Source organism: Anas acuta, chromosome 3 (genome assembly GCF_963932015.1).
Source record: "Anas acuta chromosome 3, bAnaAcu1.1, whole genome shotgun sequence".
NCBI lineage: Eukaryota > Metazoa > Chordata > Aves > Anseriformes > Anatidae > Anas > Anas acuta.
Genome location: NC_088981.1, coordinates 42722616 through 42864712, shown reverse-complemented (window position 1 = coordinate 42864712; position 142097 = coordinate 42722616). Strand labels below are relative to the sequence as shown.

At 42.3% G+C, this 142097-nt stretch overlaps 2 protein-coding genes across 4 annotated transcripts in view; one reads left to right on the top strand and one right to left on the bottom strand.

Moving 5' to 3' along the window:
- The first annotated feature begins 43755 nt into the window (after positions 1 to 43755).
- Positions 43756 to 113300, top strand: PGBD5 (piggyBac transposable element derived 5). The gene is made up of 7 exons (XM_068676813.1): positions 43756 to 44502; positions 71858 to 72285; positions 79754 to 79888; positions 90731 to 90911; positions 97879 to 98076; positions 103572 to 103677; positions 105348 to 113300. Exons 1-7 carry the CDS (start codon positions 43782 to 43784, stop codon positions 105541 to 105543), a joined length of 1965 nt encoding a protein of 654 aa, XP_068532914.1. The 5' UTR covers positions 43756 to 43781; the 3' UTR covers positions 105544 to 113300.
- A 10639-nt stretch (positions 113301 to 123939) lies between these two features.
- The window catches only part of GALNT2 (polypeptide N-acetylgalactosaminyltransferase 2), a 92059-nt gene continuing 73901 nt past the window's right edge, over positions 123940 to 142097 (bottom strand). For all 3 annotated transcript variants that reach the window (XM_068676810.1, XM_068676811.1, XM_068676812.1), the window contains exons 11-16: positions 138947 to 139073; positions 135191 to 135283; positions 134909 to 134992; positions 133005 to 133131; positions 129003 to 129122; positions 123940 to 126849 (exon numbers count right to left, since the gene is read on the bottom strand). In XM_068676810.1, coding sequence (XP_068532911.1) covers positions 126694 to 126849; positions 129003 to 129122; positions 133005 to 133131; positions 134909 to 134992; positions 135191 to 135283; positions 138947 to 139073 — 707 coding nt within the window. In that variant the 3' untranslated portion in view covers positions 123940 to 126693. The remainder of the gene's footprint in view (positions 126850 to 129002; positions 129123 to 133004; positions 133132 to 134908; positions 134993 to 135190; positions 135284 to 138946; positions 139074 to 142097) is intronic.

Sequence of the window (142097 nt, the reverse complement as noted above, 5' to 3'; positions counted from 1 at the left end):
CATTTTTAAAAATGACTGTGCACAGCTAGAAACTTAGAGTGATATTATTTAAAAAGGAAAAAAAAAATCCTAAACTCCATTTAAGCTAAGCTTACCCAAAGGTTTGGAAAAACCTCTCTTATGAGAAAAGCTATATTTGATTGGAATTAGTTTTGCCCCTTCCTACCAGGGTGCTGTCAGGCTGCATCGTTTTCTTTTAAGAAGAATTCTTAATCCTCATGCAGATGGGAAGTAACAATAAACACCATCTGCTGTAAATTAGGTTACTCTCTTAGCAACCTGTGCGATCAGGCTCCGTCTCAGCCTCCCATTTTTCTGTGCTGAAGTACGACTGGCACTTCAGCCTGTATCAAAGCAAGTGATCAGAAAGAAAGTGGAAATGAGAAGTGAAAAATCTTTCGTCCTCTCCTCCTGGTGAGATCCTTCCCACCCTGCCAACCCTGCCTTGTTATAATGGAGGAGCTCTGCTCCTCACCCACCTTCCCCAGCATCCCAGCTCCTCCTGGAGCAGTGGGACCAGAGTCACCAAATGCTGGCAACCTCTTGCAGCTGCTAAGTGCTAGGAGCTAGCCCGAAAACGAAATGGGACCAGCAGGGGAGGGCTGCTTACCAGCTGAGAGACAACTGAAAGCTGCCTGATGCTGGCAGAGCTACTGGGGAAGAGGGCCAGCGAGGCACTTGATTGCTACCTGGCCTCTTCCAGCAGGTCCCATCCCATGGGTGCTGTTTGCCTTCCTGAGCAGCCATCAACCTCCTCATCCCCTGCTCCATCCAAGGACTGCTTGATGCTTACAGGATGTCAAGTTGTTTAGGACAGCAGGTGTTCAAGCAGACATTTGTTATTCACATTGGCACAGCACCACTCCATGCAAAGCTCTCTCTGACACCTTGCCACAAAGTGATTTTAAAAGGAAATGAACTTTTTTACTTTTTTTTTTTTTTTTTTTTTTTTTTTTTTTTCCCATCATTTTTTACAGTGCCTGATCAACATTCTCTGTCAATAATGTCCATGAGGTCTTGACGGGATTTGGGCAGCCATTAATTCAAGTGCCGTGTCTATCACAGATACATATGCACTCCCAGGAGACAGAAATTTGCAATCTTCAGAAGTGATTTAAAGCATCTTTCTGATGCAGCTATATAAGGAAACGTTATCCTTGCCCTGAAATCACCAAAAATACACTTGTAGATAAAGGACTTGAATTTGACTCACTGCCAGGAAGATCTTTATACTCTCTATTCAAATATTTGTGAAAAAAAAGTTGCACATCTTGACAGTTTCAAGAGCTCCTCATAGGAATACTGCGTGTGTCATTCCTTTTTTGTATTTGTCACGCCATGGTTTCCAGTTAACACACTTTAGGTAGGTGAGCTTTGGTATGATTAGTCACTGGGAAACAACCTTTTTAATCTGCACGGAAAATTTTACTAGCTCTGTGCTGGATTTGTTAAGTTAATGCATGGGACATGTGCTAAGTTGTGAGACTCAGCTAATTGTGATGAGCCATGCAGATTATTCAGTGCTTCAGGATATGTTGCACGCAACACATCAATCGCATGTGCTGACTTGCTGATACTCCCGAGAAGAGTGGGATATATTGGCACAAGCACGTGTTCCTGTGTTGGTCCTGCAGCTCAAGCACTGTACAGCTGACCTGTCAGTACTCTGAGGAAACACCCCAGCTTTCCAGACATACCATGGACTTGTTGGAGCTAGTGAGAAATAATGCCAGAAATCATAGGCAAATGTGAAAAATCCTCTCATTCTGCCCAGGCAAAATTTATAATTGGAAAAAGACCACGTCTGAGACACATGCTAGCCCAAACTACACATTAGATGCAGGCTGTGATTCACTGTCATTTAATGCTCTACATTTAAAGCTGGGAAAGAAAAAAAAAAAAAAAAAGACAAAAAATCAAAAACCCAAGGTTCTGTTTTGCAGCCCTCATTCTGCCCTTAATCCTAAGCTTAAGCTTTGTCAGGTTCTCACTTAGGCTACCAACTAATTTGCATGTGGCAATAAATTATCAGGCATGAATTTATATTTTCTGTTGATTCCACCATTTTCAGCCTGTCCTCTGCAGTCTAAACGTAATGAATGGCTCTTGACAGGACGCTTGTGCAGCCGAGTGCCTTTGTTTAAAAAAGTTCCTCCTGACCTCAGCTACAGTATAGAAAGAGGTTGTAATTGCAGATGAAATTTTCAGTAACTTGTTTTATCATGCTTCTGGTTTAGATAGGTTATAGCACTTTGAAGAGACCGAATGTTTGTAAGCCATGGTTAGGGCTTCTTAAGAATCAGATGGCTGAGAGATGGATCACATTCAGCATCTGAAAAGCAAGGCAGGCAAAATCATGAGTCATAAAAAAGTAGAAAGTATCTTTGCTTTACTGGTGATGTAATTATGTACACCAGGATAAGAAAGCTCTTCTTATTAAAAAGAATTTTTAGCATACAGCCTCCTGAGATGTAAGCAAAGAAATTAGTGATAGAAATTACCTATTTGGTCATTAAGTCCATCCCTTCACAGCAGGATAATTGCTATGCACAGCTCAAGTAAGCTCTAATTTCTCATAGAGAAGACTGATGGCAAGATATAACTTCTTCTTAGAGATTATAGGGACCTGCTTTGATGAAGCAGTCACTGTTTATGATAAAAAATCATCATGCCAAAAAGACAATGCCCATCCTGATACGGTTTCTGAAGAGCAAAATCAGTGGTTTTGTCCTCTGCTGTCTGTCAGTGTATGGCTCCTGGGAGATATGGCACAGGTATGCTATGAAGGCTGGTAAGAAACAGGCATGCTAACCATTTATTTGCTGTGAAGAACTTATCCCACTGCCTCCTCACTGATCAGCTACCAACTATTCCCCACTTCTGGAGTAAATTAATATGTTGGCCTATTCTGTAAATCACGCATGAGTGGCACTGGGTGTACGGTGTGCTCTGCTGGGGCTCCCCCATCCACTCACTGTAAGCATCCAGGTAGAGGGCAGGTGCCAGGCTGCACAGACATCACCCATGACCCCAATCTGCTGAACGAGCAGGGGTGGCCACCCCTGTGCCACCCCACAGTGGGGGAACCTGTGCCAGCATGAGGGAGGAATTTATGCCAGCAGCTCTCAGTGCTCCCACTCATGCTGCTTGCTGGTAATCTATATAACAAACCTCACAATGCACCACTTCTTTCTTTGGTGCTTTAGTTCCTCTTTCACTTTCCTTTCCCATAGCCAAATGGCAAAATGGACATCAGCTGCTTTTCAGTAGTGAGTGAATCCTTGGGTTCATGTACGGGGGACCAGGGAAAGACATTTAATGAGTAATTAGAAAAGTTAGGAGAACTTCTCAGCCTAAAATCAGAGCTTCACACCTCCCAGATATGGAGTGCAGCCCAGAACTGGGCTGAGAGGTGTTTTTGAGAGCATGGTCTGGGATACTCTTTAAAAGGCTGTAGCACTGGGGAAGCCATGGAGCACGTAAAACATGACTGAGCATCCTAGTACATCTTGCATCTCAGTTCAGGAGAGCAAGAGGGCAAAAGCAGAGGAAGAAAGATAATGAAGTAGGTAGAGTGCTCTGAACTTACCCAATAAACCTATATATCACAGAATCACAGAATTGTAGGGCTTGGAAAGGACCTCCAGAGATCATTGGGTCCAACCCCCAAATTCAAGGTCGTTGATGAAGATGAATGATATATGGATGCTGCTGAGATGCCCAAGAGTGCTGTGTGAAGCATTTGAAGTAAAGAAACCAGAGAAAACAAACCTGAAAGAGTTACAGGACATCTGGGAATACTGAAGAAAGTAGATTGAACTCAAGGAAATGGATAGCCCTTGTCTGAATGATGGGAGAGGTTCACGGTGAAAACAACGAGGCTGTAATACTCTACGCCTTTCTGAAGCCCACCTCTAAGTCGTTGACTGCAAAATTCATGGCAGTGCTATGCTGCCTGGTGCTCTGCGATGACCTTTTTCTTTGCTAGTCACAGCTTGATTCCACTTGGCCAGGAACAGCATCTCTAGATCTATCTCCATTGCCTGCTTGCTTTTGTATCCATCTGAAGCTTTGTAAGCTGTATTTCTTATGACTACAGTAAGTGATGCCCAACTGGGTATGCTGCTCTCTGCATATAAACAACAACAGCATTGTTCGTAGAAGAAAGAAAAGAGCCTGGGAGAATTCTCAAGGCTGAGGTGCATTTTGGGTGGCTATAAATAGACTAAATCCATCATCACACCCTCTTCCCCTCTCTAGCAGGCCCTCCTATCGCAGGCTCTAAGTGTCACACCCAACAAGGACAGGGGAATGCAGAAGAAGGAAGGGAGTACTGCTTGCAGTGTAGAAAATGCAGGTTAAAAATTTATTTCTGTCTCGCAGGCCCCAAACCATGACTATTCTGTGCAGCCTGTGAGTTCAGCCGTGAAAGCACTTTGGGTCACCTTGCTACGAATATAACTCACGGCTATTTTCTCTCTTTGTCTCACAAAGTATGGCATGTGAGGTTTCGGTTCCACTTTATTGTTCCAGCTTTCTCCGATGCTGCAACATCCCTCTCCTAAAATGTTTTCTCTATTCCTATCTGTAAATTAAAAATGTTTCCAGCTCAGCTTTTGGGCTCTCTTTTTCTCTCTCTCTTTTAATATATATGTGATAGCAGTTGCCACAGAAAGTCTGACTGACAGCTCAGCTGGCCCCACATTCTGCCTTTGATTAGTGTTTAAAAACAACGAGGATATTTATTTAATCCCTGGAAGACATTGTACTTAAATTTCTCCCTAGCTAATTCTCAAAAGCACTCAGATGCCTCAAAGCAAATTAACAACCTGAGATGTCAGAAAAACCCTGTTCTTAACCCAAACAGTGATTGCAATGTCCTCATTAATGAAACAAAAGATCAAGTCTTACACGTACACGGTTAGAACCAGCTTCAGGCAGAAATACTCCAACAACTCCTGTAATCATGTACTTGTGAGGACCTTGCCATGTACCACCCTGCCCAGCCCCGCATCCCCTCAAGCCACCTTCTGCAGCAACTGCTGATGTGCAAGCTTTAATTCAGGATAATTCAACACCTCTTTCTCCTTGGAGGATTAACAGTTTTGTGCGCCCTATGGCATAAGGTGGTGATGATGCTGGAGCAATGGATGTGTTCTGGTGGGAGGCAGTGGGTTTGCAGCTCCCAAGCCTCTTCTACAGCAGCCCACGCAAAGGCTGGGCTGGGGTTTGGACACGTGCTGCCCTGCAAAAGCTCTGGTGAGGCTGAGGAAGGAGGGAGCAGCGAGGGGCGAGGCACTGGAGGTGAGCAGAGAGAAAGTGAGAAAGGTGAAGATGAAGACAGCCATAGGATGAGCTCTCACCACATGGGGGAAGGTAAATGGGCTTATTTTAGAGCAACTTAGAGCCCTGAATCCAAGCTTGGCTGCTGGCCCAGTTTTATTTCAAGCCAGTCTTTACAGTGCACATTTGCTCCTCACCAGAGAAGGAAGAGAATTTTCTTCACAACATCTGAGCTGACAGGACCAGCTGGAAGCAGAAAGAGTACAAAAAGGAAGGGAGACTTTCAGACAGTCTTCACTGTCCTGTCTGATGGCAATAATTCAGTTTGTTCCTTCAGCTCAGAAAGCTCTGCAGAGAGCAGTGTCTCATCAGCATCCTAGCTTGTCTTTATGACCCTAGGGCAGAAATCTGTGCTGGTATTTTTTGCATTGACCTTTCAGATCTATTTATTTATTTATTTTTATTATTTATTTTAAGATAGGACACAGGAAATTCTGTGTGCTCTAACACCATTTGCTGTTTATTATCCTCCATCTCAGATTATGACTTGCGGCTTCTGCACACTGGGGAAGTCTGCATAATAGTTTCAGTTCACTTGTTAAGAGTAATTATTTTTTCCAGCCTCTTGTTTGATGTAAGCTGAATAGCTTGGCCTCTAAGAGATGTAATTAGTGATTCCTGCAGTTTGGTATGGAATGGGGCAATTGCATCATTAAATTGAAGATAAGTCTTAACTTGGTGTTTCAGGCACTCACATAATGCGTTATGCAACAGGGAATTAAAACTACAAGATCTCTTCCCCCCCCTCCCCCCCCCCAAATTTGCCCCAGTTATTTCTGTCTCTCTACAGCTCTAATGCAGAGAGGAAACACAGATTTAACACTGCAGATGAAGGGATATCAGCTGTCCAGATAGCACCAGCTGGCATGTCACTGGCTTGTGTGACCTGGGATGAAGCAGTGCAGCTCCCCCTGTTCCCCTCAACGTTTTGGCTGTTCACCTGAAAGAGTCTGGATATAAAAAGTGCAGTAGAAAAGAAGAGAAGCAATACTAACTCAGCAGAAACCAAGAAAGCAATCCCAACTTATTTGAAATGGGTTGCATCTGGGAAAATAAAGTCAATCATTCAAGAGTATGATCATCTTCTCTCCAGTTGTTCATTGTCTTCTGTGGAAACCCAGACAGTGAACAACATTTTATTTTATTTTAGGATTATTCTATTAGTGAATCTGAAAACAATGTAATTTAAGCTTCATTTCACTCCTGCCAAGTCATCATGAAGTTATTAGTAGGAATACCTTACCTGACAGGGAAACTAAGGCACAGAAATTGTAATGATACCTATCTATGGTTGTGCATAAGTGGAAGAACGAAGAATTGATACCTCATATCATGCAGCTTTATCAGTTCACTACTATCCTGTTTCATCCCAGTCGTGAAAGAACTCAGAAAAAATACCTAATAACAGGCAAAAAACAAAAAAACAAAACCAAAAACTTTTACTTAGTTTTACTTAGTAACATTGAAATTCACTATTTAAAATATTGTTTACTATTTTCATGTTATTCAACCCACTTCTTTGCAAATAACTAGGGTGGATTTTAAGATAAAGATTCTGGAAAATTATGTGTAATGTCCTTAAAAATATCCCTGCTTTGGGACTCCTCTTTCCTCAAAGTCATATACCTGTGACGAGGCACTGTTGTACCTGCGCACCGAAGTCCTCACACTGCCTCAGTGATTAATAGGACACTACTGTACAGGAGACAGCAGCACATTTTTGACAAATTGCACTCATGTCTTAGGATCAAAAATGCATGATGCTCAAAAGAAGTGGCAACTGCATCAAAACCTACTCCTTTTATTTCTGTCTGCCCTGCCCTGAAAGCTAATACAGAGCATTATGTGAATCTCCAGTACTTCTCAAATCATCATTTGTTCAAACCATGCAAAATACTTATAGTCATATTTGACTATTCCCCAAATGCACCAACATACTTCCATTCCACAACCATAACACAGTTATAACACCAGCACTAGTGCCTTGTCCTTCTGCCATTTTCAGAAAGCAGAGAGAACTGAATAGAAATATTCTTTTCATGTGATGCATTACCTTTCCCACTTCCTTTTCTCTAGTATATCTTTTACGTGCATACACTTTCTGAAACTTCTCTTTGTTCTCCTCTCTATCATCCATCAGTTTTTGCTCCCTTTTTCTCTTCAGTTTTCCATTCCAATTCTTCTCCTTAACCTTCTTGCGAGAGTTGCCCAGATCTCCCAATGGATCCTGTGAATATTGAGTCAGATTTAAAACCCATTTTAATCAGGGAAATCTCTCCGTTTTCAGCTATAGACAAAAAATGGCATAACAGGAACTGGAGTTCAGCATATCTGGTGTCTTCTGAGGCACAGATGACACATTGGAATTTGGCAGATCTATCCCATATATTGCTTTTTCTCTTTGCAGAGATACAGTACATTGGTAGGCTTTGTGCATACTTCTTCATTTCTGAATAAGCCACAGCTCTTTTAACTTTAATGCCCAGACTCTCTCATAAATGTTGCTTATTGCAGCAATATCAGTATTTTCTTGAAGACAATATCCATTGCATTTTTGATTTGCTTTGACAAGCTATGCCTTGCCTAAAACATGGAATCATTTTTGAGGATGTCCTTTTACACTCAAACAATTTGTCTATTGTATCTCATGTATCAAGCATTTAATTCCTCATTCTTGCTGTGTCCAATAGGTAAGAGAAACAACATTCCTCTAGAACATGCTACCACGGGGACTGAGCCAGCTTCCTAGGTTGATATATGGGATGTGCATGGTTATACTCTGGTGTCTGATCCTCCATTTCTCTTCTCTACCACTGCCTGTCCCATTGATGGATGTATCTTCTTGGGATCCGTGATGTGACAATGACTGTGTAGTATATCTCTTCCCAGCTTTGGTACACATCATCCTCTGTACCATCAAGGTATGCCAAACAATGAGGAAAGAAAAAAAAGGAAAACAACAGGTGGAAATCTCTGATTAAGCTGGGAACAGAGGCTGTCCTAGTGACATATGCGAAGAGCAGCTCCTGTAGCATTCCCAGGAAGCTCAGCTACTGATAAATGTTAATTAGCTGATTAACATCCCCATTAGTGTCTGCCAGCATGTGATTAAGCTGCATAGAGCACAATGGGGAAGCCGATCAACAAGCTAGGAGGAACTCCAGGCACTGAAGAACTTGGCCAGCCACAGAGCATCACAGGGTTCTTCTTGGTGGCACCACCTCAAGTCACAGAGACTCTGCAGGAGTGAGAGGGAACGGAGCTCCCACCTTATTCCCACCCCTCTGGCCTTTCCCTCTTTCTTCTTCTTAAGCTAAAACTTAAAGGACCTGCCAATCTGAGCGGCTAAGTGAGGCATGATGCATATACAGGTTCAGCAGAGCTCACCTACAACAGGGTTGGCATGAAGAATATCACAAACACAATGGAAATATGACCATCTTGTTGTTCTGGTAGTTTCTTGGTCCTGTCCATGTTGCAAGCTGTGTTACTACCCTATTTTTTTTTAAGATAGTAACACATCCTCTATCTTTATTGTCATCTGGAACAGGTTTCTGTGTTCTTATAAAGGCTTCAGTAAAATAGCTGGATAGGGAGTCTTTGAAAGCACAGCTGTGGGGATTATTCATCCATTCATTGCTAATACAGCACTTTCTTACACCTGTATCTTTTATTATATTAGCATAATTTTGTTACTACAAGAAGTCACTACCCAGTACTATTTCTTCTAGTTATGGTTTTCTTTTAGGTGCTCAGCTGTTTTGCTGATGGAAAAAAAAAGTCTCCTTATGTAAGATACATAAGGGACTCCATGCATTAACTGTCAGTCCTTACAGGGATATCCTTGACCACCAGGCTAGAACAGCCTAGACTTACTCTTTCACAGAGAGGGAAAGGTGTATGATTGTTTGCCTTATGGTTCCTCTGTTTCCTAGTATCTGCAAGGCTCCTCTCCTCAAAGGAATGATTACTGAGGTGTGGGCAGGTGTGTTGCTTTTGAGTGCTCAGGTGCTTCTACCATGGTGATACTCCATCGCCAGGACTTGGAAGGGAAGATATGCAGAAGTTGCAGATGACACAGGGTTGGGAAGAGCCCGGTTGCACAGACACCTGCATCAGACATGCTCTGCCCCTGCCAAGTTGATAAATCTCTCTTATCCACCGTCAAAAGGAGCTTATGAAGTGCCTGAACCCTGTTTCGGTTGTCACCATTTCCCACTCCTTCTCAAAGCCAGAGGGCATCACCTTCCGGATCAATGCACACATAGGCCCCAATCAATTGGGTGGCCTGCCAAAACCCAGAGCCGCTGCTGTCTGGTGTCACTGTAGGACGATAGAGCTGCTAAAAGCACCTCCATCACAATAGCTGCTGATTGTTTTTTGGAAGTTATTTTACAGTCATCTGGGGAAATAACTTCTCCATTCATTGAATATTGCAATGACTTTGCTCTTTGTGAGAACCCTCGGCGTTACTGATTTGAATGATTCCTTACAGTACCCTCACTTCTAAATTATTAGTAGAATGGCTGAAGAAAGTTCTGGTAGCAAAGTTATGGCCATTTTTTCCCCCAGTGTGGCTTAGGCACTGTTTTTCCTGCAGTTCCTTAATATGATGAGGAGCATAAAATGTCAGTTGCATAGAACTATACTGGGGACACATCTGTCAAAAATAGGAGAAAGAAGCCAATTATGACAGAAATTATTTTGGCTAGCCAAAGAGAGCTTCCTTCATATGCCAAGCTTTGCTGTCTTTACAAGTCATTAATATTATGTTGGTTAAAAAAAAAAAAAAAAATATCTTCCTTTAAAAAAATATATCCTTTTAATCTATATTTTTTAATTTAGCATCCCCATTGATTTTACAGAAGGCTAATACTGGACCAATACAACCAGTGTAAAAATGGGGCACAAAGTTACTCAGAGGAAGCAATAACAAGGAGAAGAAACATGAAAAATCATATAGTGGAAGGGACTGAGTTCTTATTGCTGCTTGTAAGGCTGCCTGACACTTCGCAGATAAGGCTGCTTTCTGTTGACTGTAATTATATAACTCTTTAGCTGTTTAGGATGAAACTTGCTTTGCTGGGTGTCTGCCACAAATAGATTTATTTTATTTTTTAATGCCATCTAAATGCTCAGTGACAGAAAAGAAACCCTGGAGAAGCTTTCCACGATATTTACCATCTGGAACAGTAAATTCCAGAATGGCATCCTATGAACCAGGAAAATCCAGAATAGATTCCTTAAAAAATAATGATATATGTGGCTATTGGCATGAGCAAATAGAAAAACTGCCTGCTCTTTAACCTAAGCAGCAATGCCCTAGTCTTGGAAACATCGGTCTCCTTCAGTGACCTATCCATTTTAAGACACCACTGATTCTATGTTGGCACACGACGACTTCTCAGTTTGCAAGGCATTGCAGTACATTGGCTCTATTTTTTCTGAAACTAAGGAGAGCAAAAATAAGCAGCTTTGCCAGTAATGAAGAGGAGAGACTAAGCCTTTACATGTATTTTCACCCTTGCAAGGGACTGCTTCAGTCAATGCTGGGAGCTGCAGATGCAGTAGCAAGTTTTTGTTGAGGGGGCAAGCAGTCCTTGTGTGTTAGCTTTACAAGTGACTGTTCCTTTGTGCTTTGAGACCAGCGCTCCAAAAGTGCTTTCTGACTGCAACTCCATGAAGACTGTCACTCTACCCCAAGCCTCTTCATATATTTTCTCAGCTGCCACCCCTACATATGTTCGTGTTCATCAGGGCTCTAGTTCATCCAGTACACCCATGTCCAGCTGTGGTTCAGTGTGAAGGATGAATCCTTCCTGTTGCTGTAAATGCTGCTCATGTCTCTTAGCTTCGGCTCCCTCTGCAGAAAGTGAACAAGAAAAATACTTGTCCCAAGGATCAGTGCCCTATCTTGACAGGGTCACTTAAGCTGTGCAACAAATGGGAGGCGTGGACCCCATTTCCAGTTAACTGACAGCACCAGTGGACTGTCCAGAGGCACATGAGACACGGCAGCCTTAGAGACTGGTCCTCAGCCCTCTGAAGTGTTTATGGGTTATACAGGTATTTAAAGGAAACACTGCCTTTGGACAAGAAGCTCACATCTCAGTTTTGTTAAAAACTGGGGAAATAAGTCATTGCACAAACAAACTCACTAAAGCACTACTTTTTCTGGGTATGACTTCAGAATGTAAAAAGGTGTTGAACTTTTCCCTCTTTATTCTTGCACTCTCAAGAAATTCCTCTGCAACAGCTACAAGTCAAAAACCATTTGTTCTTTTCTTGTATAATGTAGGGAACACTTCATTTTTGAGTTCTGATCTCCTGGTCAAAGCCACATATTGAATATGGCATACAGCAGTGAAACTTTGCTTGTATATATGACATTGCCAGTTCTACCATGTTGGTTATATAAAGCTGAAAAATTAGTCAATCATAGCTGGATTCAGAATGCTGTACTATAAATACACCCCGAACTAAAATTTCTGCTGATAGGAGTGCAAAGAGTTAGCAGATTTTTAATGACTGTAGCTCTTGCCTTCGAATCTTGATTTGAGACCAAACTTTGGGAAATTATTTTTTTGAATAGATGGCTTAAAAACATACATCTGTTACCTTAATTATCTGAATGTCACCTACTTTTGCATTTTGTCAGATTTTTTTTGTTTGTTTGTTTGTTTGTTTTTGTTATTGGGAACTCAGAAACCTCCTCAATTTCCAAGCTTCTGGTACCTTCCAGCAAAAGTTGTGGCTTCTTATCTCTTTGGATGGATGGAAGCAAATTGAATATTGTTTTTGTAGGTGAGTGGTTGATGAAATTTCCATTCTTTGCAGTACTTTAGAGAGGCTGTTCATTGTGATTCAGTAGCAAAGGGGAAGACTAACTTATCCATCTGACAAGACGTGCTCCCCCATTCAGTGTCTCATTTTGTGATCTTTCCCTGCATCCTTTGAAAACACATTGTACCAGATAGCTTTGGGAAGTGGAGCCAATGCTTTCACACAGACGGTTCCTCTCTCTGGATGAAAGATGTGCATGCCTGATGCTGTGACTAACACTTCCCACCTTATGTCCTGAAATACAGCATCCTGTTTGGATCATTTCTTCCTTCCTTTTTCTCTCTCTCTTTTCCCCCCCTCCCCCCAATAGTTATGTAAACAGCTTTTGGCCTGTCTCTTAGGATGGTTTTTGCTTGTTGCATTCAGAGTATGTCCATGCCAAGAAGTACATGTAGCTCATATTTCTTTCTGTTGCTGTCTGCTTTCTACACCTGACACAAAGCCTGGCCTATTAGCAACAACTATATTGTGTGTGCTCTTATTTTCCCCCATGAGAAGTTGTTATTGTTCCTCATAATAGCTAATCTCCACATCCATCATGTGACTTGTTTGTTTAATGTTCTTCAGTTTATTTATAGTTCACTTGAAATCATCATCAGCTCGTTCTTCATGCAGCAGAATATTTGATTGTGGAAGCTGGTTCACAAAATTCTCCTGAGCAGGATGGGTTGCACAGGCACATATGTTATCACAGCATCCAAAGATCTGGGCAACACAAAATCTGAACAGGACTCTTCCTTGGCTAGAATTTTCTTGGGATGATCCTGCCTTGGAAACACGCTTCCTGCATGTCCAAATATAATTGCCATCTGTATAATCTCTTTTGGAGGCTGTACTGATTGTGAACTGGAGGTATCTGAGCAGGACATTGTGATTATTTTTCTTCATTCAACACATGAAAGTGTTTTTGGTAGATGGCTTCTGTACAGCCCTTCCTTCTTAATTGCAGGAGGATGCCCATACTAAGTCAGGATGACAACTCCTCTAGCTCAGCAGCCTGTCTCTGACACTGGCCAGTTGGATACTTACAAAAAGAAAGAGAAAGGGCAAATACAAAACAACCTTTCTTCCATTTCTTGATACCTCAGCTGTGGGCAACTGGTGATCTGAGATTTTCTTCACTTTAGAACTGATTTTACTAAATCATTTTTCATCATTCACAAAATCTTTGTCATTCACCTCCTTCTCCAGTCACATATAGGTGCTTCACAAGTTCAAGCTTAAAATCTTTGGGATCTTTGCTGGTAATTCCCCTTCATTATTAAAAGCAGCCATTTGTTCTTATCCTCTTTCCCCTATGTCATAAGCAGTTTCTAATGACAAGAGCTCCTTCTTTCATATGTCATGATAACTATATTCCTTTAAGAGCTTTCTGTGAAAGAGCTTACTGAAAGCTTAGAAAGGAGCTTTGGAGCAGGGGTGACCTCTGAGAGCTGGGGATTCAGATTACAGCAGCAAAGCATCTGGGTCAGCCAGAGGGAGGCTAGAGCTACTGAAGGTCACAACAAAACAGCTGGAGGAAATATGAAGGAGATCTAAAATGAAGCCTGGCTGGGATAAAACAGGTTGGAAAGGCAAAATGATCAGCCCATGTCAGATCTTGCTCAAAAAGCTAATTCAGATTAAGCTATGTTATGTGAATGCAAATAATTATATTAAAATCACATCACAGGAAAAAGAATTAGATGACTTGAGGGAGAGGCTCTGTATCTCTGGCTGTCAGTTTAAATCCAGGTCAGGGCTGTACTGCTCAAGAGTCATTAGCATCTTGTGGCCCATCTGTGTGTGGTATCATTCTCCATTTTCAAACTCTAGTAATTCAAATGGGGACAAAATACGGATTTACTATCTATGTCTGCTCCACCCTGGGCCATTTCTCATGACCAAGCCTGATAGTTTGTATGGATGGCACTTTGTCCTAAAATCCCATATTAGAAACTGTTCTCCTTTGGGTGGGAATTAATTTAGAGTGGGTATAGCTCTTCAGACAGATAGTGAAGGTGGGTTTCTTGGTCTGTCCCACAATACATATTGATGACTTGGAGCCCAGAGCTGGTTTTCTTATCAGTCTGTCAGTGATGAAGGGTGCTGATAGAGAAGCCAAAGACTGAAGAGGTAGGTAGCGGGAAATACCACATTCCCACCCACCCAGCAGGTCCATTTCTGATGGAATTGTACTGATGACTGAAGACATGCAATTGTAGGTGGGTGATGTGTTTTATTCAGCCTATCCTGTTTTCTCTTCGTGTCATTACCTACCTCTGACCCAGCTGATTTATAAATGTTGCATCATTTTGAGAGAGGCTGAAAACTGGTTTTGGAAAACATTTGGAGCTGTCTTTTAGTTTCCTGACCTTGGCTTTTTGCATATGCTGCATGCTCCATCCATCCTTGTAAGAGTACATGGACACTGCTGCTACCAGATTGTCATACTCGGTAATAAAACGGTGGTATTTAATTGAATGTATTGTTATTCCCAAGACTTCCATTCGCTCAAATTGCTCTTTCTCAAGTGTTAATATTTTAAAAAAGCAAGGAAACAAAAATCCCACATGATCTATTTGAAGCCAAGTAATGGTTGAGAGGGAATCTTATTTCATATAAAATTATATGTTTGAGGTGACTAAGACAGGGCTCTAACTGCATATGAAAATATTCCTTCCCTGTGTGTTTTGACATGACCAGGAGAATTACAGGGAAAAGAGTGAGTATTTCTTTGTGGAGCCTTCTCATTTTTCACCACAGACTTGCACCTGGTTTACCACTGAAGGAATGTTTTTGCTGCATGAAAAGACACTGCTCATTACGATATATTGTTGTGCTGTGCTAAGTGGTGACTTTTGTTGTGTTGATGCACATGGCCAAAAACTCTTTTAGGCTGCATGACTTTAATTAATATTTCAGATAACAAAGAAAAAAGAAAATTTCCACGTTAGCGATAGTACAGTGGGTCTGTCTCTCTTCTTTTCAGACTATTGTGAATTCTCCCAGAGGGTTATTAGTTTTTAAAGTTAGACACACACATAGAACTATGACTCTCAGCACTTTTTGGCCTGTATCTCAATAACTTTTCACTTTGCACAAGTTGTGAGGTTTTAAAAAGGGAATTCCTTGCTTGTCTCCACTTATCACCTCTTGGTTTAGTTCACCAAGTAGCGTATGTGCATAGGAGCTAGATTTGAAAAAATGCTCGAACTAAGAGGAAAAAGAAAAGCAATGTTCAAACAAAAGGAAACAATAAAACTGTAAAGGAAAAATAGTAAAAGGGATGAAAGCCTACAAGAAAAGTATTAAAAAACCCTCAGTACTTTCATGATGAGAAAGCAATTTGGTTTTATGCCCATGAGTTAGTGAATGAAACTGGTTGTGCTGCCAATTAGTTTCTGAGGGCTTACAGCTTGTCTTCATTTTTCACTGCACTTTTCTCATCTCAGCTGCAGTTTCACTTCACGAGTGCAGCAACAAGCTTCTTCTCTCCTACCATGGCTCCAAAAACCGTGACCTACCATGCCACTGGCATCTCATTGATGTTGCGTGGAAAGGTTTGGGGTCCATCACCAGGTACAAAGGCAGGATGGACAGCAGTTATTTTTAGGAGCTTCATCAGCCACGTACGTTCCTCAGCACAAAACCCAAACTGGTCAGAGTCCAGCTTCATCTTCGTAACTGCTGACAGGTTCTTAAATGGCATTACTGCAATTTGAGGCTTCAGAAATTACTCATTTGGAGGATTTTTCATTTGTGCTGTATAGCCCTTCAGGGTAGAAATGTACTATTTTTCAGAGGAGTTGATGTGCTTTCTGTAGCATTTTAAATTTCTGGGGAAGACACCATTTTTCAGTGAATGTTATAGGCATTTTAAAGATGAATTACAATTGAACTCCATTTAGACAGTTGACCTCTGCTGTTCCTAGAGGTCATGCTGAGGAATGGTCTTTGTTAAAGCTGTAAGGCCTTTTTAATTCCCTCACACATTGTAAAAGATGAAAATATGTGGTGGGACAACACGACAAAAAGTTTTGTCTTAAAAAAATTACTTTAATAAAAGTGTAGGAATTTCCTTGTGCATGAATGCTCTTGAAAGAGATTTTCTGGAGAGCATTTTTCACTAACAACAACAACAATAATAGAAATAATAGTTATAGCAATAACAATAGTAATGGCAAAAATAATAAAATGCATTTTATGTTTATACAATGGAATCATTTCTCTAGGAATTTACACCCAAAAGTGATATTATTGCAGTCTGGGAGAACGTACTTACCATGTTACAAATATATATATAATTAAATCTAAGCAACAATGCTCCAATTTAAGGTGTCCTATATTTTTTAATAAATACAAGAAGAAAACCCATCTTGCAATACTATGAAGATCTTTCTGGGGTAGTCTTTATTCATGCTGATGAACATTTCGTCACTTGAGAAGTTCTACTTAAATGAATGAGAGAATATCGTGGAATTTTTGTACCCCCAGAGTCAATGGTCTGTAACTTTGGAAAGAAATATGATCAATGTTGTTTTTGTCACTTCTCTAAAACAGGGGGACAGATGACCAAGACATTTATAAGCTTCATATCCAGATTTGTAAACGACATCTGAAATGAAGATTTTAAGGTCACCTTCCTTTGTTTTTGACCCACTTTTGGGCTGTGCATGGTAAATATGCCTGTTAGTTTAGCCCTTGTGTTGAACCCAGCTACTTAAACATAGAATGCATTCTGCTTATCAATAATGAAATGCTTTCTTTTGCATTAATGGAAAACTGCCATGCCAGATTTGCTTGGTATAATTTTATGTAGGCATTTTCCCTCTGAATTTGAGCTCCTCAGAGTTCCTTTAATGACTCAGTAGTCGATATATGTTATAGGTTCTATGTTCCTTCATTTACATTTAAAAAAAAATTAATAATACACTGTGCTTCCTTCTTCAAGGTGCTTCCCCCATTGACAAGAGGAACAGGTGTGGCAGGCTTAATAGAAAATTTCTAAAGCCGATGTTTACATGATTATTTACATCTCTGTTTGCTCCTTGGTACCTTGCTTTGTTTTAGATACAGAGAAGGCAAATGATTAATCATTATAGTGATTACTAAAAGCAACACTAACAACAAAATCATCTGATAGTTTTTCTTGAGTAGTAAATTCTTATATTTTAATAGTTTTCCAGTCTAAATCAATTTCTGCCCAGAACTGGCTGCCAACGCCTTTTAGATAGTAACTGTGCAGGTACTACACTCTATTTTAGAATCCAGAGATGTTTAGCAAGGTGCCTTTTACTGCCTTCGTTTGCCTCTGGCACTTCTGGTACTTATCTCAGCAGAATTATTGACTTGAGCTAAGTCAATCACAACAAACACACGCACAGCCACACACCCACATGGCAATCTCTGCCTGGCATCCTGCATGAAAGACAAATGCTCTGTTGCCTGTTTATGACAATCACCTAAATGCTCACAAATATGAAGGCTATCATCATTTTTCCTTTCATCAGGTAACTCTAACAGCCCCTCCACTGCTGCAGCAACAAATTTGAACAAGCAGCCTCTCCCATCAGCGTTCAGGCTCGCTTTGAGTGGGTGCTTGTGCTCAGCTGGAGGTGTGCATGTGTTTAATGTTCAAACACGATTTTTCTGGTAGCAGTTCTCCTACATGGGTCAGATTCTACATAGGCCTTGAGAACCTATAAATTGAAAGCCACTCCTGCAAATTAATTCTGTGCAGTTTCTGTACTTTTCCAGCCTACAGTTGTAGGCAGACAGCAGCAGTGTTTGCAGAGGATGTCATGACTCCAAATGTTGCAAAGTAGTTATGATGGGCATTTGGAAGACATTAACCTTTCTGTAAGGAAAGGATTAAAATTTTGTGGCATCCAGCCTCACCAGCACCTACAAAGAACTTCCAAATATGCATTAGATATTCATTTTACCAACTAGCTCAAAATTTACCCTAAATGTTTGTTCTTTAACCACTCTTACATACTTTCTTTGGGGTCATAAAGATACACAGCAAATAGAAGGAAGTCCACCAATGAAAACAATGATTTTGGATTTTCCTTGCATTCAAGCCTGGGAATTATTTACCACCTGAATTTTGTTGCTTGAAACCATCCTGATTTTGCGTTCTAAAAACATTTGCAGATGAAGAAACTGCTTTCCTGCAGAGAACACTCTTCTCTCTGTGCTGCTTTCTTATTTTCTTCCCAATGATTTTTCTTTTTTTATTTTATTTTATTTTTTTTTTTTCAGGGACAAACAGCGTTTAGTGCTGAGCATTACCATAATGTTTTCTAAAAGCACTTTCTGTGATTGAAGAGACCGCTGCTGGATTTCACACAGGACTGCTTTGTAGCCTTGCAAAAAGGAAAAAAAAAAAAAAAAAAAAAGAAAGAAAGAAAGAAAAAAAAAGTAGGGTAATGAGAAATATCTGCAAACTGACATAATTCCCCATGTTAATAAATATTTCAAGTCATCCCACTAATGCTGCGATTTTCTAAGAATACCCAGAACCTCTCATTAATGACCTTTGCTAATGTCTTTTCCTGTCTAGAGTCGTTCCTCTCCGTCACACTAATAGCAATGTGACAGACAGGCCAGTAATGGCATCCCAGCGGCTGGATTTGGATTCAGTACTTGCAGGCTGCACCCAGATGGGGAATTTCACAAGGGGATGGCAATGCTGGTTCCCATATACTGGCCGGGGGTTGCCATTGCCTGGGGATGCCTCTGCCAGGGCAAAGCAGTGCCTGCAAGAGAGTGAGGATGACCCAAAGACAGGGAAAGGTAGGGCAGCCCTTGAGCTGCTCTAAATTATGCGTGGCACTGTGCTCAAAATCACAGGATCAGAAAAGGGCTGAAGTGAGCAGGGACCTCTGGAGCCCACCTGGCCGAACCCCTGCTCCAGCAGGGCCACCCAGAGCAGGCTGCACAAGGTCATGTCCAAGTGGCTTTAGGAGATCTTCCAGGAGGAGACCCCACAGCCTCTCTGGGCAGCCTGTGCCAGGGCTCTGTTACCCCACAGCATGAAAATGAGACCTGGTGTTTGGAGGGAGCCTCCCACGTTCCAGCTTGCCCATGATCACATCAGCAACAGGGAAATGGTGAAAGAAAGGTCATAAATGCCACCCTGCTTCTACTTCAATTGCAGCACTCAGTAACAACCATCAAACATTTTCACCACAGTGTTTCGTTTGGATGTTAATATTCCTTCAGTAACATCTGCTAAGAGTACAATAAAAGAGCAAAACAGGTGAGAAAGCATCCAGATTTCAGTAATTAGCACTTATTCATGATTTCAGTCTTTTATACATAGTGAATCCTGAATCCTTAGTGGCACAATTCTCATGTGTGTTTCCCTTATCTGTTGAAAATTTATGTCCCTACCTGCATGGAGGCCACCAAGGGATGGGAACCGTTTTTGTCTGACTCCAGGGAGAAAAACGCTGCTGCTTGCTTGTACTCTGTGGGATGCAGTAATGGGGAACAGAGGGAGAGGAAAAGGCTGAGGCAGAAAAGCACCCTAAATAGGTCCGTGCCTGTCACTGAGGCTGGCAAAGGGCCCTTTGGGAGTGCTGTTTGGTGACAGCCCGAACAGCTCACTCTTCAGAAGCTCTGCCACTGGTGCAGAACTTGCCTTTTTCTACAGTCAGACCCAGCCTTCACTTTGCAACCATGAACACAGCTCAGCTTTTGGTTTGGTTTGATTTTGGTTTGTTGTTGTTTGTTTGTTTTCTGAAGTGCCTTGCCCCAGTTTTCAACAGCAAATTTTCCTGGGGAGACTTTGGGATCCCCACTGACATCGGGACCAAGAGCTCCACTTACCAGCACAGATATTTTCAGCCAGTCCCCAAAATACCATTCCCCCCTTATGAGTTGTGGGTTAGGTTGTGTGCTGTGTTGTCTGTGCACCACAGTTAGAGGAGGGTGCTCAGTCAGGCTTTTTCTTTACTGTGCTTGAGCTTATCTGAAGTGTAAGTCATATTGGCAGACTGATGAGGAGGAACAGCTCCAAATTCTTGCTTGCAGCAGAAAAGTCCATGCTGCCTCTGTGTGCAGGTGACAAATGTGACGCTGCTTCTAACATTTTCCAATATTATCTCCATCGTGCAGGAAATTATTGACAAACTGCTTTAAGTTATGCAGTACAAATGCACCTGCTGTGCACCCAGTGCTGCAATGCCTTTCATCCATTCATAATATCAGTATCTTTTCAGACAGATGCCAAACAGTTGTTACAGAGTTTTTTTTGTTTGCCTGTTTGTTTGTGAAGAAGCTTCTGGTACAAACATCTTTTCTTGTTTCTCCAGGTTAAAAACAAACGAAACCCATAAATCTGTAGATCAGCATGACTGGTGATCAGTTTCCTTTCCCAGTTTGCAGTCCTCAGAGTACTTTAGAAGCAAAGAACTCAGAAATCCTGGTGAGCTGATGTTTCACTCCATGCGCTCCTTGAACAGGTGGAATTAAGGGAGAGGTTGAAGGACCAAAGTTTAATCCAAAGTAATGCAATATGACAGGTGCTTTTGACAGGGACGTCAGACATGCCTAACATCAAACTGAGGTGAAACCAGCTTTGCCTCTCTGTGTTGCATCTTGAAGGCAGGTACACATTTTTTTAAACTAGCTGAAGGAATTATATTTTCTTTACTCTATCCTGAACAATTTTGGTACTTTAACAGATATTTTGCATGTAGACTACAGCAAATTATAAGGAACATTAAAGGAAAGAAATCAGAAATCCAAAACTCACTGTTTTTAGACATTTGATTCAAAACAGGAGCCACACCTTCAACTGATAAAAATAATTTAATCATAACCCAGAGGTGTCACTGTTCAGTACACTTATGGGACGTGGCTAACACTTTTCCTCACACATGAAGATTATCTTCCCTTGCAGCAACCCTAATCTGGAGCTTTTAAATAAAACATTAACTATAGCAGTCTCTCCACTGGGTGAACTCTAAATGTTTAATAAATGTTCATAAACTAACCTCAGCACTTACCTGGGAAAAATAAAAAATAAAATTAAAAAAAAAAACAGCTTTTCAAGTTTTACAGGCAAGGATGGGATCCTGGATTCACCACAGTCAAAGGAAGAACAAGCTCTGGTTCTTCCTGCCCTTCAGAGTCTGGGATCCTGAAGATTAGTCTTCCTTCATGCTGCGGCATTTTGCATCAAAAAAGGGAGCAATCTTCATGCCTGGCATTTCACAGAGAAGTGTTCATGATCAGTCCAAATTTGCATTGACTTAATAACATAAACAAACAGCCCTTCATGAACAGGAATGTTTGCTCTGAAAACTATTGGTATTTTCAAAAAGCAAATCAAATTCCCTTCCAAAATATTTAGTGCTTCAGCTTTTAAAGAGATATTTGGACTCAACCATGTACAAAAGCAAGTTCTTTTCTATTCATTGCTGAGTAATTCATGTGTCTAAGTTCTAAACTTATTTCTTTTAAATTACATATAGTGAAGAACTCAGACAGCCAAATACATTTTGTTTCAGGTTAAAAATAAAAAGTCAAATCTCAACTGAGAGATCATATTTCAGCACCCCACCTCAACCCCAATTAGGTGATAAAAACTGTAAGGTCTGAATTAAATAAGAAAAATATATTTAACATTTTTAACAAGTAGCTCCTTAGGGAGTTCTTCAAACAGTCAGAACTCATGCATTTAGGAAAGGGATGGCATGAAAGTAAACTCTCTCTGAGAATGAATCTGTGGTACACTGAGGTAATTTTGAGCACAGAGTTTTCCTGTGAAATAATGCTGATTCATTCAAGTCAAATCCATTTACAGGAAAGTGTCAGTTCTGGCAATCTTTTTGCCATCAAAATTTTTCAAAAGCAATTACAAAAAATTTCATCTCTCTTTAATTTCACTGTATTTAATTGTGCCAGTTTATTTTTTTTCATGTTGAAAGACAATCTATTGTTTGAGTAAGATAATTCTCGTAACTCAATAGAAATACTTCAAAGTTTCTCAAAAAAACAATTGACCCAAACTAAATTTCCTTCTGTATTTACTTAAAAACAAAACAAAACAACAACAAGAAAAACGGGACTTCATGTCTTTGCCTATAGAGATGTGGAATTGTTTGCTTTATTTTTCCTAAAAAAAGTTTGGGAAAATTGATCTACATCTAGTGCGTAAGTTAGACAGAAACAAGTTTCAAAACACTGAGTAATATATTCATTTGTTTCTCTCTCTTTCTCTCTTTCTTTTTCAAAAAAGCATAAAAAGCATGTTTAAATTGTGAAAGAAACTGATGTCTTAAAGTTCAGCACCGTAAGGAAATTACAGATGGTGAATCAAGCCCATGAGAGAATCCCTAACAGAAGGGAATGGGCCTGTAGCATATAAACATACAACAAAGGTCTAAAAATTCCAGTGTGAAATCTATAGGCTGTTCTAACCCTGCAGCAAAAATTAACAGCAGATATTTCTGCGGCTGAAAGCTTGAAAACCAGCCTCAAATTCTGCTATTAAATAGTAGTATCTGTAGTCATGCTGCTTATTGCCTCCAAAAGACCTCTCACTGACTAAATGTAGCCCCTTAATAACAAGGTATTTTCTGTGATGTTGAGTGTCCTCATCTGTGCAATTAGAGGGTTGGTTTGTGTCATTCAACCACCTTCTGTTCCAAGGTGGCATCAGGTCACTTCCTCATGCTGTGGTAACTGGCACATTAAACACCCCCAGGACTAGTCCACATGGTTTGCATGTATCTACATACATGCATCTGTCTTCTAGAAGCAAGAGGTTGATGAGAGCGTGTTCTTCCTTGGTTATTGGTTTAGCACCTGAGAACGTTTGCCTTAAAACACAGACACACACATGACAGGCTTACGTTGCTGCTGTAGACCACAAAGTAGTCTTCATTTACTGTTTGGCATAAAAGCTAATTTTAGTTACAACCGAGCAACTCCATTAGCATCGCAGACATAGGAAAGCCGTAACCAAGATTGAATTAATCTCCATTTATAATTGCCCTTCTCACCCTGGCACCTTATGCTGCTCTATTTTGTGTTAAGAACATCGGTATATTTGCGTTATCAGCACCTGTAATAAATAATGCCTACATTGATCTGCTTGCCTCGTTGGCAAGACTGCAAACAGACACAGCACGAGACCATCCCTGCACATGAAAAGGACCTGCCTTCTCCCAAAGGACCTCAATCCAGCCCCCATATTCTGCTAAGTATACTGAACTGCAGGCTGCTACCTGTGCTTTAATACCATCAGATGCAATCATGGTGGCCTTGTGCCAAGGTTTGATTTCGTTTTCTGAGAATGCAGGTATTTCCCCACCTCCCTGGACTGTCCTCATCAAGACAGATGATCAATGCTTGCACGCATACCGTGCAGTGACAAAATGTCCTCTCTCTTCCCTCACTTTCTTTTCTATAATTTGTTACTGTCCTTGTCTACTTAGCAATGCATTTCATAGTCAAAGCTGATTCATTCGAGCTTAATAATGCAGCCAAGCTGCTTTCTGGCATTATCCCAGTACAATCACTATAATTCCTTCAGTTTCCAATATAGGTCAAATTATTCCTAATTCAATAAAATATTGTTTTAAAGTAAGCATCATTCATCATTAGTTTGTTTCATTTTGGTAATTGTTCTCTATCATTTTTGTTTGCTTTTTCCGGATTTTCCTTGCTCTTTAATTCTGTAATCACACAATGGATTATTAAAAAGCTGAACCTCTATTAAATAAAGTGACCATATACAGCCATCTATTCGCAGTTCAATTTCCATTCTTTTAAGCTTCAGCCTTCATGCTCTCTTGCAGTTGAGTGAAGAAGCAAGGAGTTCTGATTTTCAATTATAGGCATAGAAAAGGAGAGAAAAGAAAGGGTCTAGGTGTAGTGAAATTGGAAATGGGATTCAATAGAAGTAAAAGTCATTAAAAAAATAAAAATGGACTAGCTGAGAAGGTGAGGTGGCTCCAGGGACTAAAAACCTGTTTTTTTCTTGTGTGGCATATGGGAACCTTTGGAATGTGGAAAACATCACCATTGTTGATGAGGGATAGAAACAGCTGTAGGTATATGATATTTTACCTCTCTTTATTATTAGATGTGTCTGAGCCCAGACTCTAAAATTACAAATATGCAAGTCAAAGAGGTCAGAAATACGCGATTTTTAAAAAAAATAAATAGTAACAACTTTGGTTATTGTAAATGGCTTCAGCCTAAAAGGGACCTCTGTGCCACCAGCCAAGGCCCCCAAGCAGCTGAGGGTCCCAAATGTAAAGACAGCATTGAAAGGAAGCAGTTTTTCAAAAATCTCCCTACATCCACAGAAAGGATGTCTGATAAAAAACGGTCAGAAATTGAATATTTTTGGCAGGCAATTCAAAGTATTAAAAAGAGATTGCATTTTGTACTGAAATGAAATATAACTAAAATAATAGTAATAAAAAAAATCAGAATTTAGGTGACTTAAAATATGTTTAAGTACTTTATTCTGATTCTACAAAATCCTTCTCCTTAGCCATAGCAATATTTAGGGCATGAAAAAGAGACGTCAAGCACAATCAGTCTCCTGAGCCGCCACTATCTTTTTTTGTGTGTGTGTCTCTGTATCTGAAAAATTACTCAGCCTGCACAGCGAGCAAGCCTGAGGAGTGGTGCTTTTCCTTCCCTCCCACTCTGCTCAGGCAGCTCCTGCCTGCCTGCTCTGCACTGTTATCATCAGCTAGGATGGAAGGGTGCTGGATGGTGTGCAGGGGGATAATAAGGAGTGGGGAGAGAGCAAAGCAGTTGTGCAAAGAAACGGGGAGTGGGTGTTTTGAGAATTAATGATCTGACCCAGCCCCTGCAGGGGTCTCCTCAATGTCATTCTGTCCTTATTGATGTGCATTTCTCGCAGCTAGGAGGTGAAACAAAAGGTAGCTGGTGATATGTCACATAGAGACAAACTCTTTAAATTCTTTACAAAGACCAAGGATAATATTTTTGTGTTTGTTGTCGTTGTTTGTTTGTCTTTTTTTTTTTTTTTTTTTTTTTTTTTTTTCCTTCAGGCAGGATGTATAAAATCTCTGGAAGCAGTTCTGTTTCTGACGGACTACAGTGCAGTAAATGCAGACTGTCTCAGCTGAGCTGCCTGATCGTCTCTTGCTTCTTGGGCAGGACAAGGAAACTAAAGTAGGATGAGTCCCACATTATGCAGCTGTCTCTGTGCTTAATCCTGTCCCTCTGACACCTGTGATTAATAGTCCGGAGCTTTTCCTTCAAGTTGCAAACCTTGCCATTTTAGCTTTACCATTCCTCAGTTATCATTTGTAAACCCAGAGGCAATCCCAGGGCAGACTGTTTCTCTAACTGTCCTACATTGCACAGATTATAATTCTTACCATGCTCTGATTGTCCTTTAATCCCTCCTCTCAGCCTAATAAGCCTAATAAGACTCCTGGTTCGGCAGCCAGAAAAGTTTGTGTTCGTTTCTACGCCATCATCTGGAATCACTGCATAGAGTTACTCCAGACCTTATCACGTTCTCCCAAATTGAAAAAGCCTGTCCACAATACATTGACCATTGCAACCAAATAGATGAGAAAAATATTTCAAATTAATGAATTATGTTAGGCTCTCACAGATGATTCACCCTCCTTTAATTCCATTTACTTTAGTGGACTAACAGCAGTGATCATTTGGCCCATACCTTTTGGATCTGTGAAGTAAATACTTATTCAATTCCATACATGAAGTCAGAGCTGTCAGTGCGCCAAATAAAATTAATACAGATTTTGTATGATTTGATATTTTTTTCCCTGGGTTGGTGTAGAAGAGACTTTAGTCACACCAAAAAGCAATTCCAGATTATGTGATTTCATATATTAAGTCTTTGACATGACTTCCTGGGAAATCTACTGTGATTTCCCAGCACATCCATGTGGAATAAAAAGGCAAATTCCTCTCTTTCAGGGATATCAGTTAGGGTTGTGGGTTCCTAAACCAGCAGCCACCAGCTTTTATTTACCTCAGGGGATGACTGAAATCAGAATATGAGAAGAGGTTGCTGTGCAAGAGGTGATTTTAAAAGTAGCCAAGGCATGAATTCAAATAGCAAGCGAAGTGGAAACAGAGCTGTCATGAGGAAAGGAAGGCCCTGAACTTCAGTCTTCCCCTAGCATTTTATTTTATGCATTGCAATCTGTGGAGGCTCAGGAGACTTTGTAATTTCTCCAGGGTCTCTGTTCATGTAGTGGAGCTTTTGCAAGCGGAAACAACTGCTTGTTCTAGACACAGACAGTCTGACCCCAGGCACCAGAGGAGACGGAGGTGATGGAGAAGATTTTTTCTTCTGTTTCACAGCCAGTTAATGTGCATGTGACTAGTACTCCCAGGTATCAGAAGCGTTGTCTATGGCATTAGTTAAATGTGGAGGCTAGCCCAGACACATCCAGCACAGCAATATATATGTGGGCCTGAAGATGTCACCTCTAGCATGGTAGCAGGGCACTGTGAAAGAGAAGGTGAAACACCCAGGCTTGTTGGATGCTTTAGCCTGTACCCAATATCTTTTTTGGTTGCCTCAGCACCAGCAGAGCTGAACACACACCAGCCCAGTCCAGTGTCCTGAGAGCAGCTCTGCTGCAGCCTGAGAAGCTCCCAGCCATGGTCAGCCACATGGACTGCTGTGGTGGAGCAGTGCTGGTGTTCCTCAGTGCTTGGGTGAGCAAGGTGCACTGGGTTGTCCTTGTTGTTCTCACCAGGGAGACAGAAAATTGCCAGAAAGGCACAATAGGTTCCTCTCCTAGGATTTTCTGTCTCTGGTGTCCAGGGAACACACCATCAGAGATACCAAATATCTCTGATACCTCTGATATCTCTGATACCTCTAGTGAGGTGATGGGACAAATCAGATACTCTCCACTGCCTTGGGAAGCTTGAATTCTGCATCATTTGTGGATATCACTGTAGTGTTTACTTTTGTTTGGAAGAAGATGCCTGTTACCATTATTAAACAGATTTTAAACTGTGCATATGGAGAAATTGTCTGGTCTCCATCTTATTCCTAGTCAAGTGAGTTAACATTTTATATTACTTTGGAGATAATCAGGTTAATTTAACTATCTAGATATTCATGGAGTCAATAGAGAGGTGTAAAAATCATTTTTACTGATGGTCATCTCCTTGCAAGAGACTGAAACAATTAAACTCTTTTGCTAGGATAAAGCCAACATATGTGCACTACAATACCTTAGGTGCAATAGAGAGTAATAATGCTCGGAGCACATGAATTTTCACATGAAATATTGTAGGACAGAACTGCTGGAAACCTCTTAAGGCAATAAAGGCTGTAAATTCATATGTAACTCATTAACAGAGCCAATACATTACAAGTAAACTACTTTCTGTCACTAGATGTGTGGAAAATTTTATATACATATATGCATGTATATATATATTCTCATTCATCTCACCTTCTTACAATTTGAAAAATAACAGAAATGGAACTTGGGACTAGTCTTCTAGTTTTGTATTTCTCTTCAGTGGTATTTTGCAGTTAGTACGGGCAGCAGTACGATGGCTGGAATGAGGCTGTTTATCCTGCTGACCAACACTCACCTCTTGCTTCCCTTGTCTTCCTACACTGCACCTGGGCCCCTCTGATGAGTGGTTCCTGGTGCATTTGTGTGCCAAACAGCTAGATCATTTCTTCTCTAAACTTTCCTTCTCCTCCCATTTCCACTGAGTTTCCATCATCATCACAAGTTTACCATTTGTCTTCACCAGGAATTGCACTATATGTTGTTATTCCTCATCGATAATGCCTGCTTCATCTGAATGTGACGAGCAGGGTTGTATGGTCCACATCTTGATCAGCTCTTATCTCTGACACTGTAATTTGCTTCTCTGTAGCTTTCTTTCATTCAGCTACCTGTTTTTCTCTGAAGATGAGCTAAGGAAAAAGAGTTTGTATCATTCATCTTCTTACAAATATATGCATCCTTGTTTTCTTTTCCATGTTTTTATTTCTGTTTTTACATTAGATAAAAACACCTCAGTTCTGAAGTTCTGCATCTCGTTAAGTTCCATAAAGCAATTATTACTCATGAAAGAGAACTTGGATTTTTCTAGGTAATTCTTGAAAACATCCATTCAATTTTCAGCATTGGTGAAGAAGGAAAATCAAAAGTTAAAAACTAATGAGAAAGGAATCTGGAGAGAAAAAAACGAAAAAAATGAAAAAAAAAAAAAAAAAGAGTAGGCCATTGCAAAAATCTGCAACAAGCTCACACATCGAAAACTTCACATGGTTTTGATTAATCAAACATTAAAACATAAAACTAGAAAAGGTACAAAAAGTATAAAATCATGAACACCACAGAGAAAATGAATGGGGAATAATTACTGACTGCTTCACACAATGTGAGAATGGAGGGACATGCAATGAAATGATCAAGTGACAGGTTATAAACAAAGGGTTTTTACGTACTGCTCTTAAGCTGGAATTCATTGCCACAGCATGTTGTAAAGGGTGTTGAGAAAGCCAAAAGTATGAGTCTGCTCAAAAAAACTTTAGAAAAATCATTGGAAATAAAGCCTACCAAGCCATTAGACAGAGATGATACAGTTACAACATCCATCTCTGAAAGCTGCTAAGCAGGTGAGAGCTCAAGGCTAAGGGCTAACTGGTAGCATCAGGGCACTGTCCCACTAGGCTTTTCTTCTAAGTGTCTGCGTATAGACCTTGACAGGGAGAGGATGTGGGCAAGAGAGACTTTTGATCTACCTTAACATTATCAGTCTTATTTCATTTCCTTCACTCTGGGTGGGACCCTTTGTCTTTTCGTCTCTTCCTCCAACACGTCTCCTCCAACAGGTCACCTTTCCTGCTGTAAATGTCCCATGCCCTCCACCTCTTTCACAGGGATCCCTGGGCATTGAGTCATCCTGGAAAGGCATCTCGATTAGCCTTATACATTGACTGTGTGTGTCATAACCTGAACTGAAACATAAACTGATTTTAGAATGTGGCATCCTTTTTTAACTTTTGCAGGTTGCTGAGAATGCCTTCAGGGACAAAGAAATGTCACTTCTTCCAGCTTCATTATATTGTGCCCACATCTCACAGATTTTCTTGTGGTGGCAGAGATCAATAGGAAAACTAAAATAAGAGACAGAAAAAAAAGATGGATGGGTGAACTGTGCATTCAGCATTAATCAATTGAATGAGTTTTGCTTCTGAGTCAATGCAGAAAAAGTTAAGACAGTGCTGGAGACATCTGAAACCCTCCCCAGCGGGGCCTTCACAAAAGGGAGACTCCACACTCATGCCAAAGAAGAATGCTTCCCATGGAGGGCCCCCAGACGTGGCCCATCTCCTGTCTTGTTACAAGACGTTCATGTGGCATCTGGGCACAGCGTCTGGCACTCTGTGGAGCAATCTGACACATACTCGTCACCCAGTAACAGCAGCGATCTCTTAATTAACATGATGGGCATACATCCAGTCACTTGGAGCTGGCTGGCACTGCTGGAAAAAACTCTCCAGCCAGCAGCCAGCCCTCTGCCGCATCTGAAGATCCTTCCTGAGTTAATACGGCAGAGCCCTTTTGAAGGAGAAAGCAGCACTGATAAGATGGGTCTTGTTGGTGGCTGTCTGAGCGCAGGCTGTGGCTGGGCAGAGTGCAGGCCTGCCCTGGTGAGCTTGCATCTCTGGGCTTCTTCTAAGTCTGTGCATGAGATGGATGAGCTGGAAAACTGCAGACACAAGCACAAACAAGTAAGGAGCTTCCTAAACATGATCAGCATACATCTTAAGGCCAGAAAAGGCTAATAGGGATGAATATTATTGAAACAGACAGTTAGAGCCCCAGATTATCAGGCCTAACCTGTTGGTTTATATCACCTAATGCCTGCCACAAACACTTTTCCTTGTGAACAAGCAACTGTCTATCCATGGATATTGCAAATTGTATTGAATGTTTATGTGATGACAGAGTAGCCAGATGTACCTTAAAACATGAGTATATTTTCTACAATTGTATAAATTCAGGTATATGTCCTCATTTCTGAAGAAGTGCAAATACAGGCTCAGATATTTTATCGGTAGCCTTTACTTATTCTCTCTCAGTGGAATCAATGTCGCTTTACTTAAACACCAGTCAAAAGATGCCCATTACTGAACAGATCTGTTAACAAGCTTTGCAAGATAAATCTTGCAGAATGCATATTTGGAAAGACATTTCTGAGGCAGCTAAATGCTCAGGTTTTTCTTTTAAGTTTCCAATCTGCTTTTGTGTATTTCAAGATCAAGGAGATTTATGGGATTTGAGCTCACTGAACTAGCAGAAAGGGGACAGCATTACAGCCAACAGCTGATGATTTGACCTCTGTTCATCTTTGTAGAGCATCTGCTTAGAATAAGAAGCTGAAATGAAACAAAACTGACTTAGAAGTATAAATCCAGCTACATTCATCACAGAGCACATTTAAGACTGTGAAATGACTGAACATTCTAAAATAACCCTAGTAAGTGTCCTTAGAAAATAATTGTATCAAATTATTAATCTACACTAAATAAATTGGTTTGACTTGTGCTGCAGCTGCCTGCAGCAAATGTCTATTCTACTAACAAGTTCAAGGCTCTAGAGAAATGTAATTTACATATCAATCTTTAAGTACTGCTAAGAGTAATGGTCTTTGGGAGCAGGGCATACTTCTGGCAGTATTTGCCTGAGGTACCACCTTGTTAGTAATATTGATGTTGTTGAAGATGGCCAGGATGCATAAGAGGTTGAGAAGTTTTCCTGAAGAAGGCAGAGGTCAGAGAAGACATCTAGTAGCAGTAACTGAGAGGGGAATAAATGAAGTACTTGATATTGATTTCTATCTGGAAGGCAATGGCGTAGGTTAAGCGTCAGGAAATCAGAGACCCACAAGGGCAGGTGAAAATTTACCTTATGGTGGATAAAGGAGAGAAGCAACAGGGACTATAGCTTCATCACTAGGATAACGGCATGCCCATGACATTTCTTGGTGGCCTGGTGGTTCAGTCCTTACCTGTGAGAAGGATAAGCTTGTGAAGTCTTTGCCTACAGAGCAACATGATTTCCTCTCTTCAGTGTGTAAGAAATTGTGGTCAGAAGAGAATGTTTCCTTCATAAGTGCAGCAATCCAGAAATGAGAATGACTGGAATGAAAATAAAGCCATGCAATGATTTTCTTCTAAGAGTAATAGCTACCCCACATATATTTTTTTTTATTGACATAAATATATATCTGTAAAGTCAGTTAAAGATAATGTGCTTATTCCTTATCACTTCCCAAATAGATGACAGTCAGTGTATCTAAATTAATCTAAATTAATTTTTAGTTTAGATTCTATATTTTGAACATGTAGGGGAAAATAATTTGGCAAAAATGATAAGCCACTGTGGGAAAAGACACATAAAATCCAGAAATCAGTCAGGGGGACCTTACAAGGAAGATGTAGTCCGCAAATCTATGCTTAGTTAAATCAGTGACAAAAAATCTTGCTCATCCTGATGAGATGGATAGGCCAAATGAGATCAAGGAGGCTGATTCAGGGCTGTGTATCAGTAAAATCCAGAGAACCAGTGTGTCTTCAGCCTAGGGACTATGAAAGAGGCTCTCATCAATGATGGCAGTCTTCCCAGAGGAACAAGCAACAGTTGTTTACAATGAGGAAAATGAAGAAAGATGCAAATGTTGTGTAAATCAGGAGATCATTGCTGTATTTCCATAGCTTATTTGTGTAATCTCCTCCAGGGATTAATTTTACGCATTAAGAGCTTTGAAAAGGCAGGTGACCCACGTGAGGAAGAGTAAGTGGGTAATGCACTGAACAAATGAGTGGCTTTACAGCATGCAGCTAGAATATTTTGCATAGTATTTATTTTAAGCTTCAGTAACTAAATTGGCATTCAGAAAGCTTTGCCTTCTTTCTCTTTACTTTTTACTTCACTCTCTCTCTTACAGAGCAATTTTGAAGGCCTAATAGTAAAGTGTTTAGCAAATATCAATGTCACTCCAGAATTTAATGGAGATCTGGTGCCTTTCTTTTTCCACTGCTTTTTCCCATCTGAAAGTGAGCAGACCAGGATGTGATGTGAAGCACTGTCAGATTTACAGCAGTGTCTATGAACTGTTCCCTGAACATTCTGCTGTTTTGTTGCGGTTTAACCTGGCCGGCAGCTAAACACCACACAACCTTTCGCTCGCCCTCCCTCCCCCCTCTCTGGAATGGGGGAGAGAAACGGAAATGTGAAGCTTGTGAGTTGACATAAAGACAGTTTAGTAAGAGAGGAGAATATTATTATTATTATTAATAACAATAACAATAATGTGTCCAATGCATTCTAATTAATCACTGTTTTCGTCTATGGTATATAGCAGTCATGGCAGTGATGACATACAGTATTATATAATAATTAATATAATACAGTTCAACTCATGGCTATTCTCACCCAGTATTAAATCCCCTTGAGGTACACACCGGACCTCCCTATTCTTTTGCATTACCCACCAAGTGCATATAGGTCCCTGAGCAAAAGCAATCCCATGAATGGGTTTGCCTTTTCCTGAGGCAGAAGTAGCCCAGACTGTTTTACCCAGCATGTTTCTTACATGCACTGCAGGAACTTTATCCCCTTCTACAGTATGTAACAGGTTTGACAGGGCAGGTCCAGTTTGGTTGGCAGATCCCCTAGTATTGACTAACCAGGCAGCCTTTGCCAAATGCGTATTTTTTGAATGTCCCAGCACCCAGTGCTTTCAGTGTAGTCTTTAACAGTCCTTTGTATCATTCTATGTTCCTGGAGGCTGGTGCATGACAGGGCATGTGATACACACACTCAATACCATGTCCTTTGGCCCAAGTGTCTATAAGGTTGTTTCAGAAATGAGTCCCATTGTCTGACTCTATTCTTTCTGGGGTGCCATGTCGCCATAGGACTTGCTTTTCAAGGCCCAGGATAGTGTTCTGGGCGGTGGCATGAGGCACAGGATATGTTTCCAGCCATCCGGTGGTTGCTTCCACCATTGTAAGTACGTGGCGTTTGCCATTGTGTGTTAGAGGGAATGTGGTGTAATCAATCTGCCAGGCCTCTCCATATTTATATTTCAGTCATTGTCCTCCATACCAAAGAGGCTTTGACCGTTTGGCTTGCTTGACTGCAGCACGTTTCACAGTCATGAATAACCTGTGCTATAGTGTCCATGGTCAGGTCCACCCCTCGATCATGAGCCCATCTGTATGTTGCATCTCTACCTTGATGGCCCGTGGTGTTATGTCACCTCACACAATAATGTCATCAATGTACTGCAGGTGTTCAGGAGCTTCCCCCTGCTCCAGCACAGACTGGATCTCTCCATGGCAAGTGGTAGGGCTGTGTTTCCACCCCTGGAGCAACCGATTCTAGGTGTACTGGACTCCCCTCCAAGTGAAAGCAAACTGTGGCCTGCACTCTGCTGCTAGAGGGATGGAGAAAAATGCATTAGTGATATCAGTTGCGGCGTACCACTTGGCTGCCTTCGATTCCAGTTTGTACTGGAGTTCCAGCATGTCCGGCACGGCAGCATTCAGTGGTGGCGTGACTTCGTTCACACCATAATAGTCCACCATTAGCTTCCACTCATCATTGGATTTTCGCACTGGCCATATGGGGCTATTAAAAGGTGGATAAGTCTTGCTGATCACTCCTTGCCTCTCCAGTTGATGAATTAGCTTATGGATGGGAATCAGGGAGTCTCGGTTGTTGCGATATTGCCGCCAGTGCACAGTTGTGGTAGCGACTGGCACCTGCTGTTCTTTGACCCTCAGCAACCCCACAACAGAAGAGTCCTCCAAGAGACTGGGCAAGGTAGACAATTGTTTAATGCCCTCTGTCTCTAAGGCAGCTATGCCAAAAGCCCACCAGAGCCCTTTTGGGTCCTTGAAATATCCTCTTCTAAGAGATTCTATGCCAAGGATGCACGGAGCATCTGGGCCAGTCAAATATACGGTGCTTTTGCCACTCGTTCGCAGTTAGACTCACTTCAGCCTCCAATGCAGTTAACTGCTGGGATCCCCCCATCACGCCATAAATACAGATGGGTTCTGGCCCTTTATAGCTTGATGGCATTACAGTACACTGTGCACCGGTGTCTACTAAAGCCTTATATTTCTCTGCATCTGACGTGCCAGGCCATCGAATATACACAGTCCAATAAACTCGATTGTCCATTTCCTCCCTCTGGTTGGAGGCAGGGCCCCTCTAGTCCTGGTCAGAATCTTCATTTCTGTCTAATGACTGCCTGCTAGAAGTTGGAGCAGCAAGGTTTTCAGAGAACCCCTTTTTCCCAATTGTTTTCTTTTGCAACTCACATACCCATGCCTCTAAGGTCGAGGTAGATTTTCCATCCCATTTTCATAGAATCACAAAATCACAGAATCACAGAATCACCTAGGTTAGAAGAGACCTCCATGATCATCTAGTCCAACCTCTGACCTAACAATAACAAGTCCTCCACTAAACCATATCACTAAGCTTTAAATCTAAATGGCTTTTAAAGACCTCCAGGGATGGTGACTCCACCACTTCCATGGGCAGCCTGTTCCAATGTCTAACAACCCTTTCAGTAAAGAAGTTCTTCCTAATATCCAACCTAAACCTCCCTTGGTGCAACTTCAGCCCATTCCTCATCTTCCTGTTGCCAGGCACATGGGAGAATAGACCAACCCCCACCTCGCCACAGCTTCCTTTAAGATACCTGTAAAGTGTGATAAGGTCGCCCCTGAGCCTCCTCTTCTCCAGGCTGAACAATCCCAGCTTCCTCAGCTGCTCCTCATAGGACTTGTTCTCCAGATCCCTCCCCAGCTTTGTTGTCCTTCTCTGGACTCACTGGAGCCCCTCAATATCTTTCTTGTAGTGAGGGGCCCAAAACTGAACACAATACTCAAGGTGTGGTCTCACCAGAGCCAAGTACAGCGGGACAATCACTTCCCTAGCCCTGATGGCCACGCTGTTTCTTCTACAAGCCAGGATGCTGTTGGCTTTCTTGGCCACCTGAGCACACTGCTGGCTTGTCTTCAGCTGACTATCCACCAATACTCCCAGGTCCTTCTCAACCAGGTAGCTTTCTAACCACTCAGGTGGCTTTTCCAGCCATCTTCAAACTTGGTGTTGGGGAAAGCATCCTTCTGTGCAAGGAATATGACAGAGCGGGTACACAGCCCGTGCTACCCTGTGGTTTTACCAATGTCTCCGTGGAGAGGACATGAGAAGAAGGGATGGAAAATCTACTGGGACACTACAGGCACAGTAACAAGGGTTGCAAGGGAAAAAGAAAAAAAAAAATGGGAAAAGAGGTTTTGTGAGAAACTTGGTGCTCCAACTTCCAGTGGGCGGTGCTCTGTCCCCAGACCTGTTCCTTCTGTGTAAGGAAGATGACAGAATGGATACACAGCCCGTGGCCCCCTGTGGTTTTACATACGTGATGATGGAGAGGAAATGAGAAAAAGGGATAGAAAATCTACCAGGACACTACAGGCATGGGGATGTGAGTTGCAAGGAAAAAAAAAAAAAAAAAAGGAAGGAAAAAAGGGTTTCTCTGAGAAACTTGGTGCTCCAACTTCAAGTGGGCGGTGCTTATTCCCTGGATCAGGTCAGGTCCCCCAGTCAACGTCTGGGTGAAGACAGTGTGATTTAACACACAACATGGTGAATATTTCTGTAACTTTAAGCAATTTTCAGCAACACATAGAGGGGCCTTCTAATAAATGCATTTCAGTTGATCATTTTCTCCTTTCTGCAGTATCAAGAAATCTGATTTTTATCTTGACAATATGCCTTGGAAATGTTCCTCTTTCAAATCCTCAATGTGTACTTGGAGAACTACTGGCAAGTGAATAAACAATTTCTGATGGAGGCTGATGAACATTTTTTCCAGATATCTTTTAAATATCCTATTTCTAACAACATTGCAAGCTATTTGAGACTACAGCTTCTGGAATTGGTAGTTTCTGTTGGTGTATCTCGGAATAGAAATTCATAATGTGTCGAGCTAACAGTCATTGATGTGCTCTGAAAGGATCATTTGATGGGCCAAATCTTGAGATCCGGGAAAGTATTTGTGCATTTCATCCACTGCTGCAGATGTTCCGTTATCATCAAGAGCAAAGCCTATGTGTATTGTGATAGTTGAACTTTCAGCCTTTGCATGGAAAAATGAATTTTCTCCTACAGGGCGAAATGTCAAGCAGAAAGTATTTTTTAGATTAACAAGTATTTTTGTTAATGAAAATAGTCTCTCTCTCTTTCACCCCCTCCCTTCCTTCATTTTCAGATTGCTCCCTTCTATGATCAGATTTTGACTTCTGAAAGACTTCTTTTCCAGGAGGCAACTGGGAGCTGGTCTCACTCATGGCTATATTGATTAAGCGAAGTGGGTAAACACTCCAAATCTAATGGTGACAAACAGCCATCTGCCATGCTCTATAACTAACATTATTCCTTTTTTTGTGGGAAGATGTGATTCTATTTCAGATCCTTAAGCAATCCAAATCACCCTGTATAGAGCATATTTTGCTTTTTCAGCTTCTTTTTCTTTTCTCTGCAGAGAAGTCGAATCCCCTAAAAAATGTAACCAAGATGGATGCTTTTGACCAAAATATAAATTAATCAGTTTGGTATCTGATGAAATACAACAGTTTTGGTCTAAGTATAATTCATTAGCCTACAGTGCTTTGCAAGGAGAACCAATTTCAATAGAATTATAATTGTCTGATAAGTTACTGCACAAAAGAGGAAAAAAAAAAAGAGATAATCTCATATGAGAAGGTTTAGCATAGACTGTTGACAGATTGAAGCCTGTTTAGATAATAGTAATCAAAGCATCCTGGCAGTTAACAGATGGGACACTTTATTTCCTGGTGGTTTCAGAAGGTGTCTTAGGAAAAAGGGCTAAAAAACAGAAATTGTTTCAGCAGAGAAAAGGAAAATATTGGTAGGTGGACAGACAATTTGAAGAACTGTTTTGGGGTATTCTTGCTCTTCTACCCAGTTACAGGCTATACATTGTACCTCCAAGAAGTATTCATTACGTTAGGGCAACCTTGATCTTTACTTATTTTATGATGTTATTCTAGAAGTTATTCATTTATTTATAATATTGATAAGGTTATTAACTAACCACTAAATATAAAAAAAATCAGTGCTTAACGTTTTTACTATTTAGTAATATTATCACTCTAGTTTTATATTGGAAAGGTAAATTTACAAGCTGAAGATGAAGCAAATGAGTGAATTCTGCAGCTGGATAAGCCTCCAACTTGAGTTGCCACAGAAAGAGTAGATCATGATGTAGCCTATAGAGCAAATAGCATATGGCAGTATCCATTCACTCAGCCAGGCAGGCACCTGTGTTTGCAGCTGGAGCATCCTTCCAGGAAGGGTTCAAGAAGGTGAACTTGGAAATCAAGGATAGTCATGGTTAAGTGAAAACTGTGCAAGATACCAAACTAGGAGCCAGCCTGGGTGGGATCCTGTTCTCTAGTCATCTCCTTCATGCATTGCTACAGCATGGGTTTCTCTGAAAAAAAGCTTTTATCTTTACTGAGCTAATTGATCAAATAGGATAAGAGACAAAAATATTTGTGGCAAAAAGGGTTGTAGGTGGTAGAAATGCGGGCAAGTTTTGATGTGTTATTTACATAGTAACGAGTGATCATGTTATCACAACTTATTGATTCTGTAGTGTGTTATAATAGAAATAACTAACTAAATAGATTCCACGTGTTATCACAATCCCAGTCCCAGGTCCTCTCTACGTTCCATTCCCATCTTGATCAAAAGCTGGATGTGACTTACACTGTGGGACACACAGACTGTCATAGGGCATTGGCTTAATGACTCCAGCCTTTAACAGAGCTCACGTGGGGCTCTGCCTTACTGGATCTGCTCTTACTATGAAGTGTGTGCATGGGGTCAGTCCTTCAAAAAGTGCTTTCCAAACAGGTGTGGTTTTCAATTGAAAAAAAAAAAAAAAAAAAAAAGTGCATTAGAGCACTCAGCATTTGATTTTTTTTTAAAAAGACAGCACAGTTCTGTGCTTCTGGCCTGCTAGATATAATTTCTGATCCACGTACACACCAGAAAGCAAGGAGAGTAAGACAGGGCTTCTGCAGACAGTTGCAGCATACTCTGTGGACCCTCCATAAATTATTGATGAAACCACTAATCTTCCATGCATGCCTGAGCAACACACCTTATCTTTCCCTTTGGAGCTTAGGTGAGGGTTGTTTATAAAATAGCTTTTGCTAAAAATGTACCATGTATGCACAAAACATGATTTTCAAAGGCTATTAAGCCCAGTAAATCAAAAGGATTTATCACCGAAATACTCAAATTTCTCTGCTAAGTTTTAAATTTCAACCCTCACCTTGTTTCATTGTTAGAACTATCAAAAATCACCTCTCCCTTTTATATTGTAGTAAAATATATTTGTTCCCTTTCTCTTTCTTGAAAAGAGCAACCTGCTTTATTTCCTTGAGCTTTGAGTTATCATCATGTTTAGGCAATGTAAAATTTCTTTCAATCCAAGAAGCAGAGTGTTTAGACACTACCAAGAATTTGAAAACCTAAGAATGAAAAGGAAATATCTAGACAACCATTGCTATTGCTGCCAACATCTCATATGCTACAACTACCTAAGGAGTTCAAAAGAAACTTTTGTAAGGAGGAAAGAAACTGTGCTATACCTCCCAATATGGAGGATCTGTAGTTTTGCAGGGCAGTACAGTGGAAATCAACCCCTACAGAGCTGCTCTTCCCCATGCCATGCAGCCAGTCACATAATATGAAGCCTTTATAACAGAGCATGGAGAGTGATGTGACATTACCGGTTGTGGTTGCATAGGTTTCTTTCCCGTGAGGTGAGAGTAAACTAGATATCATGTGGGGATGTGCTGAGAAACAGCCTGATGCATGATTTCTTGCAAGGACAAGACAGCCCCTTACTGCCTTTTCTCTGGGGCCTGGGAGGAAACTGTGTGCCAGCTCCATATTTACAGCTGTAATGTGTTTGTTGTCAGAGAACTGGCTGGGTAAAACCACTACTTTTGAACTCAAAGTTTTTATCTTCTGTTTTTCCAAGTCATCACAGTTTCCAGTTCTGATGAAGCCTTTTTCTTGAGTTTTCCTGTTCACCTGATGCGAAACAATATTAGAAGAGGGAAATGGAGTCTATTTCACCTGATACTTGATGAAGAAATCAACCCTTGTGTAAAGTATCAACTGTACAGATTACTTTAAGGAGGGCTTTGAGATGGAAGACAGCTTGAAATTCATATTCTGGGCTGTGCTTGCAGTAAAGAGGTTAGAAAATAATAAATTGGTGAACTGATTAAATATTATTCCAACTAGGTGAATTTTTGCTGTGAAAGGATCCAGGTACACACTGGAGCTTAGGTCTACAAACTCTATGAAATCAATAGGAAGTAAGAAAGCTTAGATAGGAGATAGAAATGTCAATGGTTTCTTGGATCTGAGCCAAGCTTTAACAGCATGAAGTAGTGCAAACACAGTACAAGACCCTTCCTCCAAGAGCTTGATGTCTAACTACAAAGAGTAAGTTACTGAAAAATCAGAAATATGGGATTTTCTACTACTGGCTCAAGGCGCCACTTTCCTTATTCTATTTTAAAACTCACCACCTTAGGCTTAACAGGCCTGTTCAGACTAGCTCACAATCCTTTTCATGTAGTATGTATATTTTCAGTGAAAGATAGCCACCTCTTGATACACATGGAATAATAGTACAAGAAAAACCTTGATATATTTCTAGCTGTCTTTAACACTGTAAACGAAAGTAGTTTGTGGAAGGGAGTTAGAAACCTGTGATTTGCCATCTTTCAGTGGTTCAATTTCTCAGCAAGAGCTCTTCAGACAGCCCATAGTCAACTGATGAGACCTACAGTATCACTACAGCAGTCAAATGTTAGATTGAAGTGGTCGTCCTTTGCAACCTAACTAAGGAAATAAGGGCTCAATCCTGCTCCCAGTGTGGAACATACTGGTCAGGGCAATGGGGTTATTCTACCGTCAGCTGTTGTAGAAGCAGTACAAAACTTGAAACTGTGCAAACTGAGGACAGGGAATCATCTGACCACTTGTGCTGACACTGCTCTGCTATTCATGATGTGACCCACCATGCCACTTCTTCAACATATTTTATAATTTGTTTGAAAGATGACTTAAGGAATCAGCCACTGACAGCTGGCCGCTGGATCTGCAAATGAAGTGTCAGGCACTTTGATGACCTACTGCACAAGATGAGAGAGGCTCAGGCCTATCATGGTCCTACCCTTGAAAGCTGGCATGATCAGAAGGAGCACATAGAAGGCACCATTGCTATTGCAATAAAAATAGAAAACTTCAAGGAAAAAAAATCCCAGCATTTTCTCTGCAGACAAATTAAAAGTGGATCCACAGGTTGCCATGGATACAAAAGTCAGTTTACTGTAGTAATGTTTTCTAGCAGCTAAACACAAGTACAAGTGATTAAGGAGAAAACACGTCTATGTGTATAATGTCCCATTAGGTTCATATAATTTGTTCTGTCAACCAACAAGCTGGTGACTGTTTTCTTGACTGTTCACAAAACCCTGCAACCTGGTGAGAATGTTATTAGAATCACCTTTCCTCTCTTTGCCTCTCTATAACTATTTGTCATTAAAAGACTATTAGCATTTGATATGCAGCAACTTTCACAATCTAGAACCCTTATTTTGGATTATGGCAATCAACCAGCAGCTTATACAGCTGCTCTGAGAAGACTACTCAAACAGCTATGTGTTACAGCAAATAATGCAAGCTAAAATCCTATGCGTAGAGCCCTTGTGTGACCCTCTATGGTCCTCTCTCAGAAAAGTGATCTTACCCTTCTGTGCATTCATGAAAAACTCAAAGCAGTCTCTCTGCTTGTGAGACAGGCAGAACAGCTACAGATGAGGCTGAAAGAGGGAAAACTTTCACCAATAAAAGGTGCACATGTATGGCAGAAGACTCCATCTTTAAAAAGTTGTGTTGGATTGGTAACTGCAAGGGTCAGTCCTGCTGCTCCCTATTGGTGTAGCCGTCTGGTCCCAGAGCTATTGTTTCCAGCATTCTCTTCAAAAAATGAAAGCTGAAATTGTGGCATCTGGCATGCCAGTAGGAGTGAAAGTCATGGCAGTGTGCCTCAACCAGCTGTAATGAGAACTTGGAGTGAAGTGTGCTGGAAGTGGGGGAAATTGTCTTTGCTGCAACCAGCAGTTGTGAAAATCTGTGTGGGTTTCTTTGGTCTCTGGACTGTTCTCATTAATACTTCTACTGGGAGCCCATCCTGGCAAGCCTTCTTTTTCTGTCCTGGTCTTCAGAGCAGTCCTTCTTGCTGCTGTGTTTTACTGAAAAAATAGAATCACTATAGACATTTCAATGTCCAAGGACACACTCATAAAACCTGCATGCAGAGATGAATTCACCTGGATGGAGAGGTCCATCCATGTCTCTAGTACCAAAAAAACAAACAAACAAACAAACAAACAAACAAAAAAAAACACCTGTCAAGACCTTTAATTATATTTTTTTTCCTTAAAAATCATTGTGTGAAAAGGTCATCAGAGTGCACCACTTTTTTTGTTGTTGTATTTTGTTTGTTTCATGGGGACTGCATATGAAACAGACAACATTTGGGAAAAGTAATCTGTTGTTTTCTACTTGCCAGTCCAAACAGACTCATGAGGCTCAAACTGGTCACTTGTCGATACCAGCAAGAACAATTCTGCCAGTCCAGTCATGCCTCCAGTGGCAGATTTGCAACCTCATTGTCTTCAAACGATAATTTGTTATAGGTATTCTGAAGACAACAGGGTAGCATAGATGTGATTAAAAGGGCAGGTTGGCCTACAGAGCTATGTTTTCTGTTGACCAGTGAGATGAGAAGAACCCACATTACCGGCTAAGTTGGCAGATCCTGCAGTAAAAAAAAAAAAAAAAAAAAAAAAAAAAAAAAAAAAGGAAAATTCCATAAAATCCATTTGTATATAAACTTAGTAATTTTTTAATATAATCAATAAGACATTTTTCAGATTTTTCAGAACTAGAAATATGGCTTAAATCTCACACCTCAGATTGCACTGGGCTTTTCTGTTTGCTTAAAGGTGCTCAAAAGATGGATTCTTTTTTCTGGACTTGGCTGTACGTGCTATACAGAACCCTAAAGTTTTAATGATGTCATGGCAATTTAAAAACATCTGAATAGAACATAAGATTGAATTTTTAAATACTTATACATCCCAACTTTTATCATCTCCTGGGTTGTGCTAGAGTCCTTGAGAATCATTGGAAGGGCATAATCTTCATTTTTAAAAGACAGAAAGATTCAGTGTTATAAAATTTGTGAAATCTCTGACGCTGACAGATTTTCTGAATAACCTACACCAAAGAATTGCATCAAAAAATGCAAATTATATGTGTGTGTCCTCCACCCCAGTTGAACGCAACCATTCCACAGAATCCAATGGATGTTTATTTTGAGAGCAGCGAAAGGGTGGGCTGTCAGCAAGTGGGAAGGCAGGGACTGTCTTCTTAATGAGCGTTTGTACAGTAACCAGCACAGCGGGAAGCCAATAGTAATGATAATAAACCTTGATTGGGGATTTCAAACATTACCCTAACATCAGACACACCGTTCTGACTTGTGCATAACCAGACACTTCGGCTGCTTTAACAAACCCTTAGGTCGCCCTCGGGAGCCGTGTTTAACCGGCACAGCCCTTCCCTCGTCGATGCCTCGCCGCCACCGTGCTTTTAGGGTCAGCCACGGGTGCTGGGGCCGCCTTCAGCACCGCGGGCGGGCGGACAGCTCCGGGACGGGGCGGGACGGGGCGGGGACGGGGATGGGGATATGGGAGTGAGGGATGGGGATGTGGGGATGGGGAGGGGGATGAAGGGGTGGGGATATGGGGATGGTGGATGGGGATATGGGGATGGGGATGAAGGGATGGGATTATGGGGATGTGGGGATGAAGGGATGGGGATGAAGGGATGGGATTATGGGGATGTGGGGATGACGGGATGGGGATGAAGGGATGGGATTATGGGGATGTGGGGATGAAGGGATGGGGATGAAGGGATGGGATTATGGGGATGTGGGGATGAAGGGATGGGGATGAAGGGATGGAGATGAAGGGGTGGGGATATGGGGATGGTGAATGGGGATATGGGGATGATGGGGATGGGGATGGGGATGGGGATGGGGATGGGGATGGGGATGGGGATGGGGATGGGGATGGGGATGGGGATGGGGATGGGGATGGGGATGGGGATGGGGATGGGGATGGGGATGGGGATGGGGATGGGGATGGGGATGGGGATGGGGATGGGGATGGGGATGGGGATGGGGATGGGGATGGGGATGGGGATCCCCCCCTTCTGGCGGCGCGGCGCAGCAGCGGCGGCGGCAGCCCCGAGCCCGGCGCTGTGGTTTTAAATGGGCGGAGCGGCGGCGGGCGGCGGGGCGGCCCGTGGGCGGCCGGCTCTGGCCCATATAACCCCACCTCCCGTGCGCGGAGTGCCGCGGTAATTGGCTGGATGTGGTACTTGGAGATGTTGAGCTGGCTCCTTCCCCCCATGTCCCTGCACACGCACAGGGGCGGGTGGTGCGGGCGGGAGCGGGAGGCAGGGCTCGGTAGCGGTGGCGGTGCTGGCGGCAGCAGTGGCGGGGCTGCCCCCGCTCGCTGCTTGCCCTCCGCCGTGCCCGAGCCCCTGCAGCTGCTGGGCTGCTGCCTGCGGCCGCAGGACCCGGCCGAGCCGGGCCGAGGGGAGCGCGGGCGGCTGCTGGCGGCGGCCGAGATGATGGCGGAGGGCGGCGGTGGCGGCGGGGCGGCGCGCAGGAAGGCGCTGTCGCTGCTGGAGGCCGCCCGCTCCCGCTACGAGAGCCTGCAGATCTCCGACGACGTCTTCGGGGAGTCGGGCCAGGACAGCAGCGGCAACCCCTTCTACAGCACCTCGGCCGACTCCCGCTCCGCCGCCTCCTCCCAGGACGATGAGGATGGAGGAGAGGAAGAGGAGGAGGAGGAGGAGGAGGAAGGCGGGGGGCAGTCCCCGCGGGGCAGGGCGGCCCGGCGCCGAGCACCCAGGCCGGCGGAGCGGCGGCGGCAGCGGCAGGCTGGCGGCGGGGGGGGGACGGTGCCGGGCGGCCCCGGCCCCATGGAGGAGGAGGAAGAGGAGGAGGAGGAGGAAGGCGCCCAGAAGGGGGGCTGGACGCGGTCGCTGCGAGACGTGCCGCCCCCCCGCTTCAAGGACGGCAGCGGTAGGCGGTGGGAGAGGGGGGCCTGGGGCTGGGCGGCGGCGAGAAGGATCCGGGGAGGGGGTTGGGGACTCTCATGGGGGTCCCCCGGGGTGGCAGGGGTCGGGTCCCATCTCCTGGGGCTGCCCCCGAGCAGCCCGGCTGCTGGGGCCGCTGAGGGCCGCGGGCGTGCTTAGTCACAAGCAGCGCCAGCCCCGGGGGATGCTCGGGGCATCCCGCGGCTCCTCGGGTCCCGGCCTCCACCCCTCGCCTGAACCTCTCCTGCCAAAGCAAGTGGTGAGAGGGTGGCCCCACCGGGATGCCGAGAGCCCCAGGGCTGAGTTGCCCCGCTGGTGTCCGCGGGGAGACCTTGCAAGGTGCCTGTCCGCAGGGCTGAGCAGCCGGGGGGGTGGCGTGGCAGAAAGGCTTTGCCGAAACACCTCGCTAGTTGTGAGGAGCCGGGGTGTCAAAAAATGTTTGCGGCACAAAACTGGGTGTGAGGACTGCTGCCATCCTCCACCGAGGTGATGGATGGCTTGCCAGTCTTCAGGTTGCCGTCTTCACTGTTTTCCTAGAGTTTAATTCCTTTGTTAGGAGGTAAATGCAGGTGAGTGCTGCTACACTTGGCGTAGTGTGCTGAAATTGGTGTGATGGGACTGGTAGAAACCCATTGGAAGAAGCAGCTTGGGATGGAGGGGAGTAAGCTGGAGCTAGCACTGAAACCTAGAGTTCTGTAATGCTACTGACAGATGGGCAAGTAAAAGTTGCCATTTTCCTCTAACTCCAGAAGTCTATAGACACCATAAAATGCTTCAATGCCAAGCTGATGTGCCTCTTCAAAAACTGTTTTGACTCTCATTCATAAGCATATGTAAGATAACTGGACCATAGGCTTCATGGTGTGGTGCTATTTCAGCATCAGTTATCACTCAGTTTCTCTGCCTCTGCTGGCTTATTTCTTCATGTCATTACTTTATGGTAATATACGCTGTAACATAGAACTGGTGTTGGTGCTTTACTGTTGGTTTGGGAAAGAAAATTAAGTTGACCTATTAACTCTGGAATTCAGATTTCCTTTGAAATGAAAGAGTCTGATCTATGGCTGTCAGAAATAGATGCAGAAGTCTCTTGAGAAGGGCATATGGGTATTGCTGTGAATATTTCCTCCCAGTAATAGACAGAGTAGAGGTTGCTTCTGCCCTTTCATTCCGTTGATCATAATGATGATGATAGATGCTACATGCTGTTCATAGCATGGTGATTTGGTTTGGCAGGAGTTCAGATAGTGTAGTGCTTTGATGTGTGTGAAGCGTGTACCCTCTGTGATTTTTTTTTTTGGCTGCTCAAATTCCAGACTACAGAAACTACTGCATTGTACAACTAAACTCTTGTAGTTCTAGTCTGTAGATCAAATGTTTTTAGGCCATGCATGTATCATATCCTTAGTATGGATCTACTTGTACTGGCACCGTTGTCACTTCATCAGACACTGTTCTGACCTAAGGGACTGGGTCTGTACCCACTGAAGAAGAGGTTCTAGTCAAGGTGAAGACAGCTGTCTCTTGCAGTGACAACACATCTTTGAGTCCCTGCTGGTCAAGTGTAGTGAAACATACAAGTAAGAAATGCAGGAGTAGGCACGCAGCACTAACAAAACCATTCTCTCAGTTAAAAATCGTTGGATGAAAGAATCCTCCATTTCCAGGTTCTGAGCTTGAGAGGAAGAGTTTTTCATGAGACTGAGATAGAATTGAAATCAGAACAAAAACTAAAACTTCAGAGTGTGATCTTCTGGTTGAAATCTCAACAGAAGTATCCTAGTGGCAAGCACCTGACATCATCTGATGCTGGAAGAGTCTTTGTAGACTGAGATCTTTTGAGACTTCAGCTACGTCAGTGCTGGAAATAAATTTTTGAGTCAGACTAGGCTCAAACTAATGTCAAGCTGACTAGGCTCAAACTAGTGTCAAGCTGTTTGGTTTGGAAGACAGCCCCTTTAAGAAAGGGAGGATGTGGAAGAGAAAAAGGTTTAAGATAATTAATAAGGATGAGCTAAAGCTATCAAGAAAATGAAGAAGAGCCACTTACAATACTCTTGTGGTCTTTTTAGCTAGAAGTAGAAAATCCTATTGCTTCCCTTTTTTCTGTTTTAAGAAACAAATTACTTAGTAGTGTCTCTCCCTTCCCAGCCCGATGTCTTATTCATACCTAGAAATAGTCCCTAGCATTATCAGGCTAACTGATGCTTCATCTCAGAAGCACAGTATAGGCCCAGCTGCTGCTGCTGGCAGGGTGAGGTGGTACAGGACAGCCTCAATCTGTAGTCAGCCACTGTGTGTTCATGGTGAAGCCTGCCTTGCCCATGGGGCAGGTGCTGCCAGACAGGGAAGGGTCTGGATCAACTTCGGGTGTTGGGAGAGAAGTGACTTGTATCACTGCACAACACTGAATTAATGTTGTTTGTGTCCCTGAGTTTTGTTTTCTGCCTCTTTTCAGGCATCTGCAGTTACTGTTGTTTCTGTTACCTTTAATGAAAATAATGGGTGCTTAGAGTCCCTGGGAAAGAAATAACAAAAACACGAATAGCTTTATCTGACTTCCTTTGTGCAAGTCCAAAATAGCTGTTAACTCTAACACTGAGGTTAAAACAGATGGCTTGCTGGTTGTTGGTGTTGTTTCCAGTTAAGCTGTTCTGCAAAATCATTTTCTTTAGTTGCTGGGAAGAAAACAAGATGTATTTTGATGCCCCGGCTTTCAAACTGATAACTAGTGGCACTATGCAGTTCTGATTAAAATAGGTTGAGGAAACAAGGCAGCTTGAGTGCCTGTCACGGATATCAAAGCAGTAAAGTGAGTTCTGAAGTACTGGGATTTGTGGTGGATAGGAGATCTTGGAGGCAGGTGTTTAAAGGCTTTCTTTCCCTTGAGAAAGAGTGCCTGGCTCCAGCAGGTCTGCGGGTGGGTCAATATGTGTGTTTGAAAGGGTGATGACATCCATGATCAAATGTTGGATCCAGGCCTATTTTGGCATCTCCCTTCTCGTGCTCTTAAAGAGAGAACTTCCCATCCTCTCCAAGCCTCACTGTGACGGGAAGGTAGAAGGGATCTGCTGGGAAACGGATCTACAAAGAGAATCTTCTGGGAGAGGAGGCCTGACCTCTGGCCAGACAGGACTTCAAGTCTGCAAGGAGGCATAGCTAGGAGCTTCTCTGGCTTCCCTTCCTCTGAGGGCAAGAAAGAGCTAATGGTGGAAGTGCAGAAAGAATAAGGGAACAAATTGCTGCTAGGATGGGGAACATAGAACTGAAAAGTAGAGAAAACAACTATTATTACTTTAAAGACAGGCTAGCAAGTGCTAGTAACTCAATACGAAGTCTTGATTTCTGGTTGCTCCTGCCTCAAACTTCTTTTCATTGTTGTGCTATTTCCTGAAACAGTTGGGTGGCTCTGGGTAGTGCTTTCTCCTCTGTTAGCTCAGTAATCTGCTCAGGAAATGTTGTATAAAGCAAGGAACTATTGACTTTAGTCTTTCTTTGGAGAGGGTCTTAGGCGGTGCAAATATCCTGGCACTGCTGCAGCTTGGTGTTCCTGATTTGGGGTAGCTGCTATTCTCTTCCTAGAGCCCAATGCTTCTTACATCAATGTAGTTCAGTGACCAGAAAATTGGACCTCAGATGTGAAAGCCCTCCTGCTTTTAGGGATCATGTTTTAGGGTGGCAGCAATAGCAGGGAAGCCTGAGCACACACACAAAAAAAATTGAAGTTCCCAAAGTCACACACAATTAGTGCCACTGTTTTCTTCATTTCTCTGTGTTCTCACAGGTCTGTTCTTAGGCCTAGACCCAAGAACAAAATGTTAAGAATGTTCCTTGCTGAAAGCGTGACAGCTTCTGCTCAACAAGTTGCATTTGGAGAGCATAACCACCTTTTTATGGACTTCAGGGTATTTCTGTCAAACACAAAATGTGCTGCAAGTTACCGTATTTGGAGAGCACACTTCAGGAGAACAGCATGCGCTCAAGGAAAAGTTGCATAGAGCATGTCTAGCAATCAGGCTCTCCTTGAAGAGGTTTAAATTAATATTTAAAGTAATTTTTAATATACTTTTTATGAGACTACTCTTTTGCCAAAAAGACCAGGTTGTGGGAAACCATCATTTATTCCATCATGACTGGTACATGAAAGATCATCTGCACAAGCAGGGGTGCATTACCTGGCAGATGAAATGAGCCCGCATGCAGGATGGTAGCATGTTTCAGCTGCTGTCAGGGAAGGCAGGCACAGCTTTACACTGAAGCAGGGAGCCAGCCACACCTTCTGGGAGCTAACCAGATACAGCTTTGTCTGCAACGGCTTCTACATAAAACACTCTCTAGTATTTGGTTTGTGAGCGGTAGTGGTTTCTTTTTTTCCAGCAGTCTAGCTGAGCGATCTGTTTCACAGACGTCTCTTCAAATTTAAATATGTATATTTCAGCAGCTCTGCCTAATTAACAGAGTATTACGTTGCATTAGGCCAGATCGCTACTTCAAGTGTCATGTACAGTAATAGAAATACTTCCAAAGCACATAGTGGAGAGGCAGTTTGTTTTTTTGAGTCTGTGATATGAAAATTGGAACTTAAATGTTTAAAACTTGCATGAAAAGTTTGCATGATTTTTGGGTTAACTAGCAATAAGAGGTAAATGGCAGAATTGTCCAAGCCAATTTAGTAAGTGAAGAGCCCAGAGAATCACAGAGCAGTTGAGGTTGGAAGGGAGCTCTGGAGACCATCTAGTCTGACACCTACTGTGCAAACCATGGTGTCAGCTAGAGCGGGTTGTGCAGGGCTATATGCAAATGGTTCTGAATATTCCCAAAGACAGGAGCCTCCAGCCTCTCTGGGCCACTTGTTCAAGTGTGTGACCACCCTCCCAGTAAAAGTTTTTTTCTTTTGTTCATTTGCAAGTGTTTCTTTGCATCTTATTGATAAGAATTCAGACATGATTGGATTTTCTTCATTGTTGTTATGAAGAAGAGAGAACTTGTTTGGAAAGGCAGATGGGAAGCCAGCGTTCCAGCAGATGGGAAAAGTTCTCGGTTCAAGCCTTGAACCGAATCTGAAGGCTTTAGTCTTATTAGATTGAGGTTAATACTTAATGAGTCCAGGCATATAAGTAAACCTATGAGAGCTACTTAATTGCTTATGGAAGAGTCTGTTTCAGAAATATCTAGGTCAAATTCTCTCTAAGTAAATAAAGAGTCTCTGCTGTGACTTGTTCTTGCTTACTTCTGTCACCAGAATTAGCCACTTTTGACTTGCTAAGCGATGGAAAATACTGGGAAAATGGCGTAGCTGTATAAGCTGTTCTTGCATTCTAAGTAGAAATTATTTATATCTTCCTAGATGTTTTGTGATGCTGTTACGTGTTGTGATGAATACATCACAAAGATATGCAAAGTGGTAGTGTACATCGTTTATAGGATGACTTAAAGGTCTGACGTTTTGCTAAATATGTGAATTATGCAAAGGCTTAATATTTCATACCTCTTAGGAAACGTAAATGCTTTTTACATGGTTTTAGAGCACACTTTCCTGCTTCCATCATCACTGAAGCAATACAAGTGCATGACAGCCTTGTTAATTCTAAAATTTAGAGCAACTTAGCTGCATTCCTTTCCTTTTGCCCATAGCTCTGCTTTTGAACATGTATTTTGTGAATAACAAACTGCTGATAAACATCACAGAAAAAAACTATTCTATGCTTTTATACAGAGAACTAATTTTGATAAGTACTATTGACCTTCATGTCTCAAAGCTCTGCAGATCAAGGTCTTCTCCATAGACACTGCCTAGACTTCATGGAGTAAATATGATTTTTCTCTGTAGATCTGGTAGTGCATCAAATGAGTCTTTTCCCTTTGCAGCTATTTATGGGGTCATTTCAAAGAAGTAGATAAGTTCCTACAAATAACTCATGTTCATTTATCAACACTCCAGTAACAGTGAAGCAAACATTTTCCTTGTCTGCATACCTCCAAGTCAACCTGGAGAGCAAATTAGCCTTTCCCTCCTGAGTCTGAGAATGCTAATAGCTGAGTCGACTTCCTAATTCCGTATAGGATGCTGGGTCACAAGAAGCTGTCCTGGATGCTATTAGAAGGAGCTGGAAATTTATCTTAGGTGTGCTTGTTCATGTTGGTGTTTTAATTAGTTTTTGTCCCATGCTTGTCTTCCAAAACTTTGGAGCAGATGGATTGAGTGGTTTGGAAATACAAGGTGGTTCCCAAAGGGAAGGTAATGCTGGATACAGCTATACATCTTATCTAGACATCAGAGGAATATAACCCTAAAAATACTTCACCTTTCCTAATACTGCCAAAAATTCTGCATGCTATTGGAAAATAGAACAGATGGACTCCAAAGTAATATATGACTAAGACAAATGTGTGAGAATACCAGCATTTGACATCTTGCTTTCCTGTGGCAAGGCATCCTTTCCAGAGTTGATCCAAGCTCCCACTTCATGTTTCTTAAAGACCAGGGTCTTAATCAGTCACTGGCTCTACCTGAAAATGAATGGACCCATAACTGAGTGGGTTCTTCTAAAAATGAAGCCAGAGCTCTGAGGATGCGTGACTGCAGGGAAATGTGTTTGGAAGGCTCCTTAGTTTGTGTGGGCCCTGTATACGTACTTCCAGGTTATCTCCCCTGGTTTTCTGTGAAGATGACTGGTATTAATGACTCCTGATAGAAAACGTGCTTTCAGTTTTGCTCTCTTGGACATAGGGATTCACATGACTTGTACTGACAAACTATAAGAAGGATAAAGAACAAACACAAGCAGCTTCTGTTCAGCCAGCAACACAAAGCCGTAGCTGTGCAACTGAGAACTGGGCAAACTGAAGTGTGGTTGATTTGTTGCACTGTGAAGATGCAAAAGTCATGTTAGAGAAGGCCAGATAGGAGACACTGAAGCAAAGAGTATTGTATGTCTGTACAGGTGGGGAAAAGTAGTTGTTTTGGACGGGAACATTACTGGACTGAGATAAAAGACAGTGAGCCCAACAGTGGGTACAAACATTATTTCTAGTGGGGGAGAAAAACCACAGAAGACTAAAAGCAGATGCTGCTATAACCATGACTCATCTGTGATTACATATGGCAGAGAGGTGGGTGTGCGTGAAATAGATTAAATTGGAGTAAGAAATAAGAGTATCTTTCTCTAAGTTACTTATGAAATTCACTGCTGTGGAAAGTCTGAGTATCCAGTGCATGTAGTTAGCTCTGTTTTTTGAAAGATAGCTGTTGGCTAACATCCTGGTGGGTAGCACTTGCAGGTGTGCAGTCTAGGGTATGTAACTGTGGGTGTAGCTATTCCCACTGCTGTGATGGTGCTGTCTGCTTGCAGGATGTACCCTGCTCATATAGAGCTTGGACAGTGGTAATTTTGTCCATTCATTCCCTGAAAAATTCCTCTGAAACTCGTGTGTACTTTTATGCATATGGCTTATGGCATTTGGTGTGGGCATCTAGGGCTAATTATTCTGCCCTGGTACTGGCAGAGCAGTTTAACTGGAGTGGTATTGCAAGGCAAGAGGTTGTCAGCCTTCCCCAGAAGGCAGGCTGGTAGATCTTACAACTTCCCTTGCTGCAGTGGCCTGGCAAAAACTGCCTTCAGTTTGGGTCAAGAGGGTTCTGAGCTGGTCTTGACAAGTGTGAGATGCTCTTACATATGTCTTGCTGGGTATGTTGCGTGATGGATATTAGCATATGTGTGGATATAAATTCCTATTTAGTCTTTCAAAGTACTGTATAACTTAAGAAAATCTTCTCATTTAGTGATCCATTAAGCCAAAGGCTTTTCCCCATTTCTTGGGCATCACAGCTGTGAAAGAAGGTATCAGCTCATGGTGGTTTTGGTGCCAGGCATGCTTGTGTGTGCTTAGGAGCTAACTAACTGAGCCTTGAGGAGACCCACAGCTGTCATTGTGTTCTTCATCAGACTTGCCTCCTTGCTTCCTACACTGAATCAAGGGTAACTTCTTGAGGCAGGAACCGTCTTGGCTCTGAGTCTCATGCTGCTTTGCATTGCACTATTTATTATAACAAACAATTTCTTGCAGGGACTGAATTTTTGGGGCGGGGGGGATGGGGTTAAGGAGCAGATGCGGAAACTGCTGACCAAGTAGATATCTGTTGTGGACTAGATTTTATTCTCTCTAAAATTGTTGTTACTGCAGCTGTCTGTTTCTCTCTCAGTTTGAATTTGATAAGGTCTGGCTGAGAATCTCCAAAAACGTGCTGTATGAGGATCTGGCAAAAGCTTAAATGTTCTGATGAAAGAAATATTTTTTTCTTCTTTACTGAGAATTTGAAACTGACTTCCTTAATTGAGGCAGGCTTACCAAATTGTTATATTAAACTTTTAGATAAGACAAAAGTTGGGAGGGATTCCATGTACACTAGAGGACAGGCTCAGAATTCACATGGTTTTTCGACAACCTGAAATAATCCTGGGGAGTAAAAGGGTACAGTGCAAGAGAGAAACACGTAGTGTGAGGGCAACAGCGATAAACAGTGGAAATGGAAAATGGAGGGGAAGAAATAGTAGTGTTTAGGTAGAAAAGGAACAGAAGACTGAAGCTGAGCACAAGATGAATGTGACTCAGCGTCATGTTGTCGTGAAAAGGCAAACATCCTCCTCAGCTATTTAAACAGAAGAGTGTACAAGACTTGTGATGAGACTGGCGTGCTATTTAGGAGAGGTAGTCCAGTTCACCACCCCAGGTGAGAAGCAAATAGTCAAATATGAAGAGAAAAGACTGAGAAGGAGAAAATCTACCAACTGGACCACATTTCAGAATTCTGTTTTTAAGCTAAGTGGCCATGGGGATAAGTAAAGACTATTGTAGGAAAGGGTATTATCTGCCTTATCTGCTCTGGAAGTTGAATACAAGGAATAAGGGGCTTAAGTTGAATTGATGGAGAACTAAAGCAGTTATGATAGAAACCCTCAAACAGTATGATGCTGCAGCAGACTGCTGTACAGTGTGAGGATGGATCTGTGGAGAAAGACAGGCACAGGTCTGGAATAGGCCCGACTAAGTCCCTGGTCCAGTCGCCTGCAGTAACAGATATCTTGGCAGGCTGGGACAGTGCAATGTCTGCCCCATATTTCTCCAGTCTACAGACTGCATATCAGAAGGTTGTTTCTTTGCTTTTTTTGTGAACTTTGCAAAACTGTTTCATCTTGCAAGGAATACCGTTGGCACTTGGGTCTTCTCTTTTCCTGATATTTATCTCAAGTATGATTATAGGGTGACTTGTCTATGATGCAGCTGCATAATTCATCCTGCTCTGCATTTGTCTCTGTTTGTGTTTATTCATTCCTATAAAATCTATTCAGTCTTCAGAGAAATATTGAGATCAGAGTAACAAGCTTAAAGTCACCAGATCTCTACTTTTTCTTGGAAAGAACTTGTTTTTAGCTGAGGCTGTTACCCTGAACTTGGATTCACTTAGGTTCTTGTTATGGGTCTCTGAGTAGTTGAGGAATAGAAACAAAAATGTGTATTAAACTGTAACATATGAATTATTTATGTCTTTGTCCCTGTCGCAGGTATTGCAGCTCCTAGCATCTTGTCCTCAGACTTGGAAACTTATTCTCGTATGAGCCTCGTTAGTTGGCCTGAAAACTAAGGCAAAATCTTTGCCTCAACAACTGAATCACTCCTCAGTTATCACGAATCTGTGTCCTGAAAATTGTATTGACCTTGCTTCCTTCTTCATCACTTTCCTCTCCATTTTACTTTGCAGAAGAACCTTTTGGCTTGTTCTGTGCAAGGCACAGCTGTTTCTGATTAGGAGCTATAGGATTATAGCCAGAAGTACCTCATTCTACAATTCCACTAGACTGGGGTAAATACAAGCCACTTAGAGCTCTGTAAGCACAAATTTGAAAATGACTTGCTTTCTGGGACAGATGGTAGGTCTAAAATATTCAGCTGTGGATATTTTTGAATTGGTACTGTAAAACTGGGCACCAAATATGAAATTGTTCAAGGAATATGAAATGGACTTGATACTGGTAATGCTGTTTTTGAGATGGTATCAATTTTTAACTTTTTCTGTTCTTTTGAGTGTTGGCTGTCACTCCCTGAATCAATGCAAAGAAACTAAAAGAGCATTAGGTTCTTTCTAAACGCAGCTATTTGTATTATATGCTGAAGTAGAACCATTTGATAGCATTTTATGGGTAGATATAGAAGTCGAGTGAGTCAAATGTTAAAATACAAACGATGCCTTTTCTGTAGGTCTTTTGCTGAAAGGCTGACTTAAAAGGGAGAGAAGGGGTCTGTGTGTTGACCTGGAGTGGCTTGATGTTAAGCAGTGTGCTGCCAATTGTTCTAATGTCAGCTTTCTTCCTAAGATAAATGAGAAATGGTATTCTTTCTTTTCAAACTGAAATGGGCAGCTAAAGGGAGAATGCTTTAGCACAATACTTTAATCAGAAAAGGAGCAAGAAACAAGTATAACAAAAGCTGTTCAAAACTTTACTTTGAAGCTTTCCATTTCTAGTGAATCCTTTTAATCTATATTGTAACCTTTTCCTCACCTGCTCTTCTCTGCTACAGCATTTAGTTTTTCAAATTGTTTCGCTTTCTAGAACCCTTTGCCATCACAAAAACGACCACTTCTCCTACATCTTAATATAGATCCTACTAATACTTCACATTTTAACATCATATGCGTAGCCATTATAAACTTCCTTTTTTGTTCTTCTGAGCTCTGCTGGACACCAGGTCTCCACTGTTCGTGTTAAAATTGCAGGTAGTCTGGGGCAAGAGTTCATTGTTGAAATTTTGTTTCTTAGTAAGTCAGCTTTTTGTGATTTTTTTTTTTTTTTGCTCTGTCCAATGTGCCCAGGTCCATTCCTGTGGGAGATGGTAAATGTCTTCCAGATACTGAGTTCTTACCTACCTTCTATGAAAATAGAGGTGATGGGGGTGAGAGCCCTCTGAAGTGCTCCTGCTGAGAGATGGCTTGCCCAAATTCAATCCTCATTAGACAAAACTTGTAGTGAGAAGAGCCCGTAGGGTCTAACAACATCTCCTGCGATGAAAAAGCTAGTTGATGTTAAGAGACAAGGCTATGTGAAACCAGGCTATGCCTGTTCTTGTATTCAGCATCACATCAGAAGACGGTTGGTACTTCTAACATACCCAAGTGATGGCCAGATGCCCCTCCATCACGCTGCTCACCCACACCCGCTCCAGCTGATGTTCCAGATCGGAGTGTGTGGGAGATGTCATATGTGAACAACTGTCACACCCACCACAACATCAAGCTCAGAGCATCAAAAAGCTGGAAGGAATGTCGTGCAGCTCAACAAAATTTGTTGTGGATCTGATAGGAGTGGTGTTTATCTGTGGGTTTGGTTATACCATAATTAATCAATCTTCTGTTTGGATGATCGTAGAAGTGTAGAGGCTAATGCACTGAGTGATAGGCCAAATTCCTTGCATTGAAGAATTAAAGACTATTTTTATATCTCCTCCCTTGTCCTGTGGGTGGTGGTAGGGATTGGGTCTCTTTTGTCCAGTTCTTCCCCTGCTTACAGTTAGCTTGGACAGCCTTACATCAACTAGGCATTGATTCTAGAGGCAGGAGGATGTAGTCAAAAACAAGTGGTAATATCTATTAAACAATATGTTATGTTTGTATAAGCAGTTTAATAAGTGTATATATAATATAAGCAGCGTATAAGCATATCTGTTGCTTTCCTTTTCCTCTTGAGGCTAGATAAACTCATTATTTTGTATCATAGATACTTTAGCAAGCATTCATGGTCCATCAGTATGAGCAAGGAGCGATGAATGTTTTAAGTTTTGCTTTCTGTGACCAGGGGTGTAGTCAGCTATTGTCTGCAACTTAGGGAAAGAGAGTAATCAAGCTTATAAACTCAAAAAACTAAGTCATTCCTAAGCAGTGTCTGTAAATTCACATTTTGCTGTGTCTTCAAGGACTCTGCTATACTTCTTACTACTCATTCTTTTATAGCTATTCCTTTTTTTTTTTTTTGTTACTGACTCTGTCACTTGACACTATTGCTCTTTGGCACTAACACATCTGCTTACAGCAACACTGGGCTACCAGAAACATGCTTAGTCTCACAAACATTCACTTTAGTGTAGTGTTGGGCCGGTGCCCAAGAATTAGTAAAACCACTATAGGTCAGAGTTAAGTATCTGCCTAAAAGGGTCTCTGCACTGGAGCCTAAAAGACCCCGAAGGAGATGTTGTCAGTTAACTCCCTAACTGTACCTCTGAATTTTTTTTCATAAGATTGATTTTTGCTTTGAAATGCAGACACGCTTCTTCAGGAATAGCAACCTTGCATGGGTTATTTGGAAAAAAAGGTAAAAACGATCAAGCAGAAGCATGCAATGTGAGAGTAAAGACTGCACTGCTAGCAGTGCTGCCGAAGTACTTGGAAAAATAGCTCTGTGTGGAAGAGCAAACCCACATCCAGACCATGCCTGCATTTCACTTTTCAGCTGATCAGCAGGAATTGATCAAAACTGTCAAGATAATTAAAGTGAAACACAACAAAGATAAACACGGGCCAAATGAATAATCACCATGGAAAAGCAGTTTGGCTCTGTGAAGCAACTCTATCTGCTTCTAATAAGTAAGTAAAAAGCTTTCGGTGCAACTCTGGAGCTTGCTGTAAAACAGCAGTCACATGCTCATATTGCCAGACTTATGCATTGTCATGTATTACACTCTAAAGAAAAATTATGTGAAACATCTGCATTTCTGTACCCTCAATCCAGCTTTTATATTTCTTCTGGAGTAAAAAGCTTTAAGTGTGCACAGACACAAGTCTCCCCTTGTCTGCAAAGAAGACTTTGCTTGCCTTTACCTAATCCCCAGGATGAAAAACCTATAGGCTTTTTCTTGTCATATTCCTTGGCCCTACTCCCCCGTGATGGATAAAACTCAGTTGTGTGTATGCCTATGGGAGGTGGATTTAAGAGCAATCACAGGTTAAGTGAAGCAACCTCAACCGTGAAGTTGTTCTGCCTACTCTCTCCTAGTATATTAGGGAGTTGGCCACTTAAATGATTTTTTTTTCTTTTGTAAGGCATCTAGAGATCCCTTTGGGTGTTTATCAAAAAGCACAGCCTGTTTGCTTTGACTATATGAGGAGCTTAAAAGCCTGATGTTGTTGCATGCCTAAAATTCAACGGCAAGTTCTATGACTGGATTGCTCCTTAAAAATGGCATTTAACTAGCTTTTAATCAGCACTCTAAATGCTTAAAGCAGTAATCGCTTTGGTATCAGACCTGTGTATAAGTGGTAAAAACTAACATTAAGACCTGTGATCAAAAGGAAAAACCTGTGTTCCCTGAAGAATACATGGGTTGTAATTTGCTTGTCAAGGTTTGAGGAGAGTGATCAGAGTCTACTGAGTGACAGTTTCAGGGCCCTGAAGGGAGGATGATGAGGCTGCACCAATGACTAGAGGAGGGAAATGTCTTTCTGCCATAAAAAGTCTCTTTCCTAACAGTATGCATATTGCAGGCGCAGTCTTGCTTGTAGGATTAATAATTTGAATGGCTGACTGCACAATGAGTGTGTGCTTTGGAAATTTATTTCCACTAAAGAAAAACACAAGGCTGTTAAACGTCCTTTTGATTTGTGAGTGATGCAAATTAGAAGTCAAGAAGTGTCAAGGGACGTTAATAAAGTGCATTATGCTTTGAATCCAGGGAAGCATTTAAGCACATGTGTAAATCCAAGCTTTCCGTGTATATCTATGTGATACTGCTTTAATGACATAGTACAGAAACATGTTAAAAGCAGACTAACATGGAAGCTGTTATACCAATGCAAAAGTATTTGGTTGGTACCACTGCTCTCTTTTTACAAGAAAAACAGTTTTCTAGCCAGGACAAAGGGAAAGGACTCAATTTGAAAGCGTACTGGTTATGCTGGTGTAAAACCCACTGGTAGATCCAGCCTTCCTGGAGCTGGTAGGATTCAAGCACACACTCAGCTCTGCTGAAGTGAGGGTGACCTGAGTCAGGATTGTGCACCCCTATCAATAGAAGGTTTGTTTTGAGCAGGTACTGTGTATCTATGTAAATTTATCTATAAATGTATATATGTGATACTGTACTAATAGATCACATATACTATAAAACATGCACAGAAACAGAAATTAAAAAGGATGAGATAAAGATGAAAAATATTATTATTATTATTTATTAACAGTACAAAAAATGTTCTTCCTACACCAGAATGGATCGTCTCATGCACTCTCTGGGGTGGTGGCACTGTGTACTGGAGACTGCTTCTGTAAGGCCAATGGGAGGATCTTGATGTGATGTTCATCTCAGGTCAGGCAGACAATGCCCAGCAAGCAGGACTGTGGCCATCTGCGTCCAGCTCTGCTATACGCTGTCTCAGACCAGACACAGAGAGAGAATTTCTGTCAAGTGGCTTGGCTTTGTCAGCCAGGAGTGCTACCAGACCTAGTATTTAGCAGTGATGCAAAGCAGCATGCTCACCTCCTTCCTCTGTCTTTTCTATTCTTTCTCCCTCCTCCCCAAATAAATAACACTCTAGCTTGCCTAAGGGGCTTAAGATTTTGATGACAGTAGGTTATAAAAACTCCAGGCCCAGCCTTCCTAATAATCTGCAGGCTGTTTTTTTTTTCTCTCCTCTCAAACATCGATGGGGGTTATAGCACTTAGGACACAGCAGAACCTGGCCCTGAGGGAGGAATGTAATCAATTCTTGATGTGGAAGGGAAAATGCTCCTGATTCAGAGCAATTCGCAGTTAGTGAGAAGGAAAGGAGCCACATCAGAGATGATGGAAGAAGCTGATGGGATTGAATGAGACGCAGCAGGTCTGTTACTTTTCTTAATTTTGCTTTATGAGGCGGTCAACATAAATAAAGTATGAACAGAGAAAAATGTTGCTTAAATGAGAGACCTTTGTGAATATAGCAACAAGCGGCTGAAGAAGTGGAGGGACTATGCAAAGGAGAAAATCTGTCTACAATACAAAAACAGCTCTAACAGTTAAGTCTGGAAGGCTTAGGAAGGAGGAGGCTCCCTGTGGAGACAGATACTCTTTTTCTTTATTTGCCTTTCTATTCCTGCACACAGAGTCAAGAGAGCAGGGAGAGACTTAGCAATCAGAACTTGAGGTTTTCAGATACCCCTTTTCCTGTGGGATTCCATATTGAAAGAGTGATTAAAAAGCAAATCAGAAAATGAAAGGAGGTCTGGAAACAGATGAGCATATTTGTTCCAGCACTGAATTTGCAGTTCTCCAGTCCTGGCTGGAGCAGCAGCATAGGCTGACCTCTCCAGGAGGCCTGAGTTGATGCTGAGGTTTGTGACAAATGAATGCTGACTGAGGCAGTGCCTCAGTGAGGGCATGGAGGGATGTCTTGGCTTCTTAGAAAAGGCAGCTCTACAGAGGCAGAGAAGCCTGGATGTCAGTCACAATGAAGAGATGACTTTTGCTGTGTGAGAGCGGAGGCTTCCTTGGATAACCTTCAGCCGTTTGTTATTTAAGTGGAAGCTGTGGGGCAGCTAGAGAATTAAGTATACCTCATACGAAATGTGGTGCTAGGTAAATACTGATGTGGCACTGAGGAGCAGTCCTCACACAGGTCTTGGGCATTTCCTTGCCAACAAGGACTGGCCAAGGAGAATATAGGGATTTGCAACAGCAGCTCTATGTGAGTTGTCACGTCTGCCATGAAATCACATTGATTTGGGGGGGCAGGTGGATGGGCTATGCAGAGGAACACATTTCTGCCTTTGCTCACTTGCAGAAATATGTAGTTAACCCTTTTGGTGGTTTGTTTTTAAGCCATCAGAACCTGAGTCCATGCTTTAGATTTTGAATGCCTCTTTTTTATGTTGAGAGTGGCTGAGGTACCAAGGGACTGCAGGAGATGAGACAGAATACAGCTTTCAGCATTTCCATGTAATGTTGCACTAACTTCAAAATGAAAGAGAGAAGTCTCCAGCTGCAGACCTCCGTCATATGTAGTTCTGGTATTTGATTGCTGCTTACCTGATAACTAGATACTCCTTGCCAGAAAGGGATTAGTAGAAAAGCAACGTGTGATCGTATGACTGCAGACGTCAGTACTCTTAGTTCATGAGGGGCAGTGCTCTGGAGCAGTGCTCTGAAACTGTGGTTGCATGCTTAAAGAATTCATGCTAACATAAACCTCACTCATCTCATCACTTAAGGGAAGAGGTATGGCAGTCTCAAAAATGCAGGAGGATGGGAAAGGAAAGCAGCAGAGGACTGGAGTCTGGGGAAGGTCAGGGTCAGATAGCAGCAAGCAGGCAGGGAGGGCTGGGAATCTGCAGAAGGGAACAAAAGAAAACAGGACACAAAGCCCAGTGCCAGCCTGAGGCATGGTAAACCAGAAGCAGGGATGATATGATTAAGCTGAGATAGCACAGCCTGTCAGTAGCAGAGGGAAGCATTCAGGGAGGCTGACTCCCAGTTCCTTGACTCAGGAAAATATTTGCTCTGGCTTGGTGGGCAGGCAGGTTGGAAGGGAAGCACCACTTGGGTGGTAGTCACAATTCAAAGCCCTTGTTTAATGGGAACTTTTCCAGTTATTTGTCACTAAGTAAATATACTCCTTTTTGTTGTATCATAAACTAGCCTCATATGGAAACAGAAGCTTACATTTTTTTTTTCCATTAAGAAAATTAATTTTCCCAGGTGACAGTGTGCAGGATGGAGTAGGGGGGCCAGGGTTTACAGAGTAAAAACACATTCAGGAACTTCCTTACTCCTATGTAGTTAAAGTATCACCTTAAACATGATGTTGACTTTGTCTGTGGCCTCTAACCTGTCACAGGCTTTTGTTCCAGACTAAGATTTTTCCAAATTCTAGAGGATTAAGGTCTGGGATATTAATCCAAAGATCTGTTTTGAACCCTAGTGTGAAGACCGTATACTTCTGTATGTTTGAGCAATGCTTTAAAAAAAAGGGGGGAGGGAACATTAAAAACCAGAAACAAACAACAAAAAGGCAGCAAATTCTGAGTATAACAGGAAGAACACAGCTAGTAAGTGTGAACCTTCAGTTACTGAGGTCTCAAGCTATAAATGTCCTACTCTGTGGTTACAGAACAGGAAGCTATTATTTCTGTTTTAATAATGCCCAGAAGCCTCTGTAGGAATCCTCAGTGTAAAGTGCTTGGCACTTTATGAACAGAAGGATATATTTTGCAGTGGTTGTTCCCATGATGCTAATTTAAATTTACCTTGCAGGTGCATCCTGCATAATTACCTGCAGATTTTAAGGAACCAATGTCTGAGCCTGTTTTTTATACAGCAGAAAAATTTATTGGCTTTGTCTTGTCTTCCATCCCACTACTAAATATGACCCAGCATTCATCACCTATGGCTTTTTTGGATGTGAGCACATGAAGTTCTTTGAAAGTCAGCTGTATGAAATCTGTGTTGCTGCTAGGTCTGAAGCGAGAGATACAAGCTACTTCGTTCTTTTATAAGCTGAGGTGTGTTCTTACTATGATTAAGTCCTACAGGTCTTTCAGCATTTATTGACTATGTTGGCAGTCCCCAAGAAGCCTGGAAAAGACAACCTCCAGGTATATTTGTGATCATATTTTAAGGCTGCATTTGAGGAGACAAACTTTGGCTCCAGAGTAAAGCACCATCTCTTCTGAAAGGCTGTGGAAGAGCACGTGATATTCTCTGCAAACCTTCCCTCCGTAGCCTGCTTCTGCTCCACTTTCCCCAGCTGCTGTGCATCCCAGTGCTGGCCATGGGGCTGGCTGGGGCCTGGTTTGAGCAGTGAGGCCTGCTGCTCGAGGTAGCTGTGGAGAGGTTGCAGGAGTGGTGCTGTGTTGCTGAGGGTCTGATATTTCAAGGTCCCACTCTGACCTCACTGTGGTATTGAGCTCTGAGTTGTGCTTCTGGCTTTTCTGCAAATGCAGCTCCCTGAAAGCCTTCCCTGGGGGCACAGAGGTTGGTAAACAGGTGTGCATCACCCTGGAGTCAGCACAGGCAGAACAAGTGGGAAATCCACCTTCTTGTACAACTGCATTTTGTTTGTACTTTGTTGCTGAAGAAATGTTCTGGTTTCTTGAAACTGAGAAGTTGTGGGTTTATAGGAGTTGACCCTAGCAAGAGTTGCAGATACATGATCTCTACTTGCATCTTCCTAGTTAGTAGTCCTAATAAAATATTTAGATTTTTGTCTGCCCCTAAACCTAACACACGATCTCCTTCTCAGCAAGGAGCACGTGGTTTATAACTGCATGTCCCAAGGTTTTTTAGGCTGCTGGGGTGGAACAGAGAATAAAAAGCGGTGAACTTCAAAATTTAAAAGCAGCTGTGTAAATGATCATGTATTATGGTCCTCTCTGGTGGAGGGGAGGTGTCCTCAAATAAAGGTGCCAGTGACTGAAGTGTTGATTCATTTCATTCTTACTGTCTCTAAAGCAATGAGACTTCCTTTGCCTCCCTGTTTGGGGTGAGCACAGCAGAGAAACCATGTCTGACTGCGCAGCTTGTGAAGCTGCTAGAAATGCATGTGCACACTTTACTATGGAGAGCACTACCCTCCCACGGAGGCTGGTACACCCCAAAGGAAGCAGGCATGGAAAAAGAGCCTGAATACCATCCCCTAGAGCCCCTGGCACCAGCCTCCTTGGCTAGATTGCGGTTTTGGAGCTCTTCTAGCCGGGCTGCAGTAAGAGCCCCAGCTCCGTGCCTGGTGGAGCATTGTGCCATGGCCTTGTCACCCTTTCCCAAGCAGGTGAAGCAGCAGGAGCTTCGTTCTGCACATGGGAAACAGCACTGAACACTTCTAGGGCAATGGGCTTCCTAATGGCTATTCTCCCTCCTCTTCAGGAAGAGGCTGTAGTTGCTGAAAGCAATTTCACAGCCCGATCCTCTAGCTGCCTTAGCACATGTGGGATGGAGATGAATCACTGGAAGGTTCTGTGCTGAAATGAATGTTCTTGCATGAAAGAACTACAGGTTGTCTGTAAATGCTTTGCTGAGCTGTCTGGATTTCCAAATGATCTTTTTTTCTTTTTTTTTGTCTCTTTTACATTCATACTTTGAAAAAAAATCAATTTCTGAACAAAGCAGAAAACAATTTCCTCATGAGACTTGTTCAAAAGTGAGAGGTCCATTTTCCAGAGGCATATGTGTGTTTTGCATATAAATGCAGGGGTTGACATGAAAACTTTCAGCATCTCATTAGATGGGTCACTTGCATGTTGACCTTTACTTAATTTATTTTTTCTAGATTTCCTGATCATTTTCATGAAAAACATGCTGGCTATTTTCCCTTCGTCAAACACAATCTCTCCCTTTACAAAGGGAGGGTCCTGGCATCAAGTATACCTCACGATGAAAAGGAGCAAATTGCTTGCAGGTGATGGTATTTGTGAACAGCATGTGCCAGAACTGACCAGAAGCCCTGGAGAGAAAGATGTGAAGACGGATTGCATCAGCAAGGGTTCCCTGTGTGGAGTCCTCCCCATGGGGCCATCCCAATCAGCTTTCTGGGATTTAGCAATGGAGGTCACTCTGCTAGTAATGGAAGTTGTGCTGACGTAATTACAAAGCAGCACAGATAGATTTATGTCAGAAAAATGTGCACAGCTGCGCCTACAACCAGAAGTGTACAGCTCAGTGATCTACCAGAAGCCTGTATTAGGGATGATGCATCAAGTCAGCGTGTTGACGGTTGTCTCTGACCTGCTAGATACGCTCAGTGTCAGCTGGACTGCCAGGAGCAGCGAATCTGCTCTGATTGAGTACGGTAAAATGTTAATAGAAAACTGCAGTGGATGATTGCCATAGAAGCTCCTGGAGCAGGAATTCCCCTGAGACAGGACAAGCGTGTTCAGTCCCACAGTCAAATGAATAATGGGCAAAGTATCGCATGAGCTCACACCAGTGCTGTTTCAACATGTCTCTGCTGCTTTAAAGTGTTTTGTTGTTGTTTGTGGTGTTTTTTTTTTGTTTGTTTGTTTGCTTGTTTTATTATTTTTAACAGTTTTAAACATAAGATCCTGTACTAGTGTTTGGGTTCTGTTGGATGTTGATGATGCTGATTGGTAGCTTGTAGGATCTCACCACAGAAATAAAGTAAGTGTATAATTAAAGGTGTCAGCCTTACCTGCAGTGGGCTTTTCAGTCTTTCTATTTCACTTCCCACAGCTTGAGGGCTTAAAAAATGATGGTAAACAAAGAAATACCCTTAATTAAATGTTTTTTCATTGTGGCTTAAATCCGCAACAAGCTTCACTTCCGTGGAAGGCTGCCACAACATGTCTCACATGTGCTCATTTTCCGATCAGTGCTGCTGTTGGCACAGCGTACATTCAGGCAACAGGAAGGGCATGAGACCTGTCTGCCTGTTCCCCTGAAGATGCCCAGAACTTTAACAGCTTTCATGCAGTGTCCTCTCCCACGCAGCAACCTGCTGAGTGACAGCCAAAGCCCTCCACCATCCCACTTGACAGCCCAGTCCTGTTCTTGCTGCCCCACTGAAAGCTGTTTTGGGCTCCCCCAGGCCACCCTTCTGGCTGACCCTGCCACCCTGTGCCACTGTCACATGGAGCAGGAGCCCCTCTCGTGCCAGGGGGAGCAGGGGCATGGCTTTGCCTGACCCACGCTGGATTGACATGCTAGGCTTGGCTGTCAAGGTTTTTGCTCTAACACTGAAGAAAATGAGGTGGAAACCTGGATGGAGTATGTAGCAGCTTGCATTGCAGGAAACGCTTTGCTGAATTTTACCACTTAGTGTAAATGTTACTGTTTGGTTTGTTGAATAAACGCATTCTTTATTTAACTTGTCATAACTCAGTGCTGTCTGAGGGGGAGGCCAGGGAGTGCAGCTGGCCTCTCCACCAGAGTCAGCACGGAGCTGCTGTGTGCAGCTGCTCGGGGCCAGGCAAACCTGGGCAGTCCTTTCTCACTTGTCCTTGGACCATTTTAGATTTAGCTCTGCATTCTCACGGTGGATAGAAGTTGGCATACAATGCATGGATCGCTTTACTGCTATGAGGAAAACAATCCTTTTAACACTGGAGAGAGAAGAGAAAGTGCCCTTCCACCGAAGCTGTTTGACACAGTTCTTGTGCCTATGGTTATTACAGGCAGACACGAAGGCATTGGCAAATGCTTGCTCATGGAGCTTGGAGTAATGCAGTCGAATCATGCTTTGCTAAATAGTTTGGAATAAACTTGGCTGAAAACAAATGCAAAGCAAAAAAGTGTGTGCTACTGAATGCCAAGACAAGGTATAAAGTAAGTCTGGTGGAAGTGCTGTAGCAAAAAATCATACAGAAAAAAATCATCCAGAAGCACAGGCTTCTGAGAGTCTAGCAGACCCATCTTCGTAAAGCTGGTGTCCAGTTTTTTCATTCTCATATAAGAAAGGCCCTGTAGTCTCTGTGTTTTTTTCCTTTTCATCCTCCTAGTGTGTCTCTGGGCTCCAAGCAACTCCACAGCATGGCTCAAGTTTTGGTAATTGATACAGGATTCTCATGCTAGGTTGTTCTAAGGGGAAGTAAGACTCACCCACCAAAATAACAAATGTGAACATGCTACATGCTGCAAAATACTGGTCAGAACCACAGCTCATATAAATTAAAGTGACTCCTTTGGCTTGACAAAGTGGAGTTGTTATTGAAGACCTGGTTGCTGGTTTTTAATAAGATGAATGAAATCCATACATCATAATACACTGCATTAAAGACCTGGATACTTTGCTGCCAAGGTTCTGCAGGAGGGCAGTATCCAAAATAAACAGGAATAAAATGCAGAAGAGAACTGTTATATGCTCTCACTTCAAGCTGTCTTGACAGGTTTGTCATAAGGCTGTCAGACTGGCTATGGTTTGGGAATGGTCTGATGTACATTTCTTCCAGGCCATTAAGAACAGAGCTGATATGAAAACTGATTTTTCTGGCAAACCAGATAAGCTCCAGTGCTTCCAAAACTTACGTGAGAGAACTTAGCATGAAACAGAAATTCTGAAAAATTAAGTTGGGAAATAATAAAACATTATTTTTGATTTTTGTTGTTCTTTTACCACTACCACCACCCCCCCCAGCTCTTTATATTGCTCTGTACTCTTTGAGAAAGCTGAAAATTTGTTTAAGCTGTCTGCCATATTTCATCAATTGACACTCCGTGAACACATCATGATTTTTTTTGATGAATGTTTGTTTTCTGACAGCAATTCTCCATCAGCATTTTTTGACTTTCTCTAAATAAGACCCCAGAATCACGTTTTGTACTTTGGGAGAAGTAACTTCACAGGAATATAAAACAGTCTCTTCTTGCTTGGACTTAGGATGAAGGAATTAATTTGCTTTTCAAGCCCTGCTCTTTGAAAGCTTTGCCATATGTCAGAGGAGAAAATACTTCCCAATTGCCAGAAAATAACAGATTCTGGTTAGACTTGTTCATTAGGTATGTGTCTGTTTATAATGCACCTAAATGTGCTATCTTTGTACTCAACCATAAATTGGTAGGTTTTTGCTCAAAGAGGACAATAATATGACTTCTAAATCACTAGTTTCATAAACTGATGCTTCCACTGCTAATGTGCATGATTCAGGAGTCCTGGGGTCTGCCCAGTTGCTAATGAAGTTAAATTAATGTCAAAGTCAAGCCTGGATTAGCTCTGTACAAGATTTGTTTCCAGACTGTACGATATGGATTGGCATACATATGTTAATACCTCAGCCTGTTAAGCTAACAGGATATTTTGTCATGAACCTCAGTGACACCTGGAATGCGAGCACTAAGTCTTTTGCACAGCAGAGCAAAAAGAGATTTTTTTTCCACAGCCTTTTTTTTTTTTCCTCACACATCTGATTCACCCTGCCCCAAATGGCAATGCTTCTGACCTCTTTAAGATTTGTATGTTATGTTGTGAGCACTGATGGATTAAAGTAGGTTTTGAAACTTTCCATCTTTTATTCTGAGCCTATGAACTCTGAGCTACTAAATATCAGACCAGTAATGAGAACAGGAAAGATGGCAAGGGATAAATTAACCTATTAAAAATGTGCATTCAAATTACTTAGTCCTGCAAACCAGACAAGTAAAGAAATGCTCAGTTCATTTGAAGTTCTTATTTTTTTCTAAAGTCCCAGTCAATGAGGAAGGCCAGAAACACTGCTGAGGCTGGAGCAGTGGGAAAAATACAGATGGCAAGGGCTCATCCAAGAGAAACACCGGTGGTTCAGGGGGAGCTGCCTGAAGGAGGGTCACACAGATGCTTCATTTTATCTTATTTTTTTCCTTTTTTTTTTTTTTTTTCTGCAACGTGTATGTTTGCTGAGAAGTTGGCTTCTAGCAAGGCTGCTGCGCCTTGCCCTGAGCTGAGCTGAGCCAAAACGCTCCCTGCAATGCACAGTCTGAGGGCGAGGTGCCAGCCTCTTCTCCACAGTCACACCTCCGGGATGGAGACTCAAATGGCTTTGCTTGCTCAGCATTTTCATTTATTTTAAGTCTCTCCTGATGATTTAAATAGCCCCGGCCCTGCTGGTTGGCTTTGACACAGACATTACTTCTGAGTGCAAAACAGAAAGTGGAACCAATCTGGTCAAAATGGGATCTAGTAACAGTGGTGACTTGCAAAGTGGCTGCTGCTGATTGCACATGCAAGTTTTTACTGGTGGTCAAAGTGAGGAGGAAGAAAGAAAGCATGTGTGCATGCATTGCATCGTCATGGAGGAAGATGTGCTTTCACGTGCTTTTATTTTTCATTACCCCTGATGTGGTCCAGCATTTGGTATTTTTGATCTTTGAAGGTGCCTTTCAACTGAATTGTTCACTATTCTATATTCTATTCTGTTTTGTTGAGTTTCCCTTTAGGAAAATAAATAAATAAATAGATATGTATGTATGTATCTTGTGGAAAACAGAAAATAGAGGGTTCCATTTAGAGGTAGTTACTAGGCTTCTTACTCTACTGGTAGGGGGAGGGTTGGACTAGATGATGTTGGAGGCCTTTTCCAACCTTAATGATTCTGTGATTCTAAGATCATGTTATTTCCCATGCTCTGCCAAACATGATTTAAAGTAGTCCCCAAGTGCTAGTGCTGGCAGGAGTGCTGCCCAACCAGAGGTTACTCCGTAAAGCTCTGATCCCACCTGGGTATGCACAGACCACTCAGCCTTGCTGCATGTTTGGAAATTCAAGAGCAGTTTTGTGCTCTGACTCTATGACTGATATTGGAAATTAAGATTGATTTTTAAAGCAAAAACCACGACAGAAATAAATATATACTCCATATAGAAACTCTAAGGAAGGAAAGAGAGAAAACTCTAAATCTGATATACAGTCATAACTATATATTCATTCTGAATGTCTGAAAAATCCTGTAGATTTTTTTTCAGTTGATTGAAGTCCCATTCGTTAAAAGAAAATGGAAGACTTGTCAAAGCCACTATTTTATTTGACTGAATAAGGCTTTGAAAGGTAAACAGTGTATATATAGAACTGCGAGCTTATTTCATATCAGTGTTTTCTGCTTAGTTGTCATGTAAGTCCATGTAAAGTCCTTAAAAAGTGCGAATCCACTATTTAGGTTTTTTACGCAGTTTCTTCTGTATATGGGTTATATTTATGTACTTAGATGATCATATTTAAATAATTGATTTTAGACTAGTCATTAACTATGCAAAACCCAATTCATGTTAAAAATTCAGTTCTCTTCCTATAAAAACTCAATGTCACTCTTGTTTTTTATTGCATATCAGTAAATTATGAATCAAGTGTGCTCACTTGGCCAATAAAGGCTGTTTTTTAAGACAATAAGATTATACAGTGGCTTTCAGGATTATATTTAGTCAACAATTAGGTTGATGACTGAGTCAGAAAGTGATTCAGCTCGCTTCTAGAGCTGTGTGGGTTCTGCAAGGCAAATGGGATACCAATCTTGCATATTTATTTCCAGAGGGAGAGCAGATAGGAGATGCTCTGTGCAGATTGGAGCAGTTCTGCTGGGTAAGAAAGAAAGTGTCTTATCCAGCCTACCTGGCAGTTTTCCATAATCACTTTTCAAGGTAAACTTGTGCCACTGCTGAAAATTTCATAGTGTACTCAATTACATTTTTGTGCTTCTGACTGCTTTTGACTTCCAAAAGGTGAAATCCAGCGCAGACCTGTTGTCTGTATGGACCTATCTCAAGACCAACATATTTCACTTCGTAAGACCTAATGCTTTATGAACACATTTTGGTGGCAGTAGGCCAGACTTTAAATGTTACCCCCCACTTCCAGCTTTTGCTTCTAAAGACAAGAATTTAAAAGCTACCTCTTTTTACTACTGGGAAGATTGCCTGGGCAGTGGAGGTGAATTCAACAGCTACTCAGGGGCTTCATATATAACTAGGAATACATCCTGTGCAGTGTGCTGTTATCAGAAAGCTGTATCTGTTGTAGAATGTCAAAACTTGATTAAGTTGTGGGGAAGGAGGGAGTGATGTACTATAAGTCATTCATGCACAATCATTTGTAGAGCATTTTATGTCAGCTATAACAGTCTAGAGTGTGCTAGCAGAATATAAATCTCCTGATCAAAAGAAAAGAACTCTTTGTAACAGGCTTTATTATTGCAATAGCAGTTCAGGTTAAGTAAGTATATTTATTCTAGCCCCATAGTTTTCAGTTTTCAGATACTGAAAACCTTTTATCATTTAAGCTGAAATTTCTGCTCTGCCTTTACCAGACCATGATTTGTGTGGAATTCTTATTCTTGTGCTTTCAGCTGAACTGTTTCACTTCCAGTTTCTCAGTCTCACATATTTAAAGTTACCTTTCCCATTTTAATTTGTCCTTCCCCACTGTATTTGGAAAAAACATCTTTTTTTTTTTTTCCATTCCCTGCAATCTGAAGGTTTATTTCTTTAATGTCTTGCTGTACTTCCAGTAGCTTGAGTTCACTAGACTGTAGCCAAGTAGAGCAACAGGCTTAGAGCAAGTCCAACCACAGAATTTGTGTAGTTCCTAAGCGTTACTGTTCTGTGCAATGTTTCTGCGAGATGTAGTTGTTGCTGTAACTTCGGATGTGAACTGAAGCTGGGCGTACAGAAGAACGTGACCTGACCAACACATTAGAGGGTCTTTGCAGCTCCAGATCACAGAATGGGAAACCTCTTGCTCTGATTCAGCTGGGAGAGCAGATGCTGAGACCCAGTCAGCCACCTGGTGCTAGGAAGACTCCTTCCTGTTCGGCAGAACTTCAAACAATAAATTGTGCTGTCTGCTTTTCATCAGGAAGAACACTGTTCAGAAAGTCCTAAGACTGAAGGGAATCTGTTAAACTAAGGCACGATATTTATGGTATCCAACTCTTAGCGTCATGAGCATTACCCCCAGCTGCCTTCTGCAGAGGGACGTAGAGCTGCTTGCTCTTAGCACTGCCCTGTCCATTATGCCTGCCCGTGCTGCCCCTCTCAGGTGCATCGATTTTGTGTGTTTGGCAGTGGCACAGCTTCTGCAGGAGAAGAGGGAATGTCCCTGTCCCTGCAGCCCTTACCTGGTGACTCAAGCACTGCCACAGGGAGCATGAAAAACATTCCTTTTAAAATGGAGCTTAATAAGCTCATGGAAGGGATTGGAGGAGAGAAGGTTGTGAGGCCTGGTGTCTGTGTCCCTGGTATTGCAGGCGTGATGTTCCTAATTCGACTTAATGTAATCTAGTGTCTGGCTGGATAACCTCGTTACACTGATACAGGGCTGCCAACCTTTAGTGCCTCTTTCCCACCAACCCCCTCTTATGAACTAAAATAAATACTTGAAATCTGCCACAAAGGTGCAAGATCATTTAAAAGCCAGAGCAATGACAGTATAGGACTGTGAGGCTTATTCCATTCTGTGAGGCAGAGGACCAGGTTGTGCACTGTAATGCTTAAAAATATTCCATGTGATATGGGGTAGTGACACTAGCCATGTAGAGGAAGACAGAGACTATAGAGGGGAAGTTTCCTGATGAGATCTGTCAGACAATGGATACATTTCCAAAGCAATTAGCTGCCATGCCATCACTTTGGCCTGGTTTTCAAAACGTCCCGACTGAGTAGTCATTGCTTTCTGTTGGGTCTACACAGATGAATTTTCTAATGGTATCCAAAGTAGTGTATTGACCTGAAGTAGTCATGTCTGAGCTCCGTGTGTTTCTACTGCAACTGTGGCAAGGGAATTAATTCAGATCTGCATGTGCTAACTCATGTCAGATACTCATGTTAGCCCTGCTTTAAATTGCTGATGCAGTTTGAACATGCCTTGTGATGATCAGGAGCAAGCTTATCTTCCTTTCCTACTTTTGTCCTAGGTCCAACACGGAAAATGCCCTTGACTGCCAGTGCCATGGACTTTTTTCAACTCTTTGTCCCTGACAACGTGCTAAAGAACATGGTGGTCCAAACCAACATGTATGCCAAGAAGTATCAGGAGAGGTTCGGTAGTGACGATACCTGGATTGATGTCACCTTGACAGAAATGAAGGCCTTCCTAGGCTATATGATATCGACCAGCATCCACCACTGTGAGTCCGTTCTCAGCATCTGGAGCAGCGGCTTCTACAGCAACAAGAGCATTGCACTTATCATGACACAATCACGATTTGAAAAGATCCTGAAGTACTTCCACATTGTGGCCTTCCGCTCGAGCCAGACAACGCATGGCCTCTACAAAATCCAGCCTTTCCTGGACTCTCTGCAGAATGGCTTTGACTCTGCTTTTAGACCTTCACAAGCCCAGGTAAGAGTTAACCTGTTGGAAGGAAAGGTGTAACTACAGCCTACGTGCTCTAGGTTGTCTTGCTGTGACTGAAAATGCAGAGCATAGCCGCCTGTGGAAAGAGCCAGGGACTCACTAGGGGTTGCTAGGAGTGACCAGCCTAGACCTTAGTGGAAGGTGCTTGCCATTATGGTCCAGGCCTTCCTGGGAAGCAGCAGCACAGCTACCCACTCTCCCCACTAGTGGGAAAAGGCAAAATAAGCAGAGGGCAGGTGCCTTTGCTTGCTGCAGTTGTCAGCCTGTGCCTTGTGACAGTCTTTTCTGTGATGATGGGTGATGCTCCCACGGAAGAACTTACTGCTGTGGGTGTATACAGCCAAAGTGTCAGTGAACTGGAAATATTTCTAAACTACCAGAAATAAAGTAAATGACTTCAGTGAATTTTCATTTCCAGATACTATTAGGGGCATAACAGAAAGACATTCTGTAGGAAGACTGCTCTGGAGACTGGGCAAACAATGTAAGAAACTAAATATAGAAACTTAGGAAGCTAGAGGTTGTCTGACTACAGCTGTACAGCTGAAAAGAACTTTGTTCCAGTACAAATGAAATCCTTTTGGAATTGGTGGTCATGTTCGAAAGTCTGGAAAGAAAAAGGAATAAATGTGAAATATGTTGCTGCTTGAAATAACTTTTCAGTCAACTCTCTGTTTTCAGGATATAAACTGATCTCACACAGGCATTGGGAAAAGGTGTAATATGCACCTTCCTCTTTCCCCTCCTGTTTTCCCATTGAAGCATAACCTTTTCCCACTGCACAAAGTAAATGGAGACATAGATACGTCATATCCATGGAGGTATGCCTAAAAATAAGATTGGGAGTGATCAGGGAGTAATTTGAGTTTTTCTGTCTATTTTACAGACGATAAAAAAGCATACCTGTATAATCCAGGACAACTCATCTGTCTAAAAAGCAATTAAGGTAGACATGGGAGAAGGGAAGCAAGAGTGTTCTCACTAAAACGTGCTAGCTAGATGCCTTTCCATCAAGACAGAACAGGCTGTTAGGAGCATGGTATTATTGGGACCAAGCTCCCATTAAGATATGAAATCTAATCCTTATCCCCTGACTTCAATGGGCACAAGATAAAGGGTTCAGAAATGTGATCACTGTGTCTAATGTAGATGCTTATAATGGTGTGCTGTGGGACATACTGAGAGTGCTAATCCATTAGAGGAAAAAATTTGATTTGCATGTATATCCCTTCTCCCTTTCCCAAACGAGGTCTGAAAACTGAATTGATGAAATCCAGTGTCCTGTTTGCAGTGATAAAACCTCTAAATTTCCACAAGCGAAGCATATGCTTGTGCTAAGCTTGGTAAGGAGATTCTACTTTAAGAAAAAAAAAGGAGGAAAAAGTGACAGCCCAATTCTCTTCCTCCCCCCTTCACTTCTGTGCCCCCTTTTCAGTGTTTACGTCAGTAATTTCTATACAGCATGTGTCAGTGGTATTGAGCGGAACAAAAAGCACTAAAATACTGCTTCAAAAATAACCGAGAGAAAGAAAAAGGTTTTGAATCTGTTGTTAAAAATAGTCTGGTGTAGCTTCAGTATCCTATTGAGGGACATTCCAGTCCTCCTCCCAGAAGGAGCCTTGTGCCTAACGCCCTTCTGGGTGCCATCAGGCAGAGCTGCACACTACCAGTCTCAAGGGACACGGACCCCATCTGCTCAAAACAGCAGGAGAGACCTCTCCCTGGAAATTGTCTTGAGTACAGATTAGCAGACTGCGGTAAACATCAATCCCAGGTTGTCAGAGTCAGTGAGGCTAGAAATAACAACCCAGTTGCATGGAAACAAAGGGAAGAAGCAAGGGGAAAGAACTATTCAGATGGGCTTTTGAGCGTGCTTGCAGTTTAGCAAGAAGGGCCCAGGTTTCTGTAGTCAGCAATACCTGCAATCCCAAGTTCAGAATGCATTTGTTGCTTGATTTACACCTGTATTTTAAACAGAAGACTTTTGGCATCCAGATGGTTTGTGCCTGAGCCACAATCTATACTCAAACTTCAGGCCAATGTCCTGTAAATGGCATCAAGCAGAAGAATGATGTGGGCTGTTCAATGCTGACAGGCTGTTTGGGCTCGTAGATAGTCTTGGTAGTACCTTTCTTCCATTGGCAATGTGCACTTGCAGAACATGGGTTAGGAGGCTACCACATTAACTCATTCTTGTGGACAGAACCAACAGTCCTGGAGTCAGGCAGGCCGTGCATCACCTGCCTTCTTAGTTATTTCTTCTGTAGCTTTGCTCTTTTCCTTTTGGAGAGCTAGAAAAGACTCTTTAAATTGAGCTTCAGTCTCAGAATTTTTTTTCCCCTCATGTGCAATCCCCCAAAAGTGTGCATGCAAAAATGACACTGCGCTTTTTATGAAAGCAGATTGAGGGGAGGGAGAGAACGAAGCCAATATACCAAAACAAAGAGAAGATCTAGTGAGTTATAATTATTTTGCTAAATATACTGAGCAAACAGAAGGAAATAATTACTTTCTAGTCTTTGAAGGCACTGAAAGTCCAGAACATGTAATTGTGTATCATCAGTGCAAGCTTCAATTTCAGAAATAACAGAAGTGGTATTCTGACCTAGATTGTATAAGAATGACAGGAATATTCTCCGCATCCTGTTCCTCCCCAACAACTCAAGTATAAATCGCTGCTGCCTGTACCTGAACAAGAAAAGTTGGAGTTAGGGATTCAGTTCCTAGAATCTTCTCCTTGTTGCTTGGCTCCACGTAGCTTTGTAGCTATGCTACTATCTGCAAGTGGAAACCTGAAGACAGGGAAGGCACCCTGAGTGAGCTCAGAAGGTACCCTGCAACAAATTCAAGGGTACTCACCTACCAAGGACATAAGCCGAATTCCAGAAAGAAGCAGAGATGTGGAAAATAACATCACTGCTCAAATACCCTTCTGTGCCTGCTGAGTATTTATGTGCTTGTCAGCAGGATGTGACTACACGAGATTGTTGTCGGTATGGGGGAGGTTGGGTATACAACTCTGCGCACTCTGCTCTTCCTTCTCCTGCCAAAGCATCTTCTCTTCAGCATCTTGGAACCAGACGTGGCTGGATCTGCCCAGAGAAATGTCGGCTGGGAGCAGTTAAGCACATTTGTGCAGCTGATTTAAGTCCTTCAGGCAATGAGCTCCATAGCAGAAACAGAGCCATAATTCTAACTTCGTCCTCTGAAGGCAGCATTTGCTCTAAGTGGGCTAGTTACTAAGGGGCTTGTTTGATTTTTGCTCTTGGTGGTGTCATAGTTCTTCCAAACCAGTTGACAGCGTTAGGCAACAGATTCTCTTAAAAAAATAAAGGTGTTTAAACAGGCCAATTAAATTGTAGCTATTCTGTGTTCTCAAGATTAAATGTTGATTTGGCATTGGGAATTTCCAAATTACAAGCCATATGCCTGTGTCTCAGTTTCCCTTTTTTCAAAAAGATCCTTTGTGAGTAAGGATCCTGGTCACAGCCCAGGACTGCTCTGTTTTGAGGTTCTGTGAGCATAACACAAAGATGATAAGTATTCAGAGGATGCCAGCCATGTACAAGACATGGATCAAGACGGACAAGCAAAGGAACAGTAAGGGTATTGAATAGCAAGGCAAATTTCTGATGTCCCGTAGTTCTTGGCCAGTTGTTCTTCTGCTGAAGCCAGACTTTAGGGAAAGTTTGACAGCAGAAAGTGATGGAGCTTTGTGGCTGTTTTTAAATGACCTAATGGCAATGGAGTGCTGTAAGAACTGATTTTCTTCTGAAGAAAGTCAACTGAAGGCTGAACAAATGGGCAGAGGATCTTGAGAGGAGCTTTAAATCATGGCTCCATTGGAGGTGGCAGTTAACCTTTGAGTATGGCAAAGAGGATCAGTAAAATATGGATAGGTTGAACAGGTCTTTGAAAGGGAAGGGAGGGAGCCTGTCTGATATATTGGAGAAGGAGAGCTATCAGGGAGAAATAGAGAGAAGTGATACGGCCTGCTGTGATGGCCTAGGAGAAGGGCTTACCAGCACGCATCATTAGGGCAGGGCTGCCTCATACTGAGGCCAAAAGAAGTGCTGCCAGGCGTCTGTGACCTTGGATGAAAACTTTACAGAGTGGGTGGGTTGGAAAAGCTGTGTATTTTAGAGCTGTTATTCGGAAAGCGTGGAAAATGCAGGCACTGCCTGGCTCAGAGCACCTTGCAGGGACCTGGGTGTAAGGTCTGACACTGAGATTCACGGATCTGCGGCAGGAGGAGAGGGATGGCTGCAAGGACCAGGAGAGGAGATAGCAAGGGGTTATCTTAGGGGAAAGGAGATGCTCTCAAATGTAGCGTAACAAAACCAGAACTGACAGTTGGACAGTCAAGCAGCAGAGATGTCAGATGCTTGCAGAGAATTCAGCTTGGGTGGGAGGAGCTCTGAGGCAAAGAAGCAGAAATTCAAGCTACTGTCGCAGAAGCATTAGGTGAATATGTGTGTACAAGTGCAGTTCCCCGGGGGACCCTGCTCACAGCTGGATGGTACCCACCAAAAGCCAGAGACAAGGTGGGCTGGGGCAGTTTCTCCAGGGTTACAGACCGAAGAGACAGCAAGAAGACCTATCACGGTTGAAGATGGCTGTGAAGAACAGGAAGGAAAAAAAAAAAGCAAAACCCACCAACAATGAACTAGCTGGGAGGGAGTGAAGCAGCTAGATGAGGAGTTCCAGAGACCTCAACTAAACTGGGGATTTAGGAGAAGAAAATGGGGGAGATTTCTGTGAAGAAACCCACAGATATCTTGCATCAAAAGAAGTCAGAATAGGAAGAAAGGAGAGCTTGCAGAGTGAGTCAAAGACTCTGAAGAGGCTGCCAAGAATACGTGTGGGAGTCAATTAAGCTTGAAAGTAGATTTTTATCTAGGAAGAAGAAAAGCAGGGAAGAATGTGGCGTGGGGGCAGTAAGCCTGCTCCTGGAAAAGTGGGCATTGCAGACACAGCAGGAGTGGGGAAAGGGAAGGGAGCAAGTGTCACTGCATGGGGATTTGCAGAGAGATGAGTTTGAGATGATGGAGGGAGTATAAACTAATGGATCTGGCAAGGAGCAACACAGATAACTTTTGTCATAAGACACCCATGTCAGTGCCAGAAGCAACAGATTGCCTCCTTTGAAAAAGAGATGGGGATAGGCTGTCCTAGCAACAGGCACAGCCCATACAGCATCCTGCTTGCAAAGTCCTTTACAGCTGTTGCACGTGGTGGTTGGGGAACGAACACAACACTCGTCTCCCCACCCTTTCTGTAGGAAGCAAGAAGTGCAAGCTCCAAGGTTGCCATTTCCATTTCTCTGCCTGTCCACGCTCCCTCATTTCAGCAAGAGCAAAGAGCAGTTCTGTAGGAGCTTCTGGGAAGCTTTGGTCTTTTAGAGAAATGCAAATGAGATAAAATTTTGGGTAGGAGAAAGAAGAGGAGTCTCTGGGACCCAGGGGAAGGCTGGGCTGAGCATGGGCATGAATAAGGGAAGGATGAGGAGATGTTTTCAAAATTCAGATTTGCTTCCTAAATTTAAGACTGACAGGCCTTACTTTGACTTAGAAGGCGGAGGGAGTGCAAAAGGTATAAGCAGGATGCAGCAGAGCTGCTGTGAGGAGAGCTGATGCTGTGCTGCAGAAGAGGGAGCCAAGCTAAGGGCAGAAGGTAAAAAATGTCTTCAAATGACGCTTAGACAGCCTTTGCTTTCTGCTGCTCCTCATCCTACAGGGGGGAGATTACTGCAGCTCAACCACACCATCTGGCAAGTAAGAGGGGCTTTCCAAAGCTGCCGAATTCTTACCAGTGTATCCAACCCCATCCCAAGGGGGACGTTTGGGAAAGAAGAGCAGTGTTTCGAGGGGACCTGGAATGAGAGAGGAATGGGATTTGGCTCCAGTGGGGTAGTGGGGCAGCTGCAGCTTTAAGAACAAATAGCTTTGTATGCGACACTCCTTGCTTGCATCTGCATTTTGGTGTGTATAATTTGAGCATTTCACAAGAGTGCTTTCAGATGGTCCTGTGAATGTTTTATGAGCCGTTAAGAAGTGGAGTGCGTATAAATGAAAGCGTGCAGCCGCCGCTGCACAGAGAGGGCACAGATGCCTATTTTGGGCTGACAGAGTGATGTTCAGCAAACATCTTGTGTTCAGGAGGCCAGCAGCTGCTCATCAGTGGTGCTTAACTGCTTACCCACCACATCTCTCCTACAGACAGTGCTCTCTGCTTTAATAACAGCGTGGTTCTCATTTTGGCCACTGGATACATGCAGATGGGCACAAAAGTAACATGCGTGCATGCGTGGAAAGGGTCCTTCCGATGGCATGACAGCCTCTGCCTTGTGGATGCCTCTATCAGAGCCCTGTCTCTGTGGGGTGATAGTCACTGGAAAAGAGTGGGCTCCTTTGGAGATAACCCATCTATTTCACATGTCTTTAAGAAGGTTTGAGCTATGTCCTACAGAGATGCGTCCCCCTTGTGTACTAAGAGGGCAGCCTCCCAGGGCTTGCTGTGTGATTTGGATGCAGATGTCCAGGTTTGGTCAGCTGAAACCTGCTTTCATCAGCTGAGACCTTTCAACAGCTTCAGAGCATTTGTGCTCTCAGAAGTGACTTGCTAGACAATTCACACACTGTGCAATCAAGGATGTGGACGTAATGCCCAGCTACCTGTGAGCTGGAGGGAAGTAACGGTGCTTTTCTGCAGGTGGTTTTTATGGTGTAATATCTAATAACTCTGGTGCAGAATTAATGGAGAGAAATGTAGCAAAACAGCTATAAGCAATCGGGAATCACATCTGGATGCAGAATGCAAAAATTGCTTCATTTCCACAGATTTTCATTGTGTTCTCCAGTCTACCTTGTCTTTTTCTATTCCCCTCTCTGGTCTTCTATCTTTCTATCTCCTTGTGTCAAATTTTTCAGCTCCTGAGGCAAGAGAGCCTTCCCTGAGGCTGCTGCCACCAGGAAAAAATGTTTTCTATCTTTTCACCACCTTCTTAAGTGGCAGCAGAAAATATATTTTTTTCCTTCACTTCTCTCCTTTTCTGTGTGTTTTCCTTTGCTGTAACCAAGTACCTTACAACATATTGTAGGGGGTGCTTGGGTGGAAGACATTCAGCCAAACAAGATGAAGCTGATGATGAAGTTTGGAGCGGCATGCCACTAACAATCTCCCCACCCTTAACACTGCCTCAATTCGGAGGGCTATTGAACTATAGCTGATGGTGAGAGGTAGAAGGCACTTGTAGAGCAGCCATCCACAACAGAGTGTGCTCGGCCAGGCTTTGTTTTTTTGTTGGGTGGCAGCACTGAACAAAAGAAATTTTGCGTCTTTGTATGGAAGTGATGTGCACAAGCACAACACAAGGATTGTATTTGCTTGGAGGATTTCAGCAATCATGAACTCTTTGGTTTCTTTTTTTCTCCTCTTTTCTATCCAATTGCAGGTACTACACGAGCCCCTGATTGATGAGGATCCTGTTTTCATTGCCACATGCACAGAGAGGGAGCTGCGCAAGAGGAAAAAGAGGAAATTCAGCCTTTGGGTTCGGCAGTGCTCATCCACTGGTTTTATCTGCCAGGTGGGTTTTACCTCTTCAGGTGTCTTGATTTAGTTCCTAGCAGGCCCCTGAATGTGTTGCAGGAAGAATGATAACAGTTGCTTTTGTCCATAGCCTTGCCAGGGGCTACAGGCAGAGTTCAGCAAGGCTTCTTGTGCCTGCAGATACTTGATCCCAAGGAGGGTGATGAGAAGTTCCCAGTGCTCTGTTTGCTTGATGATTTAACTGAGGGTGCCTGTCTGTAATACAATCCATCTGGCTGCCAGTCCTAAGCTAATTAAATTGAAACAGAGTTAAAGGGTCCGTCTGTTTGTACATCCTAAGTTTATCACAAGGTCTAGGTACTGTGACTCCTGTCCTTTCTAATGGGCCAGCTTCTTCCTCCAAGTATAATGTTGCGACTGTGATAGCCAGCCGTGTCCAGTAGGATAGGTTAATATGGTATCAAGATGTCCATTTTTCTGGGAGAAACTTAGTAACAGGGTTTCCTTTTACATCTCTTCACACCTCTCTACTTCTCTACCAAAGAAATAAAATCCGATGTGACTTCAAGATGAGATACAAACTTGAGTGGGAGGTGTGTTAAGAGATTTGTATTTAGTGTTGTAAAGCACTAGGGACAACTTTTGAGATTCTCAGATTCCCCAGTTGCTGGTGTATTTTTGAGCACTCTTGAGCACCCTTGAAAATCTGGCCACTTATTTTGGTACCTAAGGGTAAGGGGGCAGATAATTTCTGAACCGTCTTTTTCCCAAGAGCTTCCATGAAAACCTGGTGTCATGAATGCCCCAGAGTAGCAATGCTGAGGTGCTGGTAGCGCTGACCACCCAGGCTGAATGCATGTCAGACCTGTGGGGCCTGCGGATTTGCTGTGGTTGAATTCACAGTACAAGTTGAGCTGTGAATCGCTACAACTGTTTGAGTAGCTACGTAAGAAAAGAGCCTGTCTAGGAAAAAAAGGTTTGTACTTTCAGCAGTATTATTCACTGGAAGAAGGACATGAGGATCATACATTTTCTGTCCAGATTTTAACGGTTTTGTCCAAAACAAAATAGATTTACCTCATCAAGTGTCCTTGGAAGTTTCCACTCTCCAGGCTTTTGGAAAGTCATTTGCTACACAGACACAGTGTCCCTAATCACCAAGGTGAACTCCACCTGTCCCAGACACAGTTTATTGAAGGTGTACAGAGAGCACAAAGTTTGCTATCTCTACTGCCATGCTCCCCCCAGCCAACCACCACCAGACTAATAAGTCGTCAGAAATGCCAAAGGTTTCAGATGCTGAGCTGTAATTACGTTGCATCTCCCTTCCTGCCCATTGAGACAGTAAATTAATGGAATGTCAGTTGAAGCAGAGTAGATGCCCAGCACCACCCTAATTCTCTTTCTCCCTTAATGAAACAGATACTCACGCTTCACTTGCATCCGGATGACGTCCAGGATCTTCTTAACAGCCTTCTATTTTCATTCTGTGACTTGGCTCTGATTATCTCCATGCTAAAATGATTGTGTGAGAGGGACCTTAGAGAACCATGAAAAAGAATATACAGGAACATGAATATTCATACTAAAATGGAAATACTTAGTCTGGGGATGAGGTGATCTTCAATTAACATATGTTTGAAGAGCTATGTTCAGTTATATGTCACACCTCTGAAGGATTGTGATGAATCCAAAGCACTCATTTGGTGGTTGTTTGGTTTATTTGCTGTATTAAAAAGAGCTTATTTCTATGTTTAACGTATGAAGAGAATTGACCTAAACAAGAAGATAGTCCGATATTTGAGCTCTGACTAGTCTGTCACTTACCTGATGTCAAAAAACTTAGGTGCCTACTTGGAAATACATAGAAATTCTGTAATGATGTCTGGATGAATTCTGTCCCTCGTTGTTTTTGCATGATGACATGAGAGATTATTTTATTTGGGATAAAAGATGACACCAAACACTTCATAAATCAAGCAGTTTCAAAAGTCTGAAAAATATATAGCTATAAAAAGGTGAGGCAGCCCCAGCAGCAGAAGGAACTGAACAATATGTGACCGGTTCTTGAGGATGGAAGCATCCTCAGGAGTTTCATGATACTCTTGGCCTAAAGCAAGATCCTCTTAACCTAAATAATTAGCCTGATGTGAAAAATCTCCATTCAGGGGTATCAATTTTTCCCAGTGATCAGCTTTTCTGACTGCAAAAAGGGTTGGCTTGTTTTCCTAATGTAAAGTTGGTATCAGTGATTTGAAGCCACATACTAAGCCACTCTGTGAACAGCTATTGGTACACAGCTCACTAGATAGTTGCAAATGTTAGGAGTTACAGCTCTTTGACTCCCTAAATTCTTCTGTTTGCTTGATCTTGTGAATGAAAGTCTCAATTATGTTTTTGTTGTAATGAAACATTTCTCCTTGATTGCCTTTTTTTTTAGGCAAATAGTGTTTGCTTAAACATCCAGCTCAGTAAGTCAATCATGGAAAAGAAGCAGCATTAAAAGATACTGCTTGTGGGTATAAGAAGGTGCAGAGGTATATACGTGCATAAAATAAATAGTGCACATACTTTAGACTACTTTTCCAACTGTGTTCTGTCATATGAATAACTCGACTCCACACTGACAATTAAGTCTTTGTTTTAAGACAGGTGCTCAATTTCAGATTGTATCTCTGCTTCAGAATTTCCAAAGCAAAGCATCATTTTTCAGTGAATAACCTTGTTGTTGAGTATCTTTTTTTCACAGTCAACTGGCCAAGTGGGAACATGCAGGAAGGACAGATCATTCAAACATAGCAAATGCATGTCTACAGCAGCTTGCAAACATGAGCAAAACCTTCCAGGGGTTTAGAATGAAAATAAATGTCTTGCTGCAGGAAGGACGACTATGGCAAAGTAGGCAGCAAAACTGCCATGATCTTGTTGCCTGTTTCACCTGTCCTTGATGCTGGAGATCAAGGTGGCAGCGGCCAGTGCTACAGGACAGGACTTGAGGCCTTCTTATTTCTTTCTCTCTAATTCAGTAAGAACAGCAATCTCTATTTCCAGTACCTCAGGCATCCCGTTCTTTGCTTTGCTCCTTTCCATGACAGAAGCCCACCTTCTATTAGGCTATGAGACTTCATTTGTAAGGCAGAAAAAGCTGATTCAGCTGACACTGTTGAGAAGCCTTAAACCAGCTCTGGGACTGCTCAGCGCTGGGGAGATTGCAGTCACTTCCATTAAAATAAATGACATTAAAATGAAATCAATGGTCAGGCAGTAACTGAAGGCACCCGCTTTCTTCAAAGCATGTGGATTGGAAGTGGGAGGACTAGTGAGCTCCTGCCTCTGCCACACATCTGGTCGGTGGCTGTGGGCATCCCACTCGAGGAATTTTGTCGCTGCATTTGTAGTATGAAGGTGGTAGTGCATTCCCATCCGTGGCCACACAGAAGGCCAGGCTACATCAATGCTAAATATAGCAGAAGAATGACCTCTTTTGGCTGGCTGGCTATGCTGTGTTTAAATACAGGATTATTTAGGGTTTATAAGGTGCTGCGGGAACCTAGTCTGGAAGGCACTGAATAGTCACAGTCCTGTTAAAGGCAGGATGATTATATTTGTTTCCCTTGAGAATGCTACACTAGGTAGCAATAGCACTTCAGGCTACCTTTTTCAGGATAACTCAGATCCAAGTACAAGCTCAGACAATGAGCTGACCATGCAATACATTTCCCTGTGTACCACTGAGACACTTTTCAAACTAGTATTTTAATACCTTGATTCCAGTTTAAATGGCTGCAGTAGCTTAGAAGTGTTTCCTTTTAAAGTATTTGCTGAGTAAGTATTTAAACCAAATCTGTAGATGTGTCAGGTTGTAATTTTTTTTCACAGATAGTCTTGAACTCTTGCTTGCAAAAGATGCACCTGTATATGATTGCTAGGTCTCTCTTTCATTTTTGGTACAGCAATAGGGCTCATGAAAAACTGATGAGAGTTCCCAAATATTCAGGTTTAGTTATTTTGTACTGGTAGGACACATCATGTTTTCTCTTTCCTTCTCTTGCGTTCTTCATAAGGAACAAATAAGAGTGTTTCCTTGTCATTTTTTTTCAGCAGAAGGAAGCATAAACAGCTGCTGCCTTGCACAGAACACCACAGAGCCAGGCAGGAGGAGGTGTTCCCATAGAGCCTAGGCCCGTAGGCCCACGGCACAAGGACAACCCAAAAGGCAGTCCCTGGCCCAGCACCATTAATCAACAAAATGGAAGGCAATATATAGATGGTAGAGAGCACTGCAAAGGGATGGTCGGGCAATATTAATCACTATGATAGGCAGTAATGGAATTAGTTCATCAGCCTAATTATTTGCTTAGAAAACTGTGACGTCATGACAGAGGATGAGAAGAGATGACTTTGTGGATGCCTGTATCTTTTCTTGTTCTTTGGGATTCAATTTGTTCTCTGAGGCTATTCTGGGCAGTATTTCCCTTCCCCCCCAATTTATGGGTTCTGCACTTGGTTTTATTCACTGGCAGAAAGTTCCAGCAGTAATGCATTTCATTTTCACTAATATCCTTCTGAAGCGTGTGTCTCAGATTTATGAAGTCCTTTAGGTCCTTGTGCAGGGCCTGAACTTGAGTTTCCATCTTCCACTGTTCATCCTGAAGAAGGGATGAGTCAGAACAGTTTCAGAAAAAAGAATTGTATTGCTGCAGCTTGAGACTTGCCACATTACTGAATTATTATCAGTTTGTACCATGGTGGTATTTAATGAGTTCAACCCGGATCAGGGTGGCCCATGCTTGAGAGGGTAAGCAATTCAGGGACTTTTTTTCAGGTCCCTGAAGAGCTGCAGTGAGCTGCCTGAGGTCACTCCACGGACCAGTGGCAGGGCTGGGAATAAACCTCAGCTCTCCTGACTCAAACTGCTGTGCCTCATCTGCTACCTTTTGCTGCTTGTTTCTGCTGCAGCATGTCTTCATTTCTTATTGCATCATTCAACTGCAGCAAAAATAAAAGAAAACAATGCATATATCATACTTTTATAGTAAATGCTGTAGTTCTTTCTTGATGCCAAATAGGGTAAGTAGAGTTAGCTTGAATACTTCATAGCCCTGCTGATTTCACAGAGTAAGAACTTAGGGAGGCTGAGAAGGTGCCCCAAAGAGTTTATAATTTCACAACACATCACAGAGATGCATTCAGTCACTGGTAAGCTGTAATTGTTCTTACCCGTTCCCTTTTGTGGTGGATAAACAAGGGTAAATAAACCTGGAATTAACTCAGTTCCCAAGGTTGGAGTTGTGGGAGAATGGCATTTTTTAATAAAGCTGCTTAGAAATGTTGGTGTTACTGGCTGCTTAACTTCTGTTTAGAGATCAGTGTGAGCTGAAGGGTTTCTTTAAACAGTGCCCTGATAATTTCTCTTGTTGCTGAAAAAGTTTCATCTGGAGTGCACAGATATAGCAGCTGCTTTGGACGGGTTCTCAAGGTCAGGCTTTGGCTGGGAGGGGATCCCAGGAAATCTGATCGCCTTCATTTGCCAGTCACTGTTGGCTGGAAAATCCTATTTGCTTTCTTCCTCTGGCTCCCACCAGGCTCTGGCTTTTTAAAGCATGTGGTTCTCTGTTGTCAGCATCTGAGAATCTCAGGTATCAATTAAAAGTCTGTAATCCTCTTGCTCACCAGTGTTATGCAGGAAGGTAGTTTTGTAGATGTGTGGTGGGCCAGCCCTATTCATTTCTGTGGAGTTTAAAAGCTTGCTGTCTTTCTAGATGAATGGGAAAAACAAACATCCAGGTGTGACCAAATGCAAAGGTCCCTCCCAGAGCTGACATGCATTTGCCGTCTGTTTTTGGGTGGGAGGGAAGGCTATTGCTCAGTTCCAGCCTGTGCTGCTTGGGGATTTTCTGACTACCAGGTCAGTAATGCAAAGGAGCAAAAATGGCCTTGTTTGGCAACAATAGTTGAGTGTCTGGCTTCTCAGGGAAGCGTAGGTGGGAATCAGGATACTGAAAAGGTGTAGGAAGAGCTCAATAGAGAGTGACAAACTGCAAGGGCCTGTCTCCATCTTCCAGGCCCGCTTCTTTTTGATGCTGTAAAGAAGAGGGAGCTGTCAGAAGGCTGACACGGTCAAAGCAAAGGGTTATTTGCCTGACATATTGCCTCGGTGTCAAGATATATGTACGCAAGACCAGGCAAAAGGGTGATTGAGGTAGCTGAGATGAAAGCCAGCCAGTTCTTAAGTATCTGAAAGAACAGGAAAGGCTTTATCATAGAGGTGTTACAGGTGATGAATCTGCTTTAAATGTGGCTGGCCTGGGAAAAGATACAGAGAGGTCTGCATTTGGTGATCCACAGACTGTAGATTGACCATACAGGTAGGATGTTGTGGTGTCCTCAGTGATGGACAAATCACATGAAGGAAGGATGTCGGGGGAAGGAAAACAAAGCTTTAGTTTTAGCCATACTGGGCCTTCAGTGTCAACTCTACCACCTACTACTTTTTGGTAGATATTTTGCACAATGTAGCCTTCAAAATCTACTCCTGCTTGTTACCATCCCTGCCCTTTTTATCTTCTGAATGTCAGCTATTTTATTTGAGAATTGTACCCTCGGGTGCTTTGATTATACATGAATGCGAAATATTTGGGACGTGCTATTCACAAGTGCTTTCAATTTGCTATCTGAGCTATGATTATCAACAGAACAGTCAATGTTTTAGTTTTTAGTGTGTGGTCAAGATGCAAGTATTGTTCCTAAGTGCTCATCTGTTACCCCATTTCTAGCAAGATCTTATGAACCTGCTACATGAATTTTCCACACAGTAAATCACCAGCACAGAGCAAGGAAGGCTCTGTTGGCTTGTGGCATGGATGTCTACTCTGAGATCTTCCTTTCTCTGTTAGTGCTCCTTCTAACAGCCTGCTTCTGTAGCCAAATATATTTGTTTTGAGTTTCTGAATGACAGGTGATTGATTTGCCCCTCATCTGTCAGCATGTAGAATCTCCTGCTCAGAAATGTGATGTCTTTTCTGTTTGCCTCTGTGTAGGTAAGTGGTCCTTACCAATACCATGTTGCTCTGGCATTGAGTTATATTGATTGATACCTACTTTTTTATTTGTGATGGGAGAAGGCAGAAGCAGTTGTAGCGGACGTGAGGAGAGCCAGTGACTGTGAAGGTCTTTTATTGCCAGGCTTTAGGGACCAAGAGACTGTTAGGATTCTGCTTGGCAGATGAAGGCAGAAGAGAGGAGAGTTTGAGGGATGAGTTAAGGGTGTGAGAAGAGAGAGCTGGTATTGTGCATGTGGTATTAAGAAATGTTGGATTAGAAGTATCTGGTGCAGTAGGGCTGCCCTTTAGATAGAAAGATGGCAGAATTTAAAGTGTAGCTCTTCCGATAAGAACTGAAGGATGACTGGAGAAAGCTCCTTTTCTGTTCCAGCACTGCAAGACAAAGAGCTTCAGCTTGTACTTGTCTCTTAAGAGAAATGATGCTTCGTCTATATAAATTATCCCATTTGGTGTTGTAGATCGAAAGTATCAGTAGCCACTAGAAAAAGCTGCACAGTAAATGTGATCTCTGCAGATATTTGAGAAACATTGCTTTGACTGTCACCCGCAGAAGCAGAGGATGTTGCTGCCAACATCTCCATCTGTTGTCCAGCAGCAGTTGTCCAGCCTGTACTGCTGCTGATCTTTTCCTCTTGGAGCACATGGACGAGGCACAAAGCTCTAACACTGTCACAAGGCAAACCAGCAGCTCTGGTGAAAGGTTTAACAAACAGTTTCAGGGGAGCAGCTTCTGACTGCGCCTATGAAGGTCTTGCAGTCAATTTCTGGCAATTCCGTGCTTTGTCTGCAGACTGCTAACTGCTAACTCTGTGGTGAATTACAGAATGTGAGGGAGTGCTGGGGGCTTCAGTGGGGAGGTCTTGGTGATTTGAGGTAGAATGGTATAAACTGGATGAGGGGGCAAGGAGAAGAAAAATAAAGGCCATATGGGATTTTAGGCACTTGCAGGAATATTTGAAGCTATGCCATTGCCAGTTGTCTGTGCCCAGCCACAGTAGCACAGCATCCTTAATGCCTTCCAACATTATGCCTTCCAACCCCCATCCTCCCCATAGAGCTGAGCATAACAAAGCTTTGAACGGTGCTTCTCCAAAACAAGAAAAATTGTGCCAGGAACAAAGGCTGTGCTTTAATAGGCAAAGGAGTGCCCGAGAATTAAAAAAGGGTATATATTGAACATTGGAGGAGGAGGGAATGTTCAGCAGTGGTATGGATGTTGGGTAAAGGACACTGGGGAGGTGAACAGAGCAAGAGGGAAGGAGAATCACCAAGAGGCCATTACAAGGACCCTTGAGACAGAGGGGAGCACAAAGGGAGGGTGACAGGTGCACAGAGAGCTCTGCTAGCAAGATGTACAGAACATGTAGCATCCTGGTATGAAAACAGTGATAACGCCATGGACAGCTAGCTGCTCTTTAGAGTAGCTGCATGCAGACCCAAACCAGCCCATGGTGAGGGACCAGGTGGTGCCCCCACCAGTGCCAGCAGAGTGCCTCATCCCCTGGCAGCAGGCTCTGCGGAGAGCACAAAGTCAGCATGAAGTAGCAGGGACTCCTGAGGAGCTTAGACTTACTGTAATACAGGAGGGAAAGTGCAGGACGCTTTCCTAGACTTACAGATGCCTGCTTTGTTTTCAGCTCAACTACTGACTCAAGGTCAAAACTAACCTGTCTGCATCTTTTTGTCTTCTCTTCCTTGTCTGCAGATTTTAAAGGGCTTGATGTGTGGTCTCTGTGCTGCCACACTAGTAACCTGATCTTAATTTCCACGCCAATAATCACACACACAATCTTTGCTGTAAATTTTGAACAATCTGCCCTTTGTATGCATTCCGCTGTTAAACTGCTCTCTTGAGTCATAATTAATAATCTAAATGATTTATCATAATTAGCTAGTCCTAAGTTTAGCATTGGGGAAAGCACAAATTTGACAGCTTTCAAAAGGGAGTGGAGCATGGTCAGAGAGTCTATGAACATTTCTGCCTATGTCCTCAACTGGAAACTATTTTTATTAAAAGGGGATTTGTTTGTTTATTTATTTATTAAGTAATGTGTGTTTAAGACTTCCTTTAAGATGCACTTTACTTTTTTGGAATTAGTTTGTATTTATTCTTGCACCAACTTTCTTCTTCAGCACTACAGTTACTCCAAAATACAAAGCACACATCACTGCTCAAAGATTTCATACATAACACACTCCTCTGGGGTCTGTTTCATGATGGATGAATAGCTAAGGAATATTATATTAATATCCCTAGAATATCAGTGCTGGGTGATGCACCATCTAAAATAGGGAGAAGCTTTTTAATTTAATTTTGTTTCCTTCTAAGATCATTGATATATCAAAAATTACAGAGAGCACTACTGCAAACATACAAGTATTTTTATTCTCTGAACATTATAATGAATTTTATTTTATGAAGGAGTCTGTTGGTAAGATAAAATGGCATCTACAGGAAAGCAATGCTGTGTGTTCTGGATGGCTGATGTCTTAAGCAAGTTTAACAAAATGTTGTGGATACATCACTCCAGCAAACAAGGCACAATTTCTTTTCCCTACCCCTGAATATTTAGCAAGTTTAATCTTTTTCTCTGCAGATTTGAGTTTTGTTGCAAATACATGTCTTTCCACTGAAAATTTGCATTTGTGTTTGTGTGTTTAAATCTTTGGAAGTAGCATGGAGTTACAGTGCCACTCGAGTGACTGAATACAGGGCCTGCTTCTTCTCATTTCTCTTTCCAGCAGGTTATTTCTCCTGACTTTTGGAACAAGATGAAGGTCAGATGCCTAGTTGGTTTTGATAGGCGTTCAACTTTGGTGAAAGTTACGCTTGTAAAATACTGTCAGTGAAATAGAATCAAAGGCTTCTGTACAAAGAAAGGGTTATGTGCTTTCTCCTTCTGAATGGCAATGCAGAAGTCTCCTTTTCTAGAGAGAGCACTTGTAGGAAAGCAGGAATAGTTTCCTTCGGTGCTCTTTCAATTGGTGTGACCATGCTAGTTGTCTGTGTTCAGTTACAGTAATGTTACTAAGGATAAATGTTCCTGCCCTCTAATGCATGTCCACCTACAGATGATGGTGGCAGCTGTCTTGCCATGCATAGTGGTGTGAATTGCACAGCAGCAGCACACGTGCTAGAGCTACTGCAGCCTTACAAATGAGCCAGGCATTTATTTCACTATTAAAGCAGCATATTGCAGTGTACCCTGCTTCCTGGTTCAATCTGTTCTGGTGGGTTGTCTCCAAATCCTGATCAAAGTAAAGGATCTTGGAATTAGTGCTGTGCCCGAGCAGTTTCACTTACAGGGGTTCATACACACTTACTTGCATTGCAGCCTAAATGGTTGCTGCCAGCAGAAATAAATGTGAACAGTACTGCAGGGAAGCTAATGGGCCATTTCCTTCTGGTCATCTAGTAGAGGACTTTTTTTGGAACTGAAATTTCCATGTCTTCTTTTGCTGGCAGCAATAAAGCCAATGCAGATTCAGTACAACATGTAATCTCTGCTATGACTTGAGATGTTTCCTGCCAAGTAAACAGTCTTCAAACTGCACAATGACAGTGGCAAAAACCTCAGGAAGCCCTTGAGCTGAGACAAAGGACCCTGTGCTTATTGGTGGCTATGCCAGCTAACCTGGGGTGGTTTTAAAGCAACAGCCCCTTGAAACGGTCTTTAGATATTAGCAGTTTATAAAGAGTATCTGCTATCTTGATCCTCAGCTTGTGTCCAGATGAGAAGGTATGTTAGCAATTGCATCTTCTCCCTCTGGATTCATTGTAATTTTCTGACTTTTCTTCCTGTTTCTCGTTTAAGATTTATGTCCATCTCAAAGAAGGGAGTGGTGCTGACGGGCTGGATGCTTTGAAGAACAAGCCGCAGCTGCACAGTATGGTGGCCAAAAGCCTTTGTCAGAATGCCTCTGGGAAGAACTACATCATCTTCACTGGCCCAAGCATTACCAGCCTCAATCTCTTTGAAGAATTTGAGAAGCAAGGTGTGTATGTGGTGACTCACTGGGTTTTAATGATCATAGACCTAGAGACCTCCTGCCATTGAATTCAATAAACTTCCCAAAGGCTTCAGTGAGATTTTAAATATCGCTGTACAAATAAATTGGTCATCTCTAGGAAGAGCTCTCATTCATGGAAAGGTACTATGCAGAGGACTTTCTAAGTTGAGTCTATGCTCTTTAAATCTTCCAAGTTAAAAATGAGAACATAAAAACATTTTTAATAAGGGTATTCAAAACCCTTACTTCTGTTCTTTGCCTTAGAAATGTGAGGTCTAATCTTCTGCATGACCTGGGGGACTGTTCAAGGCATGCCCTAGCTGCCTGTAATTTTTCTGTTCCTGCTGTAAAAGACTAAGGCTGGGATGAATCCTGCAAGGTGTGCCTTAGAAGTCCTTGCTGTTTGGATATCCGTTAGATGTGACTTCTCTGCACGACAGTTTTATGCCATTGCAAAAGCCCTAGCATGGTTCAGCTTTTTGCTGGTACAAATATGCCTTGGTAGGAAACTTTTTAGTTTGAAAGCATAATAAACTCTACATTGACCAAAGCATATTTGCCAGCAGAATGCCCATCGTTGTGTCAGTGTGGCTCTACCAGCCAGTATGCTGGTGCAGAGAGCAACCCCAGGACATCCTTTCTGTCAAATGCCCCTTCACCTTATGTGAAGTAGCCCCATACTACCTTATTTGAGAAATACTGAGGACTTCCCTTGGATTACAGGCTCTTGCACTCTGATGATCAGTTAAAAGTTATCTCAGTGTAATTTTTAGCTAGTTCTTCAGTCAGCACAGACTTTCAGGGTCAGCGTAGTGCATTCAGTAGATCCTTTGCAGCACTAAGACTTGAGGTTGCCATTATGCATCACGTAGAAGGAGGCCACAGGGCTGTTTCCCTTTTCAGCATACCACTGACAACTGAGTTTTGCCTTTGACATGTTTTCCATTGCTGAAAATTAAACCCAGCTCTGGCATTATATTAGTGAAATGTGGTCCAAAGCAGAGGGAATGACTTGGAACCGAGACAACAGTTTGATTCTTATCTCAAACAAGAACACCAGTCAGCTGATAACAGTGCTGTAGCTGAGCCCCTCATTCCTGCACTTCAGACTGCTCTGGCACCGACAGCTGTCTGCTGAGCTCTGTGCAGGACTTAGTTCCTAATTTATTTTAGGTAAACTGGAAGCTCAGAGTGCAGAGGAATACTACTGTATTATCACAAAAGAGGTCAAGGGTTTCCCAAATGCTGCAAATAGACAGATGGGAAAAAGTCAAGCACATTTATGGTACACTGGATGGCTTCTCTTCTGTTCTATAGTCAATAACCATTTTTATTATTAGTTGATTATAACAATTACATTTTTAAGACTACCAAAACTAAAATGGAGTTGGCTGGTCAAAAAACTAGAGGATACCCCATATACTCCTTATATTTGAGATGTGTCAGGTTTAAACTTAAAGACTGGCAGACAAAAATTGACTTCTGAGTCACACCATTTGTGCTTAGCTGGGGGAGGTCAGAGACAATGCAGCATGACCCAGATGGTCCACAGCCCCTGTGGAAAAGGTGCTTGGGTACTAAACCCATTTAGTACTTACAGATAATTCAAATTGTTTACTGGGGTAAATTATTCATGGTCTTTACACTGAACAGATCATTCAAATTAACAATTTCTAGCAGGTATCAAATTTAATAATGACTTCTTACCACATGCAGTTTTGACTTACTGTCTGATCTAATATGCTAATGCTATATTGATTTCAGTTTGGTTCGTGAGTTGTTATATGGCTTCCTGAGACATTTTACGATATTTGACAGCTGCTTCCAAAATTAAATTTATGATCCAGTACACACCATCGCTTTCCTAGGGGTGAAACTATGAGGTGGGGGAGGCAGACACTAAGACAGCAGATTTACTGTCTTTGCAAAATAAGTTAGAACTCCCTTATAAAGAAGATCATGGTGAGAACACAGTAGTCTGTATGTTTAATAAGGACAGGGGATTGTCTGTGTTTGCCATGGGGTACTATGGGCTCGGTCACAGATTCGGTGGGGGTGTTGAACTGGAAGGACTATGATACACTGGAAGAGATCAGACACCAGAGATGTCAAGCAGTGGTAGAGTCAGTGAGAGCTCTGGAGGAGATGGTGTGTGCTGACTGCACTGCAGAGCAGGTAACGGGTTGCCAGCACCTGCTGGGATCCTGCTGCACTGACTGTACGTTTGGGGAGAGGCAGGCAGAGAAGCCTGGACTCAGCAGAGAGTTCTCTCCTAGTGTATCACACAGCCACCTTCAGCAGTGACCTTAATGCTTTTGTGGTACGTGACTTGGCCAGCTACACCTGAGCAGGGCCACACCACGATGAAGAGGCATGAGAGCCTTTTGAAAAGTACAGCATCTGTGCTGAGGTGTTCATGACAGTTCAAGATCCATTCTTAAACTGTCAAATTTACTTTTCTTCTTCAAGAAAAAATAGTTTCTGCGTTAGGATCAGTAGCAGAAATAGAGAGATCCCAGTGACAGCTGTAAACAGAAAAAAATTGGGGTTCATCTTAACAATTCCTTTACATTATTCTTTTGAGGGGAGGGTGGTGGTGGTGGTAACTTGACAGAGAGATAGGGGAAGATTTCAATAAGATAATGCTGAGAAACGATAAACTTTTTGGTACCTAAATTGACATTTAAGGGAACTAAAGGGAATTCTGGAAAATCTAGAAAGAGACACTCACCAAAAATATATTATTTCCTCTCAAAATCTTGGTAAAAAGCACCTGGGACTCTTGGTTGCCAGTGAGCTGAATGTGATTCAGCAGCGTGCCCTGGCAGCAAGGATGGTCAGCACTATCATGAGCTGTGCAGGAGTGTAGCCTGCAGGTAAGTGAACCATATCAGGGGCTGGACCAGATGTTCTGTACCGAGGAGGGAACTGAACTAGTTCAGCCCAGAGAAGAAAAGGCTTCAGGAGGACTCAACAGCAGCCTTCCTGTACCCAGAGCAGGGTATTAAGAGGATGAAGCCAGCTCTTCAGTAGTGCTTTGTGGATGGATGAGAGACAACAGACCTAAGTTGGAACAAAAGAAGTAGTTCAGACTAAACTCAAGGATTTTCTGAGGACAGCAGAGCAGGCTGCACAGGGAGGCTGTGCAGTCTCTGTTCCTGGAAGTTTTCAAGCCTAGACAAGATAAAGCAGGCCTGAGCAGCCCTGTCTGTCCTCAGAACTGACCCTTCTTTGGACTGGAGATTATCTCCTGAGTTGCCTTCCCACCTGAGTAAGTCTATCATCCATAGGATCCTGTGATCCTATGAAGAGTTTTGTGGACCTGCAACTACCGTTTGCTTTTCCTAAGCCACACATGCATTACTGCAAAAAAAACACGGTGTTCTTTTCTGACAGCCTGCCGTGTAGCACCTTCACTGTGCCACGGTAGAGAATATGTGTCTAGTAATATAAAGGGATATCAGTGAACATAATTCTAAGGCTTTTGAAGATACCAAGAGATGAGAAAGCTTCAGAAAAATAAGCCCGGGCACTTTGATCTTTTTCAAAATCAAAAACCTGAATAGAGCTCTTTTTCAGGGGACATACAAAACATTTCTTTTTCTGGCCTCTGAATAGAACTGGAAACCTGCACCGAAATGCCCTAAATTCTCTTTTCTTTGAGACAGCTGTCATTGTTATTTGCTGTGACAGTCATTCATAGTGCACATTCCTTTCTCCCCTCTAAGCAAGCGTTGTTACCTGCAGAGGACAGCACCTCCCAAAGCCCCATGTCCTGTGCTTCCCTTAATGTTATGACCCCTGAAAGTCCCTGTTGCACTTTCTGAACCAGCAGGAGCAGCTGGCTCTGTCCTGCAGAGCAGCTGGGCTTGGCAGAGGCTGCAGGACTTGCCAGCCTGAGTGGCCATGGCACCTGCAGGAGTTTTGCAGAATCCTGCTGCAACAGGCCCCCCACTTGTGCTGATTCTGACATAACCCAATGTTGCATTCAGGATATAGGACTGAAGAATGTGTACTTGGAGGAACTGAACTGGCTCGTGCCTTTGCAAATGGTACAAATGAAGATGTGGAGAAACACTTGTCAGCACAAGCTCTCCAGAGCCTGAAGACTCAGGAATGAACCTGAGTGACCATGCCATACTTCCTCTACTTGCTTTAGTCACTGCCCAAGCTAACTTATATTTTTGCATTTATATGCAGTTACAGCTTAAGATCAGAGGAGGAGAACCTGTCTCCACTGACTCGTATGTATGCGGCAAACACCTGTTGTGATTCAGATTTAATTAAATGCAAAAACTTCATTGAGCCAGATGGGCTTAGTTTTTATTACTTCTATTGCTATAGTAACCGCGTGTTTTTTAAAATCTCTATAGATTAAGGGTGTCATCCATGATAGGAGACCCTAGTAAATCTGCAGAAGTGTTGCACCTTTCTGGGCTGTGTAGCAAGGAGGTTACACTGCGTGCTCCCGAGTGAGGAAATGGTTCCCATCATTCTGTATGAGGACTGAAACATCTGCTGGAAGCTTTCTGCAGGCTTACTGCCTGCAGTAAAGGGAAGGCTACAATTATTGTTATGGTATTGCAGAGATGGCTGTTGCTATTTTGAAGCTGTAGCACATTAATGTGGTTATTAGCTTGGTTTTGTACCATTGCAGTCTTATGGAGAGAGTTAGTAGCACCCTTTAGTGAGTCATAAACCTTAGGCAGATAAGGAAACTTCTCAGGATTGTGTTATCAGAGCAGGAAAATCTTACTGTTGGCTAAAAGAAAGCTTTTTAACAGTTTGGTATGTTAATGCCTAAGTTTGCAGGAATGTGACTGCCAGTGCTTGTATACATCATAGCAAGACAAGATTTTTTTTTTAAAAAAGCCTTTGATTGGGGGTGCAGTTCCTGCTATATTGATTCTAAGCCTGTTGCTATCAGACATTTCTTGTCTTTTGTGGAGGGAACTTACGGATTTCCAGGGATTGATTCATTCCTTAGAAATAACAAGTCGAGTGCTTTCCTCTCTCGAATAAAGTAGCCCCACCACTGTGATGGTTGACCTTCTTCTGACATGAGCGTCTCAAATTTCTGATAAGAAAGTCTCAGTTCCTCATAGACAGGCCCACAAAAACTGAAATGATCCATGAGTATTAGCAATTATTACATTAGTATTTCTGTCATATCTGTGAGCCTTAGCCATTGAGGATATGCTCAGTTCACCAAGCACTAAAAGAATGAAGGGCAAAGGCTGCACCCGCCCTCAAGAACTTGTGTCGTTCCAGAAAGACAGAGGCAGAAGAGCCACGTAATGGAAACATCATAGGTAACATGCTCTGGGGAAGCCAGAAACTGTAATCTGACTTAACATTTCGCCTTTAAAAATATGCAATTATCCAGTGTGGAAAATTAATCATGATGAAAAATTTGATCAAACAATCTTAGCTGACAGATAAGCTTTAAACTACCACAGGCCATAGCTGCCACGTGGATGATGTGCACAGATGTCACCTGCCCATGTCCATCTATTTTCTCCGCGCAGGTGGGTTGAAGCAAAACCAAAGGAGAACGGGGAAATTTCCACCCAAGATTTCCTTGAATTTAATTAACTTGTTCAAGAAGTTACCTTTCTCCTGAAATAATGGAAGTAGACCATTATTATTTAATGGCCTGATGACAAGTTCAGGCACTTTTATTATTAATGTAGTTGCAAAATCTCGCTTGTCCCCACCTGGCTGCATTGAGATGTGATTTGCAGAGTTAGATTTTATTCATTGCTTCTTTCACCTATGAAAAGGCCAAGAAGCTGTGAGCAGCAGAATGTGCTGCCTGGTGCCCTGTGTGCGGAGCCTCCAGTGCCTGCAGAACAGGATCAGTGCTCACTCAGCCAGGCCACTGCTTGCTGGAACAAGGGGAAGCTTATTTTAATGGGGGTTTAGCTCTCACAATCCTACTCTGTTATTAACTGGCAATAAATTAAATTTATCTTCCCCAAGCCAAGTCTGTTTTGCCTGTAACAGTGAGTGATCTCCCTGTGCTCATCACAACCCACAAGCATTCCTTTGTCTTTTCTCCCCCTCTCCTGCTGAGGAAGGGAATGAGAGAGTGGCTGGGTGGGCACCCAGCGACCACCCAGGGTAAACCTACCAGGACTTTTTTTATCTCCTTTCCCTAAACTCTGTTTTCATGGGACTTTGTGTTTCCATCCTCTCCATTCTTTGGAATATGCTTTTTTCTTTCTTTTTTTTTTTAATTAAACCCATGTTTTAGTTTTTTTTTTCTTAACTGCTTAACAAGTATTTCCCTTACAAACCAGATTATTCAGGTGCAAGGAATGCCAAGCTGAAGAACAAGAACTGGACGGCACAGTGAAGCAGTAGATTAAACGAGTTTGTCAGCTGTGTATATTATTAAAAGCATAATGGGAGTTATGTAGGAGAATTTATTTCAGTTAACGGCAAAGATGTTATAGCTTTCCCTCCATTCCTGCTCCCTCCACAATTTATTCTCTTAGTTAAACATCAAAGACTCTCTTGGATCATAAATTCTGATTTGTTCTGTAATGCATATCACAGCTTATATTTCTCAGTCCAATTTAAAAGATGTTGTGCAGAATATTACGAAGATTATAGATGTCATTATCGGGAAGACACCCTGCATTCTTCTCCTTGTCACTGCATTGTGTCAGTGCAGGAGATGTCAATACATTTCCTTTTGAGGGCAGGTTTTCCGCCCTTGTCTCAGTTTCCAGAGCCATTCAGGTAGGACACAAATGTTAGGTATGTTAAATAACACATTAAATGTTACTGCAGGAGAAGGCCAGTTGGCTGAAGTGTTTGTTCAACTAGAACATTGTGGACAAGCTATTTCTCTAGTTAGGTCACCCAGACTTGCTCCACTGCTCTTGATTTCTGGGTCTATGCAAAGGTTTGCTGATAGGGAATGTTGTTTTTTCTCCATGTGCAGCGATTTACTGCTGTGGGTTGCTGAGCACCAGGAAGAGTGACTGCACAGGCCTACCTCCATCCATGCTGAACAACCCCGACACTCCCCCGTCCAGAGGACAGTACAGAATAAGGATGAAGGGGAACATGTCCCTGATCTGCTGGTACAATAAAGGGCACTTCCGTTTCCTGACTAACGCCTACTCACCGGTTCAACAAGGTAAGCGGTGTTGGTACTGCTCATCTGGGAAGTGCACGTGCTTTAAGTGGCAAGGTAAGATGAGTCACAGAGGTTGGTAATAAGCCTGAACAAAGAGCTTGATCACAATATCCTAGATAAATGGTTGCACTGGTGACGACTTGCCTTTTGTGTCTTCTTACAGCTACGGTTGTTTCCCATACAAAGGTGAAAGCCTATTGCTAATGCAGCCTCCTTTGCCTGAGCTGGTAGAGGCTGCATCCTTTAGGTATAAAGATGATATCTCTGCTGATAGTCAGAGGAGGGAAGAAGGGTGTTATTTTTGTATAACACTTACACTAGCCACGTTTGCAAAGCATCTTGTAGGATTGTTGCTACAGAAAAATTAATAAATGTCATGATGTACTTAGAACTCTGAGCAGATCCGACAATTAATTTATCTTATCCAGTAAAAAAAAATAGTCACAAACAAATGTCGTTTTGCCAGAAGTAAATATGATTAAGGCTTCCTGTTATATGTTAAATTGATTTTAGCAGCTGATGAAAAGAAACCGAAACAGATAACTTGGATAGTTCAAATGAAGGTTCAAAGACCTTCTTAATGCCTGAAATCTTTCCCTTTACAAAAATACACAAATGTTTTTAAGATGGTTTGGAAACGTCTATAAGATGTAATATGATGAGCGAACTCTTTGAAACTCAATTTCAATGAAAAAGTTGCTTCAGTTTCTCCTAATTTTTGTTATTCAGAGCTATGCTGAGACAGACAAGAATAACCTAAACCTTTGATTGTAAAGCCACCAAGTCACAGACATCACGTACACTCATGTTCTGAGCCCTGAGTGACTCTTACATGTGCATTTAGACTGCAGAAGGCATGAATTGCTGTACAATAAGCTGGGAAGCTGACAACGTCCCTGCTCATGTGTGCTGCTCATAACCCAAGTGAACCCTAGGCAGGTGAAGGCGTACAAGTACTGTGCACCTTGTGCACTGGGGTGAAGAACTGAGTTCGAACCTCGGTCACCCATCCATGCCTTTGCATTTCCAACGCCTTGCCACAAGGCTTGTTTCCTTGGCAAAGCGGGGATGATCCTGAGGGTTTTTGCTGGGCTCCTCTCCTCCCTCTGTACTGCACAGTGAGGGCTTAGTGACATGTACGGGCTGGTGTCTGAATGCTGATGCTGAAAACAAGCACGCAAAGGAAAAATGAAGCTGCAGTGCTGCTGCCGAAACCAGTCGCTGGAGCAGTGCCCACCCACGTGAGCAGTCAGTCAGGGTTTATGCTGCTTCTTGTCTGAACTTCGCCAAGTGCTCTAGATGGATGAGATATCACTAAATGTCACCTGGTTGATACGTGCTAGTGTGGAGCCTGCAGTTTCATAAATGTATAAATCCATAAATGCTACGAAAAAGAGAGTTAGAAAACTTTTCTGTTTGTGAGCATCCGTGTTAACTGCCCCTTTCAAAGAGACTCTGAGCTAGTGGTGGCCCTCAGCACAGCACAGAGCAGTGTGAATGGTTGTGCCTGTGAGTGACCTTGGGCAGGTTTTAGCATGGACAGGACTGTAGGTTGCATATGTGAGGTGGTTTAAGGTCCGCTGATTAGGACCTGTGCGTGTGGTGGGCAGGACCTGCATAATACCTTGCTCACCGAATGCTTGCGGGAACAACCAAAATAGTTCAGGGTGAATCAGAGCAGAAAACTTGAGGCTGGCTTTTCAGAGCCATGCCAGGGGGAAGAGAGTCTCGAGTGAAGATCTGAGAACAGATGGAGGCTCAGCGGGAAGATAGGAGACCAGATTGCCTGCCTCTAATTTGGCATCTCTGAAGTCAGTGCAGCAATGCTGGTTTAAACCAACTTGAAGCTTGATCACCAAAGTCTCCTCAAAGTGATGTAAACAAGGAGAAGGAAGAGTAAGAATTTGTGCTCCCTGAAGCAAGCCTGTCGTGCAGGCCGGCTGGGCAGGTGTGTTAAATGGGAGAGGAGGTAGGGAAAAATGGAAATAAAACCCATACAGGGCAGTCAGACAGAGACTGGAGCCAGTGGGAACACTTGCCAATAAATCGTGTGTTTCCATGTTGAGCATACACATTGATGGGGGTGGAGGAGGCCATGAAAAGAAAACGTAAAAACACAGATGATGAGATGTTCAGAGCAAGACCTAGGATAGATGTAGCTAATAGTGAACTATTTATTGCAATTGAAAGGAAGGTAGAGAAGAAGGTAAATCTTGCAAGTACTTAGAGTACAAATCCCACCCAAGCCAGAGGCACCAGGAGGGCAGTACACTTGTCAGAGGTGATCTATGAATACTATTCTTAGACGCAGCACATTATTTATTATGGATGTTTTGAACCGGTGTGTCATAATACATCACCTCAGATGCTAAAGGATGAGTCTTATTTCTTTGGTCTTGCAAAAAAGTCCTGCTTACGCTGCTAACAAGTATGAATTTTCTGCCTAGAACAAAATTCAGCAGGGTTTTTAATTTCCCTTAAGCTTTAGCTTGAGTTGAATTTTTCCCTTTTGCCTATTCTGCAGAAATACTGAGAAGTCAAAAGAGATTGTGACCCCCAGGGAGTAAAAAATTACCCTTAATCTAAAGCAGGTGATGTGCTGGTCCAAACCTCCCCATCTGTGGGACACGGCTGCATTTTGTTTGCAGTCAAAGTCTGGTGTCTGTTTTCCCAGCAGCTCCAGGACGATGTTCTAGAAATAACTAAAACCTCTATTTTTCTGTGCAAAGCAGAATGGGGCAGGCAGCAAGCTCACTTGCTGCACAGCAGGATGGCCAGGAACTTGGGGAATCCTGGGCTTTCTGACCTGCAGGGAGGAGCCTCAAGGTCCCTGGTGCTCAGGAAGCAGGGCCCTGTTTGCCATGTAGGGTTCCCAGCCCAGTGCAGACCCTGGAAATCCCATGGCTTTGGCAGCGTGCAGAGCTGGAAGCAGCAGCTCCTCTGCAAGTTGTTAAGGGGCTGGGCTGCTTCCTTTCAGGCAGAAACTTGTTGAACCCCAGATCTTTTGGAGAGGCAGCTTATTTTTGAGAAGAGCTTTCAGAGATGCTCTTCACCAGCCCGCTCTGCTTAGATGCTAAATGGACAATAGCTAAGGACAGAAAATGAAGTCTGGGCCCCATGTGCAGAAGGCAAGGACCAAATAGCTGCAAGTGGCATGTTAGCATCCCATCAGTGATTGGAGGTAGAAACAGGGTTTAACACTTAGGGTATGGACTAGACAGGAAGCTAAAGAGAGGCAAGGGAAGCATGGAGAGGCAGCTGGAGAGGAGACAGCGGTAATGATGAGAAAGCTGGGAGCAAAGAAGTAGCATCAGGAACCAGCTACTAATAAAATCCTACTGACACAGCCAGTATCAAGGGCTGCGGTTTCCCTAGGGAGTTCTCAATAGCTTCTCCTTGCTGCCTGTACCTTTTCTGCCCACCCTGCCTTGAGGACCCTGCAGCTGGAAGAAAAAAGATGGGAGATGCTGTGGAGGCATTGCAGCTGTATGAAACTATTGTACGAGCAAGCCCCAGTGTGATTCTTAGCCCTGGAGGAGCTGGAAGTGTGAGACTGGCTCAGAACTGGAAAGTCTGGGGAAAGCAGGTTAACATTAAAAAGTATGCTTGAGGACAGGGTAGCTTAGGATTTTAACCTTGAATTTCCATGCGTCCTTTGTGGGAATAAATTCACAGGGTTACGTCCAAGCACGGTGAGAGGGAGGAAGGGGCCAGTGGGGCTCTGAGGGGAAGACCATGAACATGAGACCTCGTACGAACCTGCCTGGCTGCAGTTCTGATAAAAAACTGGAACAAATTCAAGTCCTGAAAAAAGCCGTATAGCACTTGGAACACGCAGTGCCCACTCTGTTATATTATGTTATGAAATCTTCGCGCTTGCCAAGGGGGAAGTAAGTGCTGATATTACTGAGCCTTCACTTTAAAAAAGCAGGATTCTAGCTCCAAAAATTATGGATTGGCATAAACTTAACTATTTAAGGAAACAAACACACATGCCCTTGTCTTTCTGCTTATTTCATTTAGGCTGCCATTTCCCAAGCTTTGCTTGACAAGCGTACTGGCTAGAAACTTTCCAACAGACCCCCTGGGTCTTGGCTAATCTCAGGATCCCGGGTACGGAGTTTTTACAGGGTGAAAAAACACCAAACCCGAAGCTGATGCCAGCAGCCTGCACCAGGGAGAGCAGCACGCAGGCAAAGGCAGGCCGGGGCTGCAGAGCAGGCGGTGTGTTCCCCTGGAGGGCTGCCAGGGACGGAGCACAGCGCTGCTGGGGGAGGACCAGGAGGGGAAATAACTCATCGGAGGTGCCGGTGAGTCAGCTTGCTTGGGGCTGCTCGCCACAGAGACCTGCAGCTAAAAACAACCCGGCTCCAGCAGTTGCCTCCCTGGAGGGATGGCCCTGTGGCTGCAGAACAAACGCAGGAACGGCTATAAAAATAATGTGCATATAAAGATATTTATGGTCTCAATACAGAGGAATGTTGCACAGAATATAATAAAAAGTGAGAGGGAGTGTGTGATGCCCACAGAGCTGCCAGCACAATGCATTTTTAAGGATCACGAATACAAAGCAAATTGCAAAAGGAAATATAAATTCTGGAAGGGAAAAGAGGGGGAGAAAGAGAGAAGGGGGAGGAGAGGAAGAACATTTACACCCAGTTTGGGGGTACGGAGTTGAAAGGAGAATTGTTGAACAATTCAGAGGCGGTATCGTTTTGGACGCCGGAAAAATCAGACTTTAAAAAACTGAAATAAATTGCTGCGCGGCTCAGATGTAGCATGACATTTAGTATGTGTCATAAGTCTTGCTTCAAAATAGAGCCTGCCAGCCCGGACAGCACAGGGGGCTTGACAGAGATAATGGATGGAATGAGACTTCCAGCTGAAGGAATGGAATGGTGAAGTCTGCAATCAAATCATGAGGAGCATTTTAAGGGCGATTGTAAAAGAGTTTGCAGAATCCAGGCAATGGGAGCTTGAAGGCTGGAGAAATGAGAAAGCCCAGAATTGTATCTGTACTGAAACAGTGCTGAGAAAGGATGCAACCAAGCCTGTGCTTCACTAGACCCAGAGAAAAATACTGTTGTGCCTGGGAGAGAGCAGGGATCCCCACTAGACAGTAAGCTACAGGCATGGAGCAAGAGACGGTCCTTTGAGAGCCAACCATGAAACCCTGAAGGAACGTGAAGTCAAAAATCAGGGAATGGACTCCTCAATAAAGTACTGCAAGTTTATTTTATTCATCCTTTCTTCTACAAGCAGGTAGAAGCATCTCTGACTGAATAATGATCCCTCTTCTTCCCTTTTCCCTTGTTCAATATACTACCAATGGAAAAAAAATCAAATTAGCATCTCTGTTACAGATAACAGAGGAACCACTTCCCAATTTGAAGACAGAAACCAGCAATAAGGTTTATTTTATAATAAACTATGTATCTTTAAATTGCTAAACCTATCACATGGAATAAAATCTGTTATGTTTTTAATTTATGCAGGAGTTATAATTAAGAGAAAAAGTGGAGAAATTCCATGCCCTTTGGCTGTTGAAGCATTTGCTGCTCACCTTAGCTATATCTGCAAATACGACGACAAATACAGCAAGTAAGTGAGAATAAGGATGTGTATGTCTGTGTGTGGATGTGTTTCTTTCATTCCTTCCCTATGGCTGGACTGGTTGAGCTCTCCATGTTGAGCGGCAGCTGAGAGCCCAGACCTACTTTCACTTAATTCATCTCTGACAAAACTCCTGTTTTAGTCAAAGATCAGAAGCTGGCTCTGCACAATGGGGATAGCTGCATTGCCAGCCGTGTTGTAGGAATCTCTGCAGGCGTGAGGAGATGAATGAGTACATCATTGCACACATTGAATTTTTTACTCCCCTAACTTTCACCTTTATGAATAATCCCCAAAAGCATGCTAATGTTGCTTTGGCCCCTTCCGCCAGTTAAAAAAAAAATAATAAAATAAAATTAAGAGCATTATGTTCTTACCATCTTGAAAATGACCTGTAAGAAGAGTTGGGAAGATGAGCCAACAGGTTGGTCATGTTTTGGGCCACATCAAAGTCAAGGCTAGCTTGAGAATTCAGCAAAGGTCTACAAGTCTCTCAGGCTGGCTAGCTCCCCACCCTTATCATCATAAGGTGTTTAGGTGGTTATCTGTCCTGATGAAATTTGTGTCACCTTGAGCCAGAAGAACAGGATACTCAGTTTTAGATGGAAACCTGATCTAGGTAAACTGGGAGAATGTAAGCCTTTCATGGGAATTTAGATATTTTGGCTCTGGGATTCCAGTTGTGGGCCTCTTGGCTAGCTCTTAATGTAATGGGGAGAAACAGACACAAGAATAGCAGTGGTGAAGCTTGGCTGTGGGAGTAGCAGTGAGGTGCAGAAGATTTCAAGAGCTAAAAACTGGGGAAAGAGAAAAAGCAGCAGGGATTTTCCAAGTCAGTTCTGAGCAAAGCAGCAAGAATGGAGCATAAGATAGGAAAGAGGAGGAGGCGGTTGTTAGAGACCAGTGTTGGGATCTGGTCTGAGGAAAGCGGTACAAGAAAGAGATGAGGTAGTAGATTTAAATGGTTGCTAAAAAAATGAAAAGTAGGGAAGTGGGAAATCGTATGACTGAAGAGAATATTCTGGTAGTCGTGGAATTAGTCAGAACCTAAATATAAGGTTGTCAGTCCTTCCTAGTTCTCCTGCCTTATGGAGAGGAGGTGCTCCACGTACCAGCACTGCACGCTCTGGCTCTACCCCCACATCCTCCCACGTGCTGTTGACAACAGCAGAAATCATTCTTCACTTACGATCGAGATAAACGAGAGGAGAGGCATGAGCAGTCTTCCCTGAACTGCAACATAATAGGCCTGAGTTTGGGAGGGGGGCGCAATTTTAAGTTACAATCTGGAGGGATTCAGACCCACAGCTCCCATTACTTGGATGTTTGTCACAGGCAAGCTCTAGGAGTCTGCATCATTACTCTTGTTTATGTGCAGCGATACAGAGGGAAGGGTTGCTGAGGTTTGGCTCTTTGAGCAAGTCACTACTAGAAATTTACAAAACCAACGAGACAGATAACTAACTGTAAATGATTGTCAAATGCGTTGTACAAAATTCTTTAATACTTGCACTTGGCAGTAAGCTGTGGTCCTGCTTCCCCGTTGGGACTGCAGGAATCTTTTTCCAGGGTTATTTCTTGCCTCCCAGATGGAAGTGATGGCTGAATACCACTTTTTTTTTTTTTTTCTACTTCTTCTTTCTCTCTTGGCTTTCTAGGTATTTCATTTCTCACAAACCAAACAAGACCTGGCAACAAGTGTTCTGGTTTGCCATCAGCATCGCTATAAACAATGCCTACATCCTCTACAAAATGTCAGAGGCCTACCACGTGACAAGGTATAGCCGTGCACAGTTCGGTGAAAGACTTGTAAAGGAGCTCCTGGGCTTGGAAGACACCTCACCCTCCCATTGATGCAATGTTCTTGGTGGCATAGGCAGGGGGAGGAAGGTAAGCAGAAGAAGATACCACACCTGGAACAGCAAAGCAAGGAACTTCTGACACCACCAGTGCTGTCCTTATCCAAAAATGCCAAGTGATGCCACTAGAGAGGTGGAAACTTTGTTCCTAGTAGCAGCTGGATGTAAACATGTTCTACAGAAAGTGCCACAAGAAAAGCTGACAAAAAATTGCATAAGTGAATGCCCCGTGGGTATCTGTACACCAGAAACGGACTTAAATTCGTTATCTCTCAATACTATTTGTCGAACAGGGTCATCTTGTAAAGTCCTTCTTGGGCTAAGAGCTTGTCATAAGCCGAGATAGCTCAGCAGTCCCAGGTGGGCATTGCAAAAAACTCTGTACACCTTACTTGGAGTTACTCAATTCTGGGACAAGTAATGTAAGTCTGCACCATGGGCTGTGGTTGAGAGTGCCTACCACCTTGTAGGGAATCAGTGCTGTCCTCACAGTGTGCTAAAAGAAGCAGTTCAGAGACACGAACACTTAAGCAAGTATATTGACAAGCAAAACCTTTAAGGCAGGCAGCCAGGAACTGAGAACTGGTTAAACTTTTTCTTTCCATTTTGTTTTCTTAAAAAAATAAAAAAGCATAAGGCAATTTGATCCCAGCTAGAACACAGCAAAATTAGAAGTAACCAAATACATTAGTGAATTTAAAATGGAAAAACGTGACATTGATTTTTTTTTAAACCAGGATGAAATGAAACATTTTATACACAGCCAGAGAGTGAAGTAATACTGCCTCACATCGTAACTGCCACGGTCAGTATACAGATCAAAAACGAGAGTATAACAATTATATTTTTTTTATTTCAACTGTATCTTACATGTTGCTTAAAAGTCTGACATAATGGGCTCAAGTTTTTTAGGAAAAACAATTTGTTTCTTTTCCTTTTGTAAGTCCATTTTTGAACTTCATTTGGCACACAGTTTGCAGGAAAAAAATAATTCAGTAATAGCAGTGTGTTTTGTATCATCACTGCGGGATGTTCTATAAGTATTCTTCTTACTAGAATGCTGGGCTTGCCACAATAGTTGTAATTAAGCAGATTACATGTTTAGCAAAATAACATAGCATTGTGTTTTGCAAAAAGAAAGAAGTCCGACTGCAACCAGATGTTAAACCTAACTAAAACAGAGCAAGCTCAAAGGGTTCACCTGTTCTGAGTAGCACTGTAGAGGATGAGCATCACGGTGAGCTGGTGCCAGTGGCTGGTTTGGTGTTGGTGGAATCCGAAGGCCACTGAAGCCTTGGAAGGCAACAGAGAGAGAGGGGAATGTGACCGAAACAGGAGAGAATTGACATGGAGGTGAAATGCTGCCATGCCCTCTACACAGTATTGATTTCTACATTCTACAGCTCAATCAACAAAAAAGCTCCATATTCTAAAGGTTAGCAGTGATGGAAACAAACCAAATGGCATTAACTTACAGGGCACAACCACGTTGCTTAAAGAACCATCTGGTTTTAGGTCCACAAGCCTGGCATTTTCTGGAAGGTGTTACCAAAGAATGACTTGGGCTGATGTAAGAGGAATAGAGCAATTGATTTATTTCTTTATCAGTCTGTAACTCCACAGGTTATATGTTTCTGTCTGGAGAGAGGCGACCGAGTACCCTCTGAACTCTCCAAATTTCACTCTTATGGTTATCAGAGATGTCAAGGCACTGTGCAAGCGCAAAGCCTGTAAATCATCACAGAAGAGTCCAGCAGGGGCTTGTAAATTACTGACTAGCCCAAAGAGCATTCTTGCACTGACAGCTTTCGATTTCCACCAAAGTCCTATTTTTTGGAGTAGACTTAGGCAGATCTCACCTGGCTGCAGGGAAAGCAAGGGGACAGCCAGGTCCATGGTGGTTCTGCTTGCAGTACAGCCTGTCCCACACAGCTTGCTCTGCCTGCCAGCAGGTTCCTTAAGCACCGCCTTCACCTCTCAGTCCACAAGGTCTGCACCCAGGAGACAGGCTTGGGGAAGGACACAACCTTGTGCACTGGAGGAAGGAGAGGGTTTGTATTGCTCTAGTCCTCGGCAGTGCCAGGCTATGTAGGAGGCCAAGGATGAGTTCAAATCTTGTCCCAGCAGGAAATGAGGCCACCCCTCTCCAGACTGAACATGTGGCATGGCTGCTTCTTGTCAGGCTTGTAGATATTCGAGGGTGGAAGAGAGGCTAGCATGAGGCGTGAAAAACAAAAGTTCAGCAAACGTCCAAGTTTCCGCTTCTTAGGAAACTCCACAGAGGTACCTGAAGACAAATGGTGCTCTTACTGCTGGCTCAGCCAACGCCAGACTTCATTACAGCAGGAAGAGTAACTACAACATCATTAAGCCCTGCAAATTTATTGAGTAGTCAGAGTTAGGGCAGCGAGGAAAGGTCTGGCAAGAACTCTGCTGGTCTGACAACTGGAACAAAGAGTAGCTGCTGGGAGCCCGGCCTCCTTGCATTGAACCCCCGCAGAGCCAGAGCACGTGCAAGAGGCAGGTGCCCCCAGCAGAGATGGAGAGGCCCGCATGACCTCCTGGGAGCCACTTCGTGCCTCTGAGGAGCAAACACAGCACTCTCCAGCTACATCCTGGCCCTCTCAAGCTAGATCTGGCACCCTTTGCCAGTTGTTACATTGCTGTGTATGCGCAAAGGCCTGGCTCTACACCTTCCTGTTCAGAAAATGCCTTTTCAGTTTCAGGTGTCAGTAGGCCCACGGCCTTCGAATGTTTAATTTTTCCACCAAGTTATGTTTTTAATTATGTGGATTACTTGAGCTCAAATGACGAGGTCCTAGCTTTTTGCCTCAGGGACTGGGTCCTGAGTAGTTTTCCCTAGAATTGGAGTTGATGGGGGATTACACAGTGGCTGACTATTACAGGGAAGATGCTTTAGTCTCCTTTGTAAAGGAGAAACGTTAAGACAAAATTATAGCTTTGCAATGAATTTCATTTTCTTAGCCTTAACCATCCCTCATCGTTTTGAACTGGTGCCCTAAACATGCACAAACATTCCATAAATAAGCAAAAATATTTATATATATTTATATGTACAAAACGCCTGAATTTGGGCTCTGAAACCCACCAAAGCATAGTCTATATCCACAGATAACTGTTCAACTTTATCTTCTCCAGCTGTTGACTTGGAGGGGATAGGGTTGAGGAAAGTTAGGATTTTTCCTTGTTAAAAAAGCGTCTTGCACTTTCTCTAAGTTCCTACAAACAAGGCAAAGTAATTAAGGAAGAAATTTCATCATTTTAGAAGAGCAAAGGTTTATTAACTGCAGCTCAGATTCGGTAGCATTTCCTTTCCTGCAAACTGGCTCACTCAGATTTGGTTCCCCACCTGCTCGTAACACTAAAGTTTCTCCCTAGTTAAAGGAAAAGAAGGAATTTAGTCTCAAAGTAGTGCGAGGATGCTAGTTATAGTGTGTGCGTGTGTGTTAATTGTGCAATGGCTTGTGATATGATGCCAAGTTTTTTGGTTTCCTTTAGTTCTTTGTATCCTTGAGACAATCTGGGTAAGAGATCTTAAAGCTCAACAGTAGTTAAAAGACAATGGAAATGCCAAACAGGTCACAGAGGAACTTTTCTAAATTTTTCCAGGGGGAGAAATAAGAGTTTGAAGCTGAAATAGACATGGGGTCGGGAAGGCTCATGTCTCTCCTGATGAACTGAATTTTCCTTCACGTGTACTTCTGAAAACAGTTTATTGGTGGTATGCAAACTTTGTTTCAGAGAACTGAGACCATCAGTGAGACATACTGACCACCATCTATGCACAGGACTTCTTTCAAGAAATGTCTGTCCTGCCGCGAGCTGTTCTTGGAAAGCATTTCTTTTCCCAGTGTGTAATATAACACTCACAAGAGCTTAGAAGCCACTGTGAAATGGTTTCCACTGCTGATGTCTTAGCTGAAAAAAGCTTCAAGGGCTTGCAGAAACTCTGCCACTTTTTACTTCAGCCCATTTGTGCACTCGACACTAGGGCACAACTGAAAAATATCTTGTCTCTGTTTTCCATTTCTTTTCTCTAGCCCCGGCCCATCTTCATTTGCAAGGTAGTCTGAGTATGCCAATTTAAAGACGTCCAATGTCACTAATGGCTACAACTTTGTTTTCTTCAGACAATTCCTAGAGAAAAATGAATTTAGCTCTTTCCAGACTGACATTACGAACAGCAACTCAAAACAGCATTCCCATTCTTCACCTTCAGCTACACTTACGTGGCTTTTTTTTTTTTTCCTGAAGAGATCTTACTTTTCTTCTACCATTTATTTAGCAGTCTGTCTTTAGCTGATTGGTGTTGAGGGGGGCCTCCAGTGGCTCAGTCTTACATGTCTTAGCATCCACTAGTCCTGTGGCTGATTGCAGAGGTGAGTGGGGGTTTATGCTGCACTGGTAATTCTGCATGTCTGCCTCTTTCCATGCAAGGATTGGAAAGTGCTCTTAACACCACCGGTAATCATCAGCTGTCATTATCCCTTCAGACAGAAGCTTCCACTTCCATAATCAGACACTGAGGCACAGCACAGGTGATGAAACTGTGAAGTGGAGCTTGCAGTCTTGCTCATTAAGTCCATGTTTTGCATTTTCTTGTTCAAATGCACTTTTCCAAATTTGAGATGAAAGCATGACAGACATCGTCCTGCTCTTCAGCAGGGGCTGTAGGACTTTGTCAGCGCAGGTTCTTTGCTCCACATAGGCCAGCATGTGTCAAAACCAAGATGTCCTGAAGGTAAGAGAAAACCAAATAAAACAGCAGCCCAGCCTGCCTAGAGGAGCTTAGAGGAGATACACAGAGAATCTGAAGCTGTGCTATACTCCAGTCATCAATGTGAAGTCCAAACAAATAATTACTCAGACTATGTGAAGTCTTCCAGCCATCTCTGTAGTGGAGCTTGCCATGGCACTTCCTCGTTGCTGTTGCTGATGTGAAATTAGTGATTTGTAAAACAAGAGCTCATCTCAGTCTGGTTGAGAAAAATGTGCAAGCAGCAAAGGAATGTTAGCAGTGATGTGGAAGGCGAGGAACTCCAAGTTCAATACATTTGTGTACGTGGCCTGTCATTAACTAGGGTACTGTGCACGGACAGATCATGTCGTCATCTGCTCAAATGCAAGCCTACCACCAGTGCTACTTGGTATATATTCCTCCTTGTAAAGGCTCTTCCCAAACCTACCTTTCCTTCCACAAGCATTGTGAACTCAAACTGGAAAACCCCCTGCATAAGCATCTCAGTGCTGGGGGAACAGCTGAAAATACCTGTGCTTTTGTACAAAAAGGGTCTCTTCTCTCCTCTTGAGAGCCTTTTCTTTCTCTTCAGCAATCTAGCCCTGAAGAGCTTCCCTGTCCTACGCTTTGCTTCCCTTGTTCCTTGCACTGGGAGCACGCCCAGCCAAATCATCCCACTAGTTCTCGGTCAGTCTGGGAGAGGTGACAACGCAGAGCCGGCCTTTCCCTTTGCTTTTACAGTATTACTTTGCTGATCCTTCCTGCTACCTGGCAAATCGCCGATGAAACAGGGTATTGTTTCGGAAGCCTATACTAATTGCAGTCACTGTGACGGTGTTGCCTGCTTTGCCCCATTAATGCTGCCCCATCGGGTTCGTGTGGACCCGGGGCAGATCTCAGCATCACCCTCCCGCTGCTCCCACTGGAATGGCTGAAACATTCCTCAGCTCTGCATCGCTGTCAAAGAGAGGGGATTGGATTTGGTTTGTGGGGCTGCGGAGTTGTGCTTTTGGGTTTTTTAAACCCTTCACACACTCACCACTCTGATGGGTCTGGTGAGCAGCTGTTAGGTATCACGAAAAGGCCTTAAGTGGTAAATCCCTTTTGTGTCACTCTTCTGAAGTAATAACTGCTAGCAGTAGATGTCAAGGTGGTCCACACAATGTCTAGTGCAAAAACCTTATCCATAAAAAAACATCACGCTGCAAAAGTGCTCATTTGATGTAAATGCAACAATCCCGGAGTGCTTCGGGGATCTGGATGAAGAACCTAGTGGTAAAGGACCGTAACACCTTCTTATAGGGCTGTGACATTCAAGACCTGATCAGATAAGCAAACAGGGAGAGATAGTGCAATTTGGGATCTGAGCTCCTTGGGCAAACAGATGCGAGGCAAAAAGAAACAGCCTGGCTGATCTCACACCTGGTGAGGACGGGGACTCCAGAGGGAGCCAAATTAAGTTTTACTAGGGAAAGGAACATGCCAGGCCCATAAAATTTGCTTCCAGCCCTGGCACATCTGTTCATTAAAATGAAGAAGCTAGCAAACGCTTCTGCTCTTCAAGTATGTACAGCATGCTCTGAATGTCAAACAGAGCACTTAACTTCACTACCTACCAAAAATCCTAGAAGCAGTAAAGCAAAGCCCCGTATGCTAGGTTTATCTGTCCAGAACCCCGACCCACTTGACGTCAAAGTAACTTCGTGGTCTTGTGCTCCAACTGAAGTGTGTCAAGGTGTGTGCAAAACGTGAGTGCTGAACAATTCACACCTCTCCATGAAACCGAGTTACTCATTTGATGGAAAACGTATTCCAGGTCTCAGACTTACTTTTGCAACCTGGACTTCGCCTCTATTTATAAGCCAAATCGTTGCCTGGCATTTCGATAGAGAAATTAAAAATAACATTACCCCATGTTCTGGGGTGAGATTGGAGACAACAAAACTAAGATTTGTGCCAGAGATCGATCCACTATATGTGAGGCTAATTGGTACGGTCTGATAAATGAGGATTTTAAGGGGGATCAGCACACTGGAAGAGGCAGAGGGAAGCAGAGAAGTTGGGCATGCAGAGGGAGAGGAGCCCGATGATCCCTTCCAACTTATATTTCCAGCATGCACGTTCCCCCTCCCCTGCTGCCTTTGAATGAAAAATAAAAGGCTGATGTTTAACACAACCACCCCGCAGAGCTGCTTTTGCTGCATAAGCCCTGCTGTAGCTCCATCACTGGCCTCACTCCACTCCCTTGCTCACGCTGTACACGTGCGGTAGCTGCAGACCGGGGGGGTCAAAGCTCTGTTGCACATCAACACAGCAAGGGAGTGGGTCTCAAGTGCCACAGGAGAGACATGAACGATGGAAATTTTGGAAAAGGAATCTTCTTCCCATCCATGTTTTGTTTTAATTTTCCATTAAAAATGTGCAACTGACATTCCATCAAATGCAGTGACTGCACCAAACACAAAGATTGGCCTTAGCTGCCGGAGTGCTTGCAAAACGAATCCAATGGGCTGTGCTCACATCAGCGGCTGCAGTTCTGTTGCAAGTTCCATACTCTTTAAAATTCTAGAAATTTATGTTGAAAATGTAAATTCCGGAGGTAAAGCATAAACTGCAATTGCTTTTTTCTTCTTTTTCCTTTTTTTCCTTTTTTTTTTTTTTTTTAACTTCTCAGAGCAATTTTGTAACAGCCAAGTCTTTCAGGAAATGCAGGTGTGTGACCTCTTCACACAGAGACCTACACACCTGTATTTCTGCATGGGACAGGGAACTACTTTTGTGACACCAGTTTTGTTCTACACAAAGGCACGCTTGCAATAAATTTTTACAAGTTTTGTACACCATGAGCTAAATTCTGAGTTCCAAAAATGTGAAGTGTGGCAACAATAACAAAATGGATTTATAGTATCACTCTGATATCTTGTCATGTGATTTTATTTCTTCAACAAAGTTTGTTTACAATCAACAACTTTGAAATACAGTCAGATATATTACTGCTTGCTTTTTCTGCCTCGTTCTTTTTGAGAACAGTGGGAGGAGGGCTGAACACGGGACGTGGGCAGCTGTGCTGGGTCTCAGACATCACCTGTTGGAAACTTGAATCCACGAAGGGAGCAGAAACCTCACAGGGGAAATCCTAAATGGGGTTACAGTGGGCCTGTACCAGAGAAGGAGCAGGGAGGAGAGTCTCGCATGCTCAGTGCCCCTGGGCTCTCACACCTCATCAATTGCAGGTAGCCGAACTGACAGCCCGTGAGCGTGCTCTGCAGCCAGAGGGGACCCAAAGAGGCTGCTACAGGCCCCTGCAGTGAGACCTGCCACAAGCTGGCCGGGACGATCAATGTGATGAACCAAATGGGAATTTCTTTGAGTTCTCTGTCACGGTTGGAGAACCACCCCCAGCGCTTTGCTCACCGGGCCCTGGATGCGCCGCGACCTGAGCTAATGCGGTGTGTAATCGGGCTCTGTGCTCACAGTTGTGAGCAGCAGTGCGGATCAGTTTTAGCACACTAATTGAATAAAACGAGGAATTTAATTTGTGAAATTATGAAATCTGGGGTCTGATTAACACCGAGACGTGTACACACGCACACCCTCAGCATTGTCATTTATGGCATCTTTTCAGATCAGGCCAAGGCACGCAGTAAGTCAATCTCCTATCAAATTATTCTCGATAGAATTTGCAATTAATAATTCCAGCAGTGTAGTCTTTCTTCATTAAGCCAAACTTAACATTCCACGTTGCAGTGCTTCTAATATCCTAACTTGCCTCTTCATCCCCACAGAGGAGCAGAGAGAAAAAGGTACCAAGTCACAGATGCTGCAGAGATACCCCCAACCACCATTAAGCCACAGCACAGGCACTTTTAAATCACCTTCATCCAGGACTCAGGAAAACACTTTATGCACATTTAATGAATTGCAGCTCATCAGACCCCTGCAAAGCAAAATCATCTCACGGACCATCTCCAGTTTCCTTCAGTTACCGAGCCCGTAAATGCGCAGCCAGCAACAGGTTTGATTTTGGCAATGAGGGTTTAACATAGGAAAAAGGTGATGAGAATCGAGGAGCTCAGCACATGGGACCCAGGCTAGAGTCAGCATCAAAAAAAAAAAAAAAATCTCCAATACACTGGGCCCTTCTGCCAATACCTTAAACAAAAGTTTAGGTATTCCTTCTTCTGCTGGATTTGGACTCCCCAAAAAGAAAAAGGCAAATTTAAGTTCACTGCATTGTCTTATACACTTTGGGGAAACAGCAAAGGAAAATATCAATATCTTTTGGACAGACACACAAAATTAAAAATAAAAAATCTTGACAAGCTTCCAGCAGCCAGACACGATGCCAAATAATACTTGACCAAAAGGGAAAGTTGTGAGGGGGAGGAGGGAGACATTTCTTTAATTTGCTGTTAGATTAGGATCTGCAGCCAGCTATGGCAGAATAAATTGCAAATCACTCTTTGAAATTGTAAAGGTGAGTTGCCAACTAGTTCTTCTGTACCTCAAAGCTTTTTAACACTGAGCCTCCGGTTGCACTTTGGCACTTAGAGCCAGGGGTGTCCTTGTGCAAAGAGGGAGGAGCAGCATCCTGTGAGCAAGGGAGATGAGGTCCCTGATGAAACCAGGGGTCTTCTGCACTACTGCCCATACCTCTGGGCACTGGAGGTCCTGTGCTGCAAGTTGGGACCCAACCTCATGCCTGGGCATAAGGTTTAACCACCAGGCAAGCCAGACAAACCCCCTCCATGTGCTCACCCTAACTGTTGTCCCCTTCTTTCGCTGCTGTTGTGTTCTGATGTTGCCCAAAAGGGAAAAAACTGGAACAGAAAAAGAAAAAAAAAATGTTTTTTCTCTTACCATTTCCTAGTAATGAGGGAGTTATTTATAACGTTATTAGGTTCATTGTTGCGAGACAGCAGTGCCCTTTCCCAGCTGAGAGTCTCTCCAGCAATGACAGCCTCGCAGCAGCCTGCAGGATTTTATCGCCTGAGGTAGCTTAACCCAGTTTCTCATTTGGATAATGAAAATCAGCAGTGGGTGAGATTTGCTGCCGTCGGTGTTCTTCGGGACCCTACAAAAGGGCTGAAGCACCCCAACACACACATGAGGCTCTTCACTTAAACAGATTCACTTAAAAATGGTTGCAAAGCCGCCATCCCCCACTGAAAACAAAGAACAACATCTTACCTGAAGCCTAGAGGGTTTACAATCCAGCCAAATGCCCTCCTGGCAGCCCTCCGGGGCTCAAAGGCTTTGTGGCCGAGCACTGCCTAGGACGGCAGCCTGAGCCCTGCCTCGCCCACCACGCTGCAGGGCACAGCGGGGTTCATGCCGCTTTCCTTCCCCTGGGCCTCATGGCCACGTAATGCCCTCGGCAGGGCCTGCCATGAGGTGGTTTGGGGGCATTGCTCCCCGTGGAGCAACACAGAAGCTCTGCAGTCCCAAGTGCTGAGGAAGACCCAGCCCCTCCTCAGAGCACAGCCTTCAGGGGCACTGTCTCACACACGCCAGGCCCTTGTTGGCCCTTTTTATCCCCACACCATGGCTGACGGGCCCGGCTCAGCCATTCTCAGCTCCCCAAGAAGCATTCGGTGAGTGTTTGCTCCTGCGTGCCTTTATACAGGCCTTGAGTTACGTGAGAGGCTCCCGAGATGGAGCTGAGCCACCCGAGCCAGGATCTGGCCAAAGATCTTCACTCTGACTTCTCAGCAGCTGGAGAGGGACACAGGACGAGTGCTTGGCGTGGCTGCCAAAAGTTAATTAAAACAACAAACACAAACTGAAGAGAGAACTCTGCATGCGACACGGTTCATCAGTCGGGTCAGGTAGGACTTGTCGGATGCGTCAAACCAAGCTCCCCACAGCGAGCTCTCTCTACCTTTCCACCTCCTCAGGGCTAATTTAGGAGCTGCTCTTCGCAGCCCATAATAATCGCGAGAAAAATCAAATTCTGTTCTGCCAAAAGGAGGAAACTGGAGCACGGGAGCCAGCAGGGAACTTGTCCTGCTGCCATCTCCGACTTTCCTGAGGAAACTTGTGCTCCAGGGCACTGAGTCACAGAAAGTAGAGCTGCCGCCACACAGCACGCCTCGGTCTCTGCCCGTGAGGGAAGCCAGGCCAGCAGAAAGCCGTCTGCTTGGAAGGGAAAGGCCACCTCCAGCAGAGAGCAGCAGTGCATCGGTACCTGTAGATGAGATTTCTGGATGTAGAAATAAGCGTACAGTGTAGAGAACCAGGTGGACAAGCACTTTCTCCATGTATGCCTCATGCTCAGAAAACCTCTTTTGTATGCACCGTCCCCTCAAACCCATCCTCAGGGGCAGGAAGTGTTTGTGGATAAGGAATATCTTTTTTTTATCATCATTTATCTTTCCCAGAGTACCCCCATCTTGAACCAAGACCCACTTTGTGCTGGATAAGGGTATTCAGAAACTCATATAAGCCTTTCTCTGAGCACTGCAAATAAAGGTCTCAACACAGATGCATAGATTCAGGCTAACAGAGTGTGTTTTCAGAAGTGCATAAAAACTTATTTTCTTCAGAAGTCTATGTGAGCTTTCAAAGACTGTCCTTTGTGACTGTGCAATGAAGAGACACCAGAATGTCAAGGATGCTGTCTTCTATCCAAGATGCTATTGAAAATGCTGGCTTTTATATCTGTAGTCATTTTGGATAGGAAGAATATTCTTGATGTTGCATGAGGCATTGATCCCCAAAGGCATTAAACTTCTATTAACAATTATATATATATAAAAAAATATTTTCCTGACTATTCTATGCTCCTTTTTTTTTTTTTTCATTTTTCATCTTTCCAGATGAAAGTCTGAAATTTAAATAACTTTCTGCAGCTACACACCACTATAATATCAAAATTAACCAACCCCTTTATCCCCTTATTTTTCAAGATGTTAAACAGATGACTTTGTAGGTAAGTTGTAGCAAAAGAAAGCTAATTTGAAACAACAGCTGGAGACAGGATTCTCTATGGAAGATGTTAAATTATCAGTTTCTCCATACTTATGGGTGTACTCTGTTAGCACTGCCACCTTGCACACGCCAGGAGATGCACTGTTGTTTACCTGCCCTCCTGTTCTCCAAAATGCTCTGTGCATCCACATAATTGTCCAGCCTCGGGTATGAGCCACCCAGGGTATTTCAGTTGGAAATCATTTGCCCACGTGGACCAAAGGATGATATAATCCAGCATCCAGACTTTGACAACAGCATGTGCTTAAAAAAAGGATCAAAGAAATGAGATCAACATTCATGAGATTAATAGATTTGATATTAAATAGTATTTCTTCCACTTGCCCTCCAAGTTCTCGACGTCTCACTTAGAGACTCAGTTTCCATAGTTTTTGGCATCACATGTACTTCTGGATTTCACAACCATGGGGTAATTTCCAACAACACGAAGTACCTTTGTTTTAAACTCGGTGCCTGATATCACCCTGTTTTGCTTTTACATTCAACTGAGAAGAACAACAAAGAGTTACTCCCTGTGCACATTCTCCTTTACTGTTCAGGATATAACCTTGTCTTGTATGAGCACCATGCTTTTCCATCTCACATCAGACAGAGCAGGACGATTTCTGCTCCTTGCTGATAAAGGACTTCAAAGTAGCAGGAAAAGAAAGCGGGCCACGGCACCCGCTCTGCGCCAGGCAGCCTGCAGTTCAGCTGCCTGCCTCCCTCATTCTATTTTCCACACACCTTCAAAGGTTTACCAGAATGCTGTGTGAATATATATTTTTTAATCTATTCCAGAACATAATCCTGTTCTGAAAAATAGGAACCGTGGTAGGTCAGGGGTGGACAAACACAACGTGGGGCTGTTCCCTAAGCAAACTGACAGATCCTCAAAAGTATTCAGTGCAGATCAGTGCCTGCAAGCACTGCTCCTGGACATCTGACAGCATTTATTTATTACATGCACATACACCACAAACCTGCCTTATCACCTACAGGTGGAACGTTGGTTTTATCTTGCTGTGCTGGATTTGCTGGAAGTCAGGGAAGATCTACCATCCCTCGGGATCATTGATTCAGAGCCTCTCAGAGTGCTGTCTAAAAACCGTCTGTCTTTATTACCAAGCCCAAAGCACACCACAAGTGGTAAGCATCAATGGACATCTTACTCAAGCAATAGCTGTAAGGGCCTAATTCTATTTTTTCTGGAGTCAGGAGGAGGACCTTGGTTCCTCACCATCCCTCCACCTGCCCTGGGAACAGCTGGAGCATCTGATGGTCTGGGAAAGCTGCTAGACTCAGCCTGGAGGGGGAAGAGTTAAGAAATAACAGGATCAGACTCCAGAAGCTCTGACACAATACAGAATATTTCGAGGAATCAAAGTTAATTAGCAGAAAAAATGGCTGGGAGTAGAAGCTAGGCATTCAGCCTGGAGACAATTACTCATTAAAACTACCTTCTGTTGGAGTAGCTGACAAGACAAGGATTAGATCAGCTGAAGAATAAGACTTCCCAATTCTCAAAATTCATTGATTCCCCATGATATTTATCTGCCTAAAATTTATTTATAAAAAAGCGACTGTCCTCGACACTTCTGAAAATTGTATCCAGTCTTTTATATCTGAGAACATCCAAACCGTAAGTCACATCCAAACAGAACCTGACGGCTCGGCACCGATATCCCCACCGATATCCCTGTTGAAGATGTCAGAGCTTATGCCGTAGCACAGAGGTCAGTTAAAGCTCATTTTACCTTCAACTGTGAACTTACTGACTTTGAAATACATTCTAATAATGCTGTAAATGATGCTATTCTGAAATAAGGAAATTAAGATTTCTCTCATTTTTTTCTTCTTCCCCGATGAAACTTTCCATGTGTTCCCACCTGCAGAGCCTGGATCAGCTTGACCAGGTAACCATTTAGCAAGAATTTTAAGTCCAGATGGAAGGAATTAGGACCCTCAGTTTCTTGAGGGAGGAGACTTCACTCTGCAGGTGCTTCTCCATACCCTCTCACTTTGCACCACTTTCTCTGACCTTTCTACTCCACTCTTCTTTCATTTTTTCTACCTACACATCAAGAGACCAATACAGCATCATTTTCTTTTGTAGCTCTTCCTATGACAGAAGCCCTGACTTCACAAGTGACCAAAATATATCACTCAAGTAACTCATTCAGTAGGAAAAGTCAAATCAAAGCCTTCATACAATTCTGAAACCAGTTGGGAGAGAGCTTTAACAGCAGCACGGTGTGCACCATACCACACAAAACACAAACTGCATGCAAAATGCAGAATTTTCTTTCTGAAGAGCATCTAAAGAAGTGTTAAGTCCATTCAGAGTAGGCAAACCCTTATCAAACATTAACTTGTTGTTGAAACCGAGACTTTGATGCAACTTTAAAACTTCCCCTCCCCATTGCTCTCTCTCTTCTCTTCTGTAGTGGGTTTACGTGGCAAGGCTTTGGTAGCAGGGGGCCATAGGGGTGGTTTCTGTGAGAAAGATCTAGAAGCTGCCCCATGTTTGGGAAGGGCCCCATTGTTTTCCAAATCTGAGCCAATAAGCGATGTTGTTTTGCGCCTCTGTGAGAGCATATTTAAGACAGGGAAAAAACGCTGCGCCACACAACAGCCGGGAGAGTCAAGGGAGTGAGGAACAGCCTTGCAGGTGCCAAGGTCAGTGTAGAAGGAGGGGGAGAGGTGCTCCAGGCGCCGGAGCAGAAGTCCCCTGCGGCCTGTGGTGAGGACCATGGTGAAGCAGGATGTCCCCCTGCAGCCCATGGAGTACCACGGTGGAGCAGGGTTTCACGCTGCAGCCCGTGGAGGAGACCACGGTGGAGCAGGTGGCCCTGCACCGACGGAGGCTGCCGCCTGTGGAAGACCCCTGCCGGAGCAGATTCCGGGCCGGACCTGTAGCCCGTGGAGAGGAGACCACGCAGGAGCAGGTGATCTGGCAGGAGCTGCTGCCCGTAGGGGAGCCAGGTTGGAGCAGTTTTCTCCTGAGGGATGGACCCCGTGGTACGGATCCATATCTGGAGCAGTTCTGGAAGAGCTGCTGCCTGTGGGAAGCCCACGCCGGATCAGTTCATCAAGGACTGCATCCCGTGGGTGGGACCCCACAGCACAAGGGACGAGAGTGACCGAGAAGGAGCGGCAGAGAAGAAGTGCTGTAGACTGACCATAACCCCCATTCCCCCGTTCCCCTGCGCCGCTCGGGGGGAGGAGGTGGAAGAGGGTGGATGGGGGGGAAGGTGCTTTTGGTTTCTTTCCTTTGTTTCTCACTTCTCTAGCTTGTTAGTAATGAGCAATAAATCTTACTATCTGTCTTCTTATGCTGAGTCTGGTTTGCCCGTTACACTAATTATTGCGTGATTTTCTCGTCCTTATCTCAATCCTTGAGCCCCTTTCACATATTTTCTCCCCATTCCTCTTTGAGGAGGGGGAGTGAGAGAGCGGCTGTGGTGGAGCTCGGCTGCCCACTCGAGCGGAACCACGACATCTTCCCATCTTGCCCCTTTAGGCGCAGTTTTCTTAAGACTCTGATACTAGCCGTAAGGCTGTTTTGGCAATAAATAGTGATAACAAAAAGAAGAAAAAGCATCTCAACTGGAAAGCAAAACAGAACATCCCTCAGCTCAGGCTCGCTCGCAAAAACAAGTGATTTGATTTTGTGGTCTAGTTAAGCCAAGCTCTAACGGCTTGCAGCTACAGAACATAATTACTCTTTGCGTTTGGTTTTTGGTGTTTTTTTGTTTGTTTGGTTGGTTGTTTTTTTGGTCAACCTTCCTTACACCCACGCTGGCTCAGCACAAAGCTCCTTTTAATGGTTCTTAGCCCGCTGATCAGCACAGGACAGCAACAAAACAGTACTCAAGGCCTCACTGTGATGCACAGAGAGGGGAAATACCTTAAACAGATGCTCAATCCCTCAAGATGGGCAAGAAGCTTTAGCATTTCAGTGTTATTAATGTTCTTGACAGGATGAAAGGGAGCACAAAAGTTGAGAGAAGCCCATTTTGCATGAATAGTGCCCACCATGCAGCCAAAGCACAACAGATACTCAATAGTCACTTTCTAACCCTCAAACCCAAAAGCCTGGATTACCAAAGGCAAGGTTTAAATAATAGGAGCATAGCAGAAAACAGGCATTTGCCCTATCAAGATCCCTTTTAAATTAAGCAAAACCACCACATCCGCTGGGTAGAAATGAAGAAATGAAGACTTGAAATCACGCAGGTCCCTCTTGCTGCATGCAGATCAGCAACATGCTTCTGCACTGAAAGAAATCAAATCAAACCAAAAGGCTATCTTGCACCCATTTCAGACAGCCTCTTGGAGGGCTGCACGGAGAGAACATCTGTGGACTGACTTTAGTCCCAATTTTTAAGCTTGATTACTAGTGGATCTTAAAAATAGCTTCTGGATGTTAAGCTGCAAATAAAATACGCAGTCTAACAAAAGATCCAACTCTGACATTTTTGCTCATTCTGTAATCACAGCCTATTATCCCGGACTGCTTTTTCCAGTGGCTTCTATTCATTTGAAGTCATTCTGTACAGGAAGAAGCCACTTTCTAGAGTATTCTGTAACAAATTATTTCTATGCAATTATTCCTTGTATTTCGGGCTGGATGAGGGCATTGATGCATGCAACCGAGGACCATGCCAATTTAGAGTGTATCTACTTTTAACATAAATACAAGAAATACAGAGTAGAGTCTTTTCTGCATACAAAAATACAATTTTTAAGAATAGCTAGGGTTATGGTAGAAGCGTTTCAGGCCAGAACTAGGCAATGATTTATAGGACCATACGAGCCACCTCAAACAAGACAACTGTCCTTAGCTCTAGCAGTTTTCAGAGTTACAAACTCCCTCAATATTCAGGTATGTACACTCGTGGATCTTCTTGAAAATTACTAAATAACTAAGATGTATTTTAAATTATGAAGAATGATTAAATGCTCCTTCATAAAGACGGTATAAATATCTGATTTTAAGCATGGGGTAGGCAGAAAAAGCCCATGGGTAGGCACAGGCTAAAATGCATAACCTGAAATTTAAGCTAAGAAGTTGCACTGAATGAGAAACTTGCCTTATATATGAATATATAAGGAAAGAAAACAATGGAGCTTTAGTTAGAAGGAACACAAACTTTGCTGGACAGTTCAGATACTCACGCCAGCAGTTTACTAAAGAGTACCCACAGAAAATGCACAAGACTCTAAGCAGAGGCATTAGATAGATTTCTATGTTTAACAACAGATTAAATTAAAAGCTACTGCTGCCAAAAGCCTGACATAATTACTTTGTAGTATTATCTACCAGCTCAGAAATGTCAAAGGGTGGTTAAGATGAAGAAACCTCATCTGAGTTCTCAAATACAATCTTTGAATATAAGGTGGTTTCTTCTGTTTACTGAAGTTTGTCAGGGCCATTTTATTTTTCCAGCAATAAATATTAATCAGTGGTCTATCTTCTTGATAGAAGATTTAATTAAGATTTCATTTAGTTTTTGAAAGGTGCCAACTGGTCATCAACCTCTGGCACATGGGGAGACTAAGATTGCACTGAAGAACTCTCCTTCCCTACAGCTTGAGAGCTAAAATCTTCTTGTCAATACAATTAAAATGTACAAGAGCTTAAATCTCTCCTGCAAATGCTTCTACTGGTTATGCTAGCTGATCAGGTCCTTGGGGCTAATTGCAAGGCTAGGTTTCTTAGAGAAGGAGCAAACATCCTAGTCCTGTGTGCTACTCAGAGCGGAAAAGGATGTGTCCTAAGAACTGGCAGCTTGAGGAGCCTCAGAAACTGGATGTCTAGATGTATCAAGGCAGGATTTTACTCTCATTCTCATACTTATCCTTCTGGAGAGCACGTTAGATTTGCAGCCTTTCTCAATCAAGGCGATATAGCTGATGTTGCAATCAAGCACCATGCCCCAGCTGCAGCCCCACAGGAGGACAATCTCACATTCAGGGCTTTCCATCACCTACTGTGAAGAGTTTGTTCCCTTCCCAATTGGGCCAATATAACACTTCATTTAAAAGCTCTCTAAAGATATACCTGTGAAGTGTTTGTCCTCCCAGGAAATAGTCATCTTTTAGTTTGTTTGAAATATGGATTATTTCATATCTGGTTGCAAGTGCACCACAGACATCTGAATTACTGCCCTGCACATGGAAGAGGCAATCTCTGATGGAGCAGAGAAAGACAATGTGAGCAGATGAGGACAGGGACCCCAATCAACTACAAGAGCTGTTGCTGCAATCATCTTCCTTGAGTTCCTCCAGGCTGAAGCAAGCCCATGATGCTTGGAATAGCAGTTTATGGAAGTGAAGACAGGCATTAGTCTTGAGAAGATTAGACTGAACTGGGCCAGGGTGGACGAAGTGCCTTAATGATGCCTTTTCAGGTGACTACAGTCACTGTCAACTCACTCAATGGAAAACAGCTTCTAAGAAAAGACAGTTTTCTCAAAGCTAACATATTAAATACAAACACATTCTCTTCTTACGTACAAATATATAACCACGTATACATACTTTTAGAACAGGAGCTTTACGAAACAACCAAGTGAACTGAAGCATTTGAAAACTGCTACCATTTATAAGTTCCAGGCAGACTTCTTGGTTTTCCTCAATTACATTAACCACCACACATTTATCTATAAAGCATTCTTCTTTATTTAAGTTAAACAATTTTTCAAGGATGAACAAAGTACAAGCTCTGTACAGCAGACTTTTCAAACCAACTGAAAAAACAGTTTCCAAACTATGTTTTGAAAATCTGCAAAACAAACAATATCACCATTCTTGCTCTGAAGACAGTAAGAAAAGTTCTCAGAAGACTCCATCACAATTTGCTTCAAGGGCTCTTAATTTATCTTTCAAATGGGCAATTTTCTTAAACATTAAAAACCCCTAAAATCACAGTACGTAACTTTGGCACACTGTCATGTAAACATAACAAAAGGATACCACTTCTTGTCTGTTCTCTCAAAGAAAAGTAATGCTGTCTTTAGCGTACAGCTCCTATATTAAGACCCCTATGCACAGCATCCATGGGGAATTAGCGAAAATATTCCTACTTTAATATAACACCAGTTGACACTAAAGACTTAAAAGGTGGAATAAGGATTTTGTACTTTCAGTTCTGCCTCAGAGTTAAAAGGCAGGCCAATATTCAGAGTTGCAACTGCTGATTTCAGTTAGCACTGTTTACTATGATCAAAGTTGCAAGTGGAAATACATCCATGGCAAAAGTTGAGTGTTTTTTCTTCTAAATTCTGTTTTTCAAAACCTTCAACAACTGACTTGCTGCTGAGCCCATATATCAGTGTTTATTCTCCAGAATATTAAGAAATCTACTGCTATGTTTATGAATCGTGTTCCTCAAGTTCTCACCTAGGTTAAAAGACTACAGATAGGGAGGGACAAAGCTGAAAACTAGTTTATCCACTGCATGGCCTCTAAAACAGGCTAGATTTGGGGAAAGTAGACTGTGAAGCAAAAAAAAAAAAAAGGTATTAATTATCTCTATTAAAGAGTCAGATGATGGATGGGAGAAGCTGTGTTTAATGTCCCCATCCAAAAGGTATGCAGGTACTTGCAGGTCATAACCAGGTCTGAGACACCAGATATTTGTGGGCATGCTGACTGACAAAGTCATTTTGCCCATGAGAGTACCACTTCTACACCTAGTGTATAGATGCAGCCAAAGGAAACTGAAAAAATCAGGAACTATCCTACCTCCAGAAACAAAGAAAGAAGGGAACTGTATCAGCATTATACAGTACAGCAAATGGTTTTCATCTCCTTTTGATCAACCCTTAAATTTTCCCCCGCTGAGATCCATATCTTACCAAACCCACTTCCTAGCATGTCTGCACTCTTATATTTCTTTTTTTTTTTGGTTGATGCTCTGTCACTTATTAGTTCTGGAACTAGTTATTCACTTTTTTCATTTTAAAAGCTAAAAGAAGCACTTGCTTTTAATAAAAATAGTAAATAGTCTATGCAGATATAAGAAAGGACAGATCAAAGTTGAGGTTAACTTTGACAGTATTATTTTAATATAAAAAATGACATGGATTGAAGCTGTAAAAATGCATGGGTTTATGGTTAAAAACACCATAGAGGATCTGCTGGTATCCAGACTGATTCCCAGAACCAAGCCTGAATACATTCAAAAGCCTCGTTTAATGAAAAAAAAAAGGGGGGGGGGAATACCGCAGTAGTAGGCCTATAAATTAAGCAAGTGCAATTCAGAGAGATTACTTAGCTGCTCATCCTTGCAAATTAAAATTCAGACCTTGTGCTGTCAACAATGACATTATTATTCCATCTTAGAATTCAAAAGGGGAGCTTGAGACAAAATTTTTTCTGATTAGGGTCCAGAATAAAATTGTGCTGAACCCACATGGCTGCATCTGTGAAAGATCTGGACTGTTCATACAATTTTGTAACAAAGGAAGTATTTTTAAGAACATAATATTACAGAAATGATGAACACAAATATCAAGTACAAGATTAACAATATCCAGAGCACATGTAATGAATCTCCAAGTAGGAATAAACAATCCGAGCAATCATCTGTGCAGATGCATGGGCTTATTCTGCTATTTTCTTTCTCCTCCTGAGTTTCATGATCTCCAGTGAGGGCAAAGCATTAAGAAGTAGATCCAGTTTGCAAAGCAAAAGTATCCAGTGTTAGCACGGACATCATACTCAGCTGCACAAAATCCACACCTTGAGTTTTCACTCTCCTAGCATTCTGATCCAATTTCTGGCTATACATACGTCAATGAATTCGTTGATAATTATAGGGTGATGAAAATTGATATAAATCATTGGGAGCTGACAATATATATATATTTTTATATATTTATATTTAGAGTCCATCATAGAAAAGTCCATATTCAAATTACCAAGTACACACAGGAAAAAACCCCTTCAAAATGACACTTCTGTTTCTGGAAACAACAAACGATGATTTCTATGCAAATGGAAGTTTCAAATGACCTTCTCCTAGTAATTTTCCCACCCTCCCTCCCACACCCTGTTCCCCACAGGTGGTTGTTTGTTTTTTTTTTTGAGATCCTTTTTTCTATCATACATCAGTTGTTCCTAGAGTTAATTATCTGCTGTGCAAGTACATAACTGAAGACAGAAATGAACTGTTAAAGTCTTCACACCAAGAAGGAACTGTGCTGCAGCCATGTTCAGTGAGATCTTTGCAGTGCTCCAAGTCCACCAATTCTCTGGTGTCTGCTTCAGCACTCTCCTACTTTCAGATAAAGATGGAATACTGAGGTATATAAGTTCCGTGGAAAGTTTTAAGAAATACATCAGTAATTCAATCAAAACTTTGCCCAATGTCTATGAATTGAAACAGCATTTTGCTTGTAAGTTCTTCTACTGCTGCAGATTAAGTGTGAATTTCCACTGTTGCGACAAGGAAGGACTGCAGATCTCAACGGTCAGACCACCATTTTTGGCATTTCGGCTGTCTAGACAGAGGTTGCTGCCAACGTGCCTCAGTTTAGAGTTGCTTTCAATTTGTTCCCATTTCTGCAAGAGAAAATAAAGTTACTGAGCTATAAATGCAGGAAGAGGATGTGTTCTACATCCTGTCCTTTAGTCTTCACGTGTTTCCCTGGCTTGTACTTGGGAGAGCTGTGAATACTGCAATTATAGTACATGGTTTAGACAATCCTTGAATAAGGGTATACAAATTATGGCAAGTCTTGCCAAAGCAACTATTCGTTCAGCTAATGCACCGAATTAGATACAGAATACACCAAGTCATTTTCCTCTACTTCAGCACTTCTCAAATATACTGTCACACCGTGTTCAGTTTTGCGAAACCTTTGGCTTGACAAAGAAAATAAAGAGTCTCAAATACCACAATATCACCACTACTACTGTTTTGAATGTAAAAAATTAAGAAGCACAATCACCAAAGGCAACCTTAGAGAAATCTAGAAATCAGTCAGATGCCCTTCAATTATATAGCAGCACAAACTGTTTGTCTGTCACAAGCTCTGTTGCCCAAGGCAATGCCACGGATAGAGTAAATCCCAACTATTGGATGTCAAAAAAAAGATTTTTCCATTAGAACTTATTGTATTCTGCCTTTAAAGCAGACCTTTATAAACTTATAAAGGAAGTGTTGGTTTCATAGTTTCTTTATCTGAAAAGCGACAAGAACATTCTTTCTTCATCAAGGAATCAACATTTCAGTGATCCGTTCGCAAATATTGGGATACAGGAGCAAGGAAGGTGGCAGAAGATCAAAACTGATGACTTTGCAGAAACAGATGAAATGTTACATGACAAGATAAAAAGGATGGTATGTCTTTGCAAATGTGATTTTCCTCAGGCATGGGAAATAAATGAAGTAATGCTGCATTAATAACAATGCACCGAGGGAATCTAGTGCTGCTGCAAACAGGTCACTGCTGACAAGAAAGGAAAGCTAAACCACTCTCTTGAGACAGACTACATTGTCTTCAAACTTCACTCAAGAAGGCCTTTCAAAATTACATCATGAAATAAGTATTTTATTTCAGAAAATGAACGTGATAGTTGTAGTGGATTTACATAGCAAGGTTTGGGTGGCAGATGGCCTGCTGCAGGAGTGGCCTTTGTGAGAAGGGCCCAGAAACTGCCCCAGCAGTTCCCCTGCGGCCTGTGGAGAGGCCCGTGGTGGAGCAGGCTGTCCCCCTGCAGCCCATGGGTCCCACACGGAGCAGATCTCCACGCTGCAGCCCCCCCATGGGTGGAGGAGCCCCCGGTGGAGCAGGTGGATGTGGCCTGGAGGAGGCTGCGGCCCATGGAGAGCCCCCGCAGCAGCAGGCCCCGGGCCGCAGCTGCAGCCCGTGGAGAGGAGCCCCCGCAGGAGCAGGGGGTCTGGGGGGAGCTGCCGCCAGTGGGGGACCCGTGCTGGAGCAGTTTGCTCCTGGGGGATGGAGCCCGTGGGACGGAGCCGTGTGGGAGCAGTTCTTGAAGAGCTGCTGCCTGTGGACAGCCCACACAGGCTCAGTTCCAGAAGGACGGCATCCCGTGGGAGGGACAGAGAGTGACCATGAAGGAACAGCAGAGACGAAGTGTTAGGGACTAACACAGCCCCCATTGCCTGTTCTCCTGCACTGCTTGGGGGGAGGACATGGAAGAGGGTGGATAGGGGCAAGGTGTTTTTAGTTTGCTTTCAATTTTTCACTGTTCCAGTCCACTAGTGATAAGAAATAAATTAATCTCCCTATGCTGAGTCTGTTTTGCGTGTGACAATAATTGAGTGATTTCCCTGTCCTTAGCTCAGCTCAAGCCCTTTCCTTTGTATTTTCCCCTCCTCAAACAAAAAAGAGGAGAAGTGAGAGTTGTCGTGGTGGATTTCAGCACCTAGCAGGGTAAAACAACCACAATAGTAGAAGACTGTCATACATCAGTGCTGCTGGGTGAAACCTCTCTGTATGGCCAATTGAGACAACAGCTGTATATGACAGTAAGATTGTTACTGGCTTATAAAAAGGAAAGGTCAATATACAAGATTATTCCTGCTGTTCTGCCCCAATGTTACATGTTTTACATACACAAACAACAGTGAGACACAACAAAGAGTATAATGGTTAGAAGAAAATACAATTACCAGTGCATTTTCTTGTACTCTCATTCACACCCCTTGTTTTCCCACCGTTTGCATAGTGTATCCATGCCATACTAACCTGTCTGCTGTCATTTTCCCTACAGCCCTGAAGTTTTATTAGTGAACCAGGTGCTCTGTCCACAACAGTAAGGCACAAATCCATATGTTTCACTGACTTGTCCTTTGTTAAGGCCCATTCCTAAAAAAAAAAAAAGAAAAATTAAAAATCATCATATACAATCACATTACTAACACGTGAACAGGGTGCACCTGCTATTTCTGCAACCACAGCACACGTTAAACTTCTATGAATGGCTCAGTATGAGCATTAGAACGGTTCATTGTTTCCCACAGAGCGGGAGATGAAAAATCTGTGCTTTTCAGACAGTAATTGTTCCAGTATCCCCAGATCAACCCTGGGCTGGGCTAGCTGACTACTCCCTCTACTGGCTTTACAGAAGTACAACAGGAAGTTACACAGGACCTTGAGTTGAAAGAGACGCCTTTTCTTTTAAGGCAAGTTATCTATCCAGCTGTATTTTCTGTGTATATTCTACATAGATATTTTGTGTGGATAAATACAGAAATTTTACACACAAAAAAATAATCACTTGGGCTGCCATATCACTGGTCACTCCACCCATAAACTAAATAATGCACGTGTGTTACTGGGGAAAACATAAGTTCCTAATATGACAGACCACCAGAAAGCAAAAGACAGGACAGTCAAACCAAAGGGTAGCAGGAGATTGACACTTCCTACCCAAAGCATGACATACAAAAGCATTTCTTTAAAATACATTTAAATATGCCATTTCTTATACAAGAAAGAAAAGCCATTCTACATGCACTGTTGCCTAGCCTGTTCAATCTTGGTGTCCTCCTACACAGGTCCTGATCTTACCCTAGCGTTCAAGACTCTCCCCGTGCATCTCACCCTGAAGTTTGGTCTCCAGGACCTAGATCAGTCTCCATTTGTCTGATTGTCCTTGGAGGAAGAAAACTGAGTTCTTCTCTCACTGAAGCCACACTACTTATCCAACTCATGCTCGTTGCTACTTAAAAAGGAAAAGTTAACTTTTCTTCAGTGACTAAAGAGGATTCAGAGTTGTGTAATACAAAATCCTAGATAAACAGGGCCAAGTTTGACTACACTTTTGTTATTTTGCAAAGAATGAGTGTTTCAGAAAGAAATTAGATGACTAATCCCAGCCCATTTTTAAGCTTGTTTTCTGATACCATAACTCAATGTTTAGCTTGCATGATCACTTCAACTCGGTAGATTTAACAGTGATTAAATTCCTTTGAGAACAGATACTCAGGAAACAGACTCCTCTCCCATGCAGTTGCAAGTAATCGCCACCACAGAGGTAGCAAGTCTAGCAGCAAGTCATTAGATGGGTACCATATAATGCAACTACTGGAATAATAACGATTATGAGAAACAAAAAGGCAGAACTCTGCATAACCCCTTACTTGTCTCAAAGCCATATACTGAAGGCTTTTCCTTCTGCTCTTCATACATAAAATATTTTTTCACTATATTGAGACTGGGTGTTAGGAAAGGGTTCTTCACTGATAGGGTGGTTGAGCACTGGAACAAGCTTCCCAGGGAATTCAAGAAGCATTTGGATGATGCTCTCATTCATATGGTTTGATTGGTGGTCCTGTGTAGAGCCAAGAGTTGGACTCGATGATCCTTGGGGATCGCTCCCAGCTCGACATATTCTGTTCTAACCTCACTTGACAGCAAAATTACTTTTCTTCTCAGTTCCAAACAGCTTGTACAACGTCAACAAGTATCATTAATAGCCACTTTTAAGAACTTAAGCAAATTAAGCAAATATTTTTAGGGCTTATCAAGAATGAATCACAAATGCTACTGAAACAGATGCCACCCTTATAAGATTTATACTCAATGACATTAAAATACTATCAGGGTAGTGGTAAAAACTTGGAGTTCAAGACTGCAGTCAGTGAAAGTAAGAGCCTTGAAAATACTGATTTTTACATCTTCACCCTTCCATCAGCAGACTGGAAAAGCTTCAGACAAACCAGTAATCATGCAAGAACGTAACACATTTAAAAGCCAAAGCTACAGCTTCATAGAAGTTCCAAACTCTGCTGCTGGAGACAATGTGATGGCCCTTCAGGGTATGAAATTCAGCGTACAGACACTTTCTTCCAGAGATCAGGAACTACGACTTGCTATAGTACAGATAAGTTTAAGCAAATTCCATTACACCAGAACAAGAAAAAAGAAATGGCAAACAGTGCATGTATGTGCTCAAGGCACAGGCTGGAAACAGGACAGCTCTGTGTAATAACTGGACAATCAGGACATCCAAAAAACGCTGTATCATAAATCAGAAGTATAAAGATGGTAGGACACCAATAACCTTGACCCTTCCCTTTACAGCGGAGTGCATTTGCCTTTACCTTTAGCTCTTTACCATAAATATTTCCATGTAATTGTCAAACAATATACTAGGATTTCTTTGTCCCTTTAGAGGTACAATTTTTAATTACTGAATTCTAACAGGCTGTTTTAGGAAAAGAATCCCTTTTCAACTAAAATTTTTTTTTTTTTTTTTTTGGTCAAGTACAAGCCAGAGCATACTCTCCACATCCTATAGTAGCTGAGTACTCTCAGTAAGAGTAGCTGCAAAACACATAGGACAGAGTTAAAGACCCTGGTTTGCTCCTCAACCCTATCCCATGCTAAGGTCACTCTGTTCATTCCTCCAATCCGGTATGAATTGTGTGCGGACATAAAAATCCACTTTTGACCTGTTCTGCTTCCGAATCTGTTTGAATGCCTTGTCACAAGGTTCAGAACAAGCATATATTACTTTTTAAAGGTCATCTTCACCAAAGAAGCTACACAGAATAGAGGGTCAGATTTGGAGGAGGGGAGTTTGAAAGAAGATAACTTCATACATCTATAGAGAATATACAAGATAATGAGAAACTTCCAAGATTTCTGCGCCAAGGCAATTCTTGACATGTCCACCCTTTCTTCTAAAAAAAATAATATTGTGGTGCTTTGAAAAGATGAGTGCATTTTCACAAAAACAACAGAAAAAGCCTCCCCAAATATATTCTTTAATGATATGGAAGAGAGGCATATCAAATATACGATGGTAATTCAAAGCAACATGATACATTGCCTGAAATAATATATTTTAGGTTTCATCTGATTGTAGAGTTTTCCCCCTTTTAATTTAAGTCAAAGCAAAATTCTGATACACACACTCTTTCAATAGCGAATCTTAATTAGTAAGCCTTCTATTCTAATAGATGCTCTTGATTATAAATATGAATGTAAAATTAATAATCAGGTTGGTTCTGAAAAGTTTACTGACAAAATAGCACACAAAACTGTGAGCACATATGCACACATTTTGTTAATGGTGATGAAGTCACAACTGTATAATTAGATTCTTCACAATAGTTAATCTCATTTGGTTCCATCTACAGATTTGACATATTTTCCATTACTTTTGGAGTAGCATTGGAAAAAATATGTTGAAACACCCCCTTTACCGTGAGTGAATAGGAGATGAAATCTGGACACTCCTGTTTTCTGGAAGAGCTAAACAGGAATTTGAGAATTTTTCACACACCACTACCATAAGGCATCATGGTAATGCATTCTGACCATTTGACTGACCTTAGGTCATATGCTTAACTTTACATCTTTTCTTAAGAAATAGCTCCCCTAAATCAAATATACAAATTCATGGATAAAGGCTTCCTATGAAAGTATGAAATTTCTTGGAAGGATGTTACTGGCTTCTAGTATAAAAATAAATATTAACGGAGAAAAAGGAAGTGGATAATCTGATGCAGACTGAATCAATCTCTGTGCTGAGATTCTAAACCTGATGGCACACAAAATTAAATTTGAGGAAGAAATCATTAACAGACTGACTAAATAGCAACTGCTCTGTTCATCTGGGTTTAGGTACCTATCACCAGTACACAGTACCTGCTTGAGTTAGTTTCAATTTTACTTTATTTTTTTTACCCTCTTCTGAAGATCACATTTTGGGAAAAAAAAAATCAGTAGCATACAGACCTGGTTTCCCCCGGCATTATGACATTCATAAACTCCAACAACACCATCCGCAAAATGGCCCAAAGTATCAAGGCAATTGGTACCCTGCTGCAAAGCCCCAAAAGCTATATCTTGATGATCAGGTACCCTAAAATAAAACCAGAAATATCTGCTTAGATTGTTGGTTTTGGTTTTTGTTTTGTCTTGCTTTTAATCTGTTTTTACTTTAAGTATTTTTAAGGTGAGAGGTTAAAGATGAATGATAATTACGATTTGAAAATTTCAGTTGTCTTTTGAAAATGGAAGGCAATTATTTGATCATATAGATAAAACAAACTTTGAAGCATAGAACAGAAAACAAAAAGATTTGTATGTTCATCCTGGTTTTCTCGTATAAACTCAGTATAAGTAAATTAAAAGGTGACAATATCATCAGTTGAGGTCACTCAAGTCTTAATTCTATCAGTTAAGATCAAACCTTGTTTGTTGCGCTGTTTTTTTCAGCCACGCTGAAATCAGAAACATGACACTCTACATTTCTCCCAGTGTTCTTACTGAAGTGTTAGAAACAGTGTTGAATAAAAGTGTTTTACTGATATCTCTTTAAACAGCTGCATAAACTGGAATTCACGTAGTCTTGAAATACCTAGACAAATGCATTCAGTACACTTGTTTGATATCAACTTATGGTCTGTCTGCCCCACAATAAAGCAAGGGCATATAAACTCCTTTTAAAACTTCACATTATTATTATAATCTTATTTAATAGTTCAACCTAACAGAATGAGCACAAGATAACATAGAATAAGGTAATATTACACTCCAGTAATGCTTGTTGCAGCACATTTTCCAGCAGAGCTTACAAGACATATTTCTTCTGGCAAATGAAACAAAAATAAATATCCTCTGGCACTTTTAAGAGAAAATAAAGAGTAACTTCCTTCCTCAGCATCATCCTGGTTTATGAGACCCTTTAGTATGTGTGGATCTTCACAAGTTTTACTAGGGCTGTGATAGCTGATAGTCTCGCATTCCCAGCCTGTATGCCACTAGCAGTTATCTAACTTTACTGACACAGTGCCCCCAGGAGGAAAAAAAGAAAACTATTCTTATGAGCCATGTTGCCAGTACTCAACTGACAACAGACAAACTAGTTTAGAGACTCAAATCTGACAGACATACATAGTAGGAGGTTATTGAACAAAAACCTTTTCATTCAAAGAGTGACAAATGTTTTCTTAGAGGATTTTTCATTAGATAGATGCATTCTAAAGCAACTTTCAATTTATGTCACGTATTGTGTTAATGCTCTAAGTGTTGACTCATTTTGCAGAAAGTATTAGTGATGTTACCACTCATTTCTGTTTATGCACATGCATAAAGGTTAGCAGTTACCCACTGACAGAGTAAGAGATGATAAAGATGACCACCCAGCTTCTTAGAACAATGCATTTACCAATGCTTGCAAAATTTACCAGGCTTTGTTATCTGCTAACTTGTGTTATTTGTACCATACTGAGATTCAGTCTTTTCACTCAGACAGGCACGTGCTTAGGTGAAGGCAAAGCTTTAAAAAGAAGAGAAGATGACAGAGAACATTGTGTCTTCAAGCAAACAGCCTGTGTAGGTGACTAACTCCAGGCTCAGAGAAGTTTAGTTCTTTGGACACTGTTCTCTAGAATACTGCGACTACAGCTGCAGTTGCATTTAAGTAGAAAAGAAAAAGATTACTTGGGAAAAATGATTTTTTAAGAATAGAACTAACAAAACTGAAAGCAAATAAGCCTACACGATGGATTTTTTTTTTTTTTCACAAATCAAGAAAATATATCTTTTACATCCAAGGAAGTAGAAAGAGAAACCAATGATTTCTGAGGAAGACAAATAAAGAAGTCCATGTTATTGCAGTTTCAGCTGAAACTCACCGCAACTCAGGATAAACATTTTCAAGATACCACTTGAAGGGCTTGCAGCTAAGTCTCTTTCTGAGTTCCATTCGGCTTTGAATACTAGAAGAGGAGTAAAAAAGGAACAGTTTTCAAAGTCTGGCTGTTGTATTTATATACAGTAGTGAATATAGAGGAAACTCAAGGTTCTCAGTAGAACTACATCTTAAAGAGATAACAGGAGATCCAGCACTACTTTTAACTTAAGAAGGCAGTATTTTGTGAAGAATAAATGAAGAAAAAGAAGCAGTTGTGACTTACTTGCCATAAGGTACATTTCTGGCTGAAGGCACTGCTGCATAATAGAAGTTTTTGTATTCATCCATCCATACTTCTGCTGCCCTGCGTGTATTTCTAGAGACAAGCATATGACATATAGGTTATTATTTTTCTCCAGCTGCAATTAAACAGTTTATTCTTGGTTTGATTTTAATCCTCCCTAGTGCTACATAGTCAGCTGCCTCAAGCCAGGCAGAAGATTGATTCCCTATTAAAGACCCACATAACAGAAAACCATTAGAAAGTCACACAACTGAAACCTATGCATTTAGAACAAGACTTGTGCCTTTTCCACACTCTTCACTACTTCATATTTTCATCTGGAATTTAATACATGTCTTGAAGATTTTTCTGTAAGCTTTAGAGAATTTGTTTGTTTTTGTTTGTTTTAATAAGAATAACTTGACAGAAACCAAATTCCATGAGTGTTTACCTGGATAAGCAAGCTAATTAGAAACAGAAAATCTCAACAATTGGCAGTATTCAATAACGTGTTTTACCTTGCTGAAAACAGATATGCTAACTTTGGCAACATATTCAGCCTGCATCTCACTATTACCATTATAGCACTCAACATTCCAAGACGACATAAGCTGTTGTGACATTTAAGGCTATGAACCAAGCAAGTCTGCTGCAGCTGAAGTAACAGAGGAGAGACAGCAATTAGAAAATACTTCTAATACTTTAGAAGTCAGAGTAATTATTACTGTAAGTGCAGGGGAAAAAATAACCAAGATTCTTTACTTCTAATGAAACATCTAAGATTTCTGTCTTTATGTAACTTGTGTCTTTAAATCTCCTTTTGGACAGCAAGATGGTAAGGTTTTTTTCCACCCCCTGGCTTCTATGTCTATGTAAAACTCATTTACTTATTTTGTTCATAATTTTATGCTTAGAAAAAGTCTTACTTGCAACACTGAAGCTTATTTTACATTTGGCAGCAAGTTCATCTTGAGCAACCAAAGTAAACGCTGTCAGCCAACAACTTCAATAGTACTCTTTCCAATTCAGAAGGCAGAAATAGCCAGGAGAAAGTCAGTAAAATTAGTAAGACCCCAAAGAAGCCAAGGTATGGAAAAACAGAGTGTAGGGTGCACTCAGCACTTACATTAGACCACAGATAATGAAACTTAGCATCATGCCATTAGAGACAGTTCTGCACGGACCAGACTGGGCTCTGCAAGGTTTATTAGCTCAGATGAAGTTGCATATTAAAGCAGCTGGCCCTACAGAGCAAAGCATATATGTGCAAAGCTAAACTGATCTAGTAAATCCTGCCAGATGCAAGCTGTGTCTGCCCACACCACACAGCCAGGAAGTCATCCCCTCTCCCCTCTCATAATACAGGACTCCCGGTCTCTCATCCAGAATCATCAATTTGTTTTGGCTGCCCAAAGGCAATGCACACTGACTAGTCAGCTAAAAATAGGAAGCTTATCCAGTGCACTCCAGAACAAGTTACACGCAGTCAAGGGACAGATGATTGTATAAGCTAACAAGTCCCCAGTTGCACAACCAGCACGGATTCTGTGCACCACGTTTCTTGGCACCAAGGTCCCACACATATCTGATAATATCTGCACCATGAGGGTATCATATTACCCTAGGTTTCTCATTCTATCACTGCTTTGTCTGTTTAAAGGAGCTTTGTTATATTAGTTTGACATATGAGACAGCTGACTGAGGAGGAAACATGACCTTTAACTATACAGCAAGTTGTCAACCCTGCTTTTAAGTGATATTCAAGTTTTCTAGGTCAATTCAAAAATAACTCCAGTGAAATAGAGAACTTTAATGGCATTGCAGCATTTCAGACATCTCAGCAGACAAACGCAATAAGCAGCCCACAGAGAAAGATAGATCTGGAAAGGGATGCAAGTTCCCAGGATGCTAGTTCATAGGCTTTAGTTGTCCTCATCACTTGCATCCAGGTGGGACCTCTTTTTCAAGTAATTTTGAACACAAGTGACCAGAAAGCAAAATACTACTAAAAAACACTGTCATAGCAGCTGTCAGGACATTTGAATGATCAAATTACAATGATTATTTGACTTCACAGCAACAAAATTTAAAAGTTTTAACCACAGTATAAATGCAGAATCTTCAGCCACTGCTAATGTGATATATTTCTGATGCATCCTCTATCCTTGCACACATACAGCCAGACCCTTTTCTTGCTTTTCAGATGAGTTATGTTTAAGTACCTATTTAATATCACAAGAAAAGCAGCATCTCGGCAACAGACCAAAGACAGAAAAAGCTGCAGAGCAGGAAAACTGCATAACTTTATTAACCATATTATTTATTAACCTTGATCCTTGTTACGACATCAGCATTTTAAAACCTACTGTAAAACTAAAACAGTTGCTTCCTAATCCTACATAATATGGTTTAATAGGTAGATCCTTCTATCCTCCTGGCACACACACTATATAGGGGAAGTTCAGATTGGATGTTAGGGAAAGGTTCTTCACCAAGAGGGTGGTTGGGCACTGGGACAGGCTCCCCAGGGCAGTGGTCATAGCACCAAGCCTGACAAGAGTTCAAGAAGCATTTGGACAATGCTCTCAGACATATGGTCTGATTTTTTTTTGGCACTCTTTTGTGGAGCCAGGAGTTGGACTCCATGAACCTTGTGGGTCCCTTCCTGCTCAGGATATTCTAGGATTCTATACTGGCAAAGATGTAACATATTAAGAGAGGATACTTCATCACTAGCTTTTGCTTTCCCACAAGTACTGTTACTCATTTTCACTGTAGCATGAAATACAGAACTCAAAGAAAAGGGGAGCAGAAAGATCCCTACTATGACTACTGGAAGAAATGAAGACTGTGACTTTATTTTAACAGACTTAAATTCATTAGTGTCACATTGCTGGCACAGCCAACATGGAAATAGAACAATTTATACCTCCAAGGTGATTGCTCAGCCAAAGGTGAAACACTATTCCAAATATATGGGCAGCTTGGAACTTTGTTCCAGACTTAAATACAACAGTGCTCTGTGCTGTTTCATGTTAAACAGTGTTGGGGTCCCATATTCTTCAAGGATAAATAAATTATTTGCAGCTCTGAACTCATGGAACTTTGAGCTGAGACTTATACTCCTTCAGGCCTCTAAGCATGGAGTCCTATACTCTAAAATAAAATTACACGGATGGTTCAGCTAGAACTGACTGAGCCTTGGTCAAAACACGTCATACACTCATGCAGTGCCTTAAACCACGTAACTTAAAACACTGTGAACATGAATCAGGATTACTGTTCTCATTCCACAGCAGAGCAACTGCGGAAATAGTTTGGTATTCCAGCTACTGCCACGCATTAAACCAACAGCAAAATTAACACATGTTAATTTGAGTTCTTAATACTGCTGTTTCTTAGGTCTATACAAAAAAGCATTTTAATCTTGTTACAAGAAGGGGAGATATGATATAGAATGAAGCTTTCAACAGCCTGACACAAATACCAGAATCAGTCTACACAATCGTTTATATATCTCAAAATTGATTGAAAGCAAAGTTAACCATTTCCTTCTCCATATTCTTTGTCTGCCTCTACTACAAATTTCCTCTCTTTTTTTTAAACAAACAAGGTTCTCCTCAGTCTGCATAGCTGCCTCAAAATCATCAGCTTCCTTTAAGGAAAAGGTCCTTAAAATGAAGTTACTGCCACCTGCTGATCATTTGAGGAAATCCAAAACATTGCTCTTTAAGTGAAGACCAGACTAAGAATTACCTTGCAAATACAGTACCACTCCCACCAGGAAATGTGTACGGATGCTGTTTACGGAATACATGACCAACTCTGCTGCAAGGGATGATTTCTAGACTCCCACCACATTGCCAAACTCGGAATGAGATCTCTGCGAAGAAAACATAAAACACCATCATAAGAGAATGTAATTTCACATTGTATTATTTGCAGGAAACCTGATTGTTGCTGAGATCGGTAAGATTTTTTTGTTTGGAGAAAAACCTACAACAGAACTAATGCATATCTGAGCATTCTACTTCATTATTCCCAAAGTTCAGAAGAAATAATTGTATTAACTTGGAAAGAAAACTGTGTCTTCTGTCATCTGAGGTTACCCAGTATTCTCCAAATTCACAAACCCTGCTGCACTTTGACAAAGATAGGTCTATGTTCTATTACTGTGTTTTACTTAAAAGTTAAGCAATAGTATAAAGACTTAACATAATTAATTATCTTTTCTAAAAGAAATCACCTAAAGATGAAATATGACAGACAAATTCAAGGCATGATAAAACAATCAATAGTTTTGAGCTGCTGACTTATATCAGATAAACACTCCCAAATGCTGGTCGTGGCAGAAGTTATAGCAAGTCAATATTGATTTGAGAAAGACTGAATGGGGAGGTGACATATATAAACTGAAGGCTATGGACTATACATTTCTAAGCCAATCTAGCAAGCTTACCTTGCTGGTGAAGACAAGGTCTAGAAATATTGCTGCATGTTTCTCAGCTTAGACAATTGATAGCACAAGTTACCTCCTGCCAACAGAAAACTTGTCCTCATTCATTCCCAGTAAGCACACTGGTGCTTCCAGTAGCACTCCTTCAGTTTTGATTATTGCCCTCTTTAGCCTAACAGCTGCCACTGGTCACCAACTCCTCCCCTTAGTTTCAAGCCTCTTCATCACCACTTGACACCTTGCCACAGATTTAAAACAAACAAAAACCACACACACAAACACTAAGCAGCTCTATTTCGATGTCTACTTTTAAGACAACACTAAGTGCCATTCTTCCTCCAGAAGCCTTCCTCCCACATACATGAATAAAAAAGTCACAAAACCCAGCATTTCTAAAATTAAAGTAGAAAAAAAACTATAGAGAGCATGTCTCACCAGAGGAAAAAAAAAATGGTGCTCTGATTTAAAACATTGACAAAGTAAGATAACTGCTTTTTTTCCTGAACAGTCGTTGCTTTTACACGGATTGCCTCGTATTTGCTTTACTTCAAAAATAATTGCTATTGCATCAAGGCCAGCTACGCACATTCATGAATTCTAAACAATCAACACAGTCCCATCTGTAGACAGATAATCTTCCAAAAATATTAATAGGCAGTAAGATTGTCTTTGGCAATAACTTATGACCTTGATTTTCAAGTTGAATTAACATGGAACAATAGGCAAAATGAATTTTAGAAGCAACTGAACATGACATTCTTGTTGTACATTTTTCACAGCACTTGATCTTCTCTTATTTTGAGCTTAGAACAAAAATAAAGAATTACAACAAATGATCAATGTTTCTATTAAACAAGTTAATAACAAAAGTGCTTTTATATTTCTACCAGAATAAACTACACAGAGAAGACTTCAGGCTTTCCCCTATCCAGCTCAAATTTGATCCCACTGTGCTGAAATTGTGAAAGCAGAGAAGTAATAATTTTCTTATATCACTTTGAAGCATAATTTATGGAGTTTTATAATTCCTGGAGTTTTGCTAGGAAGTTCAGACAGTGATCAGTCTAATGTGAGAGTTTGTTACATGCAGTGAGGCTGGGATGTTGCTTAGTGTAAGATAACAGCAAAATCTGACCAAAGACAAACACTTTTGCATTAGACTAACAAATGCAGCCTAAATGCTCAGAAATCTAGTATTAAGCTTCATTAAGTATTGGGAAGTATATCCCTCTCAAGTGAAGGGAGATTCTGGATAAAAATAAAGGTCAACGCAATATACTTAAAGGCCTTTCTTTTTTAAATGATTACTTTTGAACATTTAAACCAAAACATCACTAACATCTTCATTAATGATTTGATTGTGACCCAGATGTAGTTTAGAAATGCCTTGTGTATTAACTTTTTTTCATTATTCATAGCTTCCTCTACTGTGTGTTAGTGTTTTGTCATTTGATTAGTTCTCCTTCCATAAATGCTAAGAACATAAACCTGTAACTCAACACAACACTGAACAAACCTTGATCCGTCTTATACAACAAGCACATGTAATCAGTCAAATTTGGAAACAACGTGAAAACGCACTATCTCTTCATGATAAAAACAATCATTTGGCTAATTTATGAATTGGACTGCAGGCAAAATACTGGAAGCCCATCTTGGAATTGGTAAAGTTGAACCCACATTAATATGAAAAAGATCTCAAGTGCTTTGTACATGCTTGAAGGAAAAATGCTAAGTTTTATAAAGTATAAATATGTTTAAACATATTTTGCAAGTCCACCTAGCAGATCACCTGCATGTAGCATCTAGAGGCTGATCGAGAGATATTCTGGAGAATGAAGAGGCCATAAAAGTGGGCATATTAGATATTAAACTGCACATCACAGATTTCCACTATCTGGCATATGTCATTTCTTGCTAATTAAATAATACACCATGCAATTTTTACACACCTTCTGTTAATCTTGCAGCTATGAACAAATAATTAGCTGTCTCCTGTCTGACTTTGCTTTTTCAAGCAGCAGAGAAAAGGCACCCCAAAGTCTCCATCTCCTTCCTCCCATGGTAGAAGAAGGAACAGAATGCAGCAGAAGCAACAAACAGCTTTTTGCATGCAGACTTTCCACCTAACCTAGAGTAACAAGTTGTTGCTTGTGCCTTTTACTGCTATCAAGTCCTCAATTATCAAAGCACACAAGCAGCTGTTAAATTTTCAGGAAAAACTTAGTCACTCAAGTACATGTTTACAGCTAATCAAATATTTAAGTGCTTTAGTGGCAAAAGAGGTTCTCAGAGAATGCAAGTATTGCTGTAGTAAGCTTCTCCAATGACTTTCCAGGATGTTTTAAAAAGCAAAGAACAGTTACAATGTTCAAACTCCTACAACTTAGTCACATGCAGCCAAAATGGGGGGTGGGGAATAGAAACAGAAAGTAATTGTTCAGAAGGTGC

Coding starts and splice junctions, on each gene's coding strand:
- PGBD5 (XM_068676813.1), top strand. CDS start 43,782: ATGTGGTACTTGGAGATGTTGAGCTGGCTCCTTCCCCCCATGTCCCTG. Junction 72,286..79,753: donor TTAGACCTTCACAAGCCCAG/GTAAGAGTTAAC, acceptor ATCCAATTGCAG/GTACTACACGAGCCCCTGAT. Junction 98,077..103,571: donor CTACTCACCGGTTCAACAAG/GTAAGCGGTGTT, acceptor TAATTTATGCAG/GAGTTATAATTAAGAGAAAA.